Source organism: Sinohyriopsis cumingii, chromosome 10 (assembly GCF_028554795.1).
Source record: "Sinohyriopsis cumingii isolate HCF-2022 chromosome 10, ASM2855479v2, whole genome shotgun sequence".
In the NCBI taxonomy this organism is placed as follows: Eukaryota; Metazoa; Mollusca; class Bivalvia; order Unionida; family Unionidae; genus Sinohyriopsis; species Sinohyriopsis cumingii.
Genome location: NC_142970.1, coordinates 92593061 through 92733111, shown reverse-complemented (window position 1 = coordinate 92733111; position 140051 = coordinate 92593061). Strand labels below are relative to the sequence as shown.

Below are 140051 nucleotides of genomic sequence, written 5' to 3'. Positions count from 1 at the left end.
GAATGGAACAGGTGGGTGAGTCACGGTACTGACTATTGGCAACAATGTAGCAAGTGGCTGACCTGAATACGTGCTATCTTGGGTAAACACACGTAAAAGGTTTGTTTTAGGTAAGAAAGCAATTTTTTCGAGGCAATAGAGTGGCCCTGAAAAAAGCCTTTGTTTTTTTTTCTTCTAATAATTTTTTCTCCACAAACTTTTTATTTCCTGTCCTACATTCTTCTTTTGCCTTTCTTTCTCCTTTTCCTCCTCCTCTCTTTTCCTTTTCTCATTCTTCTCTTCTTTTTCTATTTTTTCGTTCTAGGCCCTCATCCTCTTTTTGTCCTTTTCATCCTCCTTCTCCTCGTTTTCTTGTTTCATCAGCTCCCTTAGTCTTTCCTTCGTCGTTCTCAGATTGTTGATTTCCATTTTCACTCTGTGTGGTCTATAAGAACAGTTATCATCATTTACTTTGACGAGCATCTCCTCCACCATACCCAAATGGTTTACTGCTTCTTGCAACGTCTTCATTTTGTCATTGTGTTGACGGCTCCCATCTTCTTAGATTATTAAATATTGAATGGTGCGAATTTTTTTTGTTTTGTTTTGTTTTTTTTTCTTGTTTTTTTGTTTAAATAAAATTAAAGACGTGTTCGCTCATTATGGCATGTACGTCGGTTTAATGCCTGCATCGCAGGCTGATAATTATTCCTGGGGAAGAAATTTGAGACACATCCCCCAGGCGTTAATACACTCAATGAGTGTCGATAAAATAGCCTCTGGTTGTGGGACTATAGAGTCCCCAACGACCAGAATGTAGCGCTTTCATGAGTGGGAATGGACCCAGCACGCACTCATGTTAAAATAAGAATTTGTCAGTCTGTCTACTGATCCAGGTGTCTATGACTTCACATCGGAACACCTAGGTTTAGGTAGGTGGAACTAGTTCCACATCTTCGTCGTGGTATAGGAAGTCCGGGAGAGGCAAGGTAGGTGATGTACCCGGCAGCAGACGCAAACGCACAGAGTCCTGAAACGCCAGCCCGCACTTAACCAAATCTAGTCCAGTTATTTAATGGACAATAAAAATAACAATAATGTGTAAGCCACCTGTGCAATTGATCGAATAAACTGAGTAAAAAAAAATCAAAATTGATTCCTTGATAAAGTTAGAATTTAGTGTACAGAGTGTACATGAAATAACCTAATTAAAAACCAATCAGTAAAGTCAAACGGCTAGTCATATATATTTCTCCGGTGACAACTCAACACTGGCTCGGGGTAGCCTCGTGTTTGGTGCCTTTCCATTAAACACCTATGGTGCAAACGTCATTTCATCTGGCAGCCTGGTACTTTATCACTGGTGAACTGCCACTCGATTTCTGGTGGGTCCTCACACTGACTACCTCCATCTCGGCTACCTCGTGTTTGTGGCCCATCTCCATTTATCCGTTGCGGCTGTCCAGTGCATTCTTTTGTATCAGCAGCTTATTTATGTACATAATGGGTTGCTCGACAGAAGCAGGAGGCTACCGTGTTGTGGCCACGTTGTTGTAATGGTCCTGTGTGCAGTACGCTTTGCCTGCTTTTCCCGCCTGCATCCGTTCATGAGCTTCTGGTACTTCGGTCCTGCCTTCTCCGTGTCTACCGCATGAATCAGTGATGATGGGATGATGAGGCGCGAATGAATGACGGATTTTTTGGATTATAGAGGCGTGCGTACAATTATGCATGTGCCTCTTGTTTATTCCTGCACAGTACGATGCTAATTGTTCCTGGGGAAAGGAATTAGAGCCACATCCCCCAGGCGTTTATGTGCTTAAAGAGCACTGTTAATTTAGCTTCCGGTCGTGGGTCAATAAGTCCCTAACGACTTGGGGGGCTTTCATGAGCGGGAATGGACCCAACACACACTCATGTTGAAAATAAATGGATTTCAGTCTGCCATCAGCTGAGCTAGGTGTCAACCAAGGCAGTATATGACGCCAGTAGCGATTGGTCGCCACTATAACGTCATATCGGAACACCTAGGTTTGACGGGTGGAAATGGTTCCACATCTCCGTCGTGGTACAAGGAGTACGGGAGAGGCAAGGGAGGAGAGGTACCCGGCAGCAGGCGCAAACGCACAAGGCCCTAAAACGTCAGCCCGTACTTAATCAAATCTGATCCAGTTATTTTAATGGACGATAAAAATACAAATTGTGTGTAAGCTACCTGTGCAATTATTAAATTCAACTAAGTAAAAAAAAATTGAAAACGATTAATTTATGAAGTTGGAATTTAGTGTACAAAGTGTACATACAATAAACTAATTAAAAATAAATGAGTAAAGTCGGAATGACTTATGAATAGTTTCTATCACGATAATAAAAATTGGAGAATACAAATTTTGATAGTGGTAACCAAACGGATCAAATTAGGATATTAAAATAGAGATATTATCAAAAATGGTTCTGAAGCCAAAATGAGAACCATATACATTCAACCAGGCAATATGATTTTTTTCTCTCGATCTTTTCATATTGAGGTCAGGAACGTCGTCCAGGCAGGTCCGGAAATGTCTATACTGCTACACGGATTGGTGTGTTCCTCATCCGTCGGCAACTACCACCTCTAGATGAAGTTGGCCATTTCCCTTTCGCAGTCTTGAGAAATGTTCGGTCTCAGCGTTGATACTGTACTATTGGGTATAACCGGTCACTAATGGAAATCCTAGCTTACGTCTTCGGAATCGATGGCTAGGTAGTTGGGTCTCTGCGGTCTGTTACACATGTATAGTGCCGTGCTCCCTTTTCTTCTATTTTATTGGATGGTCATGGCCCTTGTGCAACATGATTTTTCCGCTTCCTTCACCTTCCTTATCGATTCAGTGACCAGCGCTCCGGTGTAGTTTTCCCTGCGACGTTATTTGTCTTCCAGTAAAGTTATTATAATTCGTTGCTGTCCACTGCTAACAAATGTCCTTGTAGGGATGGTGGCTCATCTTCTTCCTTCTATATGGTTCTTTCATGTCCGCACGTGGACGCTCCGTTATGGTGCTCTGCGATGTTCACTGGATGACATTCCCTGGACGTAAGGAAAGCATTCCTCACACTCACTTCATATAGTATCTACTCTCCACACACGGAAAAAAAACACAATATCTACCATCCATACAAACGTACGCGAACGCATACACGCATTCTACTATCCACAGACGGGAAGAGGAAAAAAACTTTATCTACGATCCACACGCGGAAATGAGCAAAAAACAAACCCAAAATACACTATCAACACAGAAGGGAGAGAAAACAAGCCATAAATATACTATCTACACAGGGAAGAGGGAAACAAATCATTATCTATGTCACGTTTGCTCAAGCCCAGTTCGTAAGTCGTATATAAACTAAGGTATTGTTATTACAAGCCATGTTTGATGTCTGAACATGCCGCATGCTAGAATTAATCTTTTACGCAAGGTTACCGTGACCAGAGAGACGATCCGACACTTGGATCGGCACAGGCTTTAGATCGAGCGAGTTCCCACCTATGTGTTACAAGGTTCAAAGGAACCCGCGAGGACCGGAGCGTGTTCTAAATCCGTCCCCACCTGGATAGACAGCGAGAAGGACATTGTCCGCTAAGTTTGAATGGATCAGATGAAAGAGAACTCCAATCCGAATTGAGGCGGAGGGATTACTCCGAGAAAGCCACTCGTAATTTGGCGGGAAAACTTAGAAACCAATTCTAAGGAAAGACAAAACATCGTAAAGGTCAGTAAGTTATTTGCTCGATTTTTGCAGAATATTACGGCATTGTAAATGTAATTATGTGCAGTATATATACTTAATTACTAGAATCGTTTAATACGTAGATCACTTTTGTAGTATTCATTTACAGGCGTATTTGAGTATTATGTGGAGAATTATGTATATTGTTAGTTTATGGTCAGATTTATTTTTGTAATTCGCTATTAGATTACTTCGTAGTAAACTAGTGCACTTATTCATGTGATATGTTCGATTTTACACATGCTTGAATTGTGAATTGAGAAAGTGGTTGAAGTAAGATTAGTTAATATGGATGTATGGATATATCAGATAATGGATATCTGAATATTTGTGTACTTTGTATGAGTTGTAAACAAATGCGTCTGATTGTTGTGATATTATATACCATAATGGTATTAGGAATATGTACTGATGTGACGAAATTTATTGATGTATGACAGAGAAGTAATTGATACCATGCTTTTATTACGACATTGTTTAACCATACAAGGACGTATGCATATTTCGATGTGAATGAATGCGTGACCGAAGAAATTCAAACGCCATTATCTGATGATAGGCTGGGTGTAGTGTGAAATGAGAGGGCTTAGTAAAAGATTGTACCGTCCTTGTATTTTCACATGAAGCTTTATTGGGGGACAGAACTTCCGGTTCAGTTAAGTCCCGAATCTCTAAGAGGGGAGAGGGAAGTTAGACTAGCAGAGCAGTCGGAGTCGACAAGTCTAGTCGGCGAAGAGAGTCGAGGAGGAGGAGGAAAATGAGTCGAGGAGGAGAAAGTGGAAAAGGAGAAGTATAGAGAAGTCGAGGAGGAGAAGGAATTTGGAGAAAGTCGGGAGGAAGAGAAGAAGGAATTGGAGGAACAGGAGATAATAATACACTGATGAGTGGAATGCAAGGACAGGAAAGCTATCTCACACTACAAATCAAATGATGCAATAGGCTATCACAGGGTCGAGCGGAAGGAGAGTACTTGGGAAATTTTATATAATTTGATTATGGAATTGTCTTTAAATTATTATTAGTTGAATTTCACTTTTTGTATATTGAATCATTTAACCGTCGGCATTACTGACTGGGGGCTCGGAGCTTTACATCTATATTTCACTAATTTAACTTCCAACCAGAATCGATCCTGGGTGGGACTTCCATAATAATTTAAATTAAATATTGGAAGCACCCCACCCCACACCTACACACTGACGGCATAATAACCCGCTAAGCCACAATCTACTATCCACACAAACGTACGCGCACGCATACAAACACACACACTATCACATCAGTAAAAGGTGTTAGTGTTTATAATTACACTAATCCACATTCACATCAGTTGGCAATTTGAATAGTCTCTTTTCTAGAGATCTGGTTAGCCCTGAGAAGGGCTGTTTTTAAAACTCGAAATACACCTGTATAATGGTGACATCTCCCAGGCCTGGCACCACAGACACCACATCGTCGGCTCCAGTCCTGTCCCCAATTTAAGGTTGTGGCTAGTAGCACAGAAGGGGTTGAGTGGCTTCACTATCTGTTGATTCTGTCGTAATTTCAAACTCAGCATACAGGAGGACGTTCGTCGTCTCGGGCTGAGGTTTAGCAAACTGAAGCTGCACACGTCGCTGCCTTGGTCTGGAGTGAAATCAAAAGCCCACAAAGTGTAACTCCATCATGTTATTCGTACGTAATGCCGTGACTACTGTTGGTCCCTAGCTGTCCCGTGGCTTCGAACAGGGACAAATACGATCTCAAGTAATTCTTCTGCTCAAAGATAGGTTCGAAGCGTCTGGTACACAAGATCTTGCCATCTCAACTGACTTCGATTTTAGACACGTCAAAGTGCTGAAAGTTGAAAAGATTTTTATTGAAGGTTCCATTGAAGGCTGAATTCTCGACGATACCAATGATTAAGTGTTAGGGTAACTGTCCTTGGAACAAATGATCTTTCATCATGGAACGCTCTCCTCTGGGAATGGTGAAGGTTTTAACTTCCACGCATAATATCGGATACTTGGCGGTCGTTCTGCTCAGGGTGTGACTGATGTCGTTTCCCACCTTAGGTAACACTTCCACGCGTCGCACATAGAGTTTGGCTTCTTTGATGATGGTTTTGTATTCGGGACTTTCAGTCATCAAATGGAAAGCGGTACTGCTTTAATTCAATCTCAAGCGGACATCCATGCCGTTCAGCTAATACTTCGTTTGCAACCACATGACCAAATGCAAACGATCCATTAGTTCTAAAATATGTCCATCTTTGATTTTGTTTCGTCGGTCTTCAAATCCATCATTGTCTTCTGATATTATGTCGAACTTCTCCGCTTCGTCAGATGTACATAGCACACAGGCATCCAGATGAGTGTTCTTGGCGTTTGTTCCGTACGTCAAGATATTCTCCAGGTAGGCTCGGTAAGAGTAAGTATCCACGCTGCTTCTGACTAGTTTGCTATTCAAATACAAGTCCACTCTCCTGAACAAGGAATGCATACAATTGTTGACGGAACCTTTATTCTTGTCTAGAACATTGACTTTCAGGTACAAGTAAGTGCTATCCGGATCAATGTCATCTTCGGGCTGTCCTTTGATTTCAAATTCAACGGGAGCTGAGGCTGACAAAGAGGAGACAGGATGAAATTCTACACATTGCTATTCCTGCATCGTCATCATGGTGAATGGTATGGCAAACAGATCCAGTTCCGACTTGGGGGTGTGAAGGGCTCTGGAAAGGTGTCCTCGTCGTCTCTTTCTGCCTTGTACTTGCTGTGGCGTCAGGTAAGCAGGAATGCCTGCCCAAATTGTCTTTGCCGGTTTTAAGCAAGACATTTTTTCCTGCTCTCAAGAAAGCTTTTAGGTTTTGTTTGTCAATGATGACATTTTGGAGAACTTCTTTGCCTTGCGTCAAAGTGGCATCTGTCAAAGCGTGCAGTCCTTGTGTTACCATCGGTTTCAAAACCCGAGCCACTGAACGAAAGACCAATTTCAAGATATCTCCTAAACCATGTCCTTGCTGTCGAGCGACTCCTTGGTACACTGGATACATGACGAGTAGTTAGAGAATCGCTTTCGATAACGGAGTTCCACCGTGACTTTCTCTTTGGAGAATGAACATTGTGTTCTTATATCCTATTATAGCAATCTTGACAGTGTCCAAATACGACTTACTGACGGGATAATGATGAGGGTGTAGAAATTTATTGTAAATGTAACAGGTGTTTCCGCCTTCCTGGTCAGTGTTCGTGGTAGAATCCACTTTGAAAGAAATGACACGCAAAAACGGTACGGAGGTATGTCCCACTACGTTGTACCCCACCACAACGGAGTACACAAACATAAAATTGAGTCCTTGGTTCAGATCTACAGGGGATCCAAAAGCCTGTAAAAATCCAAATTACTGCTGATATTCGAGCTCAGTTTCTGTGCTGCTACCTGTGGATGTCCACCCAAATTTTCAAACAAACTACCATTAAACCTAATGGACAACCTTTCGGTATCCTGACATTTCATTAGTAGGCGACAAGCCACTTTATAGTACTCCATCTTTTGGCTCTGTTTAGGGCTTTGCCAAACGCTCCATCGAACCTGTCAGCAAATGTGTCCACCAAATATTCCCTGCTAAATTGCTTGCTTACTTTGTGTCACATGAACACCCGATTTTATTCATCTCTTGTAACACTTTCTCCTTCAGGATTTCGACGTGGGAAGTGTTTTGAGTTTTAGTGATGTTTTGGATTTGTGTAGGGTAAATCATTTTCACCAAAGCTACTTCCCAATGGACTTCGTTACCTAACTGGATGGCCTGAGGTAATTTGGCCGTGTAACAACAAAAGTATTGCTGTGAAAAACCTCCATGGAACTGTCAATGGGTAATGTTAAGTAAAATTGGTTATTGTTGTTTCATAATTCCAGAGTTCTGCTGTCCGAGGGGGCACTCGAAGTCAGAGGAATGTCTAAAAGAGGATGTTCTTGTTGGTGGTGACTGTTGGGAGGGTGACTGCTGTTGGTCGCAAGACTCCCGTTTTTCCCCGTTAGAGGAGTATTTCAATGAAGGATTGGGAAGAAGGTAACTGACGCAACTGCTCAGTAAAATGGACCACAACTGTTTGTCTCCTTGTTGCAAACTCAGATTGGCAATGGCCTCATCAATGACACAATACACCACAAAGATTTGGCAGAAAAAGACGATTTACATTTTAGGCACACTTTCTCCACACCACACCCACAAAGGTTGCTTTTGTAGATCTTGCAGGGAAGAACTGGGCGAAGGCGTGATACCGGTTGTAGAGGCAGCTGAGGTTGGGTCAAAAGGCATGATGGTTACTTCTTTTTATGATCGATGACATGCGAAGCGTTGATCCAAGATAAAACTGGGAGGATATCCTTCCCAACATACTTGACTTCTTTGAAACAGTGTTTTCCCACTTTGCGGGTTCTTCGTTCGATAATTATTTCGATGTCGTACACTTCGTCTTCGTTTTTGGTCACGCGTCGTAACTCGGGAAAGTAAAACTTTCCTTTTAAAACTTCCGCGTTTGTGTTTTCTAACTTATAGACGGCAGGATGACGGATACGCACTCGTCCAGTGGCACGAATCATTTCGGTGGTCCAGTTGGGTAAGTGGCCGCTGTCGAAAGTGCGTTTGGTTTTGACAGTGCGCACCCAATCGCCTGCTGACAACACTCCTCCTTTCTTGGGGGCAGCAACCGTCAGGGAGGTACCAAACATGCGCTCAAAAACAGTCACTTAGTTATCAGGAATCACTTCCTGGGTGGTACTTCCGGTGATACGATGGTAAGATTGGTCGTACGCTTGGAGCAGGTGCGTAAGATGTCGATGTACTTGAGACATTAAGAAGTTAGTATTAGGTCTGGTCGGCCTGGTGTCAGGATAATGTGACTGGGTGGGATATCATGCTGCATTGTCTGCGGCATGATGCCCCAGTGCTAGACATCACTGTAAACTGCCATACTACAGACATCGTAGCGATGTGACTGAAAAATTGTTAAAGCTACGTTAAAAATCCTAATAACACACACACACACACACACACACACACACACACACACACACACACACACACAAACACACACACACACACATCTTCAAAATAGCTGGCATGTCTTTGAGCCAAGACTTCAGCTACTGTGCGAGGCGATAAATCACGTTTCTGGCTCTTACTTTCTTCTTTTTCCACGAAATGATGTGATCGTTTCATCTTGACTGCAAAAAGTCATATGACTACATTTGAAAACGCTATGGGTTCCTATATCAATGTCAGACTAGTGTCTTCCCTATGAAAGGGACAGCGTCTTCCCTCCCAGTATTCATATTGCTCTCAAACCGAGCAACGATGGAAGAGCCCACACATATCGAACTTCTGATCAGAGCTTTGCGAGGTGTCATTCGAAAGTTTTCTTCAGACAAGCCGACGAAATACTCCCCCTCCTTTCGAGATAAAAGTCAACATACTTGCTCGGCAAAAGAAAGGGCATTGGGCTACAGAATTTCCAGACCGTCAAACAGGTGTCAGAAGAGACAAAAGTCAAGATACATGTTATCATTGTCAAGAGAAAGGACATTGGTATACATTCTGTCCTAAGAAACGACAGGAGAAAAAGGAAACGAGGGGTTCACAACGGAAAAAAAGAAGAGGTACCTTTCCAAAAGTAAGAACATCAACACGTCCAGAAAGAGGAAAAATAGAAAAAAAGAAGACGAGACGAAAGTGAGGAAGAAGAGGAGGAAATACCTGTGATGTGATGTGATTTTTATTTTTAACGTAGCTTTAACAATTTTTCAGTCATATCGCTACGATGTCTGCAATGTGGCAGTTTATAGTGATGTCTAGCACTGGGGCATCATGAATACCTGTGATAGTGAAGAAATTCAAAAAAAGAAGAGAGTGAACAAAAACATAGAAGAAGTCTATGAATTTTTAAAGTGTTGTGAATTGGATTGTAAATTTGTACCAGAGTAGACAAGACAGAAAATTTGTCTTTTTATTTGGGTTCTTTAGAACAAGGATCTACACTCACGCATTCACACACGTACGTCATGGGCAAAAGAGGGATTTTGAGTTTTAATTGATTTTGGCAAAATGAATACTACCTCATTTCGAGAGAAGTGGGTGACCCTGAAAAGGACCGTTGGGTGGGTTTTTTTTGTTGTTTTTTTTTTAGAAAAACAAACTCAGTAACGGGATGTAATCAGCTTTAACTGCCTTAAGCCTTTGCCACGGCCAAGGCCTACTTCTGGACTTGCTCATGCCGATGATTTTGTAGAAATCGCTAGGGTGGGTATCTCAGGCGTAGTAATAGGGTTGGGCTGCATGGCTCGAGAATGTCTTTTTCTCTTGGGACGTATTGAAGAAATCTGATATATTTGTTTCAGACTCCTGAACTCTGCTAAAATATCTAAAAGTACCGTCACCGTTTGACCTTCACTGTCTTCCTTCTCTCTTAGACTTTGTTTCTTCTCTGCTGATTCTTCTTCCTGTCGTTTCATTCTTGTCTCTTCTTCTTCTCGTTGTTGTGTTGAAGGAGAAAAGCTTGTTCTGCTTCTTTCTGCTATTGTACAAAATTATCCAGTTCTTCTTTCTGTCTCTATTTAAAATCCTCTACGTGTGGTAATTAACGAGAAGGCGGCAAAGGTACTGGTACTGGAACAAATTATTGCGAAGAAGAGAGAAAATCGACTAAATCCCAATTAAAATCGGTCTCTTCTGGAAGTATATCTGTGTTGACTTTGGTAGCCGCTGTTGTATCATCGCTTCTTGTCTCCACGGCCGGTGCACCCCAATTCGTCGTCTTCTTAGTTTCCGTCATGTTTGAAAACTCTGTCGCATTGATTCACTGCGCACAGACGCTAGCGCACCTATGTAGGCAATGTGACGTGACAGGTAGTTCTCTTCGGATTGGAAGACAGACTCCACACTGTGACTGAATTTAGTAACGCGTGTTAGGATTGGTGAAAAAAAAATCAATCCGTTTCGATCCGCTCTTCCACTATAAAAAACCGCAGTTCATTTCATTCACTTCACCTGTTCTCGTCACAAGATGTATACTAACTTTAAATCATCTACCTGGTATCGTTGATGCTGTTCAGCACGGACTTACTCGTGTATGTGAATTAATCATGGACAATTATCCGGATCACCGATATGAGCGTTTGGAAAAGAAGAATTTATATGGAGAGACAAGGGTGTCTAAAGCGAGTCTTCATCTACGGTCCAGAAGTCAGAAGAAGTTTGAGGAAGAGAAGAAGACATATGCAATGCCCTCTGTGTTAACGGAATAATATTCCCATAAAAACCAAAGGCCCTTTTCAGGGCCACTCCATTGCCTCGAAAAGACTTGCTTTCTTGCCTATCACAATTTGTTTTAGTGTTATACATGTGTTTACCTAAGATATAATGTGTTCAGCCACTTGCAACATTGCTACAATACCGTGACGTAAGCTACCTGTTCCATTTCTATTGTCCCTATACAGTCCCAATACTTTTTGTCTCATGTTAAAATTTCCCATGTTAAATTCCCCTTGTCCCTACGGTACAAGCTCCTATTAAAATTTTCTTGTCCCTACGGTACAATCCGCTCTTTTTCCTTATATGTTCTCATTTGCCATATATATATATATATATATATATATATATATATATATATATATATATATATATATATATATATATATATATATATATCTGTGTGTGTGTGTGTAATTAATAGCTTGTTTGACCATTGTCCGTAATTGAGGGTAGAGTTTTGACGTACCTGAATATTCTCATGTAATGTCTACCAGAGTTTTGTCATAGGTATAAGCGGTAAAATATGATGTTTTATTAACATTTAAATTTAAGGTCTGTCTCGGTTTCAAACTAGTGGATTTTACCATTAGAAATGACCATATCCACGGCATTTTGTTGTGACAGAGGTCAGGTGACAGTATGTACATAAAAGACTAGGTGAGCAATCATTCGTTTTTGTTTTTATATCAGCCATTGCGAATCTATTATCAGAGTGTATATAGTTGTGTTCAATTATAACTGAGAGGAATTATTTAAACTATTTCGTCCTCTTTCAATTTTAAAGCTTTGGAAATAGTCTTGATGAGTAGCGATTGCTTTGGTTGTTGGGAGTGGTGATTACAGATAATCTTTGGGTTTGGGAGTGGTGGTTACAGATAATCTTTGATTGTTGGGAGTGGTGGTTACAGATAATCTTTGGTTGTTGGGAGTGGTGGTTATAGATAATATTTGGTTGTTGGAAGTGGTGGTTAAAGATAATCTTTGGTTGTTGGGAGTGGTGGTTACAGATAATCTTTGGTTGTTGGGAGTGGTGGTTATAGATAATCTTCGGTTGTTAGGAATGGTGGTTATAGATAATATTTGGTTGTTGGAAGTGGTGGTTACAGATAATCTTTGGTTGTTGGGAGTGGTGGTTACATATAATCTTTGGTTGTTGGAAGTGGTGGTTACAGATAATCTTTTGTTGTTGGGAGTGGTGGTTACAGATAATCTTTGGTTGTTGGGAGTGGTGGTTACATATAATCTTTGGTTGTTGGGAGTGGTGGTTACAGATAATCTTTGGGATGGTGGCTGTTATCTTTATATTCAGACTGCTAAAATGGACCCGGTGAATAATCTTCAGTCATTATCAGAGCCTACCTACCCGATAACGTTTTTATGTAAGTCGGAAGTATACAGCTGGTTACTCGACATTATTATAAACTTACAGTCCCCGGGAAAGAGTTGGGACTGCAATAAATGTATTCATTCTGTAACTTACACTTGACTTTTAATGTTTGTATTAGTTGGGCGACAGTTTATCTCCAAAAATTGTGCACAAGTTCCCAATTGCGATACTCTTTCTCGATAAGATGCATGGTTGTGTTTTCTTTTTTTCTTTCTTCTTCTTCAAAAAATGAAACATGATTAAACACACCTTTAGAGAGTTAAATCAGTGTACAGGAATAATTCATGCCTATCGCGATATAAATTTACAACTTTAGATACACGAAAATGCTGATATATTTTTCCGAGGCGGGGGGGGGGGGGGGGGGGGCAGTCCACGGTGATCGTTTGTCCTTTTTCAAAGGCAAAATTGGGCTTCTTACTCAATATCAGCATCTTCTGCGTGTTTTACATTTTTAATGGATATCTTGTATAAATACAGTTAACATCAGGTATAAGGACAACGAAGCTTTTCACAAAAATAGTCTTATCTCGCATCCCTCTAAATGAAGTGATTCATTTAGAAATGCATGGAGCTTACGAATATGGGAACAAGACTAGATTCCGTGATAATGATGTTGTTGGCGGTGGTTTAAAACAGTTTGTTTCGTCACTCACTAGGCTATACGTAGCAGCAAGTATAACTGTTGGAGGAAAACCAGGAAGAAAAAAAAAAAAAAACAGGAAGAAACACCAACCCGCGGAAAGGTACTGACAACCTGTCTCATATATCAACATTGCCAGATCCTGAAACTAGAAACCACGCGCACAGATATGAGATGACAGTGATCGGTAAAAGCGAACGCTTTAGACCACTCGGCAACCAAACCCCCACCGCACCCAACCCCACCCCGCTCCACCCACGGAGCTGATGTAGTAAATACTTGTCGGTGGATCAAGTTGCTATGTACGAATGATTTTCACCCATGATTTATTCTCGCAGCAAGTAATAAAATGGAGCAAAGTAAACCCTACTCATACATCTCGTTATGCACGTGCACATGCTAAATAGCCAGAGTTTTCTTGTTACAACGGGAAACCCTCTTCATTTATATGCAGCTTTGTCAATCAATTGGTTTTAGAGTATTAAAATAATTTCTAATAGCGTATATTTTGGATTTGTTGTTCAGAATAGCTAAATAAGCATACATTTATATTGCTATACCAATGTACAACCAAAAAGGCTTGAAAATATTTAGGATTTAGCCTTTAATATTTGCTGTGTGTGAGAGATATCTGCTAATGGCATGATAATAGTAATAATAATAATAATTGCTTTCTTTAAAGGGAATAGTGACAATAACTAATCGACATTGAGGCCTTTTCCTATGTACAATATAAACAGTATATACAACACATTGTGATAATATTTGGCTTAATACTAAAGAATAGTATTGTTCTGAAAATCAAAATTTCAAGCCAGCAACACATATACAAGTACCAGTACACAATTATATACAAAATAAATTTATTGTATTGAAAAATTCATCCGTGGAAAAGATAAGCTAAGAAGGAGATGTTTAAATTACTTAGAACTTATTGTTTGGTGGACAGTAATGGCTTCTACGGGTGTATTATGCGTAAACGTAACCTCTATAAATAAATGCTTTCATATATTATTTTTTAAAATATAATTCATTGCTTCCTGAAAAGTGTACATACATTACTCTATAATGAAATGCCATGCCCTCTTTCGGAGTCTTGCAAGGCTTGAATTAGAGCCATTACCCCCAAATTACGTAATAATCCAATTATGGCTGAATTCGACTTTATGAAACATGACCCTGTAACTGAAAAGGAACGAATGTTCTGATTTTGTTGAGTAGCTAAGATAAGAACTAACCCGTTTCAATTTGAAACACGTTGAATAAGAATAGAATACGTTGTTATCTACAAATACCCAAATAATTTTATAATGACAGGTCATGTTCAGGTTAACATTGTCAAATAGATCTTTGGAGTTTGTCACTATCGAGCCTTGCTGATGTTTTTTTTTTGTTTGTTTTGTAACTATTACAGCCTTTGTTTTTTTTTTTTTCATAATTTATTATCATACTGGTTTCCTTGCATTATATTTTAATTCTGTTCATAGCGTCTCCTAAGTTATTTTTAAGTTATTTTGTTTTGGCTTTATCTGACTCTGATAGAGTAGTGTTGTCTGCACCGAGGTCACTGGAGCAAATTGATTCTCCTATTTTATGCGTTAAGTCGTTAATAAAATAAAATGAATAACAAGAGGTCAGGGAATCTCTCTCATTTGTCTTATTTCTTCTGTAACCTGGCTGGTCATAGGGGTCCAACTGTTGACTTTGCGACATTCTCTCTCCATTTTGCCCGGTTCTCCACTGCTCTATGGGACCCTGCAAAGTTCATGTCTGTCAGATTTTTTTAATGTTATCTTCCCATCTCTTCTTCTATTTGCCTCGTTTTCTATTTCCTCTCACTGTGCCCCGTAGGATTGTTTTTGACGGGCCAGAAGAGCGAGAGACGTGGCCATACCATCTTAGTTTGCGTTTCTTTATTTTGGTGAGTAGATCTTAATATCGTCCAAGTGCACCTTTCACCTCCTCATTAGACACGTGATCTAAGTATGAGATTTTCGTATCCATTAATAACATATCAACTATAAGTCACGGACACGTCTCTCTAGTTCTGTTGTAAGGGTCCATACCTCCCATGCGTACTGGAATATGGACATGACGAGGGAGCACATAAGCATGATCTCGGACCCAAGTGTGATGTTGCTGTCCTACCAAATCGGCTTCAGCCTAAACAGTGCTATTGCTGTCTATGCAATCCTGGAAAGAACCTCGGGTTTTGAACCTTCAGAGGCGAGAGCACCTAGGTACCCCAAAATTTTAACAGTTCAAATACGAAACAGTTCATATCCTTTCAATCTAAACATGCTCTTCATCATGAGAAGAAACATCTTCAAAACAAAAAGCTAACACAAAAAAAACACAAAAAGCTAACAGGAAAAACACAAAAAAAACACAAAAAGCTAACACAAAAACCACCAAAAGCTAACAAAAAACAAAAAGCTAACACAAAAAAACCCACTAAAAGCTAACACAAAAAAACACAAAAAAGCTAACAAAAAACAAAAAGCTAACACAAAAAAAACAACACTAAAAGCTAACACAAAAAAAAACACAAAAAGCCAACACAAATCTTAGGAGGAAAACTTGAATGAAGTTGAAAGTGCAAGAAGGGATCACCGTTGTGGGTGCCTGTGCCTTCTTCAGAACTCCTTGCTGTTTGAATTTCTCCTACACAAATGTAGAGCTATGTTATGGTAGACGGTCTTCCCGGGAAAAGAGTCTCTCTAAACGATCCAATTGACAACACCAAAGATACTATATATATTTCATTGAAAATAATTTTGTTCTTTGAATTAAAAATATGTCTGAGAAGCTGAAGAAATAATATATTCAACTTTATAAACGACAAGAACGGAGCAAAGACTCTATAAATAATTAATGGATTTTACAACATCGAAATGTTTATAATGACAACTAAGACATTATTAATGCTAAATGCTTTGAATCACTGGTCTATATTATCAGTTACGATACTAAACTGTTAGGATTCAAGAGATATACAACTTCTACCGGCACGTACAAATACCTTTAACACGATCAAATCAATCACACAAAACTCTTTCAAAGGTAACATTTTTACTTTATTGCAGACTTTACCCATTAAAAAAGGGTATTCATAGAGAAAGAAAGAAAGAAAGAAAGAAAGAAAGAAAGAAAGAAAGAAGAATAATGTAGCCGTTTAAAAGGGAATTGACCGTGTCAGAAACCTACGTGATCGTGTTAAATTAATTGATAGTTATTTGCCGGTTTGTAGAAACACCTAATGACACCCATATATGTAACAATTTCAAGATTACTATATTGGGTTATGGAGAGAATAAGTTAAAAATAGATTGTCAACTATTAAGCAGAGTGCTACTAAAATAACTAAGAAAATATCGGAGCAAACTAAAATAGGTTAATGCGAAAAGAACCAAGATTTTTTAAATTATAAATACTTCTTTATAGAGTGGTTTAGTACATAGAGAGACATATCAGGTGAGACAACGATGTTTGCAACACACAAACGGCAATTGATTTCACAAAGGTAACCAGAAATGCATTAAACCTTTATTTAAACGAACCTCTAAATCTTACTTGATTATATTTACATTTTTCTTTTTCATTGTTCATCACCCATAAATCTTTTCTAATTTGAGCACGTATTAATTAAAGACATCAATTTTGTTTGAATTGTTGCGTTAGTCTTCCTATTGATTTACGCTATAAAGTTGGATCATTCGTTGTGTTGACCGGCATGTAAACGGAAATCGATTAGACATATCCAAGTTATATTCAATACATATTATACAAATACTATATACAAACGCCACAGCAATATTCACGTGATATTCCATACTTTTTGCATGAATTCTATATACAAACGCCACAGCAATAGTCACGTGATTATCTATACTTATTTCACGAATTTGGAAGTGAACTTTTGTCCTACACCATGTCTCTTCATTAGTGTCTAAGTTTTTTTTAAAAAAAAAATATAATCTTGCTTGTCTAGAAATTATTCATTCGTGCTGTATGATCTTGGAGCATGATAATTTGCTGTGTTCGGTATTTCATTAGGGCTAGGCATGCACGTCAACACCTTTAGCGTTATGTTTTATTTGGAATAACAATTACGTTTATTCATAACTTTATTCATTAGGATTTGTGTTAGAAATTATTTGACTATTTGGGATTTAGTTCGCATTATTCTAAGTTCTTTTTACATTTTCACTTTGTATTCCAGGAAAATAATTGTGGAATTTCAAAACACGTTGGTTTTCGCTCTGTTATATTACCTGTTTTAAGACCATAGAGTCGTAACAAACTCTCATCTGAACATTTTTATTATAACCGTTAGGTCCCAAATGATATAAAATATTCCCGACTACTACCATAACAGAAAAGAGTGGCAGAATTGATGCAGGTGCTTGTAGTTCAATGTTCATATTATCTTACAAGTACTGGAAATTGTGGTAATGTAAAACCATTTAGAGTCTTATCCACACAAAATCAAACGTTTTTTTTTTTAATAACACAATTAACCACGAGTTCCCTGCATGGATTGTCAACACACACTCTTTTAGGAGATTATAATAGATTTGAAATGGACCAAGTCAACTTTACTGGTATTGTTTTGTTTGACTTAGAAAAGCTTTGATACCATCTTAATTTAAACATTTGGGCATAAATTAATAGCCATTGGTTTCCATTTTGTGCAAGTTCAATGGTTTGAATTTTATTGAATCAAAAAGACACCATCCTTTGGAATTCATGGTATTTTTTAAACTTCCAGTACTAATATATTTTTTGTGCGTTTTTGCACGGCCCTTTGCTCATTATCATATATTGCAATTATAAGGCTGCTACTCTAATCTATTACTACGTGGTGACGAGTCTGATATTCTTTTTAGGACATATATCAATCTGACTAAGAGACGATTTTTTTTCTTCTTAATTAGTATTTAACTGGATCTGGTGAATATGTGACTCACTGAAAGCGAATTAGCGCTCCATTTATGCAAAATCTCCTGTTTGGAGCCAAGGGGAAAAAGTAATAATGTTAGAAAAGGCAAGTTAGCTTAAATATTATATGTAATGGTTCATATATATATATATATATATATATATATATATATATATATATATATATATATATATATATATATATATATATATATATATATATATAAATAAATATATATATATATATATATATATATATATATATATATATATATATATATATATATATATATATATATATATATATATATATATCTGTAAAAAGGACCGTGCAATATATTGGTGACGACATTGATAAACTTTTAACTGAGGAACACTATTTTTTTAAAAATCATTCATAATTTATCCGTTTTATTTCCTCCTGTCAAACGTTCTGGTTTAAAGTCCTTTATAAATACTGCATGTAAAATTTTGAATGATTTACCTGGTGATCTAAAATTTATACACAATATCAACAAGTTCGGAAGAGAGGTAAACATACTTATTTTGGGGTAAAACTTTTTACTGTTAAAACAGCATCCGGCTAGTATATTAATGAAAACGTTGTCAATCATTTTTATTTGCTATTTGTTGCTGACAGTTATACCTGCTGAATTTTAACTTAATGGATATATTAATGTATGTGATATGTTCCGCAGTCATAAACAAAAAAGCCTGTGCTTACATTGCGTATGATCAACGAATTAATTATTTTATATATTATGATAATGGAAACTTTGTGGGGTTTTTTTGTGCTGTATCTTAATCTCTACTATATATATAATATATGCACATAATTTAAATGTAAAAATGTTTTGATTTGTCACGAAATTTAAATGCGTGCATGAGTTTAATATATTGCGATTATTAATGCTTTCCAGGTGTCATGTGATTAATAAATAAGGACTACGGTTAAGGACCACATTAAAAATAGCTGAATATTTATTACTTTATTTTTGTGCGTTCTCGTTAGTATCTTTTTCATGTGACAGCACTGTAGTTTTAATTTGCACTGTATTGTATTATAATCTGTATACTGAATAAAAACGTATCTTATTTGATCCCATGTTGGTGTGGTGCGCTACTGCTATATACAGTTATCATCATCATTATTATTATTACTATTATTGCATTGTTGCCCCATTCATATACCACTAGGCTATTGTGGAATTATTGTATTATTATTGGCGTAATACAATATTTCCACAATAGCCTAGTGGTATATGAATGGGGCAACGGTACATAAACGAGTTACGGAATAGTTTTTTTGTTGTTCTTCACAATTTGTGAAAACCATTTTTGACTGACTGTGCTTCAGTCATTTCATTTATAAAAATGCTTGCTGTCTATGAACAGTATACCAGTCGCATATAAATTGTAAACAATGAGCACCTGTCTGCCGGCGTAAGAACAAAACAAAGGTTACTTTACGTTTGCTTATTGTCAAGTGCATACCAAGTCTCATTGAAGCTGAACACTCCGTAGATTAAAAATATTTCAGAACGCGGCTTCTGAGAGGCATATAATGGAAGAGGAAACGGTAAAGTTTTTCACACCTTTAAAGGTCCATTGTCGTTTTTGCATCCAATGACGTAACATTAACATTCACGAGTATACAGTAGACAAATTGCATATGTGCATTAGTAGTAATGTATACTATACTTGTGAACGTGTTAATTATTAATAGCGTATTGTCTCTTACATTTTTAAAGATGGCTGTGAGACCGAGTGATGATTTGGTAGTGTCAGTAAATTAATGCATGCTCATGAGTCATGTTGAATAATGATTTGGTGGTGTCATTAATGGGTGCTTATGTTGAATAATGATTTGGTGGTGTCTCTAATGTGTGCTTATGTTGAATAATGATTTGGTGGTGTCTGTAATGTATGCTTATGTTGAGTGATGATTTGGTGGTATCTGTAATGCATGCTCGTTTTGAGTAATGATTTGGTGTTTTTGTAAAGTAAGTTCTGTGAATGGAAAATCCCTTGCTAGCACCCTGAAGTAAGTTGACATTTTGTCATGTGTATAAAAATTGATTGAGCTTTTCAGCTTTTCAAGAATGCTCTCACTGTTGATGATGAAGGAACTAGAAAGAAGAGTCTGATAAATAATATGTTCTAATTGTTCTGGTTATGTATAATGTTTTATGTAGTCTGCTTGTTATATTAATAAAGTCATCATATCGTATCATATTGTATTTGTATTTGAATCATGTAACACCTCAGTGTTTTATATATGCAGTTTCATAGTGTCTCATGTTTCTTTTTATTTTGGTATTTTGCCTTTACCACCTTTGTCCACTACAGCAATTTGCTACTTTTTTAATGTATATTATATTCCTTTTCTTTTAACTGTTGTCATTGTTGTTTAACTTGTATATGTCAGGGTTCTCAATAGATTTCAAAACTGAATAGTCAATTCTTTTGGACAGTCATGACCCCGCGGCTGTGATTCCTCATTGGTGGAAACAAATGATGTTTAAGATTTCTTGTCACATGCTGAGTAATGAGAAATACTTGTACAGTATTTTGTAAGAAACATACAGTTTCATTTTTGTAAAAGTATTCCTCTTTCTAACTATGTCTTTCCTTGACAACTGGCTTCATGAGCCGCCATAATGGTATGCTCCAGTTCTGACCAGTTGCTTAAAATTTGATGTACAAACATAAATACTGATATCTGATTAAAAGCAGTCCATTTATGTCATAACTGTTTTCTCTTCCTCTATCATAAACTTCAAACATAATCTCAAAATAATCCAACCTATGTCAATCAAGCCTGACATCAATGAACAGTTAGCTCCACTCAGCTCATTTATATCTTCCAGTGGTGTAATATTATTGGCTGTCAAGGTGTAAACTGTTGTCTAGCAGATGTCAAACAGTGCCTTCTTCAGTAAATTTGTATGTATCTGTTTTTAAGGAATTTGTGAAGAACATTTGTATTAAAAAAATTGACATGGTATCTAATAAAATGTCAGAAATTTCTTCTGGTCAATAGCAAGTGGTCTTGTCATATATCTGATGGGAGTGAAATGATACACCTGTGCCATGTATGATACAATTCATGACACAGAGTCTCTGATATGATGCATTATCAATATACATATCAAACTTGATTGTTTTTCATGTTTGAAACCTGAGCATTGCACAGTAATACATGTTTCTTTAGCAATATAGAAGTTTGTGCATATATGTGGTGGTTCTCATTCAACACTGAATGAACGATCAACAGGGTGGAATCTATCTAGTTAAAGAAACACAAGAAAAAATGTTATTAGAAAAATATGCAATATAACAGTGTAAATGAAGACATAATTTTGAAAAGAAGAACCAGAAATATTAAATCAGAGGTGGTCGTGGTGATTGCCCTTATTTGATGCTGCTCTCAAGGTGGTGGGTGAATTCAGAATGTGCATCAAGATTAGTGTTGGGGTAATTTGGCATATCTATATTGAATAATAACTGTAGATAAGTGTATAAATTAAATTTGGAGTTGCTTATGATTCATTAAATTTCCAGTACAAGATAAAACAATGCTGTCATGAGTGGATGAAAGTCCACTGTGCTCTGTTTAAGTGAAAAAGAAATTCTTCATTTATACATTGTAACAAAGGTCAGTTTGTAACATTGTAACAAAAGTAAGTTTGTAACATTGTAACAATTGTCAGTTTGACTCTCTCCTTTTCATACTAGCAGCAGTAACTAGCAGTCACTATCCATGAATCCATTTTTGACTGTTTTTAAAAATAGTTTTTTTCCCTCTCCTTGCAATTTAAATTTGTCAGATTTTCTTTATTATATTGGATGATATGCACAGCCAGATGTAGTTCATCAAATGTATTTACAATATAAGTCTAGGGATAGTCCTGGCTTTTAAAAAGCTGTCGCCAAAAAAATCGCCAACCTCAATATTTTGTCGCCAATTTTCAAAAAGTGTCGCCAGAACAAGTAGTGTACATTTTTTCAAGTGTTAATTTAGTCTGTTAATGTAACAGGCAATGAAAATTACAAAAGATGAGTTAGTTAATACTCTAATTACAACAAGCATTAACAAAAGGTTACAAAGTGTTGCATGAAGATCCGTCACGATTTTAGGGCTGCCCACTTGTTGAATGCAGTTTTAAAGTCTAATTTTTCACATCTGTACATGCTGATTCTCATTAAATTCTCGAGAGATGAGATGCAGAGTTTATTTTTGATGTCAGTTTTTATGAGGTTCATCTTACTGAATCCACGTTCACAGTCTACATTGCTGACAGGTGACACCAGTAGTCTCTCAGCAGCCCCCCCCCCCACCTTATGGCTAGCTTCACAAAGCTTGTAGTGAATTGCTTCCTAAATCCCAAGAATGATCACTGAATGCTGTATAAATTTTCTCGACAAGCAAAATAGGATCCCCATTCCCACGAATGAAACTTACACGAGTCAACACCTGGCAATATTGGACCGTATATATAAGCATAAATTCACACCCAATTTAGGGATTCTTTCTCTCCTGTATTTTGAGAAATAAATAATTATTATTAATTATGCAAAACTGTTTTTTTTTTGCTATTTCTTGTTGTGGAGTTTAAGTCTCTGCAGCTGTAACAAAGATTGATGGCAAGAGGAAAAGATCAATGAGTAAAATGCTGCGCTGGCGACAGATATAATTGTGATTGAGATTTTTTCCATTTGCTTTGTATTTATATGCAGTAGTCGGTACTTCAAAGGTTATAAGTTTTCTATGAAGGTTCAGCAAAACTATTGTATTGGTATATGTCAACAAAAAAAAAAAAAAAACAACAGAAGGATTAGCCATTCAATTAATTGTATCTATTCTATTCGCGTCTTCAGAAGTCGGTCAGTTGTAGGTATAGTTCGGTAGCATGATTGACTGTATCACAGCATACAGTACTCAGCCCAGGTGTCAGCATAAGCAGATTATGATGTAACAATGCATGGTAAAGATGGAGTTGTCAATACGAACAAAGGTTTGTTTGTGTAACAGATTGATTCCAATGCATTGCTTAGTCAGGTTTGTGGCTTCCTTTCATTCTCCCTTTTAATTTATCCAGTCCAAATCCATGATTGTATGTACAAATTAAATAACCAAAAAGTATGTCGCCAAAAAAATTGCCAGATGGGATATTTTTTTTTGCCAATAAGGAAAAAAAATCGCAATTTGCGACATTGGCGAAGCCCAGGACGATCCCTGTAAGTCAGTGGTGAATATTATTACTTAAATACTGTCAATACCTGGGATATTTCTAGTACAAGATAAAACAGCTGGATATTTGACTGGTAGCAACAATGTTAAACTAGCAGGACTGTTTATAAAGTATATAATAAAACATGGGATTGCTTCAGCATATTGCATAAAGTACCTGCACGTGACTAGATAACATTGAATGCCCATGGAAGAAATAGCCATGTGTTCCTCTACACATGAGGTAAATTAGTTTCTTTATTGCAAAATATTCAGTACAAATGCTGAACACACATGGTAGCGCATGAGGTGAATAAGTTTCCTAATTGTCAAAATGGTCTGAACTCACTTGGCGACCCATGCCAATGCGATAATTTAAATACTGACAATATAAAATTATCTAGGATATAAGGTTTAGTGCCAAAACTTAGCTAATCAGAAAAGGTTGGGGTTTGTGGACACAACAAATGCATTTAATACAGACTTATTACATATAATTTCTTGTAGGGATTTCTGATTTGAATGTTGCTGGATTGTTATTGTTTTTCCTCATCTAAATCCCATTGCATGTTCTAAAGAAGATGTTCAGGATATATATATATATATATATATATATATATATATATATATATATATATATATGAAAGTTTATATCAGAAAATTGAATTTTATTCTTGGATGATATAGATTTTTCCCAACAATATTATTAAGTTTTCAGTGTTCATATTTTCCAGAAGCTTCCCAAACTGAAACAATGCTTTTGTAAAAATTGATCTGTACCACCACCATTTTAAGTGCAGTACAATTGGAAAGATACATATAAGAAAACTTTTGTCTTTTTCTCTTTTAGAGCATGTCTTCCAACCCAGAGAAAGATGAGAAAGAAGAAAAGGAGGACCCTGAAGAAGACAGCAGTGATGAAGAAGAAGAAGAAGATGAAAGTCTGGATAACATGACACCTGAGAAACGTGCCCGATATGCCATCTCCGGTCGAGGGGTTACACTGTCAATGCTCATGAAAGACAACATTATTCATTCAGGGGAGAATTTGTTATCACTGGAATACTTGGTAATCAATCAGCATTTAGTTAATATATTCTACTTTGATGGTATGACCCCCACTCCTCTCCACCCGCAAAAATATTTATGTAAGAGTGTTATCTTTGATTACACATTGCTGGCTCCTGTGTTTGTCATGAGATATACACTGTAAATCTACACATGTACTAAATTGTACATGGAATTGCAAGAAGATAATTTAGCATTAATGAAACTAACAATAGTTTGGAATGTACAGTAGCGACTTTGCTACTAATTCACACACTCATTGCATATATAGATATAAAGCTCTATTTTAAGTCTTATCAGTTTTTATTCTTTACATGTTTGTTTTAGACAAATAATTTCAGAAGTTTGTTCTACAAACCATTTCATTAGTTCCAAAATTTGAATCAATAGCCTTGAAACAGTGGGATATAATATACACATTAATCCATGCTCCATATGAGTTTTCCTTCTTTGTATCACACTGCCTCTTTGCGAAAATAGAAATCATAATAAAATTATTATAAGATGAAAATGAACTTTTGTCCAGCTTGTTTTAAAATAGGATAAAAGCATACTTGTGCCTTGGAAAATCTTCCTTGCCCAACTTCAGAAATGATTTATCTGGTGTGTTATTAAACATTCATATCATTTTCTTTCGGGTTTTCATTGCATATGTTTTTTCAGAATAACATTTATGTCACATTAACGAACATCAACTCAATTAAATTTTTCCTGGGCAATGGCATGCCTGCTGCATAATTGAATATGATCCCCTAATATGGAGATGCTGCTTTCATCTTTGATGGTATGAATTCTGGTATAAATCAGGGAATTCTCTTTCACCTATTCATATCAGTTCCTTTTAATAGCAACAGTGGAACACAGCTTACTTAACCACTTGTTAATGATGTAGGTAATACACTTCAAGTCTTAGTTAACACTGTTGTACCCCCTGCGGGTCCGGGGTTGTAGAATTGGCCCGACGTGCCTCGCTACGTGTCGTAAAAGGCGACTAAGTAGAGGCAACCTGTTTGCCGTGGGTTGCGTCCCGTGTCGGGGGAGGAAAGGATCCTGGTAGTTGAGCAGTGGCTTTCCCTGCAATACACTACTTTGGCCTCTACTTCTCTTAGACGGGTGGTCGGGATGGGCCCGGTTCCGACAAATCGGCTGGTCACGCCGAGCCCTAGGAGGTCTTTCTTAACTTTCTCACCTTCTTTCTCTCTCTCCTTGTATCTCTCTTGATACCACCGTTGCCCCTATATTCTTTTCCTTTATATTTCCCTTTTCCAAGTCTTAGAAGGCTTCCTAGAAGGCGGTGGCTTAACGGGTCAACCGGGGGGTAATTTTACCGACCTTAGAAATTGGCGACTTCAGGGTCATTCAAAGGTAATTTTGTCAACTGAGTATGGCATCTGTGTATCCCTGACACTTGAAAAGTGTCCCCTTGTTGGGCTCCTTGGTGGGTGGGGAGCACGGGTGCTGAATTTTTAATCTAGCCATCATGGATAATTCCAAAAAAAATCAAGATAAAAGATCGAAACCCTTATCAGAGTCTGACGATGAACCATTTAGTGTGGAGTCATTTCCATGCTTCATGGTCATACAGTCAAAAGATGCCACGAAACCGCTTGCCGCACTATCTCCATTTGTCATCGAAAAGACTATCACAGGATCGATTGGCACACCTAAAAGTGTTAAAAAGTTGAAATCGGGTTGTCTTCTTATTGAGTGTGAGCGACGAGGTCAATCAGACAATATCAGGAAAATGAAAACGTTCTTTGATATCCCAGTAACCTCATTCGCTCACACCACACTGAATACGTCCAAAGGCGTGATTCGCTGTCGTGACTTGGCTGGAGTCACCGACGCTGACATCATCGAAGGAATGAAAGATGAAGGTGTCACTGCAGTCCGACGAATACGTATTAAACGTAATAACAATCTGCAGGACACCAACACCATTGTACTCACCTTCAACAGACCAACTGTACCCAAAGTGGTGAAAGTTGGCTTTTTGCAAGTAAAGGTAGAGATTTACATTTCCAACCCCCTCCGGTGTTATAAGTGTCAAAAATACGGCCATCACGAAGACCGCTGCTCCAAGAGCCAAATATGTGGCCGATGCGGAGACAATGCTCATCAGGAATCTGATTGTAGAGCAACTCCGCATTGTGTCAACTGCGGAAAAGAGCACCACGCAAATTCCAAGGATTGCGATACCTGGAAACAGGAGAAGGAAATTCAGAGGGTAAAATACACAAATAATATTCCCTATCCGGAAGCCAGAAAAATTGTACAGGCAAAAACAGCCCATCCTGGCCCATCCTTCTCCACTGTAGTGAAGAGCAATCCTAAAACAACGAAGGACGCTCAAACACAAACAGAAGCACCCGATTCAACACCAAATTCAAACACCCCCCATTACCAAGCACAGAAAAACACGGCATCTACTCAGACTACATTTAATAATACCCAACAACCTAAATCACCAAAGAATAAAAAATCTCATGGAACCAGGCAACAAAAGGGGTCAGATGACCCCATCAAACTTTATAACAGGTTTGGAGACATCGAGAGCATGGATGCAGAAGAATCTGCTCCATGCGCACAAGGGAACTCCAGACCTACAAACAAAAAATTCACCCCCGTACTTCCTCCAGAGAAATAACAAAACAAATTCCATCTGCGAAAGGTCTAACCTAGCTCCACAATCTTTAATTTAAATTTATAATGAAAAACACTATCATACAATGGAATTGTCGAGGACTTAAAGCAAATTACAATGATATTCTCCTGCTTTTAAACGAACATGATCCTGCGGTACTATGCCTTCAAGAAACATTCTTGAAAGATACAGACAATATCACATTTAAAAACTACTCCCTGTTTAACACCTGCTCTCCAAATGTTGATAGGGCATCAGGAGGAGTTTCTGTTATTGTAAACAACAGAGCTCCTCATAGCTTCATTCATTTAAACACCAATTTACAAGCCATTGCTGTATGCGTCACTCTACATCGAGTGATTACATTTTGCTCTATTTATTTACCACCAAACACTAACCTAGTACCAAACGAACTCGACAATCTTGTTCAACAGCTTCCCGCACCCTTTGTTTTACTCGGGGATTTTAATGCCCATAACATTTTATGGGGATCGAATCATGTAAGTGACAGAGGTCACAAAGTTGAAGACTTTATTTCTAGACACGATCTGTGTCTATATAATACCAAAACACCTACATATTTACACCCAGGCACAGGTACATACACATGCATCGATTTGACAATTTGTTCTCCTTCGCTGCTTTTGGACTATGAATGGAAGGTCGCTGATGACCTTCACAGCAGCGATCACTTCCCAATCTCCCTTGTAAATCATAACTCTACAATTGATGAAGTAATTCCACAATGGAATTTAAAGAAGGCCGACTGGGCCAAATTCGAAACACTCTGTAAAACCAGGCCGAATGAGGATACAGTTTTCAATGTTAACGACCCCATTCAGCATTTTACATCTATTTTAACCGACATTGCAGAAGAATCTATCCCCAAGTCCTCAGCAAACTGTAAAAGAACCCTAAAACCTTGGCTCACTAAGGAATGTAAGGAAGCCATACGGCAACGCCGAGAAGCCTTGAAAAAATTTAACAATCATCCGACGCCCGAGAATTTAAGTAAATATCGTATTCTCCGGGCCAAAGCTCGCCGCACAATCAAAGAAAGTAAACGAGCATCATGGATGAAATATGTTTCCTCTTTAAACTCTCGTTCCTCAATTAAGAAAGTTTGGGACACGATCCGAAAAATAAACGGAAAGAGAAAACACAATTCTTTCCGACATCTAAAAGTGAACAATAACAATCTTAGCTCAAAACGTGACATAGCAAATGTTCTTGCTGATACGTTCTCTAAAAATTCGTCATCATCTAATTATTCCGAAGCCTTCCAAAAACTGAAAACTCAAAAAGAAAAGTCACGTTTAAAATTCACATCCAACAACTCGGAAAGCTACAACCAGCTGTTTTCACTATCAGAACTTATGGAGGCTTTAGACAAGGCCCATGATACTTCCGCTGGGCCTGACAAAATACATTACCAGTTTTTAAAACATCTTCCAGAATCATCTTTAACATCTCTTTTAAAACTCTTCAATGATTTATGGATTACTGGTAACCTACCTAAAATATGGAAAGAAGCAACAGTAATACCAGTTCCCAAACCCGGTAAAGATAGTGAAGATCCTACCAACTATCGACCTATTGCACTCACAAGCTGCATGTGCAAAACAATGGAACGAATGATCAATTCTCGGCTTGTCTGGTATTTGGAAACTAACAATTTAATATCTCCTTTCCAAAGTGGCTTTCGATATGGCCGGAGCACCAATGATCATCTGGTTAGACTAGAAACATTCATTCGCGATGCATTTATTAAGAAAGAACATTTAGTAGCGGTTTTCTTTGATTTAGAAAAGGCCTATGACACAACATGGAAGTACGGGATACTAAATGACCTGAATGATCTAGGTCTAAAAGGCCGTCTGCCCTCTTTCATATCCAACTTTCTCTCCGACAGAGAATTCAAAGTACGAGTGGGCTCTACCCTCTCAGATCTGCACGAGCAAGAGATGGGTGTGCCCCAGGGCAGTATTTTATCTGTGACACTTTTCAATATCAAAATTAATAACATCACCAAGTGTTTGACTCCTGGTGTGGATTGCTCACTATATGTTGATGATTTTCTCATATGTTATCGGTCAAAGCACATGCATACAATTGAAAGACAACTACAGCAAAATATCAACAAGATTCAAAATTGGGCTAGTACGAACGGTTTCAAATTCTCGAAATCAAAAACGGTATGTATGCATTTCTGTCAATTACGACGACACCATGATGAACCTAAACTGAAGCTGGACGGAACACCTATTCCAGTTGTTGAGGAAACAAAATTTTTGGGTATTATCTTTGACAGAAAACTGACCTTTATTCCACACCTAAAAAACTTGAAAGCCAAATGCTTAAAAGCACTTGACCTACTTAAAGTAGTAGCGCACACTGACTGGGGTGCTGATAGAAAAGTCATCCTGACTTTATATAGAACGTTTATTCGCTCCAAACTAGACTATGGTTGCGTTGTGTATGGTTCTGCCAGAAAATCGTATCTTAAAATGCTTGATCCAATTCATCATCAGGGAATAAGACTGGCTCTGGGAGCATTTAAAACATCCCCGTGTGAAAGCCTTCTAGCTGAGGCGAATGAACCACCGTTATCGCATCGTAGAGAAATGCTTTCCGCACAGTATGCTCTCAAATTAAAATCAAACCCTCTGAATCCTGCTTTTTCGGCTGTTTTTCAACCCAAATACAAAACTTTATACGAAAATAAACCAAACGCCATACCTTCCTTTGGCATTAGAATATCATCCAGCCTTGACACTACAAATATAGATCTTTCTAAAATTCAGAAAACATCCATCTCCGAAACACCACCCTGGCTAATGAAACAACCAAAAGTACGTTTTACGCTACACGATGGAAAAAAATCCGAAACAAACCCTTCTATCTTCCACAACTCTTACCATGAACTCCTCACCGAATTTAAAAACTACACCAGAATTTACACTGATGGATCAAAGGATGAGGAAAAGGCTGCTGCAGCCTTTGTTTGTGGAAATCACACAACGCAAGTTCGCTTACCAAATGGAGCATCAATTTTTACAGCCGAAATCAGAGCAATAGACCTTGCTCTGCAACATATAGAAAAGAACCGTATTTCAAACAGTATCATCTTCTCCGACTCGCTATCAGTACTCCAGTCACTACACAATAGAAAACTGGAGAACCCATTATTGAAAAACATACTTGTAAAAAATACCGAGTTGAGTGTCTCCCACAGTATAATATACTGTTGGTTACCTAGCCACATTGGTATTAAAGGTAACGAAAAAGCAGATCGCGCTGCTAAAATGGCCCTTTCTCAAGAACCATCTGATTTTAAAATACCATATACTGATTTTAAACCTTGTATCAGAAAGTTCTTACGTCAGAAGTGGCAGGCATCATGGAATGATGCTGTAAATAACAAACTTCATGCAATCAAACCAACTCTAGGAGAATGGACTCCTTCCTACAGAACCATTCGTAGGGAGGAGGTAGTCATTGCAAGAATCCGAATTGGTCATACTTATATCACCCACACCCACATACTAAAAGGTGAAGACCCACCAGAGTGCGTTTCTTGCAATGAACCATTCACTGTCAAGCACTTTATGATAGAGTGCTTTGACCTACAACCTACGCGCGATCGTTATTACATTGTGCCTGACATGAAAGAACTTTTTGATAATATAAAAATCACTCGTATTATAGAGTTCTTGAAAGCTGTAAATATTTACTCTAAACTCTGACTTTTATGCTATCACCTTGTGCAGTTTTATGCAATATATGTACCGTCCCATTTTAATACCTATTCATCTTTTTTACATCTCTCGTTGATCGGGAAGCTTTATTTTGCACCGTTGCCATCTTACTGTTTTTAATTTCAACCATTTGTTCTTTTATATCGCTGGTCGATATAGGACCTTTTATAAGTTTTAAAAGATTATACAAATAACACTTTGTTTGGCGCTAAATAGCCTAAGAGTGCTGATGCGCCGTTAAATAAACAATCAATCAATCAATCAATCAACACTGTTGTTATCTGGATGATTCATTGTCTTAATGTATTATAATGATGTAGGTAATACACTTCAAGTCTTAGTTAACACTGTCGTTATCTGGATGATTCATTGTCTTAATGTATTATAATGATGTAGGTAATACACTTCAAGTCTTAGTTAACACTGTCGTTATCTGGATGATTCATTGTCTTAATGTATTGTAATGATGTAGGTAATACACTTCAAGTCTTAGTTAACTCTGTTGTTATCTGGATGATTCACTGTCTTAATGTATTATAATGATGTAGGTAATACACTTCAAGTCTTAGTTAACTCTGTTGTTATCTGGATGATTCATTGTCTTAATGTATTATAATGATGTAGGTAATACACTTCAAGTCTTAGTTAACTCTGTTGTTATCTGGATGATTCATTGTTTTAATGTATTATAATGATGTAGTTAACACACTTCAAGTCTTAGTTAACACTGTCATTATCTGGATGATTCATTGTCTTAATGTATTGTAATGATGTAGGTAATACACTTCAAGTCTTAATTAACACTGTCGTTATCTGGATGATTCATTGTCTTAATGTATTATAATGATGTAGGTAATACACTTCAAGTCTTAGTTAACACTGTTATGATCCAGATGAGTTATAATTGAACTTTTGTATTTCTAGTTTTAATTAATACTACTGTAATCTGGATGATTTATTTCATGATGCAGATAATACATTTCATGGCTTAATTAGTACTTTTGCAATCTTGTTAATTTAATATCAAGAAAATTCAAGCTCAGACAATCCATGTTTTGGTTTTTTAGGGTCAAAAGTTTACAGCAGACCTGTTGCCCAATGGAAAAATAAAGTCAATAGAGACAGATAAGGTGTTCAGCTCCCCAAGCTCATGGGCGATATTCTGCAAGAAGCTTGTCAATCCAGCGAAGAAATCGGGTTGTGGATGGGCATCAGTAAGAATCACAGAAATTTTGCTTTTAAGTCAGTTGAAGTGATAGATATTTATTGTGCAGCACACTCAAATAAGATGCTTGTGTCAATAACCTCTGCCCTCTGGTGTTTTACAAATGAGTTTCAGATTTTACTGACAGATAACCTGGATCCTCAGGTATTTTACAAATGAGTGTCTAATTTCATTTTCAGAAAACCTCTGCCCTCGGGTATTTTACAAACAAGTTTCAAATTTCACTCACAGATAATCTCTGCCCTCAGGTATTTTACAAATGAGTTTCAAATTTAACTTACAGATAACCATTAGCTTAAGGTATTTTACAAATGAGTTTCAAATTTCACTGGCAGATAACCTCTGCCCTCATGTGTTTTACAAACAATTTCAAATTTCATTCACAGATTACCTCTGCCCTCAGGTGTTTTACAAATGATTTTAAAATTTCACTCACAGATAACCTCTGTCCTCAAGTATTTTACAAATAAGTTTCAGATTTAATTCACAGATAATGGGGGCCTCAGGTATTTTACAAATGAATTACAGATAACCTGGGCTGTCATGTATTTTACACATGAATTTCAAATTTCACTCATAGAAATTGCATCCTTTAGTAAATTAATACTTTAGGATATGTTATGACACAGCAAAGTTCATTGGGAAATCTACAAGCAGTCTCATCAGCATAAGTAACAACTAAAAGAAGCCTGCATGTCTGGGTGAATTTTAAAACAATACTATTGTAAAGAACTATTGAAGATAGTCAAAAAGTCATAATTCAATTTCAACTTGACCACTTTCAATGGGCCACCGGGTGGCTGAGTGGTCTAAGGGACTCATCATTACTGCCATCTCACCACTATTGTCCATGTGGGTTCAAATCTCAAGCTCAGGTAATGTGGTTATGTGAAAAAACTGCCAGTAGCTTCCTGTGGTCAGCGGCTCTTGCCAGAATTTTTCTGGGTTCTTCCTTCACCAGTTATACTGGCTGACGTATAGAGCCTATTTTGCACTGAAAATTGGCATTAGAACCCCAAAGCAACAACAACAACGACCAATTTAAACCCTCTAGGCATTTTGCTTTTTACCCTGTAGTGTGCCCACCAACAAATTAAAAATTTGCTTTAATGTCCTGTCTTGCAAACAGCTAATACTTTTATATACTAGAGTAATGTAGAGCCAATAAAAACACTTTTAGAAATGCAGCAGGACAAAGTTTATTATTTATTGTTTTAACAATGATCATGCATTGAAATTATCATACTGCTGAGTGGAAAAGTAGTACAGCTAATTGTATGATTGTCAACCTTGGTATTTTATTGAGTTCTTACCTAGTCTGCTTATCATGCTACATATCGGATGTTGGTTTATAGTGCTACATATCAGATGTACACTTATAGTGCTACATATCGGATGTAGGTTTATAGTGCTACATATCAGATGTACACTTATAGTGCTACATATCGGATGTAGGCTTATAGTGCTACATATTGGATGTAGGTTTATAGTGCTGCATATCAGATGTTCGCTTATAATGCTACATATCGGATGTAGGTTTATAGTGCTACATATTGGATGTGGGTTTATAGTCCTGCATATCAGATGTGGGCTTATAGTGCTACATATTGGATGTAGGTTTATAGTGCTACATATTGGATGTGGGCTTATAGTGCTTCATATTGGATGTACGCTTATAGTGCTACATATTGGATGTATGCTTATAGTGCTACATATTGTATGTACACTTATAGTGCTACATATCAGATGTACACTTATAATGCTATATATTGGATGTGTACTTATAGTGCTACATATTGGATGTACACTTATAATGCTACATATTGGATGTACGCTTATAGTGCTACATATTGGATGTAGACTTATAATGCTACATATTGGATGTACGCTTATAGTGCTACATATTGGATATAGGCTTATGGTGCTACATATCGGATGTAGGTTTATAGTGCTACATGTCGGATGTGGGCTTATAGTGCTAGATATCGGGTGTAGGCTTATAGTGCTACATATCGGATGTACACTTTTAGTGCTACATATCGGATGTACGCTTATAGTGCTACATATTGGATGTATGCTTATAGTGCTACATATTGGTTGTACGCTTATAGTGCTACATATTGGATGTACGCTTATAGTGCTACATATCAGATGTACACTTATAATGCTACATATTGGATGTGTGCTTATATTGCTACATATTGGATGTACACTTTTAGTGCTACATATCGGATGTACGCTTATAGTGCTACATATCGGATGTACGCTTATAGTGCTACATATCGGATGTACGCTTATAGTGCTACATATTGGATGTATGCTTATAGTGCTACATGTTGGATGTACGCTTATAGTGCTACATATTGGATGTACGCTTATAGTGCTACATATCAGATGTACACTTATAATGCTATATACTGGATGTGTACTTATAGTGCTACATATTGGATGTACACTTATAGTGCTACATATTGGATGTATGCTTATAGTGCTACATATTGGATGTACACTTATAGTGCTACATATTGGATGTACGCTTATAGTGCTACATATTGGATATAGGCTTATAGTGCTACATATTGGATATAGGCTTATAGTGCTACATATCGGATGTAGGTTTATAGTGCTACATATTGGATGTAGGTTTATAGTGCTACATGTCGGATGTACACTTATAGTGCTACATATCGGATGTACACTTTTAGTGCTACATATCGGATGTACGCTTATAGTGCTACATATCGGATGTATGCTTATAGTGCTACATATTGGATGTAGGCTTATAGTGCTACATATCGAATGTAGGCTTATAGTGCTTCATATCGGATGTGGGCTTATAGTGCTACATATCGGATGTGGGCTTATAGTGCTACATATCGGTTGTACGCTTATAGTGCTTCATATCGGATGTAGGCTTATAGTGCTACATATCAGATGAGGGCTTATAGTGCTACATATTGGATGTGGGCTTATATTGCTACATATCGTATGTCATTCGTGGTTCCGATCCTGATGGACCCAGACAAAACAAAAACCACACAGAAATGAAACAAACAATTTGTAGGGATTTGTACAAGTTACTGCTCTGAAGAATATAAATGCATATATTTCATACTCGAGCTAGAATGTATGAGGAAAGAGAAAGTAACAATGATGAAAACTAACTGGCTTGAAATTCCTTTACAAAGCCAAGGAAAACTGTCAGTTTACACACTTTTTATTTAGTTTTCTGTTCTTATTACATTTACTATGGCATCACACATGCTTGTTCTAATAATTAATGTAGACAAGTTGAGGCAAATTCCTGATTACTTAAACACTGAAGGGAATTTTGGTAATATGTATTAAATTTGTAAGAAATTTTTTCTTCTTCTCTAATTGTGGAATATTGTCAATCTGTCATGATTACAGTATTTTTTCACTCTTATGACTTGTGGCTTCAATGTAAGATTTCACTGTCAGTTTTTGGCAACCAATTTTACAGAGAATCCTGTCATGTTATAAATATGATATGGCATAGTGAAACTCAATGAAAAACTGGAAAACCCTGGCATGTTATAAATGTGATACAGCATACCATGAAATAACGTCAAGCAATAGTGCTTATCAATGGCATTGAATAACTTATTTTTTAGAGTTATTTATTAAAATGATCTAACATTCATTAGATATGAAATGTATGAATCTCAGTTGTGACTACTTGTGGCGTATAAAATTATTGAACTTGTTAAATTGCTTTCATAGCTAGTGGTAATTCACAGTTTAGTAATTACATAATTGCTAGCAGTTATTTCCTCAATGTATAACTAACTGGCTGTTTGATTATTTAGTGGTGAGGACACAGGAATATTCTTAAGGAAAAATCGATTGTTTTTATTACAAGAAATAGAGATCCTATCAGTTCTTTAAGAAGGATTACATAAGTGTGGAATATAAAAGGAATTTTAAAATCAACTTTATTGAAAGAAAAGTGATTTCCTCAGGAAAATATGAATGATCTGAGCTCTCTTCATGCTTGATGTGGTTGTCAAAATTTTATTTGAAATGGGTTGTGGATCCCCCCCCAATCTTTGATTGACTTTCATGCAAAGTAAAGGTTATTGATAAAGGAAATATAGGGTGTATACTTTGGCAACATATCCTTATTTGAAACAAAATCTCACTTGAAAAAGTAAAATAAATAAATGGAGCTGATATTAAGGCTTTCAAATGATTCCAATATGCCATCAAATAGATCTGTCATTTTTACAAATGATTCCAATATGCCATCAAATAGATCTGTCATTGTTACAAATGATTCCAATATGCCATCAAATAGATCTGTCATTGTTACAAATGATTCCAATATGCCATCAAATAGATCTGTCATTGTTACAAATGATTCCAATATGCCATCAAATAGATCTGTCATTGTTACAAATGATTCCAATATGCCATCAAATAGATCTGTCATTGTTACAAATGATTCCAATATGCCATCAAATAGATCTGTCATTGTTACAAACAATCTTCAGGGCTCAAACATGGGACCAGAAATGGCAGAATGGAGTGAGCTGTAGAGTACATGTATACTTTTCATTTGCAAATAAGTATTTATTGATTCAAAATATAAATATTATTTTCACCATGGTCAGCAGAAAGAAATAATATTTTTATTAAAATTTATTACTGGTATTACATGGTCAACAACATAATTCTCTACCTGTGTGCTGAAATTAAAGATTACATTGTTGTAGATTTATTTTGTAATGCATTGTTTTGAAATATCTATTTCTGATGCTGGTGAACAGCAGTTAAATAAAGTACTCTTGAAAAATTTCTAAAGACAGCTTTTTCGAAAGAGCTTTGGAAAAATATCCTGAAAGTTAAATAAACTACACTATTGGCTCCCTTTTTATAATAATTAAAGTTGGATACTTTTATCCAAAAAACCTTGATGCTGCAGTTGGCTTATATCGGGAACCAGAAAATGGACAAGTTACTCTGTATATGATAAGATGTAAAAGAAACATTCACTACATTAAAAATATCTTAAGGGTCACCTGTATTAAGCAGTCATCTACCTTAAACAGCCACCTTTTCTAGTTCAATAAGCCACATTACTGTTGGAATTGGCCTTCTTAAGCAGCCACCTGTATTTAGGGACATTGTTTTCTCACTTCATATAAGTGTTAGTTTAGGACAGGGTTTGACTGTATTTTTGAATCAGAAAGCTTAATGTTATATAACTCGATGTAGATATTAATTTTAATAATCTCTTTTTCTTAGGTGAAATACAAGGGCAAGAAACTAGATGCTTGGAAGACATTATGGCAGCGACAAAAAAGACCACACAGTCCCTATGTAACACAATCTATTGTGTGTAACTTATTTTTAGAACGGCTGTAGTACCAAAATAATATGAAAATAGATTTTTGTAGCATCAGTGATTTCTCCAGGACTTTTGCACAGAGTGGTAACTCCTCCTTTCCATTTTCGTAAGGTGGGATTTCAAATTTTAAGTGGAGCATTATTGTTTATGAGAATGGTTTCTATAAATAGAACCTTATAGGTGTTATGCAACAAATGTGAGCATCTGCATTATAAGTACAGCTACAGCAACAATGAATTATAAAATTGGCATGATGTCGTACATATTGGCAGTATGTCAGATGTATTAGAGTTATGACAATGGCACTATATCATATGTATTAGTGTTATGACAATGGCATGCTGTCGTATGTATTAGAGTTATGACAATGGCACTCTGTCGAATGTAGAGTTATGTCAATGCCACCATGTCATATATGTATTGGAATTATGACAATGGTACTTTGTTGAATGTATTAGAGTTATGACTGTGTCACTGTTCTGTGTATTAGAATTATGACAATGGCACTATGTTGTTTGTATTAGAACTACATCTGAGTGCAACAACATTACCCCATAATACCAAAATTGCATGTCGGCCATTGTAAAACTACACCTACTGAAGTTGGTAAAATACTTTCAATAACTAGATAGTGCATGTCCGCATCTCGTCATTCAGTTAAAGGTCACTAGGTGCTTGATTATGGTGGTTGACCTAGGACTTGAACATTTAGACGATCATATTGAGTTTGTTAATATTATTGAATGTTACACATTTCATGATGCTTATGTCGGCAGTCTGTACATTTCATGATGCTTATGTCATCAGTCTATACATTTCATGATGCTTATGTCAGCAGTCTGTACATTTCATGATGCTTACATCAGCAGTCTGTACATTTCATGATGCTTATGTTGGCAGTCAGTACATTTCATGATGATTATGTCAGCAGTCTGTACATTTCATGATGCTTATGTTAGCAGTCTGTACATTTCATGATGCTTATGTTGGCAGTCTGTACATTTAATGATGCTTATGTCGGCAGTCTGTACATTTCAGGATGATTATGTCAGCAGTCTGTACATTTCATGATGCTTATGTTGGCAGCCTGTACATTTCATGATGCTTATGTCATCAGTCTGTACATTTCATGATGCTTATGTTGGCAGTCTGTACATTTCATGATGCTTACGTCTGCAGTCTGTACATTTCATGATGCTTATGTCGGCAGTCTGTATATTTCATGATGCTTATGTTGGCAGTCTATATATTTCATGATGCTTGTGTTAGCAGTCTGTACATTTCATGATGCCTATGTCAGCAGTCTGTACATTTCATGATGCTTATGTTGGCAGTCTATACATTTCATGATGCTTATGTTGGCATTCTGTATATTTCATGATGCTTATGTCAGCGGTCTGTACATTTCATGATGTTTATGTTGGCAGTCTATACATTTCATGATGCTTATGTTAGCAGTCTGTACATTTCATGATACTTATGTCAGCAGTCTGTACATTTCCTGATGCTTATGTCAGCAGTCTGTACATTTCATGATGCTTATGTCAGCAGTCTGTACATTTCCTGATGCTTATGTTGGCAGTATGTACATTTCATGATGCTTATGTCAGCAGTCTGTACATTTCATGATGCTTATGTCAGCCGTCTGTATATTTTATGATGCTTATGTTGGCAGTCTGTACATTTCATGATGCTTATGTCAGCAGTCTGTACATTTCAGGATGATTATGTCAGCAGTCTATGCATTTCATGATGCTTATGTTGGCAGCCTGTACATTTCATGATGCTTATGTCATCAGTCTGTACATTTCATGATGCTTATGTCAGCAGTCTGTACATTTCATGATGCTTACATCAGCAGTCTGTACATTTCATGATGCTTATGTTGGCAGTCTGTACATTTCATGATGATTATGTCAGCAGTCTGTACATTTCATGATGCTTATGTTAGCAGTCTGTACATTTCATGATGCTTATGTTGGCAGTCTGTACATTTAATGATGCTTATGTTAGCAGTCTGTACATTTCATGATGCTTATGTCAGCAGTCTGTACATTTCAGGATGATTATGTCAGCAGTCTATGCATTTCATGATGCTTATGTTGGCAGCCTGTACATTTCATGATGCTTATGTCAGCAGTCTGTACATTTCATGATGCTTATGTCAGCAGTCTGTACATTTCATGATGCTTATGTTGGCAGTCTGTACATTTCATGATGCTTATGTTGGCAGTCAGTACATTTCATGATGATTATGTCAGCAGTCTGTACATTTCATGATGCTTATGTCAGCAGTCTGTACATTTCATGATGCTTATGTTGGCAGTATGTACATTTCATGATGCTTATGTTGGCAGTCTGTACATTTCATGATGCTTATGTTGGCAGTCTGTATATTTCATGATGCTTATGTTGGCAGTCTATATATTTCATGATGCTTGTGTTAGCAGTCTGTACATTTCATGATGCCTATGTCAGCAGTCTGTACATTTCATGATGCTTATATCAGCAGTCTGTACATTTCATGATGCTTATGTTGGCAGTCTATACATTTCATGATGCTTATGTTGGCAGTCTGTATATTTCATGATGCTTATGTCAGCAGTCTGTACATTTCATGATGTTTATGTTGGCAGTCTATACATTTCATGATGCTTATGTTAGCAGTCTGTACATTTCATGATGCTTATGTCAGCAGTCTGTACATTTCCTGATGCTTATGTCAGCAGTCTGTACATTTCATGATGCTTATGTCAGCAGTCTGTACATTTCCTGATGCTTATGTTGGCAGTATGTACATTTCATGATGCTTATGTCAGCAGTCAGTACATTTCATGATGCTTATGTCAGCAGTCTGTATATTTTATGATGCTTATGTTGGCAGTCTGTACATTTCATGATGCTTATGTCAGCAGTCTGTACATTTCAGGATGAATATGTCAGCAGTCTATGCATTTCATGATGCTTATGTTGGCAGCCTGTACATTTCATGATGCTTATGTCATCAGTCTGTACATTTCATGATGCTTATGTCAGCAGTCTGTACATTTCATGATGCTTATGTTGGCAGTCTGTACATTTCATGATGATTATGTCAGCAGTCTATACATTTCATGATGCTTATGTTGGCAGTCTGTATATTTCATGATGCTTATGTCAGCAGTCTGTACATTTCATGATGTTTATGTTAGCAGTCTGTACATTTCATGATGCTTATGTCAGCAGTCTGTACATTTCATGATGCTTATGTTGGCAGTCTGTACATTTCATGATGCTTATGTCAGCAGTCTGTACATTTCCTGATGCTTACATCAGCAATCTGTACATTTCATGATGCTTACATCGGCAGTCTGTACATTTCATGATGCTTATGTCATCAGTCTATACATTTCATGATGCTTATGTCAGCAGTCTGTACATTTCATGATGCTTATGTCAGCAGTCTGTACATTTCATGATGCTTATGTCGGCAGTCTGTACGATCTTCATGCACACTCTCATTTTTAAAGGGGATTCATTAAATTTATCTGTTATGTCATGTCGCACATCCTGGAGAAATCACTGCATCAGTCATCTCATTTAAAATAAAAAAGGAAATTAGTTTTGTCTTGTTTGAGGAAGCAAATATCAATACAATGGTATTACTTTCCAGCAATGGTAATGGTAGCAAATGTACAGTAGTCGTGGTGAAGGTTTAGTAGTGTTAATTAAGGTACAGTATTGATGGTGAAGGTGCATTGATGTTGGTAAAGATACAGTAGTGGTTGCAAAGGTTCAGTAATTGTGGTAAAGGCATAGTAGTGGTGACAGAGGTACATTGTGTGGGTAAAGGTGGAGTGGTGGTGGTGAAGGTACAATAGTGGCAATGAATGTATATTGTGTGTCGTTAAGGTACATTGGTGGTGACAAAGGTACATGAGTGGTTGCTAAGGTACGTTAGTGTTGGTAAAGGTAAAGTAGTGGTGGTGAATGTACAGCATGAATGATGTTATTAAAGATTTTTTAAGAATGTTCAGTCTTGGTACAGTAACTAAAGTGATACCCAGCCATTTTGCTGTCATAATAAATAAGTTGCTGTTAAGATCATGCCCATAATTCAGTGAGATTTTCATTTTTGTTGAATCATTGTCATGCCAGCATGTACAAATTAGAAGACTGAGTCATAAATCTAGACATCATATTTGACATTATTGTACTTATTCAGTGAATTTCATATGTAGCTTCCTACATATTTGCTAGAAATAAAATATTTACATAACGTTCTCTAATATATCCCCAGTGAAAGTCACAAAGAATAACAATGTTGTTAATAACAGTGATTTCTCGCTTTAAATCCCCACCATATATTACATCCCTTTATAACAGGTATCATCATGAATTCATTAATTTTGTCCCGTTCTATATAGCTCCTAATATACTGCTTCCCTTGATAACAGATATCATGATCAATTTCTTCAAATTTGTCCCTCACTATAAAGCTCCTCATTGTACTGGTGTTTTTCTTATTAACATTATGAATCTGTTTGAATTGGATGGAGTTTACTTTAGGAAGATTATTTAGTTTATTTCATTTTTAGTTTTGTTCTTGTCTCATGAGAACCAGCGATTTAATCATGTGACTTCACACTCATTAGTATGGGTTGATGAACTAAGATAACCTTGATGGAACATCCCTAAGGTTAAAGCTCCCTCAAATATAATGTGGGTCAAAAGTGCACTTCATTAGCTCTAGATCGAGATCGAGAGAGAGAGAGCAATGTATTAAGGAAATGTATATGTGTTTTAACTAGGAAATTGTTGGAGACAGAAACTGAATATTCCTATATAAAGAACCTGTGTTGTCATAGAATTGAATTCCCATAAAAAATGACAATAAAGGATGCAGACTAAATTTAGTGGCACAGAATGAAGGTAAAGGATCCAGACTAAATGTAGTGGCTTAGAATGAGGGTAAAGGAAGCAGTCTGAATGTGGTGGCTAAGAATGAGGGTAAAGGAAGCAGTCTGAATGTAGTAGCTTAGAATGAGGGTAAAGGAAGCAGTCTGAATGTGGTGGCTCAGAATGAGGGTAAAGGAAGCAGTCTAAATGTAGTGGCTCAGAATGAGGGTAAAGGAAGCAGTCTAAATGTAGAGGCTCAGAACGAGGGTAAAGGAAACAGTCTAAATGTAGTGGCTCAGATGGATTACATTGTCACATCATTAGTATATTATGATGTCTGCTCACATGCTGTGTTGTAGTGGCTATGAATTCCATCTTGGAGAGTAAAGAAGCCATATTTTTTTTCTTTTTCTGGCAAGTTATATATTGGTAAATTCAGATCCTGTGAGACTGCATGACTTGACATGTATTTAACAATAATAGTTTTTATTGGAAGTTGAATTTGATGGTCACCTAAAATATTTATATTGATGTTAAAACATTGATTAAAATTCTAAAATCCTCAAATGCAATATTAAAATTTTTTTTTTCCCCCATCACATACAAATCTTTAGGCAAACGTTTTTAAGTTCTTTTTTTCAAAAAGCATTATTGCATAATTATGACAAAATTTCTGACAATTTCTCATGGAATTAATTGCCACTAATTCTGCCAGTGACCAAGTTGTTAGTTCATTATATTTGTCTTTTGTAGAATATACTCTTTGTATATACAGATTTCTTTAAAAATATTATAATTGGGGTATTTCTTATGACTTTAGTTATGTGAGTCCTATTTACAATTTCAGTTCTGCCCCCAAAAGCACTTTTCCTAATGTTGGCAGACCAAATCAGACTTTTATGTATTTCAGAGACTTTCCATATCAAATCAAAGAACAAACCCATACATGGATTAGGAGTTTTTACCACTTGTTTTTGTTAAAAAGAGCCGTAAATGTTGTATTAATTTTCTTTGTTTTTTTCAGTCTCCAGCAAGTGCCGCTAGTTTTACAAATGAAGATGAAAATATTGACAGTCATTCTGAGATACATTCAACAACATCACAAGCAATGGATGCATTAAAAATGGAGGAAAGTGATGGTGTCACTGATGGAGTTTTAGATTTGTCAACAAAACCATCAGAGACAAGCACTCCAGTCTTAAATGGGACTAAAAGGTGAGATGATTTGGCCATGTTTGATTTCAAAACTCTGGGGTAGGATTGATTTCAGAGTGTGAAAAGTGCCTAGAAACTGAAAACTTACAAAATCTGAGAAACATTAGGTACATAAATTGCTCACATTCCACCCTATGTTAAATACACTAAATTATGGCAATTCCCTTGCTATGGAAGGTTGTAAAAGCTAATAGTCTTCAAAACATCAGTATCTCTGCTATTAGCATTTGGTTACAGTCATTTAAAAGATAATTGTCTTTTTATCATCAAACCTTGCTTACAACTGAAACTAATAAAGGAAATGCAAGAGATTGAAGGACATTTATGTCGCAGGTCGAAGTAAGAGAGAACAATTGTTTCATTACAGTAAGTATGGTTAATTTGTAAAGATTTTGAATATGGCAGTCTCAGATAGACTGAATCCAGACATTGAGAAAAGGTTACTTAGCAATATGGAATGGTTTTAGGGAGTTGGAAGTCAAATAATTCAAAATCAAGGTCATGGTGGCAAACAGTATTTTGCATCTATGTATAGGCATCAGGAAATGAACCAAATTCATTTTGTGTATATACATTGTTTGGTATGACAGATCAAAGGTCAAGGTCAGATGAGGCTTTTTCTTAGCCTATGGGGTAAATTTGTTGAAAGTTGTATGAAGTATTGATATCTTTTGTTTCATGGACACATATTTTTTATTTGAGCGGTAACAAAAATTTTACACAGGAAATGAAACACCTCAAGTAATTGGTGTTATCATGTGTAGTCTATCTTGTGCTGAGAAATATTGTTAAACCACAAAACAATAAGAACAAGAACAACAAAAAGTGTGTACTTGCAAGAGGAGGCTATAATTTTTTTCTATCTAAATATAGCATTGAATTTTCCAACTACATTGTACATTTTTTCCTTGAAATACAAGCCATATTTTTGATCACTGTTTCAGTGTCAGTAAAACAGACGTTTGTTATGAAGAGGTACAAGAAGAAGGTATGTCCATTGAGATAATTTATCTACTTTATTATTCATTGTTCCATTGAACATGTACATTTCTGACTTAACCTGTCTTTTAAACATATTATTGAAAATTTATTGGTTTTAATACGCACTCATCTGTTGTTTGTATAATTTCCCACAGTATATGTGAATCCATTTAAAAGTGACCACACTTGGAAAATGACCCTATTCTTACACCCATTTGTCACAAGTACGTTTTACTACATGTGTAGCAATAAAAATTGTTTAGCAAATAATAGGTGGGCTTACCACAGAAGTCTTTATTTAGATTATCTTTCCACCAAAAACATCAAAGACTATCAGTGTGCTATATATTTGTATGTAATGTGAACAGTGTACTGTATATTTGCATGTAATGTGAACATTGTATTGTATATTTGTATGTAATGTGAACAGTGTAATGTATATTTGTACATAATGTGAACAGTGTACTGTATATTTGTATGTAATGTGAACAGTGAACAGTATATTTGTATGTAATGTGAACACTGTACTGTATATTTGTATGTAATGGGAACAGTGTAATGTATGCTTGTGTATAATGTGAACAGTGTATTTATTTGTGTGTGTGTGTGTTTGTGTTTAGGATTTTTAATGTAGCTTTAACAATTTTTCAGTCATATCGCTACGATGTCTGCAGTGTGGCAGTTTATAATGATGTCTAGCACTGGGGCATCATGCCGAAGACATGTAGCATGATGTCCCACCCTGACACATTATCCTGACACTAGGCTGACCAGTCATCAGCACTAACTTCTTAATGCTGAGCACCAAGTGAGGCAGCTGTTAGTACCATTTTTATAAGTCTTTGATATGACTTGGCCAGGGATCGAAACCCTCGACCTCCCGCTTCTGAGGCGGATGCTCTAACCACTAGGCCACCAGAGTGGTCTCTTTTATTGTTAATCTTCTGAATGGATGTTCATATCAAACAAGATGTATTATGATGTCTAGTTGGTTCAGAATTAAACTAATGCCAATCTTACATTCAGTATGGATGCTAAATGGCTTCAACACTCAGAAGTAAAAAGAATAAATGATCTTACCTTGATTTCTGGAAATTCTTATTGGCCAGGAGAGCATCAGTCTCAGTGTGGGACTCTTGTTTTTGCTTTACTTAATGTTTGCCAACTACAGCTTGTATGAGATAATTCTTGATGGAATTAAAGACATGCTGATACATATAGCCTAAGTAAATTATGGCTTTCGGTGATGAAAATTAATTTTCAATTACAACAAATGAAGTTTCTTTGTTTAAGACCAGACCACTTTATTTCTTTGGTTGTCTTTCTAGGACATAATGACAGTCTGTTTATTTCTTTGGTCATCTTTCTAGGACATAATGACAGTCTGTTTATTTCTTTGGTCATCTTTCTAGGACATAATGACAGTCTGTTTATTTCTTTGGTCGTCTTTCTAGGACATAATGACAGTCTGTTTATTTCAGCACTCAATCTTTCACTCAAGGACTCATCCAAGATAAAAAAGACAGAACCAAACCCTGAGCTGAATAATAACTCAAGAGATCGTACACCAATAAAGCATGCTTCGCTTCCTAAAAGGGAAACAAACATGTAAGTCTCATTCCATTTTTGACTTGAAATCTTATAGGGTAAATGTCAATTTTGTTTTCTCATTTGATAGAGACAGAAGTGACTATATTGCATCTAAATGAATCATTCAAATTTGTATCACTTTTGACAGATGGACAGTAACCTCTAAATTGTATCATTTTTTTACTGATGGATTGTAACCTTTAAATTGTGTAAATAATTAAAGCATGATTAGCACAACCAAACTGGGTATTTTAGGTGACCATCAGCGGTGGTTTGTGTGCTGGACTGCTAAACTGTTGAGATTTGGTTTGATTCCTAGACCAGGGCAAGGTTATTAGTCAAGACACTTTGCCCAGCAAAACTAACCAAAGCGACTTGGCAAAACATCTGAAAGCGGGCTAAGTCAAACCAAACCAGAAATGTTGTTGTTTGTCTCACATGCATACCAGAAGTTCATTGACCAACAAAAATGAACTAGCGCCACAGGATAAAAAACTTTAAAAGTAGTTTTAGTCCAGCCAAGCCATAAATGTTGTGCATTGAAAAGTATCAATAGTTATTTACAAGGGAGAAAAGTAAGTTATGAATTTATCCAAAATACACGATGTATTTGTAGATTACTGCCTTTGTATGAGTAAAACTGCACCACCTTGGGAGTGGAATGTTAGTCTGAAAAAAACTAGTTTACATTTTTCCATACAAATCCAGTAGCTTTTTATTATATACTCATTTTGTTTTCCTTCCTACGACTTAGTAATAAAAGAATGCATGAAACAAAGTAATTGAACTAATGTTGTATTCCAAAATAAATACACAACCATAGAGTCATCAATACACAGTAACAATGTTAACGTGCACATAGCACTGCCCAGCAAACTTTGAACATTGGCATGCACCCGAAATTAGTTTTTAAAAATTCTCATTTTGATCTACTTAAAATTGAAATTTAGAGCCACATTGTGAATGAATGCACATTGAAATAACTTCTCCAGTTGGTCTGGAATGGATGGATTTTGTTTTTCTGTCAATCCAATTCAAATCTGTTTTTCTGCTTGTGATGGACTGGATTTTTTGGGTCAGTTCCATATAGTGTAAATGTGGTTTGAGTGGTGGAGGGGTTGGTGTTAATGGATCAACTGCACCTGTCTTTCTGTTCTGTCATTGATTGTTTGGAATCGTAATATGTGAAAAATATGAATTCTTTTAATTAAAATTGTCAAAAAGATGCATTGGAATATCACATTCATTTCATTTTGAGTGCAATAAAGAAAATGTGACATCTATTGGAAATTACAGTACAATTTAATGGTGTGCATCAAATTTTGGAACCTGTGACATGTGTCATGTAATTCAGATTTGAAGAACTAAGTAAGTACATTTTGAGGATATTCAAGATGAAAAAATTTAAGTATATTTGTTGTGATTCTTATTACCATCTAAAGAAGACACATGTTTCTGTCCTGTCACTTGTATGCTTTGTTGGAGGAACCCCACCTATGTACATGACCTGGCATATATTGCTAGCCTAACATTGTATCAAAAAAGTTAAATTGCAACACAGGTGTTGTGTGATTATCCATTTAGCCAGCAGAGAAATGACTTCTTCACCATCTTGGCAAATTGTTTCAAGGCTGTTAGATTTCTACCAAAACCTTCAGTTCAATTTTTTCTTGAATTTAGTATTTTGACAGACTTGTAAAATAGCATGTATCTGATGGATATGCGATATAGCCCTTGGCCTTGATATGCGATATATACCCCTTGGCTTTGATATGCGATATATAGCCCTTGGCCTCGATATGCGATATATAGCCATTGGCCTCGATATGCTTTTCTATGCTATTTTTATAGACCTTAGAGAGCACTGGTCATAGTCTGAACTATTCTATTTGCAAAAATTTATGAACATTTCTCCTAAATTACTGTTCAAATGATCAGATTGGAGTTTCGTGTTTCTCTCACATTTGTTATGGACATTGCAGATATTACATTTATTTGTTTACTTGTTTGCAAGTTTCATTTGTGACCCAGTGAATTCATTCACATCATTAACTTTATCATTTCTACTTTCAAATTCACAAACATAATAAATCAAATGTTAAAGCATCCGCTGCATGAACATACACTATTTGCTTACAACCAAAGTAGTTCCTGATACTGATTTTAAACACAGGTCATATAATATGAAGCCATGCAATATTGAAAAATACTGCACAATTCTGAAAATTCTTTCCTCCTAAAACACTTTTAAATTCAATTACTATGAACAAAGAAATCCACTGTCTCAAAAAAAAACAGTCTGCAGAAACTTTGTAGTCAATCCAGGATGAGCAAATTTTGGGAATCAAACGCACATCCGTAAGGTCACAAGTTCAGTGCCTTAACCATTGATCCACTTCAAATTCCTTTGGTGGGGATTCTATTGGTTTTAAAATCATCAATCCAGAGACAGACCCTGGAATCAATACTAGCCTGCATAGATTAACTCCCATTGCAATGTCAATTATATGTGTGGGATCTCTGGATGCAAACCATTTTAAAGTTATGAATCAGGGTTTAGTCTCCCAGGGCATGGAAAGATTCACAGGACAATGCAGTATATATATATGGATGGTGCTGGCATTAATAAAGCTGTTGTCCCAAAAACAATTATTAACTTTTTGTTGCCAGTTTTTAACAAATGTTGGCATTTTCATAAAACAGTGCTACCCATTTATCTCAATATCCCTGTTACACAAGTAATATTGTTGACATAAGTGGGGGAGGGCTACAAAAATCAAATTTTGCATGCAAGTGAAATATGTAAGAGGTGACCTGACATCAGTGAATATGAGTTACACCAAGAGAAAATAGAAGACTAAACTAATCTGAAATACAGTTGTGTAGAAAAATCCATAATGCATAAGGTACAGTATATGTATATGAACAATCTATACATTTGAGTATGGATCACATTTTAGAAGGTTTATACATCATTCACATCACATTAGGAAGCACAAATAACTCGTATGTTTAAAAAAATGTTAGTCCTCATTTGATCTATCCCACTATCACCAAACACATCTCACTAAACAATTCAATGACATAGTTGCCAGTAGCATATGGCTTTATGATTGCTTACATGCCACATGTACATTGCCTAAATTTTGGTCAGCTGGAGACAGCTGACATGTTGCCAAGGCTACTAAGGGGATGAGGCTGTTAATAACAAAATGAAAACATGTGACCAAAATGCATTTAACAAGCATCTTTGCAACCAAATATATATATATAGTTTCAAAAGATTCAAAATTTAATTTCTATGGTAGCGATCAGAGACCTAAACACTTTTCCTGCAAAGTAGAAACTTTTATGGTACAAGAAAAGTGTATGAATCACTTTGTAAAATGCAACAATTGATCAGCTTCCATTGCTTTTATTTAAGTTAGGTGCAGACTTCTTTTGATGAAAGGTATTGTGTTTTTATTGAAGATTGAATTCGACTTGCTTTGATGACAGGTACATGTATTATTGAAGTCAACACTAAATGCAAACTTGCAAGGAACAAACAAATGCTGGTTTGTCATTGTGGTGGTAACATCAAATGATTGTAGTTGAGCATTGTTTGAGCTTTTTTGTATTTCATTTGCTTAGTATTTATACAGAACAATCAGTGCTTCAAAGGTAATCGGTTTTCTTTGGAGTTTCAGCAAAACTCTTTTTTGGTACATTAAAAAAAAAACAAATTGAAAAAAGGTCACTTGGTCAACTACAGTCCTTCCTGTTCCTGTTCTCGGAGGTTAATCAATTGTAGCTGATCTCGTAGCATGACTGTCTGAGTGTATCAGAGCTTACAGTACCCTGGCCACTTGTCTTCATAATCAAAAATGTTGGTTGATGTAAAGTACATTAATTAAAGATCCCATGTGTATTTCATGGTTGGTGTAAAGTACATTAATTAAAGATCCCATGTGTATTTCATGGTTGGTGTAAAGTGCATTAATTAAAGATTCCATGTGTATTTCATGGTTGGTGTACAGTACATTAATTAAAGATTCCATGTGGATTTCTTGGTTGATGTAAAGTACATTCATTAAAGATCCCATGTGTATTTCATGGTTGATGTAAAGTACATTAATTAAAGATTCCATGTGTATTTCATGGTTGGTGTAAAGTACATTAATTAACGATCCGATGTGTATTTCATGGTAGGTATTAACTACATTAATTAAAGACTCCATGTGTTAATTTCATAGCTGGTGCAAAGTACATTAATTAAAGATTCCATGGTTATTTCATGGTTGGTACAAAGTACATTAATTAAAGATCCACTGAACAGTAATATATCAGTGTAGACATCAGGGCCCTCTTTTTCCTATTCAGAACTTTAAGGAACTAGTGAAAATTGTATTGTTGCATTACCTGAAGATTGGTATGTATGAAAATCAATGAAATCACAGCATATAATTTTGTATGATGACCTTGACAGTAAACAGTATTTAGAATCACCATCAGTTTCCTTGCTAATAATTTACAAAATTAAAAAAATGGTGATTTTTTTAAAAGTAGTAGGTTTGAAGTAACAAGTTTTTATGCTTATGCATATGTGCAGATTGTTAGAGATTTAATTGGTAGAATTAGTGTTTTCTGTTACTTTCTTCAACAGAGACTCCAACACATTGGTGCAGTGTGAGACATTTAGCAATATGTCAAAAATACAACCATTTACAGTTTCCGTGACAACCAATGTCTTGCTGCTGATGGTAAGTTACAGTATGCATGAAGTGTACCCGTCTGGTAGTGTTTACCTTTTATATATATTTTCTCACTCTGTCCTCACAACTAGCCTCTAACCCCCTAAAAAAATTCTGGTTGAAATCTCCAATTTAAAGAATATTAACAGCTCACTTTATGAGGTCAATGAAAAGCTAGTAGTAGTTTTAATGTTCATTCATATTTATCTGTTAATCATTCCCTTCCAACAATTAAATAAGAAATGTCTATAATGAAAATCGGATAAGAATTATCCATTTGATTTAAACCAATGACATACATTGTGCTGTTGCATGGGTAAATTAGCTCTATCCATACAGTATATAGAGAAATTTCCTATTCAGTGAACCAGTTATATTCAGATATTCAGATAAATAAAATTGTTGTTTTTCTCCAGTATATACAAATTTTTCTTTTAATTATCAGTGTGAAAAATTTGCGGAATACCTTTTCCTACATTTTTTAATACTTTTTCAAAATGATAAACTAAGGAGTGGAACTATGATAAAAAATATGAATAGGCAGTGATGTTGTGGTAATGGAGGAGGCATCAAAGCTTTGCCACTGATGCGTAAATAAGCCCTCTCACATTTCATTTAGTTCCTAACAATATGATGTGTAAATAAGCCCTCCCACATTTCATTTAGTTCCTAACAGAATATGACAGCAAGCATGAGACTTAATGTACTTGATATTTTCAATAAATCACTGATTGAAATTTTTAGAAATAAAGAAGAGAGATTTTCTGTTACATTGACCTGATGTATATAATAAATTCTATTCAATACTGTTTTCACTGTGTTTGCAGGATTTCCACTGCCATCTTACTACTAGTGAAGTTGTTGGATATCTAGGTGGAAAATGGGATCCAAGTACACAGCGTAAGTATTTGTGGGATATCTTCATGGATAATGGGATCCAAGTACACCGTATTTTCTTCAGATACATTCCCCAGTCATATCAGGATGTGGTTTTGATTGAAAGGCTTATTATGGTGTCTGGTTGATCCTAAATGAAAATGGTGCCATTCTGACATCCAAAATTGGCCACCACAGCAGCAATCATGAAAATCTTATTACTTCTACCCCTCTGAATGGAAATTGAAACTTGTATCAGAGGTCTTCACTGAAAGATTTCTCATGGTGTCTAGTGGATCTTAAATAGAATTATGCCTGTCTGATATCCAATATGTCTGCCACACTGGCCATTTTGGAATCCTATATGGCTGTCACACTGGCCATTTTGAAATTCAATGTGGCTGCCAAACTGGTCATTTTGAAATTCCTATCAATACTTCTCTAGACGGAAAGTAATATTGACGTTGGTTTTTCACCAGAAGACTTCTGATGATGTCTGGTTGATACTAAGCAAAAATATTGCTGTCATTACGTATAGTCACTATATCTGCCAACTTTAAAATCTTGTTATTGCTATTCCTCCTAGAAAGAAAGTCATATCAACATAAGGTTACTTATGATAACTTCTTGTCCTGAATTTAAATATCTGACCTTGAAATATGGCAATCTTGGCAGCCATCTTGAAAATTTGGTCACTGCTCCGGCAATCTTGAAAGTCATATCAGCATTGGGTTTTCACAGAAGACTTCTTATTGTGTTAGGCTGGTCCTTAATGAAAATGATGCCAGTCTGGCTACCATAGTGGCCATGTTGAAAATCTTGTTATTGCTACATCTGAATTGATGATCATATGAACATCGTGTGTTCACCAGTTGGTCCTCAATGAAACTTGTGCCCAACAGACATCCAATATGGCTGCCACAATGATCATATTGAAAATCCTTTCACTAATACTCATGAGTGGATGGTCATATTCAGATGGGGTTTTGACCACTAGTCTTCTAAAAGTGGCTATCTTTTTCTAAATGAAAATGGTGCCAGTCTTACATCCAGTATGGCTGCCACATCCACCAATTTGAAAATTGTATTACTAAAGAATATTAGAGATGGTTTTAATTTAAAAGAAGAAATGATCTTTTCTTGAATTGCTGGAAATTCTTCTGGGACTGTAGAACATCCATCTCTTTAAGGGACTCCTGTTGCTCAGTACTTTGCCAATAAGGAGTTTTTATACAATTCTGGTGTGTCAAACATTTGTGATGTCATTGGTACCAAAGCAATTATTTACTGTAATCTTTTATTGCTTAACTGAGGTCACCATCTTATCAGCTTTCACTTGCATTGTTTCAGTGAACAGAGGTAAGTAATTTTTCACCTCATGTCAGTGATATAAAGAACCGATCTTCTGATAAATAATATGATTCTCATAAAGACAAGTTGCTGTTTTTATTAAGTTACTAATATATTAAATAGAACTTGCTGGAAAATTTTGAAGAACAGTTCATCAGTAAAGGGACGATAGATTTCATCAAATTTCAACATGTAATATTCATATATTTGGAATCTGTTTTTGAATTTGTTATGCTTATGTCTTGGGAGACCTTTTGTGGAATTTAACTTACAATGTTCACTTCATGGAGATTTTAATTTTCATGTTTTATCTAGGCCCAAATATCATGTCATTTGCTTTAATGTTAACTCTTTCTGTGACATTGTTCTCTTAACAACTATTAATTAGTTTGAAAATTAGGTAAAAATTTGAATGTCTTGTTATTTCATTGATTTTTTGTGTGTATTTATCTTATTTACAGATTTGAGTATATTACAAGCATTTCCTTGCAAATGCAGATTAGGAGATGCTCAGTGTGCACCAATTGTTGAAGATGAGGTAAGTGTGTAAATTTACATGCTCTTTCAGGTGTGATTAGTGTTTAACAGTGCAGTAATTATCATGCATTTTCAAGTGTGATTAATGTTTAACAGTGCAGTAATTATCATGCATTTTCAGGTGTGATTAATGTTTAACAGTGCAGTAATTATCATGCATTTTCAAGTGTGATTAATGTTTAACAGTGCAGTAATTATCATGCATTTTCAGGTGTGATTAATGTTTCACAGTGCAGTAATTATCATGCACTTTCAGGTGTGATTAATGTTTAACAGTGCAGTAATTATCATGCATTTTCAGGTGTGATTAATGTTTAACAGTGCAGTAATTATCATGCACTTTCAGGTGTGATTAATGTTTAACAGTGCAGTAATTATCATGCATTTTCAGGTGTGATTAATGTTTAACAGTGCAGTAATTATCATGCACTTTCAGGTGTGATTAATGTTTAACAGTGCAGTAATTATCATGCATTTTCAGGTGTGATTAGTGTTTAACATTACATCAGTTATCATGCATTTTCAGGTGTGATTAATGTTTAACAGTGCAGTAATTATCATGCATTTTCAGGTGTGATTAATGTTTAACAGTGCAGTAATTATCATGCATTTTCAGGTGTGATTAATGTTTAACAGTGCAGTAATTATCATGCATTTTCATGTGTGATTAATGTTTAACAGTGCAGTAATTATCATGCATTTTCAGGTGTGATTAATGTTTAACAGTGCAGTAATTATCATGCATTTTCATGTGTGATTAATGTTTAACATTACATCAATTATCATGCACTTTCAGGTGTGATTAATGTTTAACAGTGCAGTAATTATCATGCATTTTCAGGTGTGATTAATGTTTAACATTTCATCAATTATCATGCATTTTCAGGTGTGATTAGTGTTTAACATTACATCAGTTATCATGCATTTTCAGGTGTGATTAATGTTTAACAGTGCAGTAATTATCATGCATTTTCAGGTGTGATTAATGTTTAACATTACAGTAATTTTCATGCATTTTCAGGTGTGATTAATGTTTAACAGTGCAGTAATTATCATGCATTTTCAGGTGTGATTAATGTTTAACAGTGCAGTAATTATCATGCATTTTCAGGTGTGATTAATGTTTAACAGTGCAGTAATTATCATGCATTTTCAGGTGTGATTAATGTTTAACAGTGCAGTAATTATCATGCATTTTCATGTGTGATTAATGTTTAACATTACAGTAATTATCATGCACTTTCAGGTGTGATTAATGTTTAACATTACATCAATTATCATGCACTTTCAGGTGTGATTAATGTTTAACAGTGCAGTAATTATCATGCATTTTCAGGTGTGATTAATGTTTAACATTTCATCAATTATCATGCATTTTCAGGTGTGATTAGTGTTTAACATTACATCAGTTATCATGCATTTTCAGGTGTGATTAATGTTTACCAGTGCAGTAATTATCATGCACTTTCAGGTGTGATTAATGTTTAACATTTCATTGATTTTCTTTCTAATCAGACATGTCTTTGGTGTTTAAAAGGTGGTCTTATGAAAGTGTTTGCTGCTAATTGGGGTGACAAAATAGTTGTTGTTATAGGGTTTAATGCCATTTTTCAGCACATGATAGGCTATACATGGCAGCCAGTATTAATGGTGCAGGAAGAACCCGGGAAAACCTCGGAAAGAACCACCGACCCACGAGAAGCTACTGGCAAGCTTTCTCACATACCCACATTAGCCGAATCCGAGACTCGAACCCATGCAGACAGAGGTGAGATGGCAGTGATCCATAATGGAGAGCGCTTTAGACCACTCAGCCACCTGGGGCCCCGACAAAATAGTAAAAAAATATGCACGAAAGCAGCTTGAATGACTAATGTTTTGGAGACCATCTGTTATGAAAGACATTTTTCTTTTTCTTTCTTGAAAATGTTACTGGATCATAATACTTTAGGAGAACTACTACTACCTAGCAAATCCAGACCTACAGGATGATACAAATTTTAGCATAAAAGCTAAAAGTTATCTGCCAGGAAGAGTGATCTCCCCTTGTTACAGGGATTGGCTCCAAATCCCATGAATACCCTACTTACACTCATGCTAAGAAGCATGCTTTCACAACAAGAGACCTCGCAAAAACCATTCCCTACATTTGGAAGATATAGCATTACAAGTTGGAGGAGTCTTTTTACTTCTAAGGGAAGTATACTGCATCTATATTTCCAACATTTCTCTTGTCCTATGCAGACATCCTTGAGCCTTCCTATAGGTAGTATTGTAAATTGTATTAAAACTGGGGACTTCATTGCTGTCATCTGCTGTCACTATTTTCCAGGTAAAACATCATATGGTATAGCTCCCCCCCGTATCTAAATAATAATTTGTTTTTATACTGTAAAACTTCCATTGTGGTTGGACAAGTACAGGTAAGCATCTTGCTCATGCACATTACAATAAGCAAAGATGCTTGAGTGATGCTTACCTGTATAGGCAATCCATTGGCTTTCCTACAGGTAAGCTGTGACTAGAATTTTTTTTTGTCTTCCTGTTCGTACATATAAGTGTTGCTCCAGTGATTCTGCCTGTACAGGCAGTCAGAGTCACATGCCTACAGGTTATTATGGCTAGAATTGATTATTTAGCATCCACTTTCTAAATATTTATAGCTATGCTATAATCTACCTGTACTGCTCATGTACAAATCTTTACATTTAATTATCTGTGTGGGTAACTCTGCAGGGATACTCACTTGCTCATAAGCAGGATACTTACTTCACCACCAACACTACTTGTATAAAGGTATAGCCCTTCAGCACTACTTGTATAAAGGTATAGCCCTTCAGCATGCATAGTTTCACTGGTTGTCCCCCCTTGAAGACATGTTAGACTTGCATATTATGGACAGACATCAATCATAACTTGGGGGTAAAAACATCTGATTGCACACAGAGGCTACGAGATAGCAGTTAAAGTCTCTCATGTCAGAATTATGGAATGGATATATGACTCCATCCCAAACTCATGAACAGGACAACATCATGCCAGCCAAGTTGGTCGTGTACCTCCATGACAAGACTTGGCCATATAACTTTGATCGTAATGCGCCACGACCACAATTTGATCTTACTTCATCAGCCAAAACAAACTTGTCCATTTCCATGAAGCACATTGTGCTGCCATGCTCTTCATGAATTGCCATGTCCTGCAGACTATACCCAGTCTATACAGGCACTTTGATCAGTCTAACCATATAGTGTTGCAAGGCACTTCCTGTGGAAGACATATGGTTGTCATGACCATCCTTACTGCATGGTACCTGAAACACTTCTGGCATTCAATGTCCAGCTGAGTGGGGTTCATGAAATTCTGGCTGACAGATGTTTCATTCACCCTCAGTCCTCTGCCATCCAAATGACTCTACTTAGTGACCTGTAACGGATCTGAAATATAAGTGGGCCACTATCACTGACATTCTTCTCCAACTACTTCACATGTAGCACATGAGGCATTAACTTCTACCATATTCTATATCCAACACAACTGGCATTCAAGTTCCCTCATCATTATTAGATCTTACTTGTATGTGTAAAACTCTGCCTTACAGGACTGAGCTGAAGATTCCTGCCCTCTCCCATCGGGCTTCTGTTCTTGTTTCTCTACATCACCTGCTGGTCTACAGTTCTGATATCAGGTGAATATTATCTATGGAAGATTCTGTCTTAATAGGTCACCACCACAGGACTCGCCATTGATTCCTATTGACCTTGCCACCTCAGGGATCAACTCTGTTTCTGTTGCTGTACAGCAAGGGAAAGAGCTAAGCAAACAGCAGATGCATGGACTGGTTACATGCATCAAACATCCTGTAACTCATCCCAACATAATGAATCAGATGACATTAGAATACCTACTTCTATTTTGACGGGATTAGACCGTATGCAAGGGATCATTGGGTTCACAACCACAATGTATGCAAGATAAGACATGGTCTCAATTCAAGACATCTCATGAGTTTACTGAACTGAATAAGCAGGATCATATTCACAGGCAGGTCCACTTAAAATAACAGAATATCCTATAACCATAATAGCAGCTATGAACTTACAAAAGATGGGAAAAGATGAAGTGCTTTCCACCTCCACTTTACAGACTACTTTACAGAACTGTCATGCCCCAAGATACACTCACAACTTTAATCACCTATTCTCCTCCTTTATGGTCAGATTGACCCCCTCAGTCTCAGTTACAGCAGAGGGATTTGTGAGGCAACCAACAAGGTCACAGGGATGTCTCAAGAGCGCATGTGACTGAGAAACAATCCCATAACTAAGTGGAAAAGTCAGAGGGAGGTCGCTTGTTTTTGCAAGCATTACATGTGACCATTCCTATCTCAATGGCATATATTTAGGCCCCACCCCATCCTTATCACAGATCCCAGTAAGAAGAAGGCTCCAATATTTGTGGCTGAATGGGGAAGATTTCCCATGACTATATGTGGACCCAACATGTTCATGACTGTGGCCAGAGTTCTGTCAGCTCCAATGTGACACTTATCAGTTGGTCTTCGACCTAAGTGAATTCAAGCAACACTGTTATGCTTTTGGGTTTGAGATGGAATGCAACAATGGGTCAGGACTCTGTCCATTGTAAAGCCTTTGCAATCAGCATGGACTTGCAGGTAACATAATTTCACTAACCCCACTCAAATGGCTTCCACAAGTTCTGTGATTTGCTTGCAACAGGATAGAAGCAGCAGACTAGATGTATTTTGGAGTAAGACTTGATTTTATGTCTTACTCCCCCTTCATCCTCTTGTCATCATCTTAGACCTCATCCCCTTTCATGAAGCGGTTGACTTGTTCTTGACTCTGAGACTTGTTCTAGACTCTGAGACTTGTTCTGGACTCTGAGAATGTGTTTCCAGTGAACAAGATTTGAATTGATGCAATGGTAAGTTCTGTGCCTCTTTTGAGCAATCCATCAGCTAAAGTTTTCATTCACTGGCAAAGTTTTTGCTCATTATGTCAGCAGACGTCTTAATCTTAGGTCACTTTTCTGAGTTCTCATAACAATGATTACATGGTCCAAGTGGAGAAAAAACTTTGACATTTGGACCAACTCTCTCAATTTTGAGGCTGCATCGCAAAGGGCACTTGGACTTGCATCTATGATACCTCTAGCAAACATATTCTTTGGAATCAATTATCATTAAGGATGTGGCCATAGAGGGCTGTGGGAACAAGTCTTCTACCTTTTCAGACTGACATGGGAGCATGGCCCTATCAGGATCTTTTTTTATCATTGAAATGGATGCCATTTTTCAAAGCCTGTCATTGATGGCTTGTGAACCTCATGGGAATAAAGTTCTCATTCTGCTCGAGAACTTAACTGTGGTGATTGATATCTAACAGTAAAGCAGAACAAGCACTTGGACATTTGTATTCTTATGTGTGATTTTCTAAAAGTGGTGTCCTCATCAACAATCCAGGTTTCGGTTTGATATAACCTAGGATTGTGAATATTTTGGAAAACTCCTTTTTTTGCAAGCAGTTCCAACAAGATGGGTCAGTTTCACTCATGATGATACCCTCTTTCATTGCAAAGGACAGGGTAACCATAACTTTGTTATGAAATCACTGTCCATTATGAACGGTTCATCTCAAGACCACCTACAAGATCCAGTATGAGCGTTGAAGTGGTATCTGAAAAGGATAGCCAATTGCATCAAGCAAGAAACAAATTTATTTTACCTCTTAAACATGAACTGGGAGATAAATGAGCACATACCTTTTCATCAGGGATAAAATGGGTTATTCGCTCAGCTCACATTAACCCCTGGACGTTTTTATCATTATTCACTCAGCTTATTAGCACATTAACCCCTGGTTGTTTTTGTTGTTTGCGTCTGAAATTTTAGTAGGAAACACATTTTGAAAGCTATTTTTTAATATATCCATAAACACCAACTTCCAGGTTATCTTTCAATAATATACTGCCTAGTTGTGTTAGAAACATTGTTTTTCATTGGCTATTTGGCTCATGCATAAGCAGAAGTGTAAAAGTTGGAGTTCTTTTTGTGTTTTTTATTTTTTGTTTTCTTGCTTAAAGGACCCATTATTTTCATATCGAGACCACTCTTTATTCCAAATGCCCATTTTATCCTACTTTTTGCAAAGGTTCATCTGTTTGCAGTTCATACTGGTTTGCCTTAGATCTGAGACCAAAACCAAAAAGTCTCAAATCCGGGCACAAAATCGAATTACAACCATGGCGAATTTTGGGTAGAAAAAAATTGGGTCCAGAAAATGAGGTTTTACCCTCTGTATTTTGTGGCACAACTGGAAATTCCCAATTATTTGGCATCATTGTAGAGCTACATCTGTCTGCCTTTCTATAATGCCACCCACTTTAGTGTATCATACATGACCTTGACGCTACATAGCTCAGCAGTAGGCTACTACCTCCTGCCCTGTAAAGTCGTCGCTAGGGGTTAATGTGTTAAGAAATAATCCCAGCTCCAGATAATTGTTTTTCCAGCTCATGAGGTTAGAGTAGTTGCCACAAGTATAACATTTCATCAGAACAGTTGTCTTACCATATTATTTTTTGTTGGATGGAGATCAGAGTTGACATTCTCAAGGTTTCTATCTAAGAGATCTTCATCTCAACTCGATCTGGTAGGATCTATAGTTGTGGCCTCTCAGGTCACCTTTCTGGGTTGTTCAATAGATATAGCTTCATGATTTCTGAATGATTTGCAGGAGGGAAGTTTTTCCCTTTTTGAAGCTGCTCCCATACAGATAGTCTTCTCCATCTGGGTTATATAGAAACTGTCTAACACCGGTTATGTGGAAACTGTCTAACATAGGTTATATAGAAACTAACATAGGTTATATAGAAACTGTCTAACATAGGTTATATAGAAACTGTCTAACATAGGTTATATAGAATCTGTCTAACATAGGTTATCTAGAATCTGTCTAACATAGGTTATATAGAAACTGTCTAACATAGGGCATCTTCCTCCACCTCTTACCTATTCTCCTTATGATTGGCTAATGTATTCAAATTATGTAACCCAAAGAAGAAACAAATGTTTCTAGTAAAATCTGTTTCTTAACAAATACTTACCCAAGCATAATACACATACTCCCTCCCAGCCTCCCTGTAGTTAACATCCATATAGAGTGTGCCTTCAACTCAAGTAGCAACTTAGATATGGGATTTGGCGCCAATCCTTCTACCCAGGGCAGATCACTCTCTCCAACCGTAGCCTAGATGGGCAGATAACTTGTAAGATTTTTGAAAAGTTTTTAACTTGGAGGGCTGAATTTGCAAAGTAATAGTAGTTCTCCTAAGGTATTTTGATTGGGTAAGTATTCACAAAGAAACATATTTTACCATAAATATTTAGTTTCATTCACATGTCAATATGTTATATAATGTAATGACCTATAATCAGAGACCACCAGTTTTGAAAGACACTTATTTCTTGAGCCCACCTTGACATTAGTTGGATGTACATATGACTTTTGGTGTTTATGGATCCATCCATTTCATCATCCATACATCTGTCCGTGTTATAGATAACTTCGGTGTTAAAGTTTTTGGTGTCAGTTAATGAGAGTCCTGTTATTTGGTACAGTGTTCCTCTCATGTTAAGACCAAAGGTTCCAGCCTAATAAATCTGTTTGAATGTAGAGGTGGTCGTATTATCAGACAAAGATATCAGTGATGAACATTGGGCAAAATTTTGTTAAATGGGAAATGGGATTATCATTAAGCATGGATTTAACAGCCAGTATGAACCTATCATTTAGCATGGACTTGTAATTCAGTATGGACTTACATGCAGCATGGGCCTATCATTCATAGTATGGACTTATCAAACAGTATGGACTTATTATTTATCATCGAATTAAATTCCAGCATTGACTTATGGAACAGTGTGGATTGATCATCCAGCATGGGTAGATCATGCAGCACAGATAAGTCATCTGGTATGGGTTGGTTATTTAGCAGGGATATCTCATCTGGCATGGGTTGGTTATATAGCACAGATATCATCTGGAATGGGTTGGTTATATAGCATGGATATCTCATCTGGAATGGGTTGGTTATATAGCATGCATATCTCATCTGGTATGGGTTGGTTATGTAGCATGGATATCTCATCTGAAATGGGTTGTTATATGGCATGGATATCTCATCTGGAATTTGTTGTTGTATAACACGGATATCTCATCTGGAATGGGTTGGTTATATAGCATGGATATCTCAACTGGTATGGGTTGGTAATATAGCATGGATAACTCATCTGGCATGGGTTGGTAATATAGCACTGATATCTCATCTGGTACTGGCCAATCATACATCATGGATTTATCATCTGGTATTGGTTGATCATAGACCTTGGATTTATAATCGGTCTGTGAGTACATCCTGATGCGTACAACAATTTACCTCAAGCTCAACTCAGCTTGCTGGTCATGACCAGCTTCTCTATATTTCAGTGAAACTTGTCATATAGAACACTTGCATGTAAAGGACATCTGCTTCTACAGGACAACATTAATTAACCTTTATTTAAAAATATAATTTGTAAATACTTATAACCCATTTTGTATAAAATGCTTCAGTCAGTGTCCTATATGAATAGGCATCACTGCAGTTGGATGCTAGACAAGATAACCCCTCCCTTCAGTATTAACCTGTCTCCAGAAGGGGATGAGAAGGGGTGGGAGTAGGGTCATACTATAAGTGATAATCACTCAAATGTTATTAATGCTATTTGCAAATATAGAATATGGTGATGAAAATGGGGTTGGGATGTGGGTGTTGATGATAAGAATTGTGATCATAGTGATGATAGTTGTTTCTTTTGTAGATTTGTCAAAGCATGAAGAGGATAGGCCAGACACTGGTGGGTTGGTATCATAGCCATCCTTACTGCCGACCAGAACCCTCCATTAAAGATGTGGATTGTCAGATGTCCTATCAGCTCAGGATGAAAGGGTCGGGGTCTACATATTTACCATCTGTTGGTATTATCATCTGTAAGTTATGCCATGTGATGTCAGGTTCTATGTACTTACCATCCATTGGTATTATGATTTGTAAGTTAGGCCATGTGATGTCGGGTTCTATGTACTTACCATCTGTTGGTATTATCATCTGTAAGTTATGCCATGTGATGTTGGGGTCTATATACCATCTGTTGGTATTATCATCTGTAAGTTAGGCCATGTGATGTCAGGTTCTATGTACTTACCATCCATTGGTATTATGATTTGTAAGTTAGGCCATGTGATGTCGGGTTCTATGTACTTACCATCTGTTGGTATTATCATCTGTAAGTTAGGCCATGTGATGTTGGGGTCTATATACCATCTGTTGGTATTATCATCTGTAAGTTAGGCCATGTGATGTCAGGTTCTATGTACTTGCCATCTATTGGTATTATCATCTGTAAGTTATGCCATGCGATGTAGGGCTCTATGTACTTACCATCCATTGGTATTATCATTTGTTAAGTTATGCAGTGTGATGTCAGGTCTACATACTTACCATCCATTGGTATTATCATCTGTAAGTTATGCCATGCAATGTCGGGGTCTACATACTTACCATCCATTGGTATTATCATCTGTAAGTTATGCCATGCAATGTCGGGGTCTACATACTTACCATCCATTGGTATTATCATCTGTAAGTTATGCCATGCAATGTCGGGGTCTACATACTTACCATCCATTGGTATTATCATCTGTAAGTTATGCCATGCAATGTCGGGGTCTACATACTTACCATCCATTGGTATTATCATCTGTAAGTTATGCCATGCAATGTCGGGGTCTACATACTTACCATCCATTGGTATTATCATCTGTAAGTTATGCCATGCAATGTCGGGGTCTACATACTTACCATCCATTGGTATTATCATCTGTAAGTTATGCCATGCAATGTCGGGGTCTACATACTTATCATCCATTGGTATTATCATTTGTAAGTTATGCCATGTAATGTCAGGTCTTCATACTTACCATCCATTGGTATTATCATCTGTAAGTTATGCAGTGTGATGTCAGGTCTACATACTTACCATCCATTGGTATTATCATCTGTAAGTTATGCCATGCAATGTCAGGGTCTACATACTTACCATCCATTGGTATTATCATCTGTAAGTTATGCAGTGTGATGTCAGGTCTACATACTTACCATCCATTGGTATTATCATCTGTAAGTTATGCCATGCAATGTCGGGGTCTACATACTTACCATCCATTGGTATTATCATCTGTAAGTTATGCAGTGTGATGTCAGGTCTACATACTTACCATCCATTGGTATTATCATCTGTAAGTTATGCAGTGTGATGTCAGGTCTACATACTTACCATCCATTGGTATTATCATCTGTAAGTTATGCCATGCAATGTCAGGGTCTACATACTTACCATCCATTGGTATTATCATCTGTAAGTTATGCAGTGTGATGTCAGGTCTACATACTTACCATCCATTGGTATTATCATCTGTAAGTTATGCCATGCAATGTCGGGGTCTACATACTTACCATCCATTGGTATTATCATCTGTAAGTTATGCAATGTGATGTCAGGTCTACATACTTACCATCCATTGGTATTATCATCTGTAAGTTATGCAATGTGATGTCAGGTCTACATACTTACCATCCATTGGTATTATCATCTGTAAGTTATGCAATGTGATGTCAGGTCTGCATACTTACCATCCATTGGTATTATCATTTGTACGTTATGCCATGCAATGTCAGGTCTGCATACTTACCATCCATTGGTATTATCATCTGTTAAGTTATGCAGTGTGATGTCAGGTCTGCATACTTACCATCCATTGGTATTATCATTTGTACGTTATGCCATGCAATGTCAGAGTCTACATACTTACCATCCATTGGTATTATCATCTGTACATTATGCCATGTGATATTGTGATTGATACTAAATACACCACTCCCTCGATAACTCGTGCCCTGATAACTCATGAACCCGCTTATAACGTGGGGTCAGGCATGGATCCCATTTTTTCAACCTGAAAATACCCCAAAAATTGGTCTCTATTTGTTGAAGTTGAAGAAAATCGCGATCCAAATTGGTAACGGAAACTTTGATGTATTGCTTGTCAAAAATGGTAGATTGGACCTGGAAATTTTAATTAACACTATGGAAAAATAGGTCATACAATGTTTTACATTTTCTTTCCAAACAACATTCCTAGTACACCGCAATTAATGATATGTAAGGAAATTTCAATCGATGAAAATGTCACGCTGAGTAGAGGCAGTACTTTAATAAATAAATACAAATTAAATAATTTTTTTATCTATTGAAATTTGTGTTCTAGTTCTATCATTCAGTTCCTTTTAAGTGTAATCTTCATAAATGCAATGTGTCCTCTTGTAATTAAGCGTAAAATGTGTCAATCTACCATAACAACTGTGTTTGCGAGCATTTCTCTGAGAACCTAAATAAGTGCCAACCGTGTTTTGGTAACTGACTTCCGGAAGTATTTGTTGTTACAGTATTGAATTAAAAGCTGGACTCCTTTGTTTTGTATTATCGTGTTAATTATGTCTTTTGAATCAAATAAAGAAGGTGGAATAAAAGAAAAGTTAAAAGGCTAAAAAATCCTACAAACTTAAAACCTAGTGGCCCCGGTCATATTTCAGGTGAACTCACTTCATTTGATCAATCGAGCACTTATAAATGTTGTTGTGTATGTAACATAAACTACCTTAAATTAACCAACTCTTTCATAACTGTGATCAAAGATAACAAGGCAGCCAAGCGAAATGAATACTTCTTAAAATAAAGAGCTTGATTTCACAGATACAGACCACTGCGGGCAAGCAAGTTTCAGAGAATTCTTGAACTGGCACTTAAGAGATATCCTCAAAGATGATAAGAAGTTTCATTATTACCACCATTGAAATCATGACATCAATATTGTACTAATTGAACAATAAAAAAAATTGAGTTTCGACGCAGACGATTTTCTCATGAAATAAATGTCACATGTTTTTGAAAAAAAAGGAAACTTGTTAGGTGGTGTATCAACAGTTAGTCTAGTTCCCTGCTATGTGGACATCCTATTTAGCAGGATAATATTAAAAACACTACAGGAACCAGACTAATCAAGAAAACACAAAGTAGTGATATAATACACAGATATTTTCGCGTACACGTGATGGTTGTTGAAACCAGTTGGAACGTTCTTTCGTATATTGGAAATTTTGAAAATAAATGTTATTTAAATAGAATAATGAACAAATTCATTAGAAAATGCACATTATTAAAAATTATTACCGACATGATTGTAAACAGCCCAGTTCCCTAACGCCACTCCCACCACGGTTTTCTTGATGTCAAAGCAATTTTTTTCAATTTTTGGAGGTCCCTTGGTACCTTGCACCTCGCTTATAGTGCGGTCTATGTTTGTGTACCCCGTTGGGTGCGAGTTATCGAGGGAGAGGTGTATCCTACTGACTCAGAATGAAGGGAGATAACCTTTGAAGGAATTTAAATCCCTCCATGCCTAGTGTCCATTCTCTTTTACCAAAGTAACAAAATGTATACTCTAATTAAAATCAGTAACAGAGTTTAGATTCACTTGACTCTCGTTTCCAAGGGAAGCTACTCTGATTTAGGTAGAAGATTAAACCTGATAATAATCTTCATTGGACTTTTGGACTTTTTTTTTTAACGTAGCTTTTACAATTTTTCAGTCATATCACTACGATGTCTGCAGTGTGGCAGCTTATAGTGATGTCTAGCACTGGGGCATCATGCCGCAGACATGTAGCATGATGTCTCACCCAGTCACATTATCCTGACACCAGGCTGACCAGTCCTAACACTAACCTCTTAATGCTGAGCGCCAAGCGAGGCAACTGTTAGTATCATTTTTGTAAGTCTTTGGTATGACTCGGCTGGGGATCGAACCCACGACCTCCCACATCCGAGGCGGATGCTCTAACCACTAGGCCACCGTAGCGGTTATCTTCCTTGGAAGTTTCACTGTTGGTAATACAGTCAGACCCACTTATTTCGACCTTGGTTATCTCGAGAACCTGTGTATGTAGAACATTTTTGTCCAGTCCTGAAAAATCCTTTGTTATGCAAAGTCTCGGATGCGGGAGTTCGTGGGGTTCAATTCCTGGCCGAATCCTACCAAAGACTTACAAAAATGGTATTAACAGCCGCCTCACTTGGCTCTCAGCATTAAGAAGTTAGTGTTAGGACTGGACGGCCTGGTGTCAGGATAATGTCACTGGGTGGGACATCATGCTAAATGTCTGCTAGGCATCACTATAAACTTCCCCACTCAGACATCGTAGTGACATGACTGAAAAATTGTTAAAGCTATGTTAAAAATTCATATCACACACACGCACATTTTTAGTACTTCAGATACATAATCATTGTTATGAAATAGGTTTGACTTTGAAACAATGATATCTTGGGACCCGGTTATGTCAAGAATTGTTTTTACACCCCCTGATGTAATTGAGATAACAGGGTTGACTGTACTTCAAAACAATGGTAGAAAAAATGCTTAAAAGGACCATGAATAGCAATATCTTGTCTTTAGAAAGGACCATGAATAGCAATGTCTTGTCTTTAGAAAGGACCATGAATAGCAATGTCTTGTCTTTAGAAAAGACCAAGAATAACAATGTCTTGTCTTTAGAAAGGACCATGAATAACAATATCTTGTCTTTAGTAAGGACCATGAATAGCAATGTCTTGTCTTTAGTAAGGACCATGAATAGCAATGTCTTGTCTTTAGAAAGGACCATGCATAGCAATGTCTCATCTTTAGAAAGGACCATGAACATCAATGTGTTGTCTTTAGTAAGGACCACGAATAGCAATGTCTTGTCTTTAGTAAGGACCATGAATAGCAATGTCTCATCTTTAGAAAGGACCATGAATAGCAATGTCTCGTCTTTAGAAAGGACCATGAATAGCAATGTCTTGTCTTTAGAAAGGACCATGAAGAGCAATATCTTTAGAAAAGACCATGAATAACAATGTCTTGTTTTTAGAAAGGACCATGAATAACAATGTCTTGTCTTTAGTAAGGACCACAAATAGCAATGTCTTGTCTTTAGAAAGGGCCATGAATAGCAATGTCATGTCTTTAGAAAGGACCATGAATAGCAATGTCTTGTCTTTAGAAAGGACCATGAATAGCAATGTCTTGTCTTTAGTAAGGACCATGAATAGCAATGTCTTGTCTTTAGAAAGGACCACGAATAGCAATGTCTCATCTTTAGTAAGGACCATGAATAGCAATGTCTTGTCTTTAGAAAAGACCATGAATAGCAATGTCTTGTCTTTAGAAAGGACCATGAACATCAATGTCTTGTCTTTAGAATGCACCATGAATATTAATGTCTTGTCTTTAGAAAGGACCATGAATAGTAATGTCTTGTCTTTAGAAAGGACCACGAATAGCAATGTCTTGTCTTTAATAAGGACCATGAATAGCAATGTCTTGTCTTTAGAAAAGACCATGAATAGCAATGTCTTGTCTTTATCTTTTGGATCCCATTCACCTGATCTGATGCAAACAAATATCACATTGCTCCCTGCAATATTCTTGATAGTTTGGATATTGCAGTATGTCTATACATTTAACACTCCTTTCAGATGGACCATATACTGTTACCCATGTCTATTTTGATTGACCGGGACCAAAGAAATTTAAAAATAAAACATTAGTGTACGCTTTCTTATCTTGAATTAAGAAAGAGTTATGATACCTCAACTGACTCTGCAAATGCCGTGTTATGATAGCTCGATTGACTGTGCAAATGCTGTGTTATGATAACTCGATTTACTGTGCAAATGCAAATAGTTGACATTCTGCCTTCAAATTCTCAGTACACTTTTAAAGAAAAATCTGTTTGGCTTGAATCAATCGTTCATCAAACAGGTAACAACACTGGAAATTTTAACCATAAGATTCACTCAGTATTGATTTGTATTTGTACTGGAGGTGAAGGACTGTAAAAGTTTCAACAGAATTGATGATAATCAGTTGTAAAAATAAATATATTTTGTAGATCAGCTAAATGTCAGCCATGCAATTAACTTGATGTAAATTACATTACGTGTGAATGGTGCAGATACAATAATCTTGACAGATGAGGTTCACGGCAACTGTGCAGATACTCTCTCCCATTTATGGGGTTTTGCAGCCATGCTAAAACATCAGAGCCATTTTTATAAAATGTGCAGAAATCACAACTCAGATGATAATAAAAAATCCCCAAATACGTTCATGTCCCAGTGTGCTAATGGAACCACACTCACTCATAATGTAGACCTTGATATTCCATTGCATGGAACCACACTCATTCATAATGTAGACCCTGATATTCCATTGCATGGAACCACACTCACTCATAATGTAGACCCTGATATTCCATTGCATGGAACCACACTCACTCATAACATAGACCCTGATATTCCATTGCATGGAACCACACTCACTCATAACATAGACCCTGATATTCCATTGCATATTGCACTAGCAGATCTGGCTTTACACTGTTTCTAGTACCGTATATGAACGGCAACCGAAACATCATTTTTTGGTGATGTGGAGGTGGCCGTGGTAGTATGGGTGCTGGAACGTGCAGGCAGGCGATAGTTGTCTTATCTTGCATTCAGAGGTCCTAGGTTCGATACCAAGCAGAAACCCAATATGGAGCGAATTATTGATATGCTTGTTTAGCGGTAAGGTTGGAATAGTCCTAGTACTATTAGTGGTAATTAATGTCCTTACATTCGTCAACCATAGGGATCTTAATATACATCCTCGTAATAAAATATATATATTTATAAGTATATAGTCTTTAGAGTAATTCTCCTTAGTCCAGTGCTTGGAGTAATGCTACATTACTCCCTTATATAGATATAACCTAACTTTGCCAGTGCCAAGGTATCTTAGGACATATGATATATATATCTAAAGTTTCGAGAGTGTCTGCACGTTCTAGTACCGTATATGAATGGCAACCGAAACATCATTTTTTGGTGATGTGGAGGTGGCCATGGTAGTATGGGTGCTGGAACGTGCAGGCAGGCGATAGATGTCTTATCTCGCATTCAGAGGTCCTAGGTTCGATACCAAGCAGAAACGCAATATGGAGCGAATTATTGATGTGCTTGTTTAGCGGTAAGGTTGGAATAGTCCTAGTACTATTAGTGGTAATTAATGTCCTTACATTCGTCAACCATAGGGATCTTAATATACATCCTCGTAATAAAATATATATATTTATAAGTATATAGTCTTTAGAGTAATTCTCCTTAGGCCAGTGCTTGAAGTAATGCTACATTACTCCCTTATATAGATATATCATAACATAGACCCTGATATTCCATTGCATGGAACCACACTCACTCATAACGTAGACCCTGATATTCCATTGCATGGAACCACACTCACTCATAACATAGACCCTGATATTCCATTGCATATTGCACTAGCAGATCTGGCTTTACACTGTTTCTAGTACCGTATATGAACGGCAACCGAAACATCATTTTTTGGTGATGTGGAGGTGGCCGTGGTAGTATGGGTGCTGGAACGTGCAGGCAGGCGATAGTTGTCTTATCTCACATTCAGAGGTCCTAGGTTCGATACCAAGCAGAAACCCAATATGGAGCGAATTATTGATATGCTTGTTTAGCGGTAAGGTTGGAATAGTCCTAGTACTATTAGTGGTAATTAATGTCCTTACATTCGTCAACCATAGGGATCTTAATATACATCCTCGTAATAAAATATATATATTTATAAGTATATAGTCTTTAGAGTAATTCTCCTTAGTCCAGTGCTTGGAGTAATGCTACATTACTCCCTTATATAGATATATCATAACATAGACCCTGATATTCCATTGCATGGAACCACACTCACTCATAACGTAGACCCTGATATTCCATTGCATATTGCACTAGCAGATCTGGCTTTACACTGTTTCTTATGAATAATCGGCTCTAGAAACAGTGGAGACCCTGATGTGCTGCTGCATTATGCAGTGGCATGCCATGGTATATGTTGTTTGCTGGATATGACGTACATCTGAGCATAATGGTAATATCAGTGTGCTGAAGACGGGTCACTCATCCTGTACAAAAATCATTCACATCAACATTAGATATTTTTTATATCAGCTTTCAAAATTTTCTGGACTTAGTATAAATACTGAAAAGATTAATGCAGTTTGATTTGGAAATAGAACAGTAAATAAGATATGATTTAGAATATAAATTAGATTGAAATTGTTCCAGATTCATTTTTTTTCAATCAAATTTTTCTTTAGATTTACATAAAATTATAAAATTGCATTACATTACTAAAATTAGAAGAGTTATAGTTATACATTTTGATATTTAATTTGTAACATCACTCACCTTGGAAGACAAATGACAATTTGTTTGTTTCTACTGGTTCAAGTCCAGAAGATTGTGTGTGATCATGTTTCTTTGGCATCCATCTGTCCATTGTCTATTAGCAATAAAAATTTCCTTATCAATTAAGCTTCTAATCTACCTAGAGAAAGGTTATGAAACATCTCATACAATGTCATCCAGTCCTAAATTAACATAGTGGTTCTCAGACATACAGCACTGCTGCCATCTTGAAAATCTTGTTGTTACTTCTCATGAGCTATATCAAATTGGAATTTTCAGTGAATTGTATGACTTGTTGATTTCCCTAAATCAAAAATATGCCAACAGTCAACAAGGCTATCATAGTAGCCATCTTGAAAATCTTGTTATCAGTACTTCTGAATGTATGATTATCATCAAAGGGTTCACGCTAAAACATTTCTTATGACTTGCAGATAGTCTGGAGTGAAAATGATAGAAGTTTTAAATCCAATATGTCTGCCATGGAGGCCGTCATGAAAATCTTTGCTCAAACTACTTCTAAATGGATGGTCATATTGACATGGGTTTTTTTCTTCACTAAAAGACTAATTATGACACTGTTTGATGTTCCTAAATGAACATGGTGCCAATTTAACATCAACTCCTACTTTGGAATCAGCCTAGACTGGCTGCCAAATAAACTCCTATGACTTGTAAACAATCTGAAATGAAAATGGTGCCAGTCTGAAATCCAACATGGTAGCCAGTTTAAAATCTTCTTGTTTCTTCTTCAGAAATGTTGATCATATTGACACAGGAATTTTACTACAAGGCTTCATATGGTATGTAATTGGTCCTGAATAGAAATGGTGCTGGCATGAGCTCCCAATATGATCACTATGGTGTTATCATGAAAATTTCATACTGACTGCTACATCTGATAGGATTATTTTATTGACAATTGGATTGCCTTATAGCAATTCTGGCTGTAGTAGTTTGTCATTTCCTATGGCAGTGGTGATCTAACCTCCAGTATGGCTGCCAAGAGATGATCTAACTTCCAGTTTGGCTGCCAAGATATGGTCTAACCTCCAATATGGCTGCCAAGAGATGATCTAACTTCCAGTTTGGCTGCCAAGATATGGTCTAACCTCCAATATGGCTGCCAGTAGATGATCTAACTTCCAGTATGGCTGCCAAGATATGGTCTAACCTCCAATATGGCTGCCAAGAGAAGATCTAACTTCCAGTATGGCTGCCAAGAGATGATCTAACCTCCAATATGGCTGCCAAGAGATGATCTAACTTCCAGTATGGCTGCCAAGAGATGATCTAACCTCCAATATGGCTGCCAAGTTAAAATCCCCTTCTGACAGTGAGATTTTACTAAAACACCTCTAACAGGATGCAGTTGGTCCTGAATGAAACTGGTACAGATCTGACCATCAACATGTTAGTACTGTTATAACAGAAGTCACAAAATTGTGCTGCTTTATCTTTGGGTCAAGCCAAAGGTCATTGCTTATATTTTTGTACTTAGTTTCGCTTATGAGCACAGTGAGTTGTACATATGTAAAACTTAATTTGGTTTTTCAGTAAAGAAGTTGATAATAATAGTACTCTGACATTCCTTAACATTAACATGGTAATGATTTTTAATAAGATCCAATAAAATTAACTTGGGAATACAGTTTTTGATAAGATTCCATAAAATTAACTTGGGAATACAGTTTTTGATAAGATTCCATAGAATTAACTTGGGAATACTGATTTAATAAGATCCGATAAAATTAACTTGGGAGTACACTTTTTAATAAGATTCCATAACATTGAGATTACAGTTTTTAATAACTTTACAAAGAAATAACTAGGGACATTCAGTTTTCAATAAGACTCTATAAAATTAACTTGGGAATAAAGTTTTTGAATAAAATAAAATTAACTTTGGAATACAGTTTTTAATAAGTTTTCTTCTGAATCCCTAGATTTTGCCATATTTGAGTTAAATATAAAATTCTTTGGTGTTTTTCTTAAATAAATATAATTCAAAAAAAAATTGTCTTGATTCAGATTTCTGACATATGATTCTAAATGAAAATTTGTTTTGATTGCTTCTGTTGTAGACACAAATGAGTTCCTTTTTTTCAGTATTGACTTATTTAGCCGATTTATTATATGTCTTGTAAAATTTTGGATTTGTGTCTGATTTGCTTTCTATGACCTGTACTCCTCATTCATAGTGAAGTCTCAAGATTTAAAGTTTTTCTCTTAATACAAATTGATATTTTTACATAGGTAAAGGTCCAGGCAAAGCACAATTCCTAAAACAATGTACAGGTAAAGGTCCAGAAAAAGCACAATTCCTAACACAATGTACAGTAATACCTCGTGCATTCGCGTTTCTGGATTCGCGAATTCATGGATTCGTGAAATTTTCATTGGTACCCTCTACGTACATGTTTTCTTTATTTTATTGAATTGTACCTTTGTTATATGACTTCTGTGACATATGAAGTTTACCTAGTTTAGCTTCCTGACAATGACAAAGAAAACGTCAGTCATTAAGTTTACAGTCCCATTCGTTACTTGGTTTTACCTTACTGTGAGTGCAAAAGAAAACGGCAGCCAATGAATTAGTATAGGGGTAATATTAGTATACATGTACCGTATTGTAAATGTGCTAGTGTGGCAAATACCCATTAGGCGATTCTGTACTCTATTTTTACGTCAACCATTTATTTCTCTTTTTAAGGGTAATGTATTAAGCTAACTTTTAAATGAAATTAAAGTGCTTTGGGAGCATGATTTGGGTCATATTTAGGGTTTAAACTCTAGAAATAAGCATTTATTAGCATTTTTAGTGACTCGTACCAAACATTCGCGATTCCTCCTGATCCGCGACTGGTTCTGGAACCTAACCTCGCGAATGTTTGAGGTATTACTGTACAGGTAAAGGTCCAGGCAAAGCACAGTTCCTAAAACAATGTACAGGTAAAGTCCCAGGCAAAGCACAGTTCCTAAAACAATGTAAAGGTCCAGGCAAAGCACAATTCCTAAAACAATGTACAGGTAAAGTCCCAGGCAAAGCACAGTTCCTTAAACAATGTACAGGTAAAGGTCCAGGCAAAGCACAGTTCCAAAAACAATGTATAGGTAAAGTCCCAGGCAAAGCACAATTCCTAAAACAATGTACAGGTAAAGTCCCAGGCAAAGCACAGTTCCTAAAACAATGTACATTTAAAGGTCTAGGCAATGCACAGTTCCTAAAACAACGTACACCTCTCCCTTGATAACTTGTGCACAACAGGGTCCACAAACATTGATGACACTATAAGCAAGGGTGCAATTTACCAAGGGACCTCCAAAAATTGAAAAAAGTCTGCTTAAACATGGAGAAAAACGTGAGGGGCGAAGTTAGGGGACTTGGCTGTTTAATGACTGAATCCTTGTTTTACAATCATGTCCATAATAATTATTAATAACACTTTTTCTGTTTAAGTTTTTAATTATTCTGTATAGATAACAATTATTTTCAAAATATCTAACATGTAAAAGATCATTCCAACTGGTTTGAACAACCATCATGTGTACGTGAAAACATCTGTGTATCACATCACTACTTTTTGCTTTTGTTGGTAAGTCTGGTTCCCGGAGTGGCATTCAGTAGTATCCTGCCAAATTGGGAAACTGTTAGCAGGGAACTAGATTGACTGTTGATACACCACCAAACAAGATTCCTTTTTTTCAAATTTTTGATTTGTTCAAGTAGTATATTATTGATGTCATGATTTCATTGGAAGTAATAGTGAAACTTATCATCCTTGAGGATATCTCTTAGTGCCAGTTTAGGAATTCTCTGAAACTCGCTTGCCCACAATTGTTCATATCCGTGAAACCATGCTCTTTATTTTGCAAAGTATTCTTTTATCTTGGTTGCCTTGCTATCTTTATTCACAGTTATGAATGAGTTGGTTAGTTTAAGGTCATTTATGTTACATACACAATAATATTTTTAACAGCATTCGATTGATCCATGAAGTGAGTGCACCCAACAAACAACCGGGGATGCTAGATTTTATGTTTACAGGATTTGCATGCCTTTTAACTTTTCCTTTAATCCACCTCCTTGATTTGATTCAAAAGACATAATTGACATGATAATACAAAGGCAGCCAGCTTTTAATTCAGTGCAACACTACAGCAAATACTTCCACAAGTCTGTTATCAAAACAAGGCACTTACCAGTAATTAGGTTCTCGGAGAAATGCTTGCAGACATAGCTGTTACGGTAGGTTGCCACATTTTACATTTAAAAACACACTGCATTTATGATGATTACACTTAAGAGGAACTAAAAGATAGAATTAAAACACCAATTTCACTTAATTGGTATTTAAGTAAAAATGTACTGCCTATACTACGTGTAAGGAACATTTTGATTGATCAAAATTTCCTCCAGTATTTTTAATTATGGTGTACTAAGAATTTCGTCTGGAAAGAAAATGTAACCACTTATATGACTTCTTATTAAAAGTTGATCATTTCAAAATGTTGATTAAAATTTCATGGTCCTATCTCCCATTTTTGACTATAAAATGAGCGATATATCAACGTTTCAGTTACCAAGTTTGGTCACAATGTTCTTAAAGTTTTAAGAAATAGGGATAATTTTTTTTAATTTACGTGGGTTTGCGAGTTATCATGGCATGAGTTATCAGTGCATGATTTATCAGGAGAGTGGTGGATAAGTAAAGAGGCAATGCACATTTACTGAAACAATGTATAGGTAAAGGTTCAGGCAATGCACGATTCCTAAAACAAAGTATAGGTAAAGGTCCAGGTAATGAACAATTCCTGGAACAATGTCTGTGTAAAGGTTGAAGCTTTGTACAAATACTATAGCATTGTTTAGCTACGGGTCCAAGCAATACTCAGTTATATGTACATTGTATATGTAATGGTCAATGTCATGAACATTTACAAAAACAATGTATGGTCAGGTCCAGGCAATACACAGTTACTAAAACAATGTATATGTAAGGATCCAGGCAATACACAAATACTCTAACATTGTATAGGTAAGGATCCAGGCAATACACAATTACTAAAACAATGTATATGTAAGGATCCAGGCAATACACAAATACTATAACATTGTATAGGTAAGGATCCAGGCAATGCATAATTACTATAACAATGTATAGGTAAGGATCCAGGCAATACACAGTTACTATAACAATGTATAGGTAAGGATCCAGGAAATACACAGTAACTAAAACAATGTATAGGTAAGGATCCAGGAAATACACAGTTACTAGAACAATGTATAGGTAAGGATCCAGGAAATACACAGTTACTTAAACAATGTATAGGTAAGGATGCAGGCAATACACAATTACTATAACAATGTATAGGTAAGGATCCAGGCAATAAATAATGACTATAACAATGTATGTGTAAGGATCCAGGCAGTACACAATTATTATAACAATGTGTAGGTAAGGATCCAGGCAATATACAATTACTATAACAATGTATAGGTTTATTCAAGATTTTTCTTGCACTGGTCTTAGTTGAATATTTTTTCCCTCAAAATAAATATTGTTACATGAAGAGTATGGTAACAAAAATGATCTGTCACTGATTGCCCATAAAATAATAGATCTCTACCTGGTCACTAATTGCCCATACAATACTAGATATGTAGCCTGTCACTAATTGACCATCAAGTAATAGACTTGTACCTGGTCACTAATTGCCCATAAAACAATAGATCTGTACTTGGTCACTAATTGCCCATAAAATAATAGATCTGTAACCTGTCACTAATTGCCCATAAAATATTAGATCCGTACCCTGTCACTAAATTGCCCATAAATAACAGATCTGTACCCAGTCACTAATTGCCCATAAAATACAAGATCTGTATCTGGTCACTAATTGCCCATAAAATAATAGATCTGTACCCTGTCACTAATTGCCCAGAAAATAATAGATCTGTACCTGGTCATTAATTCACCATCAATTAATAGACCTGCACCTGGTCACTAATTATTGACCATAAAATAATAGATCTGTACCCTGTCACTAATTGCCTTTAAAATAATAGATCTGTACCTGGTCACTAATTGGCCATCAAGTAATAGACCTGTACCCGGTCACTAATTGCCCATAGAACACCAGATCTGTACTCAGTCACTAATTGCCCATAAAAAAATAGCTCTGTACCTGGTCACTAATTGCCCATAAAATAATAGATTTGTAACCCAGTCACTAATTGCCCATAAAATAATAACTCTGTACCCAGTCAATAATTGCCCATATAATATAATATGTAGCTGAATGAGTTTAAAAAATTCATCAAATTTGCACAGACTGAAGATCATAGACTGCTCTCATGAAATAGATAAGTGTTTATGCAAGTCACAGGTCGGTACTGTAATGAATGTACTAATAATATATGTGTAGGTCCTAGTGTTGTATGTATTAATATGATATGTACTAATATGGTATGTGCTAGTGTGGTTTCTAATATGGTATGTACTTGTGTGGTAAGTGCCCTAATATTGTATTAGTATGGTATGTGCTAGTGTGTATGTTATAATATGGTATGTGCTTCAGAGGTATGTATTAATATTGTATGTATTAATATGGTATGTGCTAATATGGTACATACTAGTATGGTTTGTACTAGTGTAGTATATGCTAGTATGGTATGTGCCAGTGTGATATGAACTAGTTTGATATGTGCTTGTTCTAAAATGGTATGTGCTTGAATGGTATGTACTAGTGTGGTATGTGCTAATATTGTATGTACTAGTATAGTATGAGCTAGTATGGATTTTACTAGTGTAGTATATGCTGGTATGGTATGTGCTAATGTGATATAAACTAGTTGGGTATGTGCTTGTTCCAAAATGGTATGTGCTTGAATGGTATGTACTAGTGTGGTATGTGCTAATATTGTATGTATTAACATGGTATGTGCTAATATTGTATGTATTAATATGGTATGTGCTAATAAGGTATGTATTAATATGGTATGTGCTAATATTGTATGTATTAATATGGTATGTGCTAATAAGGTATGTATTAATATGGTATGTGCTAATATTCTATGTATTAATATGGTATGTGCTAATATTCTATGTATTAATATGGTATGTGATAATATTGTATGTATTAATATGGTATGTGCTAATATTGTATGTATTAATATGGTATATGCTAATATTGTATGTATTAATATGATGTGTGCTAATATTGTATGTATTAATATGATGTGTGCTAATATTGTATGTATTAATATGGTATGTGCTAATATTGTATGTATTAATATGGTATGTGCTAATAAGGTATGTGTTTGTATGGTATTTGCTAATATGGTATGATCTAACATGATGTCACCAATATCATGCATAATAATTTTAATTTCAAAATTTCAGCCCCATACAACCAATCAAATAACAAAACGGAATCCACATTACAGATGTACATGGTCATGCCACCAATTGAGGTAAGGGAATTTTGTACATAATATGTATTATATACAGTAAAGCCTGCCTTGATCCTTATTGATGTAGCTATTGTTATAATGTAGGCCATCTCAGTTAAGCTCTGATACAGTTTAAAAAGGACTTTTAAAAATCTATTTATGACATGGACACACCTGTATAATTTATTTCATTGTTTTTTTGAGCATCATATTAAGTTTTAATTTAATTGAAAATAGGCCAAATTTTAGTGTCTTGAATGTCTAAAAATAAGTTTACTTGTTTTAGATTTGCTGTGCCATTAATGTATTTCTCTCATGTACATAAAATTTGCAGTCATTATTACATGAAAATTTGCAGTCATTCTTACATGAAAATTTGCCAGAATGTTGTTAAATTAAGGGATTCACCTTATCATTTTCCTTCCTGCATAATAAATTTTCTTGGTCAAATTTTTATCCCACTTCATCACTTTTTAGGCTGAGTACACATGGTTGATTACATATGTACAGAGAAAGGTCCATTTTGGTTTCTAGGCCGAGTTGAAAGGTCATGGGCACTGGAGCTGATGTTAATTTTTGTGGTTTTGCTGGATAAGTCAAGTAAACTGCATCCATTGTTCATCAAGCTGCATATATAGTTTGCACTTGAGCATATGAACTTGATTCTTGAGCCCAGAGGTCAAATATCAGTGTCACAGAAGCTAAAATTGATATTTTGGATTTCACACAATAAGTCAATTTTCATTAACTTTCTCAAGCCTAGTTTTTATCAACTTAATTGTTGTATTACATTTGAGGAAGGGCCAGTCCCTGCTGAGTTTATGGTAGACTGAAGATGAAGGTCAGGGGTCATGAAATTGCAAAGTTATGTTTATTTTGCATTTTTCATGTCTGTCACAAATTTGCATCTGCTCAGTAACTTTTGAAGATCAATTTTCCCAGTTTGTAGCCAAAGTTATGGAGTTAAAATCCTTTAGCCTTTCCTGGTAAAAATGTAGAATTCTGGCCCTGGCTTGATTTATATATTTTTCTGTTTAATTTTGCTTCTGTCAATAAATTTTGAAGGCATTCATATATTGAAACCAAATTTGGTATGAGATTTTACTTTAAGAAGAACTAGACCAAGTATTATCTTTGCCAATTTGCAACAAAATGTATGGAATTCTTAATTGACTTTTGATGTTAAAATATAAAGGCAATGTTTAGGTTGGAATTTCATAATTTCTGACAGAATTTGAGTGTTATGCATATTTTTGCCTTTGAACATCACAGTTCAATTTTAGTTTTGCTCAACTTTTAGAAGACATGATGAATTTAAACCATATTTGGTATGAGGCTTTATAGTAACAAAGTCTTGGTCAGGGATTTTTACTTTGTGTCATTATGGCACCTCTTTGACCTTGACCTTTGCCATTTAATTGCTTCTCCTTGGCTAGGGCATATAGATGTTTGTCGATTTTCTCATGTAATCATTTCATGTTCCTTTCACAGCCGATTAAGTCAGATTATGGTATTCCAATGCACCTGAAGTTTTCCAAGAAACAGAACGCCTCTGTCAGTGAGGAACTTCTTAGTGAAATGGTAAGCTGACTGAAAATTATCTCATATGCCCAACGCTGAATGTTGTTCAAGTTGTACGCCCCACCATAAATGTTGTACAGGTTGTTTAACTTGTGTCCGTCTGTCTGTTGTCTGGTAATTTGTTCATTTTGATCAGTTTTCTGGTACGGCACTCATATATTTTAACAAATTTCCTATTCAATCGTTTTTGAAGTCATAGAGTCTGTTGTTAAAATTTGTTATTGTAATTATTAGATAATTACCAAGTGTATTTATTAATGGTGATATTTGTTATAACTCTGTTGGAATAATATTCATTGTTTCTTCTTCTCATAGGTCTATAATTTTAAAATATTTCTGTTACTACATAAAACATTAGTGATTTTCCATCCTGTAATTGCATTGTAAATAGAACTCTTTGAAAATCTTACTAAATCATTGTTCTAGTGATTTTCCATCCTGTAATTGCATTGTAAATAGAACTCTTTGAAAATCTTACTAAATCATTGTTCAAGTGATTTTCCATTCTGTCATGCATTGTAAATAGAACTCTTTGAAAATCCTACTAAATCATTCTTCTAGTGATTTTCCATTATGTCATGCATTGTAAATAGAACTCTTTGAAAATCCTACTAAATCATTCTTCTAGTGATTTTCCATTCTGTCCTGCATTGTAAATAGAACTCTTTGAAAGTCCTGCTAAATCATTGTTCTATTGATTTTCCATTCTGTCATGCATTGTAAATAGAAGTCTTTGAAAATCCTACTAAATCATTGTTCTAGTGATTTTCCATTCTGTCCTGCATTGTAAATAGAACTCTTTGAAAATCTTACTAAATCATTGTTCTACTGGTTTTCCATTCTGTCATGCATTGTAAATAGAAGTCTTTGAAAATCCTACTAAATCATTGTTTTAGTGATTCACTATTCAATTGTACATGGTAAGGATAACTCTTTGAAGCACACACATATTTGGTTACCATGGAAGTTTGTTTACACCTGATCCTTGAAATAGATCTACATATTTGAAAATTTTAAAATATCCAATTTTGTATTGGTACAACTATCAAGACTGAGTTTTAATTAAACAAACTTTTTCTAGATTCAGTAAAGAGTATTTCTTGTTCATTTAGAATGACTGAGTTTAATATCCCCAGCCAAATTCCTAACTACTTTGTATTCCAAAGGCTTTTGTAAATAATGCTCCTTGGTTATTACATTTAATTGGTTCTAGCAACTGAGTTGGGTGGTCTGCCTGAGAAGATTAGCTCAATTTTACTGATATTATCACCCGATGTGCTGAAGCCGGATAAACATCGGTGGTCATTTTATTATACTTAATGCAGGCATAACGGATATTGCACTAAGTAAGAAAAGCTTATCGTTAGTACTTAACAAAGGTCTAACAAAGATGCAGATTTGGAAAGGCGTAATAATCACACCATATTCATAATCAGTACTGTGGAATCACAGGATGCTGGCTCAGTGCAATTGTATGAAAAGAAATGTTTTTGTGTTGTATTTGTTTTGACTAAATAAATTTTTAAATAGTCTTTAGTTATCATTCTGTACCTGTATATTGACTAACTGAGAAATAAATATTTCTTGTGTTCATTCTGAACACTACGGATGAAACTTGGCTTTCAGAAAAAGACAAAATGTCACTTCAGACACAAAAATAGAAATAAAAACTATGAGGAATAGAAGCCTTTTACAAAAAATTGAGCATGAAATAATGGTATTGTCCACAAACAGCATGATTTATCATGCATGATGTGATGTTTCCACAGCTTGTGTTGCAAACTGTTATGAAAACATGCCATTACTAGTGATAGTGTGGTAGCTGCTGCTGATGTTTGCCTAGCTATGGTGTGTGACACCTATATGTGTCTGATAAGGGATATTGATTTCTTGGATTATGTTAATACTGAGAGTGACACTGTCACACCTACTATACCAACAATTAAATGCAAACTTGTTGTACCCAGAGGATGTTGTTTGTGAAATTAGTGATAGCCAGGAAGCAACCAAGGTTTTCTAAGAGCAATTATACCATTATAATTTATTTATTACATATATTTCCGATCTCATCAATAGGAACAAGTAGATACACATTTGAAAAATAAACGATGAATTTGGGAAAAAATCCCATTCCCCTACGCAATATTATAAGCAATCTTTACTGCCCATTTTTTAAAATTAATTTGTTGAAAGTGTACCTGTATATAGGTTTGGTTTGGTTTGGTGTGTTACAACACAGAAACACAAATAGATTATTTAGTGCCAATGTCAATGGTGTAAAGACCTTGCAAAGGAACACACCACTATAGCTGACCTCGCCTGATCCTGTTTTAGGATTCAAACCCACATCCGTTTGGTCATGAATCAAACATGCTAACCACTGAACAACCTTAGTTCCATACCTGTAGATGGGCAAATGAATTACAGATGTTTTACTTGCCTGTTTAAATTTTCACTTTCCTAGCATGAGTATTGGCACAGTATCACTTTTTCAAATACAAACAAAATTTATTTCTTGTAAAGCAAACAACATTCTTGTAAAATTGCTGCTCATTTTGTCGCTAATATAATGTACAATTCCTTAAGATGGACAATGGATAACAGGTCAAATATTTGGATGTTTATTTCCTTGTGTGAAAATGTATTCCATGGAAAAGGAAAATTGAAATTTTAATAGAATGCCTATAATTAAAGGTATCACTGCAAAGGGTCCTTACTTGTATCATCTCTTGTGATTGTAATGATGTAGAATAGTCCCAAAATGAACTCCTGCATATCACAGAGATATAAAATAGGCCTGATGTGAAATGTGAAATGCTGCTTGTCATGCTGATGTATAATAGGCCTGATATGAACTCCTGCATATCACAGAGATGTAGAATAGACCTTGTTTGAACTCCTGCATTTCACAGGGATGTATAATAGACCCGATGTAACTCTTGCATATCACAGGGATGTAGAATAGACCTGGTGTATCTCTTGCATATCACAGAGATGTAGAATAGACCTTGTGTGAACTCCTGCATTTCACAGGGATATAGAATAGACCCGGTGTAACTCTTGCATAACACAGGGATGTAGAATAGACCCGGTGTAACTCCTGCATATCACAGGATGTAGAATAGACCCGGTGTAACTCTTGCATATCACAGGGATGTAGAATAGACCTGGTGTAACTCTTGCATATCACAGGATGTAGAATAGACCTGGTGTAACTCTTGCATATCACAGGATGTAGAATAGACCTGGTGTAACTCTTGCATTTCAAAGGGATGTAGAATAGACCCGGTGAACTCTTGCATATCACAGGGATGTAGAATAGATCTGGTGTAACTCTTGCATATCACAGGGATGTAGAATAGACCCAGTGTAACTCTTGCATATCACAGGGATGTAGAATAGACCTTGTGTGAACTCTTGCATATTACTGGGATGTAGAATAGACCTGGTGTAACTCTTGCATATCACAGGATGTAGAATAGACCTGGTGTAACTCTTGCATATCACAGGGATGTAGAATAGACCTGGTGTAACTCTTGCATATCACAGGGATGTAGAATAGACCTAGTGTAACTCTTGCATATCACAGGGATGTAGAATAGACCTGGTGTAACTCTTGCATTTCATAGGGATGTAGAATAGACCTGGTGTAACTCTTGCATAACACAGGGATGTAGAATAGACCCGGTGTAACTCCTGCATATCACAGGATGTAGAATAGACCCGGTGTAACTCTTGCATATCACAGGATGTAGAATAGACCCGGTGTAACTCTTGCATATCACAGGGATGTAGAATAGACCCGTTGTAACTCTTGCATATCACAGGATGTAGAATAGACCCGGTGTAACTCTTGCATATCACAGGGATGTAGAATAGACCCAGTGTAACTCTTGCATATCACAGGATGTAGAATGGACCTGGTGTAACTCTTGCATTTCACAGGGATGTAGAATAGACCTGGTGTATACTCTTGCATTTCACAGGGATCTAGAATAGACCTGGTGTCAACACTTGCATTTCACAGGGATGTAGAATAGACCTGGTGTAACTCTTGCATATCACAGGATGTAGAATAGACTGGTGTAACTCCTGCATTTCACAGGGATGTAGAATAGACCTGTTGTAACTCTTGCATATCACAGGATGTGGAATAGACCCGTTGTAACTCTTGCATATCACAGGATGTAGAATAGACCCGGTGTAACTCTTGCATATCACAGGGATGTAGAATAGACCCGTTGTAACTCTTGCATATCACAGGATGTAGAATAGACCCGGTGTAACTCTTGCATATCACAGGGATGTAGAATAGACCCAGTGTAACTCTTGCATATCACAGGATGTAGAATGGACCTGGTGTAACTCTTGCATTTCACAGGGATGTAGAATAGACCTGGTGTATACTCTTGCATTTCACAGGGATCTAGAATAGACCTGGTGTCAACACTTGCATTTCACAGGGATGTAGAATAGACCTGGTGTAACTCTTGCATATCACAGGATGTAGAATAGACCTGGTGTAACTCCTGCATTTCACAGGGATGTAGAATAGACCTGGTGTAATTCTTGCATATCACAGGGATGTAGAATAGACCTGGTGTAACTCTTGCATATCACAGGGATGTAGAATAGACCTGATGTAACTCTGGCATTTCACAGGGATGTAGAATAGACCTAGTGTATACTCTTGCATTTCACAGGGATGTAGAATAGACCCGGTGTGAACTCTTGCATATTACTGGACATAGAATAGACCCAGTGTGAACTCTTGCATATTACTGGGATGTAGAATAGACCTGGTGTGAACTCTTGCATATCACAGGGATGTAGAATAGACATGGTGTGAACTCTTGCATATCACAGGATGTAGAATAGACCTGGTGTAACTCTTGCATATCACAGGGATGTAGAGTAGACCTGGTGTAACTCTTGCATATCACAGGGATGTAGAATAGACCTGGTGTAATACTTGTATATCACAGGGATGTAGAAAAAACCTGGTGTAACTCTTGCATAACACAGGGATGTAGAGTAGACCTGGTGTAACTCTTGCATATCACAGGGATGTAGAATAGACCCGGTGTAACTCTTGCATAACACAGGGATGTAGAATAGACCCGTTGTAACTCTTGCATATCACAGGATGTAGAATAGACCTGGTGTAACTCTTGCATATCACAGGGATGTAGAGTAGACCTGGTGTAACTCTTGCATATCACAGGGATGTAGAAAAAACCTGGTGTAAGTCTTGCATATCACAGGGATGTATAATAGACCTGGTGTAACTCTTGCATTTCACAGAATATGTAGAATAGACCTGGTGTAACTCTTGCGTTTCACAGGGATGGAGGAAAAGCCTGATATGAACTCTTGCATATCACAGGAATGTAGAACAGACCTGGTGTAACTCTTGCATATCACAGGGATGTAGAATAGACCTGGTGTGAACTCTTGCGTTTCACAGGGATGGAGGATAGGCCTGATATGAACTCATGCATATCACAGGGATGTAGAATAGACCTGGTGTAACTCTTGCATATCACAGGGATGTAGAATAGACCTGGTTTGAACTCTTGCATATTACTGGGACATAGAATAGACCTGGTGTGAACTCTTGCATATTACTGGGACGTAGCATAGACCCGGTGTGAACTCTTGTATATCACATGGATGTAGAATAGACCTGTTGTAACTCTTGCATTTCACAGGGATGTAGAATAAGTCCTGTATGAGCTCTTGCATGTGATACGAGGTGACTAATGGAGACAACCTATTTGACCTTGGATGTGTTTCATGCATTCATGCAGAGAAGGTCATCAATACATGCATGCATACACAAGCACGCATACATTTTATCTGTATTAAAGAGTCATCTACACATGGAGACCACATTATGCTGTATTTGCTTTCTAAGGACACATTTATTGGTACTGTCTCACAATAATGTCATATTTAATTTGTTATTTTCAGAAAAACCTGGCAGACTTTTATCGAGGTTCACCAGATTGGATCAAGTTCCAGCATTCATGGCAGCCATCTATAACATTTTTGGACAAATTAAAGGTAATTCTGAAACATCTACTCATATAAGGTACTTTCTCTTTGGTCGAATTTGAAAACATCCAGCACTAAAGTCAGCAATATACTGTCGGAAAATTTAAGGCCCATATGCTATCATGACCCTTTGGAGCCAAGGTTCTATCAAGACCCTTTGGGGCCAAGATGCTATCATGACCCTTTGTTGCCAAGGTGCTGTTACGACCCTTTGGGACCAACATGCTATCATAACTTTTTGGGGCCAAGGTTTGGGGTTAAGGTGCTGTCCTGATCCTTGCTATGATGTAGTACCGTGGTACCACAGATAGATGGCAGTCATGGTAGTTCGGTTGGTAGAACATTGGAATCATCGTGCAAGGGTCAAGGGTGTATGAGATTCAACTGTCGACCCAGACACTATCTTATTGACAAAAGTATGATTTTCAGATATCTTAGAAGAAGAAGAAAAATAATTAGTAGTGAGATAGAGAACTATAAATTTTTTACTGCCACAGTATTTATCCCTAGCATTAGCATTTTACAGTCTTGCTTAGATTCCATGTTTAACTATCCTTGAGACAGTCTGTACAGCTGATTATCACAGGCAATTAAACAGTAAGATGGTCACAAATAGGCAACCACCATTTCATAGATTACATAATGAGATGAGAATAGCCAAGGTGAAGCCCTCTTATATAGTTTGAAGACAGCTATGGGACAGTCCATTAATAGTTTGAAGACAGCTATGGGACAGTCCATTAATAGTTTGAAGACAGCTATGGGACAGCCCATTGAAAGTTTGAAGACAGCTATGGGACAGTCCATTAATTTGTTGTTGTTGTGGGGTTTAACACCATTTTTCAGCACATGATAGGCTATGCATGGTGGCCAGTATTAATGGTGGAGGAAGAACCTGGGAAAACTCCGGGAAGAACCACCGACCCACGAGAAGCTACTGGAAAGCTTTCTCACATACCCACATTGGCCGAATCCTAGACTCGAACCAGCGCAGACAGAGGTGAGATGGTAGTGATCTGTAATGGAGAGCGCTTTAGACCACTCGGCCACTCGGGGGCCCCCCAGTCCATGAATAGTTTGAAGACAGCTATGGGACAGTCCATTAATCTAATTTTCAAACGTAAAGTTGAAAGAACAGTTTTTAAAAAGTTTTACTTAAAGAGATGCATCTTGAAGAATGTAAGTTACTACACACCACTTCCTTGAATGAAAACATTTCAGCCATCTTTTTTAACAATTATTGGCAAGTTAATGGTAAGCAACTATGTTTCTTTGAACTAGGATCTCATTTCGTATATCAAATGCAAGACATAAGAGATTTAACTCATCATATCAAATGCAAGCATACATGCCAACCATTATGCTTTTGGCTTAATCATTACAGTTTTTTCCACTAAATTACGCCTTACGCATAAATGTATTCAGATTACATGTTTTCGGTATATCCCCCTCCCAAAAAAAATTAATAATTTGTTTTCTCATTTTTATTAACATCCCATTAATTCCACAGACCGTATTCTAGAAAAGACAGCTTCTGTGTAACTACGACATAAGAGTACACTTGTCTGTAGACTTGCATGCACTTTCCTAACAGTTATGTTCTTTTTATAGCAGTTGTACTATTTCCAAGAAATATGCTGGTTCTACTTTCAAACTTTTGACCTCAGTTTCTATTTATAACAGTCATATGGCTTAGTTAGGAGAGAACAGACTGGTTTCCTAACTTCTAACCTTTGCTTGCAGATTCTTTGTTCAAATTGATAACTGGTACAGGACCAGTCTTTAGGTATTTGGTGCTAAAAGTCAAGTCGGATTTATTCTAGTCAATGTGTTTGTTAGAGCAAAAATGTTTTTCAAATAATTTCACAGATGGATTAGATAAGATGAAAAATCGATTCAGAGATAAATACATTAACTACATATTACAGTGTTCCATTCTAGGGCAGCTTTGTGCCCCTTGTAGGCTGTGTGGAAAGGATTTTAATATTGGTCTTGGTGGTAAAAGAAAGAAACCTTGAATTAGCTCATTTTCCTAACTCAAGTACTATGGTAACTTGTCTTTTTTACAGCTGAACTTAATTGTGGACACGGATTTTATAAATGCAGAGGCGTTATTTATCGAGTTCTTAAAAGAACACAGACTATGCCTTGCAGTAGAAGACTACATTGGTCCTTTGTTTAAATGGATGTTTCTGATTCCAAAGTTGCAGAAAATATGTATATGCAAGAACAAAATCATCTAATATTGTTAGGTGTTTAGCAGAGGATACTTCACTTAAAATTGCTGAAGCCATGAAAATTGGGCCATTTAGTATTGCAACAGACAGGAGTAGTGATTATGATGACAAAACGTTGTACCCAGTCTGTGTAAGAGACTTTGACAATGAAAAGGGCAAAGTCAGAGTGCTCTTCTTTCTTTACCAGAATTAACAGTAGATTCTACTGGAGAAAACACTTTTTTATTTGCTTGATAATGCTTTGAATAAATATATGTTGGCAGAACTGTATGGGGTTTTCAGCTGATGCTGCATCAGTGATGACTGGAATTCGTACAGGAGTTGCTTACTATATTTTGAAAAATGTCTCCATCATTGTTCATAACAGGTTGTCTCTGTCATATGATGCACCATCTGCAAGAAAGGCTGCTGATAAATTAGAAGGAGAACTCTTGAAGTATCAAGCTGGCACTCTACCTGACAATGTACTTCATGGGGACAGAGTTGATTTTTTCATATAGTTTGCCAGCTAAAAGACACAATAACTGGGAGATATAAATTTCCTCTTCTTTGTCAGGTTATGAAACGAATATTGGTTCCTTGCCATTGTAATGCTGACTGTGAGAAATTGTTCAGTATTGTTAACAAAAGTAAAACTGAATTTTAGATCCAGGCTCTGTAATAACCCAGTACTTAGTGCTCTACTGGTGTGCAAAACATTTATAGTCTCAGCTGGTACAAAGTGCTTTGAAATGCAATATGAGAGTCTGTTGCTTTTTAAAACTCAAAGTGTTATATATGAAAACTTGGATCAGTAATTTGATGTTAAAAGTCCAGAGGGGTAAATAAATCATTTTGTACAAATGCTTATTGAATATTTATAATGTTATATGTGGATTACTCTTTTTCTGCTCGGATTACTCTTTTTGTCCACTTGGATTACACTTTTTCCTCGCCAAGGATTTGCATGTATATGCGCGACATAAGACAGATTTCACTCCATATGTCAAATGCAAGACATAAGACAGATTTCACTCCATATGTCAAATGCAAGACATAAGACAGATTTAACTACATATATCAAATGCAAGACATAAGACAGCTATCACTCTATATATAAAATGGAAGAGATAAGACAGATTTCACTCCATATGTCAAATGCAAGACATAAGACAGATTTCACTCCATATGTCAAATGCAAGACATAAGACAGATTTCACTCCATATATCAAATGCAAGACATAAGACTTATTTCACTTCATATATCAAATGCAAGACATAAGACAGCTCTCACTCAATATATTGAATGCAAGATATAAGACAGATCTCACTCCATAAATCAAATGCAAGACATAAGACAGATTTCACTCCATATGTCAAATGCAAGACATAAGACAGATTTCACTCCATAAATCAAATGCAAGACATAAGACTTATTTCACTTCATATATCAAATGCAAGACATAAGACAGATTTCACTCCATATATCAAATGCAAGACATAAGACAGCTCTCACTTGATATATCAAATGTAAGATATAAGACAGATCTCACTCCATAAATCAAATGCAAGACATAAGACAGATTTCACTCCATATATCAAATGCAAGACATAAGACAGTTCTCACTTGATATATCAAATGCAAGATATAAGACAGATCTCACTCCATAAATCAAATGCAAGACATTAGACAGATTTCACTCCATATATCAAATGCAAAACATAAGACAGCTCTCACTTGATATATCAAATGCAAGACATAAGACAGATCTCACTCCATAGATCAAAAGCAAGACAAATTTTTTTGCTTGTCAGATTAGAGTACAATTATGATAAACCTTTTTAAGATAAAATAACAAAATGCAACTGTGATTCAGTAAAGAATGAGCCCTTGAAACAAGCAAAACCCAGCAAAATAAAATTTAGTTTATGCACCAGCTACAAACAATATATTGACATCAGTCATTCTGGAGTGCATAACATCCATTGACATAGCACACAACTATTGAGATCAGTCATTCTGGAGTGTACAACATCCGTTGACATAGAAAACACCATATTGACATCATTCATTCCTGAGTGGGACCGCTCCGGTGGCCTAGTAGTTAGAGCGTCGGCCTCGGAAGCGGGAGGTTGTGGGTTCAAACCCTGGCCGAGTTATACCAAAGACTTACAAAAATGGTACTAACAGCTGCCTCACTAGACGCTCAGCATTAAGTGGTTAGAGTTAGGACTGTTCATCCTGGCGTCAGGATAATGTGACTGGGTGGGACATCACGCTACATGTCTGTGGCATGATGCCTCAGTGCTAGACATCACTATAAACTGCCACACTGCCGACATTGTAGGAGTATGACTGAAAAATTGTTAAAGCTACATTAAAAATCCTAATCACACACACTCACACATTCCTGAGTGTACAATGTCCATTGACATAGCAAGATTACCAGCATGTTTAACTCACAGCAATGCAGATGCAAAAGATCATTTTCTGTGCTGAAAAAATTCAACCAGATCTTCAGAGAAGTTTTAAAACCTGCAACATACAATCTCTATTGAGTGCAAAGAGTAACACAAATGGCACTCGCATTACCTTCACCCCATCCTAGCTTCCAAACCATTTATATCATCCAATTAAGAAAATATTTCTCTGTTACTGTTTTTATTTTTATTTTATATTTATTTAATATCTTTCTGATTGTGATTTTTTTAGTATTTATATAATGATGGGTTTGAACAATGCTAAATCTACCAACTATTTTTTGCTTGTGATTTTATTAAATGTTTCAAAGAAAATATGTTGTTGTTTTTTTATTGTATACGAATTTCCAATTATTTTATATTTGTTTATATGAAATGATAATTTATTTTCAATTGGACATCACCTTTTTGGCGTCATGCACACTGATTTGCCCTTAGGATTTCAAAACACTTTTTATGCCATCAAAATCATCCAGCACTATCTGTGAATATGGCAGCTATAAAATAAAATTACACACTGGTATTTTTGGAAGAGTATTGGCTATGGTATCACCATTAAAAATTCTAACATTTTACAGCTTGTTATTCTCATTTCAGACGTCTCTGTCTAACAAGCTGCCAGAAGACCAGATGGAGAATGGGACATTTCTGGACTTTGTTGGACATCTACTTATCTCAAAGTGACTTGTCCATAGTGAAGACTTTACAAATCAAAAGTGGCATTTACACACTGTGCATTTCATTGAACCTTTTTCATGTGTTCTGGCTGTATGTATGGAGTTGGCATATAGTGTTAACCATGTATGTCTGTCATGTCTATTCATGTCCTGCCTTATCCTGTCATGTCCATCCATCACAAATTTCAGTAACTTTTCAAGGACATAATGGATTGAAATGCAACTTAGTCATATTTAATGGAGTTATGGCCCCCTATTTGACTTGGGACTTAAGACTCTTTAATTGGGGCATCTTTGTGTGTAAGAATGGAGTTATGGCCCCTATATTTGACTTGGGACTTAAGATTCTTTAATTGGGGCATCTTTGTGTGTAAGAATGGAGTTATGGCCCCTATATTTGACTTGGGACTTAAGACTCTTTAATTGGGGCATCTTTGTGTGTAAAAATGGAGTTATGGCCCCCATATTTGACTTGGGACTTAAGACTCTTTAATTGGGGCATCTTTTTGTGTGTACAAATGGATCCCAAGAATTTCTTCTTGAGATGAATTGGAAATGATTGAGATGAATATTTATTGAATTAGTCAAATCAGTTCATCATTTTATTTAATATGAACACATTTTTTTCTGGGAAAGATTGAATTCTCACAGACTCCATTAAAACTTAACTGAATACTGTGAGGGGATTTTTAAAAAATGGTCATCCAATTTTATGAAACTTTACAAGTCAAATTGTTTAGATTACATAACATTTTTGTATATACATAAACATACACATTTTGTTATATTTTGGCAGAAAGGATGAGTCTGATAATGATATGTTGAACCCATTAGAACACAACATATTGATATGCTATATGCTGAAGTCATTAGGCCAACACATATTCATATGCCATATGCTGAAGTCATTAGGCCAACACATATTCATATACCATATGCTGAAGTCTTTAGGCCAACATATATTCATATGCCATATGCTGAAGTCATTAGGCCAACACATATTCATACCCTTTATGCTGAAGTCATTAGTCCAAGACAGTTATATGCTATATGCTAAAGCCATTAGGCCAAGACTTATTCTTACTCAGTATGTTTAAGTCATTAGGCCAAGACATTCATATGCCATATGCTAAAGTGATTAGGCCAAGACAAATTCTATAGCCATCTAGAAATGTAGACATGTGGATGTCAGTGAAAACACCAGAAAGTTTCAATTTTGTAATGCCAAACAAGCCAGGTAAGATTAACAGGGTATGTAATAATATAATTTATAGGGGCTCCAAGTGGCCGAGCGGTCTAAAGCGCTCTCCGTTACGGATCACTGCCATCTCACCTCTGTCTGCGCCGGTTCGAGTCTCGGATTCGGCCAATGTGGGTATGTGAGAAAGCTTGTCAGTAGCTTCTCGTGGGTCGGTGGTTCTTTCTGGGGTTTTCCCGGGTTCTTCCTCCACCATTAATACTGGCCACCATGCATAGCCTATCGTGTGCTGAAAAATGGCATTAAACCCGACAACAACAACAACAATGATATAATTTTCTGTCACTTTAACAATACAGTTCTCCACTTATTTTGTGGAGTAAATATTTGTGATGTCTTATCTGGTTCCAAGAGTAAAAGTAAATGGAATTTCTGATTATAATTTAGGCTACCATGAGGTATTTTCACAAGAGTAATTTATATAACCATGTTAGACAGAAATTAATAATGTGATTTTGAAAGCAGGGGCTTAGAAAAACAAAAACACAATGTTAGACAGAAATTAATGTATTTTTGAAAGTGGGGCTTAGAAAAACAAAAGCACAATTTAAGACAGAAATTAATAATGTATTTTTGAAAGCAGGTCTTAGAAAATCATAAACACAATGTTAGACAGAAATTAATAATGTATTTTTGAAAGCAGGTGCTTAGAAAAACAAAAACACAATGTTAGAAATTAATAATATATTTTTGAAAGCAGGTGCTTAGAAAAACAAACACACAATGTTAGACAGAAATTAATAATGTATTTTTGAAAGCAGGTCTTAGAAAAACAAAACCACAATATTAGACAGAAATTAATAATGTGATTTTGAAAGCAGGGGCTTAGAAAAACAAAAACACAATGTAAGACAGAAATTAATAATGTATTTTTGAAAGTAGGTGCTTAGAAAAACAAAAAGACAATGTTAGACAGAAATTAATGTATTTTTGAAAGCGGGGCTTAGCAAAACAAAAACACAATGTAGTTGCATTTGAACAACATAATTGTGAACAGTGTTGAGACATTGATTTGGCAGATGAGTAAAACTTTGACAAAATAATGGACCAGAAAGTGGACACTATCTGGGTTAAATGACTTAGGATGGTGGGCAACATTAAGATGACATACTGCAAAGGAAAAGTGGGCAATACTTTAATTAGATATGGGATGGGGAAATACTTTAATTATATATGGTGGGGGGCGGTATTCTAATTATATATGGGGAGGGGCAATATTCTAATTATATATGGGGAGGGGCAATATTCTAATTATATATGGGGAGGGGCAATACTTTAATTAGATATGGGGAGGGGCAATATTCTAATTATATATGGGAAGGGGCAATATTTTAATTATATATGGGGAGGAAGGCAGACGATAATTGGATTTTTAAGAAAGATTGTGCAGAATGAGTGATCTTTTGGACAGTATAATGAAAAAGAACAATTCACAGTGATAAGTTGACATTATTTACAAAGTTGAACTAAATTTTAATTTAAAAAAATGATTGAGAAAGATGAATGATATTGTGGACAATCAAAGAAAGGTGGGCAATATTTAGATGACATTGTTTTCAAAGATGAGTAAAATTTGGTTTTTGATTTGATTGTTTGGAAGTAATAGAAATTCATATCTGAAAGAATGATGGTATTAATTGCATTATATAATGCTAAGAAAGGTGGGCCACACTAATTGGAAGGCATATCATAATGACTATTGGCAATAATTGCATTATATAATGCAAAGAAAGGTGAGCCACACTAATTGGAAGGCATATCATAATGAATATTGGCATTAATTGCATTATATAATGCTAAAAAAGGTGGGCCACACTAATTGGAAGGCATATCATAATGAATATTGGCATTAATTGCATTATATAATGCAAAGAAAGGTGGGCCACATTTATTGGAAGGCATATCATAATGAATATTGGCATTAATTGCATTATATAATGCAAAGAAAGGTGAGCCACACTAATTGGAAGGCATATCATAATGAATATTGGCATTAATTGCATTATATAATGCTAAGAAAGGTGGGCCGCACTAATTGGAAGGCATATCACAATGAATATTGACATTAATTACATTATATAATACTAAGAAATGTGTTCCACACTAATTGGGGGCCTCGTGTGGTCTAAAGCGCTCTCCGTTACGGATCACTGCAATCTCACCTCTGCGTGGGTTCAAGTCTAGGATTCGGCCAATGTGGGTATGTGAGAAAGCTTGCCATTAGCGTCTCATGGGTCGGTGGTTCTTCTTGGGTTTTCCCGGGTTCTTCCTCCACCATTAATACTGGCCGCCATGCATGGCCTATTGTATGCTGAAAAATTGCATTAAGCCCCACAACAACAACAACAACCACACTAATTGAAAGGCATATCACAATGAATTTTGGCATTAATTTCATTATATAATGCTAAGAAAGGTGGGCCACACTAATTGGAAGGCATATGATAACGAATATTGGCATTAATTACATTATATAATGCTAAGAAACGTGTTCCACATTAACTGGAAGGCATATCATAACAAATATTGTTATTAATTACATTATATAATGCTAAGAAACGTGTTCCACACTAACTGGAAGGCATATCATAATGAATATTGGCATTAATTGCATTATATAATGCAAAGAAAGGTGGGCCACACTGATTGGAAGGCATATCATACTGAATATTGGCATTAATTACATTATATAATGCTAAGAAAGGTGGGCCACACTAATTGAAAGAAAAATACTCTCTAAAGGTGGGCAATATTTGGATTTTAAAATTGTTTTGGAAAAGTGGGCATTATTTTGGATGACAGTGGCTAAGAAGGTTGGGGCAGTAGTTTAATCACAATACTAAATTACATGATTTCAGAGTAAGATGTGCAATAGTTTTGTCAGAAAGGCACTACTAAATGACATCATATCAAAGAAAGATGGGCAATAGTTTTGTCAGAAAGGCACTACTAAATGACATCATATCAAAGAAAGATGGGCAATAGTTTGTCAAAAAGGCACTACTAAATGATATTAGAGAAAGATGGGCAATAGTTTTGTCAGAAAGGCACTACTAAATGACATCATAACAGGGAAAGATGGGTATCATTTTCACTGCAAAACTGCTTAGAAATTTGGGTAAGTTTTGCATGGTATAATATCTCAGACAAATTCAGAAAATGTGGATGGTATTATAGCATAGAAAGTTGGCCAGTATTTGAATCACATAATAGAGTAGATAGATAAGGAAAATTTAGATAATGTATAGAAGCATATGTCCACCAGTTTGATTTTTAGTACACCTGGTCATAATGACAAGTGAGCTTTTGGTATATCCATGTGTCCATGGTCCATTGTCCATCTGTTGACACTTCCTTGTTTCCACTTTTAATGCCATGGTTTTGATCCGATATTGATCAATCTTGAAATATTGATTTACATAATCAGTATCTCATATGAGTTGAAATATGAGCAAGATCTGGAGGACATGTTCTGATCTGATTTTCATCAGACTCTGAATATATACTTATATCATCTCAAATCTTGGACAGATTTGATAATGATCCATGCATATTAATGAAATGATCTTTTATCTGATTGGTTGAACTTGTTAACATCTGGAAGCCATACTTCTGATCTGATTTTGATCAAACTTAGATGTTGAGCTGAAATCATGGCTGTTTCTTAAAGAGCTTGTTTAGACCTTAGCATAACATTAGTATATGAAATTATAAATATATTATGAGCAAGTGCTGTAAATATTATTAAATTCAGGACAGTTAGAAAAGTTTTCAATTCCTATATTATATGTTTAATTTTGTGTCTTTTTACATGTCTTCTTTCACTAAAGGAAAGCAAGGGAGGTAACTAATGATGTTGACGATTGAGAATCACACAATTGGGTTACACAGCAAAATAATGCAACCAGATTTAAATATAAGTTGTTGAAAATATGATGCAAACATTTTGTTTGAAGAATTTATTATAATTAATGAGTAAAATAGTACACCATGTGTCTGCAATAAATAATTTGTAGTTTATGACCAAAAACAATGTATAAAAAGGAAATAATGTTAGAGAAAAAAAATATACAGTTCCAAGCTAGCATGAACAATGTGCAGTGTTGAATTAAAGGTCTGACTTACTTTATGCAGTTATTAATGATTGTTTACAAGTATTTGTGTTTTTTTTCTTTTAATATTATTTTGCTCTGACTAGAAAATACTGTAAAAACTATGTCTAAGTTTATAAATTTATTTGTAGAGAATTATTTCTGGAACTTTGCCACATTTAAAATACTTAAATATTTGGAGGCCACTTTTATATATTTGATGAAATAAAATTTACCATTTGCTAATATTGCCATGTTAAAGTGCCTTAAAATGTGTTATTCAGATATTGTTTGTATTTTACAATATATATAACATTTTTAGTTATTAAGTAGTACCCTGATAAGCATTTCTTTCTAAACCTTAAAAAATCTATGAGCTTAAGAAAATTCAATTTCAACTTTTGTGACACCAATGCGTTTATGTAGAGCACAAATTAAAGTTTGGTCAGTGAACTTAACTTTTCACAATTTTAGATTGTCATTTATGAGCAAGAGATGATAAATATTAGTATGTCTTTATCATTGAAAAATTTGTTCAGAGTATAATAAAACAGGTAAAATTTACATGATATTAAGTTTGAGAGATATTATTCATAGTTTGTGTTCTTACAGTACTACAACTAAGTGACATAGTCATCATGTAAACCAGGTTAGTGATATCACGCCCAGTTGGGTCTCTAGTTTACTTTCTAGCTTCATTAACATATCTCAGTGTATCATGTACACCTAATTATATCATGTCTCTGACTGTTTTTCTTTTTTCCTATTTCAAAAAACACTTATTTATTGTAGTTCCAAAGGATGAATTGTGGTGTGAATATTAAGAGAATATAGTTTTGAAAACAGTAACTAGATTGGCTTGGCCTTGTCTGTTAGAGCACAAATATTTTTTCTCTCTCTTCATTATTTCTCTCTCTATTCATTCTTTCTTCATTGTTTGATTACAATATCTGACATTAAAATTTGGTAATGAAAAGTTTGCAAACCAGTGAATTTATGTACTTAAGCTACATTTGTATGTAATGAAATTGAAAGGAAATGGGATTATAGATGGATGCAAATATTTTGACTCCACCAAGAACTAATGAGAGCTGCTTTACCAAAGCATGCAACTTTAAAAGGAAATTGATTTTAAATTATAAAATGGTTCATTAATGTTTGCAGTGACAGAATCATGCATAATGTGCACTCATTAGCAAATACCCAGATTGGCTGTCATTTAATGTATGGTATATAAGCATCAGTGGTGTTTTTTCCTGCTTATAATTTCCTATGAACAGCATTGAGCATGACATTTCAGCAGGGACAGCTAGCAATGCTCATGTCCTTAAATATCATATGTCCTCGTGTAACATCTTCATGAATAGCACATATCACCATGTGCCATCAGTTCAGTTAGTATTACCCGTGTATTCTGTCCCATTTGTCCTCATGTCACATCTTCATGAATAGCATATATCACCATATGCCATCAGTTCAGTTAGTATTACCCATGTATTCTGTCCCATTTATCCTCATGTAACATCTTAATGAATAGCATATATCACCATGTGCCATCAGTTCAGTTAGTATTACCCATGTGTTCTGTCCCATTTGTCCTCATGTCACATCTTAATGAACAGTATAGATCACTATGTGCCATCAGTTCAGTTAGTATTACCCATGTATTCTGTCCCATTTGTCCTCATGTCACATCTTAATGAACAGTATAGATCACTATGTGCCATCAGTTCAGTTAGTATTACCCATGTATTCTGTCCCATTTGTCCTCATGTCACATCTTAATGAACAGTATATATCACCATGTGCCATCAGTTCAGTTAGTATTACCCATGTATTCTGTCCCATTTGTCCTCATGTCACATCTTAATGAACAGTATAGATCACTATGTGCCATCAGTTCAGTTAGTATTACCCATGTGTTCTGTCCCATTTGTCCTCATGTCACATCTTAATGAACAGTATATATCACCATGTGCCATCAGTTCAGTTGGTATTACCCATGTATTCTGTCCCATTTATCCTCATGTCACATCTTAATGAACAGTATAGATCACTATGTGCCATCAGTTCAATTAGTATTACCCATGTATTCTGTCCCATTTATCCTCATGTCACATCTTAATGAACAGTATAGATCACTATGTGCCATTAGGTGCAGGTAGTACTACCCATGTATTCTGTCCCATTTGCTGTGTAACATCTTATTGAACATCACAGAACATTATGTGCCGTCAGGGGTAGGTAGTATTACTCATGTATTCTCTTCCATTTGTTGTGTCACATCTTAATGAACATCATAGAACATTATGTGCCATCATGGATAGATAGTGTTAGTCACCAGAGATGCCCATCTTTCCGAATTTGGTGTGAATGTCCCGAATTTCCAAGCTTGTTCATGAATCATGTTGCCAAATACAAAAAATAAGATTTTTGTAGTAAAAAAATTAACCAAAAGAAACATTTACTGGAAGTTGAAATCGTATGCAAGTATTTTCAGTCCTTGCAAGTCTTTATCTTTAATTTGTAACATCATCATACACCTTGGGAGTATTTTCAGCCCTTTCCTGTCTTTATGGTAATTGCAACATAAGACCAGTTTCTGGCATACACCTTGGGTGTTTTTTCAGCCCTTTTTTGTCTTTATGCTAATTTGCGACATAAGACCAGTTTCTGGCATACACCTTGGGATTTTTTTCAGCCCTTTCCTGTCTTTGGTGGCGCTCTACAGTTTCATATTTTGCCTAGGGTTAGAATTTTAAAGAAAAGGAATTTCCCCCGGCTTTCCTCACTGGTTATACTGGCTATTTAAAAAAGACCTTGTATATCTTGGGTATAATTCAAAGAACCTTTAATTTCCTTTATTTTGGTATATGGTTGATGGGTGTAATATGGATTATAAAGTTTACAGCTTGGCCTTTATCCAGATGTGCATCTTTCAAAAAAGTGCTAGCATCACTTGGTCAATTTCACTTCCTGAACTTCAGATGTAAATTTTATAAAAAAAGAGCCGATAACGTTTTTTTTATACATTTTATATATTTGGTAATTCATTCATTGCACTTTCAGAAGCTGGTATCGTCTAGTCTGACAAAATTCATTTTCCCTCTTCTAATAGCTGCTATGGATAGTGTACTTTAGACTAATTCAGGCTGAGTTTTTAGCACAAGGGAGCAGTCATTTTAGTTAGCAGTGTGCTTAGATCATGTACAGTTTCCAAAAGTACAATATCCAAAGAAATATCATCCACATTACATTAATGTAGCATAGAGGTATGCCAACATTCTCTCCACTGTGCATGTCTTAAATGCAAACAACTTCACCTTACATATGTCACTCTCTGAAAAGTACATAATAACTGGTGAGCGCCCCCTTTATGGTAATTTGCGACATAAGACCAGTTTCTGGCATACACCTTGGGAGTTTTTTCAGCCCTTTCCTATCTTTATGCTAATTTGCAACATAAGACCAGTTTCTGGCGTACACCTTAGGTGGCGCTCTACAGTTTCGTATTTTGCACAGGGTTAGGATTTTAAAGAAAAAGGATTTCCCCGGCTTTCCTCACTGGTTATACTGGCTATTTAAAAAAGACCTTGTATATCTTAGGTATAATGCAAAGAACCTTTAATTCCCTTTATTTTGGTGTATGATTGATGGGTGTACTATGGGTTATAGAGTATACAGCTTGGCCTTACTTCAAATGTGCACCTTTCAAAAAAGTGCTAGCTCTACTTGGTCATTTTCACTTCCTGAACTTCAGAGGTAAATTGTATAAAAAAGAGCTGATAACTTTTTTTTACATTTTATATATTTGGTAATTCATTCATTGCACTTTCAGAAGCTGGTATTGTCTAGTCTGGTAAAATTCATTTTCCCTATTTTAATAGCTGCTATGTATAGTGTACTTTAGACTAATTCAGACTGATTTTTTAACACAAGGGAGCAGTCATTTTAGTTAGCAGTGTGCTTAAATCATGTAAAATTTCCAAAAGTACAATATCCAAAAGAAATATCATCCACATTACATTAATGTAGCATAGAGGTATGCAAACATTCTCTCCACTGTGCATGTTTTAAATGCCAACTACTTCACCTTACATACATCACTCTCTCAGAAGTACATATTATCTGGTGAGTGCCACCTTAGGAGTTTTTTCAGCCCTTTCCTGTCTTTATGGTAATTTGCAACATAAGACCAGTTTCTGGCATATAATATGATACTATAATCAGAATAGTTTGTTTTAGTCCTTCCAAGTCTAAAACCATAATTCGTAACAGATGATCAATTTCACTGCATTTATTTGAAATGCTTCATTTTGCTTGTGTTTGCTTCATGATGTACTTTTCTAGTTTGTTTGTTTTTTAATTAGATATCTACAACATACGTGTTGACATGTGAACCATTTTCTGCAATGTTTCTATAAACCTTTCATGTGTGACTTGACTTTAAAATGTGGGACAGTAATTTTAAGCCAATCTTGATTGCCATAAAATGATATTGGAAAAGGATCTTTTGGCAAGCTGAAAAGAGCCAGTAGCAGTTTGGAGAACAGTTAAAAAATACAATGGTCTGTCTACTGTAAATAGTTTTATATAGCTGTACATATACATGTTTTATAATTTTTTGTAATGATTTTATCATTCTTCTGGTTTCAGTGTGGAATTTTTTTTGGTTGCAGTAATTGTCACAAAGTTTTCAATAGAATCACAAATTGTTTCCTTCTTGTCTATAATTTCCTTGGTTAGCAATGGGCATCTCTGTATTACCCATGTATTATGTTCCATTTGTTGTGTCACATCTTAATGAACAGCATGTACCATCGGGGGTGCATACTATTACCCATGTATTCTGTTGCATTTGTCCTCGTGTCACATCCTAAAGAACAGCATAGAGCACAATGTGCCATCAAGTAGCACATAGTGCCACACACAGTGCCACCACACATAGTGCCAGGTCAACATTGAATAGCTATCTGAGTAAGAAAAGTGAAACATTATTTAAAATGGACACTGACTGAATTACTCTGCAAGTTTTATTTTATGTGTGTGTAACTAATGAACATCATGAGTGTAATCTGAAACTTTAAAGGTATAATAATTGCTATTTTTAGATCTCCCTTTTGATGTAAACAAGGTCTGTTGCCTCACAGCAAGGAATTGACAGACATTCAGAAGCACCTGATAGTCCATTAAATCAAAATAGATTTTACATAAATTATCTGACATAACTGGAAGATCACATTTAAATATTTGTAAATTTTAAAAAGTTTTTCACAAAAGAGTTTCAGTAGAAAATGGGAAATGTACTTCCTCATCTTGATCATAACAAGTTTTGACAATTATAAACTGTCTTTGCATTACCAGACCATAGCTTTTAATAAGTTGGTCAGTATTCATGTGTTTGAAAGTCATTCACTATTCATGTGCTTGAAAGTCATGTGATTATTCATGTGTTTAAAAGTCATGTCATTAATCATGTGTTTAAAAGTCATGTCAGTATTCATGTGTTTGAAAATCATGTCAGTATTCATGTGTTTGAAAGTCATGTCATTATTCATGTGTTTAAAAGTCATGTCAGTATTCATGTGTTTGAAAGTCATGTCATTATTCATGTGTTTAAAGTCATGTCATTATTCATGTGTTTGAAAGTCATGTCAACAGCAGTTTAAAGACCATAATTTAACTTAAAACTTTCCAATTCATTTTTTTCTCCAGAAAATAACTTTGAATGACCATTGGATAAAAAAAAATTTGTATTAGGCTTAAAATCAAGAAGTTCCAGGCAAATTTTATTTTCAACATACAGTATCAAAATTTGACTGCATTATTTGTTCATTTTGCCATTTTCTCTAGCATCTTGAATTTAATTCACAGTCAGTAATGTTTGGAAGAATTGCATTGATTAAAAAAATGTTTGCATAAGCGATAAAATCAAGAAGGCTTTTTATCCATTTATTTTGCACTTTTCTTTCATCAAATGAATGTTAATTGAGTTTTATGGCCTCTGTCTGAGTTATTGTTTTGTCCATGCATATATTATTTAGCTGGTTGCTAGTTCATTTTCTGTACATAATTGGCTATTCATTGAAGTCCCAAGGATACACTAAGACAGCTAACACATGATCCTTGGATTACGAGTCCCAAGGATACACTGAGACAGCTCATGACCCTTGGATACAAGTTCCAAGGATACACTGAGACAGCTCATGACCCATGACCCTTGGATTACACGTCCCAAGGATACACTGAGACAGCTCATGACCCTTGGATTACAAGTCCCAAGGATACACTGAGACAGCTCATGACCCTTGGATTACAAGTCCCAAGGATACACCGAGACAGATCATGACCCATGACGCTTGCATTACAAGTCCCAAGGATATACTGAGACAGCTCATGACCCTTGGATTACAAGTCCCAATGATACACTGAGACAGCTCATGACCCTTGGATTACAAGTCCCAAGGATACACTGAGATGACTCATGTCCCATGACCCTTGGATTACAAGTCCCAAGGATACACTGAGACAGCTCATGACCCATGATCCTTGGATTACAAGTCCCAAGGATACACTGAGACAGCTCATGATCCATGACCCTTGGATTACAAGTCCCAAGGATACACTGAGACAGCTCATGACCCTTGGATTACAAGTCCCAAGGATACACTGAGATGACTCATGTCCCATGACCCTTGGATACAAGTCCCAAGGATACACTGAGACAGCTCATGACCCATGACCCTTGGATACAAGTCCCAAGGATACACTGAGATGACTCATGACCCTTGAACCTTGGATTACAAGCATGATGCTCTACCAACTGATATACTGTGGCTCCAACAAAAGATTTCTTCTATTGGACCATATGCTCTGAGGGCAAACATGTTGAATGCATGCATTTCTAGTTCTTTGTTTTATTTGTTTGATGGTTAGGATTGCATTGCATGAAGGTAAAAATCAAGCATGGTGTAATGTAGAGGGAATGTGTTTGGGTATACAAAATTAAAGTCTGGCCTGTTAGTAGTAATACTAGTACCTCTTCCTCCTGACGTATTTGACACATAGGCTTAGTACTAATACTAGTACCTCTTCTTTCTGACCTATTTGACACACATGCTTAGTACTAATACTAGTACCTCTTCTTCCTGACCTATTTGACACATAGGCTTAGTACTAATACTAGTACCCTTTCTTCCTGACCTATTTGACACATAGGCTTAGTACTAATACTAGTACCTCTTCTTCCTGACCTATTTGACACATAGGCTTAGTACTAATACTAGTACCTCTTCTTCCTGACCTATTTGACACATAGGCTTAGTACTAATACTAGTACCCTTTCTTCCTGACCTATTTGACACATAGGCTTAGTAATAATACTAGTACCTCTTCTTCCTGACCTATTTGACACATAGGCTTAGTACTAATACTAGTACCCCTTCTTCCTGACCTATTTGACACATAGGCTTAGTACTGATACTAGTACCTCTTCTTCCTGACCTATTTGACACATAGGCTTAGTACTAATACTAGTACCCTTTCTTCCTGACCTATTTGACACATAGGCTTAGTAATAATACTAGTACCTCTTCTTCCTGACCTATTTGACACATAGGCTTAGTACTAATACTAGTACCCCTTCTTCCTGACCTATTTGACACATAGGCTTAGTACTAATACTAGTACCTCTTCTTCCTGACTTATTTGACACATAGGCTTAGTACTAATGCTAGTACCTCTTCTTCCTGACCTATTTGACACATAGGCTTAGTACTAATACTAGTACCTTTTCTTCCTGACCTATTTGACACATAGGCTTAGTACTAATACTAGTACCTCTTCTTCCTGACCTATTTGACACATAGGCTTAGTACTAATGCTAGTAACTCTTCTTCCTGACCTATTTGACTCATAGGCTTATCATATAAATAAGAATAGCAACATATTCTTATCAGATGCCCTAATTTTGTCTCATACACTTAAACAATGGAGGTAACTGAACAAAATATTTTTCCCATAAATATCATCATCACATAGTATACATCGTTAATAAGGATACACAATATAACACAGTAATAAAACTCATCTTTTTACATTTTGATGTCATCCATCTTGTTACATTATAATGTCATCCATCTTGTTACATTATAATGTCATCCATCTTGTTGCATTATAATGTCATCCATCTTGTTACATTATAATGTCATCCATCTTGTTACATTATAATGTCATCCATCCATCTTGTTACAGCGTAATGTCATCCATCTTGTTACATTATAATGTCATCCATCTTGTTGCATTGTAATGTCATCCATCTTGTTACATTATAATGTCATCCATCTTGTTACATTATAATGTCATCCATTTTGTTGCATTATAATGTCATCCATCTTGTTACATTATGTCATCCATCTTTTTACATTTTGATGTCATCCATCTTGTTACATTATAATGTCATCCATCTTGTTACATTATAATGTCATCCATCTTGTTGCATTATAATGTCATCCATCTTGTTACATTATAATGTCATCCATCTTGTTACATTATAATGTCATCCATCCATCTTGTTACAGTGTAATGTCATCCATCTTGTTACATTATAATGTCATCCATCTTGTTGCATTGTAATGTCATCCATCTTGTTACATTATAATGTCATCCATCTTGTTACATTATAATGTCATCCATTTTGTTGCATTATAATGTCATCCATCTTGTTACATTATGTCATCCATCTTTTTACATTTTGATGTCATCCATCTTGTTACATTGTAATGTCATCCATCTTGTTACATTATAATGTCATCCATCTTGTTACATTGTAATGTCATCCATCTTGTTACATTATAATGTCATCCATCTTGTTACATTATAATGTCATCCATCTTTTTTCATTATGATGTCATCCAGCTTTTTACATTATGATGTCATCCATCTTGTTACATTATAATGTCATCCATCTTTTTTCATTATGTCATTTATCTTGTCACATTATGTCATCCAACTTGTTAACATTATAATGTCATCCAGCTTTTTACATTATGATGTCATCCAGGTTTTTAAATTATTATGTCATCCATCTTGTCACATTATGTCATCCATCTTGTTACATTATGTCATCCATCTTGTTGCATTATAATGTCATCCATCTTGTTACATTATGATGTCATCCAGCTTTTTACATTATGATGTCATCCAGAATGAAACTTGTCCATCCATCAGAGAATAAACTTACAATAATCTGTGATTATTTCTTCTAGGGGTTTTCTTATGTATGTGTACTGTGCTCTAACATTTATCCTATTATATGTGTACTGTATCATATATATATTTGTGTATGTGTGCTGTACCACATTTACTTATGTGTACTATCCTACATTTACATGTGAACTGTACTATTCCATATATAGATGTATATGTGCACTGTACCATATATACTTGTATATGTGTGCTGTACTGAATATACTTGTGTGTGTATGCTGTACTATATACATACTTGTGTGTGTGCTGTACTATATATACTTGTGTGTGTGCTGTACTGTATATACTTGTGCATGAGCGCTGTATGGTATATACATGTGCATGAGTGCTGTTCTATATATGAAATGTGCATGAGTGCTGTACTGTATATACTTGTGTGATGTACTGTATATACTTGTGTATGAGTGCTGTGCTGTATATACATGTGCATGAGTGCTGTTCTGTATATGCATGTGTATGAGTGCTGGACTGTATATACTTGTATGTGTGCTGTACTGTATATACTTGTGTGAGTGTTGTACTGTATATACTTGTGTGTGTGCTGTACTGTATATACTTGTGAATGAGTGCTGTACTGTATATACTTGTTCATAAGTGCTGTACTGTATATACTTGTTCATAAGTGCTGTACTGTATATACTTGTTCATAAGTGCTGTACTGTATATACTTGTGCATGAGTGCTGTACTGTATATACTTGTCAGTTTGTGCTGTATTGTATATACATGTGCATGAGTGATGTACTGTATATACATGTGCATGAGTGCTGTACTGTATATACTTGTGTTTGAGTGCTGTACTGCATATATGTGTGCATGAATGCTGTACTGTATATGCTTGTGTGTGTCCTGTAGTGTATATACTTGTGTGTGAATGCTGTACTGTATAAATGTGTGCATGAGTACTGTATTGTATATACCTGTATATGAGTGCTGTACTTTATATACTTGTGCATGTGTACTGTACTGTATATACTTGTTAGTGTGTGCTGTACTGTATATACTTGTTAGTGTGTGCTGTACTGTATATACTTCTGCATGAGTGCTGTACTCCATATACATGTGCATGAATGCTGTACTGTATATACATGTGCATGTGTACTGTACTGTATATACTTTTGTGTGTGCTGTACTGTATATACTTGTTCATGAGTGCTGTACTATATTTACTTGTACATGAGTACTGTACTGTATATACTTTTCAGTTTGTGCTGTATTGTATATACCTGTGCATGAGTGCTGTACTGTATATACTTGTGTTTGAGTGCTGTACTGTATATACATGTGCATGAGTGCTGTACTATATATACTTGTGTTTGAGTGCTGTACTGCATATATGTGTGCATGAATGCAGTACTGTATATGCTTGTGTGTCTACTATACTGTATATACTTGTGTGAGTGCTGTACTGTATAAATGTGTGCATGAGTACTGTACTGTATATACCTGTACATGAGTGCTGTACTTTATATACTAGTGCATGAGTATGGTACTGCATATACTTGTGAGTGTGTGCTTTACTGTATATACTTGTGTGTGTGTGTGTGTGTGCTGTACTGCATATACTTGTGCATGAGTACTGTACTGTATATACTTGTGTGTGTGCTGTACTGTATATACTTGTGCAGGAGTGCTGTACTGTATATACTTGTGCAGGAGTCTGTACTGTATATATGTGTGCATGAGTGCTGTACCATATATACTTGTTCATGAATGCTGTACTGTATGTACCTGTGCATGACTACTGTACTGTATATACTTGTCAGTGTGTGCTGTACTGTAAATACTTGTGCATGAGTTTTGCACTGTATATACATGTGCATGAGTGCTGTACTGTATATACTTGTGCATGAGTACTGTACTGTATATACATGTGTATGAGTGCTGTACTGCATATACATGTGCATGAGTGCTGTACTGCATATACTTGTGTGTGCTGTACTGTATATGCTTGTGTGTGCTGTACTGTATATACTTGTGTGTGTGTGCTTTACTGTATATACTTGTTCATGAGTGTTTTAATGCATATACTTTTGCATGAGTGCTGTGCTGTATTTACTTGTGTATGTGTGCCATACTGTATTTACTTGTGTATGTGTGCTGTACTATATATTCATATGTTTGTAACCCGTGCTCCATATATTCTTATGTATGTGTACTGTGGTGAGTCAGTATTTACACTGTTCATTCTAATTAATGGGGTCTATGGTGAATCAGTATTTACAGTGTTAATTCTACTTAATGGGGTCTATGGTGAGTCAGCAATTACACTGTTAATTCTGATTAATGGGGGATATGGCAAGTCAGCATTTATACTGCTCATTCTTTGTAATGGGATATATGGTGAGTCAGCATTTACACTGTTCCTCTATTCAGTTGGGTCAATGTAGGTCTATGGTGAGTCAGCATTTACAGTGTCCTATGTAATGTGGTCTATGACAAGTTAGTATTTACACTGTTCATTCTACTTAATGGGGTATATGGTGAGCCAGCATTTGCATGCTAGACTTATGATCAGAAGTGTGCTGGTTCAAATCCTACCATTGGATCACCCATGATCAAGTAACATGGTGTGTCCCTGGCAAAGGCACTTTGTTCCAGTCAACAACACAACTCCTGATCCACCTGTTCAGTATGCAGTGGCAGATCTGGGTCTATATAGTGCAACCCCATATCCACCTGTTCAGTATAATGTGGCAAATATTGGTCTATGCAATACAACCCCTGATCTGCCTCCACAGTATACAGTGGCACATATTGGTCTGTGCAGTATAACTCCTGAATCTCCTGCTCAGCATGCCATGGCAAATCTGGGCCTATGCAATATAGTCCCTCATCCACCAGCTTTGTATACAACAATCAATCTGGACCTATGCAATATAGCCCCTCATCCACCAGCTTTGTATACAACAGTAGATCTAGGTCTATGATATATTGGCCCTCATCCACCGGTCTTGTAAACAATGGTCAGTCTTGGTCTATCAATGTAACTCCAGATATGCCTGCACAGTATGCTGTGGCAGCACAATTTCTGATCAAACAGAGCAGAATGCAAAGGCATATCTGCATCTATGCAGCACAACCCCTGATGCACTTGCTCAGTATGCAGTATCTTCACTAGCCAAGGTTCTGATATGATAACCCTATCTACACCTTGGTGTATTGAGCAGATATTTCTGTGCTTCAAGTCTGTGAATTTCATTGGATGCACAGCATCCAATCGAAATTAAATTCAAATTTGAACACTGTTCCTATATGATCAAGACAAGGGGAGCACACAACCTGAGTGGCAAATAAGCAATTTGTACAAACACCTTTAACTCAAATACACCTGTAATGTCTTTCTCTGGTTCATAGTCATACTTTTGGTATTAAACTTACAACAAATCCTTGTTTAGTCAATTGCCTCCACCTGATGTACGATGCACTTCTGTTACAGGCTATTGGATTGTTGGCATTATATAGTAAGGGAGGCAACTCATGAAATCCAATAGATGTTGCTAGGGTAAAGCGCTAAAATATCTGTTTCATCCACCAAGGTGTAGATAGGGTTATCATATCGGAACCTAGTCAAGATGAGTATGCAGTAGCCAATCTAGGTTTATACAGTACAATCTCCAATCCACCAGCACTCTATGCAGAGGCAGATTTGAATATATGCAGATTGCAGCTTGGGACATGTTACACACAAATTAGTACAGTATATGTATGTCATGGTTAAAGAGTACTGTCAGAGAGAAATACATAAATTTTAAACAACCTTAGCAAAACATTACAAAAAATTCATACAGCAATTTGAAACACATTTATGGAAAGCATGATAATTATTTGCCACAAATATTTGGCATAATATTTTTGAGTTGGGTAAATTAACAAAATAAACTTAATTTCATAATATGAAATGCATAATATACATGTGTGGAGGCATTCAAGGTGGCACTTTATTTTCTGTTTGATATGACATAAAACTGAACACATAAATAAGACTGTATTGATACAAAATAGTACAAAAATGAGCTATACAATAAAATTGACTAGAATATCCACTCATTTTGCATTGGAAAATAAGTCCAATTACTTGAGCCATAACCAAGAAAACCAATACCATTGTAAAGAAGATAAAAAATACTTTGTACAGATATACTGACCAAATAATTACCATATACAAGTGCTTACAAGTCAAACTGCAAACAGCATGGACCCTGATCTGATGTCACATCATGTGCAGGTAGATCAGAGGGTCTATTGGTTCTGCTGATTAGTTCTAACAAACTGCATAGGCTGAGATATGCCAGTGCATTAGGTGACAGCAGATCTGGGTCTGTGCAGTTTGCAGTTGGATAGGACTTATAAGCACATATATATGTTAGACTGTATTTGATTTTATGTTGCATGCAAGTTTTAAATCACCTGACAGCGCATATATATGGTAGGTTGTATTTGATACTGGCATGTTGCATGCAAGTTTTAAATCACCCAACAGCACATATATAGGGTAGGTTGTATTTGATTGTTTTTATGTTGCATGCAAGTTTTAAATCACCTCACAGTTTTAAATGTTTATACTATAAAATTTGTTTGTTAGATACATCCACCTTGATACATCCACCTTGAAAAGAAGCCAAATAACAGAAGGGAAGTTTTAAATATTACAATAATCCTGTTCCAACAATTATGCAGGTCTTTGCATGGTAATACTTCCTGTTTGAAAACTGTTGATTACAGATGTATTTTCATTTCTTCTTGGTTGCTCTTCTTGCAGGTACACTAGGTAAGGCACATTATTTTAGTGAGATATATATATATATATATATATATATATATATATATATATATATATATATATATATATATAATTTCATCATTTTTGGCTTTTTCATCATATTTACAGATTTTTCCTGAACAAAGTGTCAGTAATTATCAGTTACAGCAAGAGAAGGCTTGTAATCATTGTACAATAACAGACATGCTTGTATGACTGCCAAAATTTTTAAAACTAGTACTTTTTAAAAAATAAAAATCACTTTTGAGCTTTCTGGATGATAAATGAAGAAATAATCCTCAGAAGATGACTTCAAGATCATGTGGAATCTTGAAATCAAAAGGAAGACAAGGTATCACCAGTTACTATGCTGCATGGCTATTTTCTTTGTATGTACATATTCAATTTCTATTAGCAAATCTATTGCATTTTTAAAAAAAATGAGTATTACATTTTTGAAATAATAACTCATTAAACCTTCAGTTCATATAAGTATAGTTAAAATCAATCGTTTCTTTATTTTAGATAAATATACCTAATCTAACATGAATGTCTTGATGATTTGAATTGACGGTGAATAGTTGATGGACCCTGTGTAATCTGAACACTAAATTTACCATGTACATTACATGTATACAGTAAACGGAATAGAAGTACTGTATATATACTCATGTATTAGTCGTATCCTACTGCAAACTGCATACTTCCAGATTTGCCATAGCATACTGACCAGGCAAATCCGTGTCTATGCAATTTGTTAGGAATAATCAGCAGAACAAGCAATATAGACCTTGATATGCTGCCACATTATGCTTAGGGTTGATGTTCCTTAAACCTGTCTAACAATAAGTTTATATATTTGATCACACTTTTTTTGCTTCATATTCTTTTCTTTGTCTTGTTTATTTGTTCACATTTTACAATTTATTTCCAATATGAAAGTTCAGATTGTGAAGGTTTCACTAGGTGTGATTAGCTGCATATGATTGAATAATTTTATCCAATAATATTGAAGGTAGTCTGGATTATCTAGTGTTCGGTTTACACAGGCTTTTTTGTTGATAAATATCCTAGGCATTGTTATAGTTCATCATGCTTTGGTCCACTGAATTCTTCATGGGAAATAACTCCATCCTTATCCTTATCTTCGTGGTCGAATATGGTCTTGATTATATTCTTGTGATCATCCGAGTTGACGTCGGCCTGTTGACCGTGTCTCTTGGCATTTTGGATGAGATAATCTGATATCTGGTGGGGAAAAACAAAAAACGTGCATCAGACATGGGTAAAAAAATACACAGCAAACTACAAACAGAATTGAACAGTTGCAGGATGTTGTCACGTCTTGCTTCCAAATTCTAAAAAGGTTTCAGCTCTATCTACATGATTAAGCTCGTTTAGTACCTTATTCGGATATGATAATTGGAGCAAACCTAAGTCACTAAAACTTAGTTTTTTCATAGAGAAAATAAAGTTAAGATCCTGGACATTACATGATTAATACTTTATTTTATAGAAGTTATAGAATTATTTCACACTGAAGCATAACTTGATTTTTCTATTCAGACAGTTTTGTCTGTATATTTTTATCACAACCTAGACATCAACCCATCTCTCTACCTATTGTCTTACCTACTTATATATATATATATACAAGCTATGGGTCTTTACTTGACCGAGCGGTTGTCAAACCCTGGCGCGATTCCCGCTAGAAGTCATAAGTTTACCCCAAATTTCCAAAGACTTCCATACAACTTAAGTTGTAAATTAGAAAGCCCGACATGTCCGTTGTGCACGTAAATTTTACTCCAATCAATGCAAGACCAGAGATCTCACAACCTGCGAAATATCCACCAACCGTACACCGGCACGGCCTCTCAGCTCTCGCCGTAGAAACTATGCAACTGTCCCTTAACACAAGGAACTATTTTAATTACGCCACCTTAGGCCAGTCAATCGATGGCTTCTAGGCTCATTTTGCCAGTACAATTGCATCAAATTGGCCGCCATGGCGACATAAACGGTATCTGCCGAGTGCCTTCTTCTTTATTCCTTTGTGTAATTTACCCGTTTCCTACCGTAAATACTGCCAATGCAGTCACACCACCAATGTACACCACTTGATTTTAATAGGGACTATGGTATTCCAGGGACTCATTCGGTTTTGACCTGAATTCACTACTGCTGAACCATGGCGTCATGGAAACTCACTTGACTAACACTGCACTCCGTGACGTTTGCACCTAATAATTGGCTAATCATTTCGGGCTAAGGAATATTTCCATTGTACCAAATTCCAATAAGCAGATAAGTAATCACAAATATCTAAGAATTCCTTAAAACAGGGCGCTATAACCAAATGCGCATGCTCCAAATTTATTACAATATATATATATATATATATATATATATATATATATATATATATATATATATATATATATATATATATATATATATATATGTGTGTGTGTGTGTGTGTGTGTCTGTGTGTGTGCGATTTATGTATCATATGTGTCAAGGTTGAAGCCTTTTACCTAGGTCACACGAAAAACCTACTGAGTGCATTTCTATCCTATTTATTTTCTTTTCTTTAGTCAAGAGTTCTGAAGACAGAATAATTTCGCCAGCATTACAAATGTGTTTTTATATGCAAGTGTTGTATATAGATGCAAGAAAGGTTCTATATCGCCCTATAAACAATGACCTTAATAGACATAATGACATAAGATTGTTTATTTTCAAACAAATTAACTTTTGCAAAAATGTCAGTTCTCTAATTACAATTTGTTACGAGGGGAAGGACGTTTTACTGTAGCAAGGTCATAGGTTCAACCTTATATATTTTTTCTTTACAAAATAATTAACCCTGTCATAACCAGATTTTAAAATGGCGACATGGAGACGCTAACTAAATCACTGACGTTGTAAAGCACTGTAGTGAGCGCCTTCAGCTTACAGAACAATCATGCATAATAGAGAGCTGTAACTAATTATTTTCCCCCAGTAAATACAACTGTGAAAATGCATAGGTCAAGTTATAACTAATTCTTTTTCCCCCAGTAAATACAACTGTGAAAATGCATAGGTCAAGTTATAACTAATTATTTTCCCCCAGTAAATACAACTGTGAAAATACATAGGTCAAGTTATAACTAATTCTTTTTCCCCCAGTAAATACAACTGTGAAAATGCATAGGTCAAGTTATAACTAAAAATCTTGTGCGAGGAGTGAAAAAAACTGGGTCAAATATGAACATCAGTATTGTAGAAATTTAAATTTCCTTGCCAAATTTCAGTTCTGTGTCGCAATTGGTATTAAAGCTATGTCAATTTCCAGTCAGCCTTTCGCAAGTTTGATTTGCGAGATTCAAACAAAAGAACATTTTCTGGGGCAATGACCCTTTCATATACTTATCAATGTTGATATATCAATCTGTTTATCGATCAGTATTTAGTTAGAGAGGTGAGTCCAGGCGTGCAAATGTAGATTGATATGCATGTATGAACTCGAAAATCACAGTCTAGAAAAATAACTTAGAGGTCTCACTTGGCCTTGCGTGCTTCCATTTATCACCTTTAGTTTTGGTTTTTATCAAGAGTATGAATCCTTGTCATTGAATAGGGCAGTGCTTATCAGAAACGCGTGTGGACGATTACACGTGGATTCTTTGTAAAGGCATATGGCGATAAACAGCTGCATTTCGATTCCAGTGATTAGGTGGAAGAGTAATGTCGTAATCTGGCTATGGGTGGTACGGTTGCCGCTAAACTAGAGCATGAGAGAGAGAGAGAGAGAGAGAGAGGAGATCGTGATCATGAGGAACATGTTTGCAAGACTTCTAACGCTTTGTACTTCTGGCAACTGATGGCATCAAAAATGTGCACACAGCTAGCAGTTTTAACGCTTTCTATCTGTATACACGTTTGTGTCGGTTTCATTTGGTTGATAATTATTAATAAATTTAACTCTTAGACGGGAATATCGATGAAATAGATGATTTGAAAAAATGTGATGACATGGAATGAACAGTCCCGATGTATACACAAAGAACTAAGCTGATGAGCCTTGACACTGCTTACATTAAAAGCACTAAGGAACTGGCCATAGACACATCATAGATACATCATAGACACATATATACATCATAGACAGATCATAGATACATCTTAGACACATAGATACATCATAGACAGATCATATATACATCATAGACACATCATAGATACATCTTAGACACATAGATACATCATAGACATATCATATATACATCATAGATACATCATAGACGCATCATATATACAGCATAGACACCTCTTCCTCTCCAGCAACACCCAGTGTGCATTGTTTCTTTTTGTATACTAAAACAAAAAGGACCACATACATCCAAGATTTCATAAAATCATGAATTTAAAAGCACAATTAAGTCATCAGATTAAGCACGCCTTCAAAAGACAGACACAGACAGACAAACAGACTGACTGACAGTGATATTACCTCTTCCATACTGAGCGCTTTGTCATTGTTTGTATCGACCTCTTTAAAAACGTTTGGAGGAGCGGGACCATCGGCTGTGTTAATCAGCTCTATCTCGAAAACCAATGTAGACTTGGGTGGGATCTTGTCACCTAGAGAAGAACGGATGAAAACTAAACTGTTTCCCACTGTTGCTTTGCTCTCCATCCACGTACCCAATCTCCTCGACATTGTTACTTTTGTATACCAGTGAAACCAGAACACAAGAGTGTCCCTAACATAATGGTAACATCACCGTAAAAAAGAGAAAGGACCGACAGATTCAAATAAATTTTTTGTAATTAAATTTGACAATGGACCAATACAGTATCATTAACTCGTATTAAAAATAAGAAAAGGACCGATAAATGATAAACAGATAATGATAAAAAGGGACATCTACATTATCAATAATTTATATAAGAAAGGAAAATAATCTATAAATTAAAAATAACCGATAAAAAAGGAACTATACATTATAAATAAGTTATACCAAAAAGGAGTCACTAGAGTCACTACTACCCGAAAATAAATTTCAGGAATCTAAGATAAAGACAATTTCGTCTTTTTTTTAACTGCTGATTATTGCGGCAAATTCTTGAGCAAAAAGATTTTCAAACTAACCACTGTGGCAGCAATACTGGATGAAAGATCGATATTATTTTCATTTAGATCTAGTAGACACCATTAGAAGACTTTGTACGTAACCACTATTTGATATGACAATCCATTCCCAGATGTTCATTGTGACAGCCGTAATTGAGGTCAGATCGGTACAATTTTCATTCAAGAACATCATTAATCTTCTGGAAGAACACCGTGTTGATATGACTTTCCAATTAGGAGAAGTAGCAATTAAGAAAAATTGAAGATGACTGCCATGTTGTTGTTGTTGCTGTTATATGGTTTAACGCCATTTTTCAGCACAAGATAGGCTATACATGGCGGCCAGTATAACTGGTGGAGGAAGAACACTGGAAAACCCAGGAAGAATCACCGACCCACGAGAAGCTACTGGCAGGCTTTCCCCACGTATCCACGCTAGCCGAGCCTTGGACTCGAACCCACGCAGACAGAGGTGAGATGGCAGTGATCCGTAACGGTGAGCGCTTTAGACCACTCGACCACTCGGGGCCCCCTGACTGCCATGACGGTTAGATGTCAGTTCGGCACCAGTTTCATTTAGTACGGACCAGACTTTACCACTATTCTGATGAGAAACCAAGTTGATTTGACTTTCCATGGAGAAGAAGTAGCGATAAGACATTCAAGATAGTCGTTGTGGCAGCCATATTGGATATCAGGTGCAATTAAGTTGTTTAAGATCAACGAGACACCATATGAATTCTAATGATAAAGCCCCATGCCGATGTGGTTTTCCGTTAAGGTGAGTAGCGACAACATGATTTTCAAGATGACTGCCGTAACGGACATATTAGTCGTCAGATCAGTACCATTTTCAATTACACCCAACAAGCCACAATAAAAGTCTTTTAGTATTTATATTGTGCTGATATGAACATCCATTCATAAAGAGTAACGATAACTACATTTGTATATGGCCGTTGAGGTTTGCTCTCTTTTGAAACCCTTTAGTATGTATATTTCAGCATGATGTTGAACAACATATGGCTTTACAAAACTCAACAATTGACGAATTCAACGAGTTCTGGCGTCTGGTTCGGAAAAAGGATTATTCGTCCGAGTAATCCTTACTAGTCCGGTTAAAAAAGTAAACGTGGTAGTGCTGCATTCTGCATAGTAGTCTCTAATTAAACCTCCTTTTCGATATGGCGATCTTCTATACAACTTTGTATGGTATCCCTACGCGTGCAAGTACGGCGGACACATTTATGGTAAGAGTCCAACAAAACAGTTTCAAACACTTGTCACCTTTACTTTGACGTACTTAAAGCTAGACACTCTTCAACTAGTTTCATACATTCTATGTGAGATTCCGTTTACCACAGTTTTTAAAAAAAGTCTTTAAAACAAAAGATAATAGTTCGAGAGAAAAAAGAAAGAAATATATTCTTTCGCACTAGCTCTAAACAGTACACCACTCATTTGTTGGGCATAAAATAGTATCATAGACGCTGGTTCATAGTGCGCAGTTATATAACCCTAATCATTTTAAGTAGAGTTTTTTTATATATAAAAAATGCAAAATTATAGTTCAAACAGCAACTGTCCTTCCCACTAAAAAGAAAATTTGACACAGACAGCGTATAGCACCGAAATTCATGTGTGATGTTACTTAGTATGTTGACTCCGTCATCCAATCGATTTTCATGAGAATGTTGGGAATATTTAAATCACAGTTTTTAAAAAAAATTCTTTAAAACAAAAGATAATAGTTCGAGAGAAAAAACAAAAGTGTGTCGGTTCCACTACTAAGCATTCCAGTTGTTGGATATTCATGTGAGGGGATGACTGTTGCACGTAGATTAATCGTGATGCATGTGTGACCCGATAGTTACATTATTTGACCTGGAACATTATAGTAGACACATACAAATTATTTAGAGTAAGAATTGCATCACATAACAAGAAACATTGGCTCGCTGGAGCTATTTACCGCGTAAACATGCCGTGGTTTGATAACATTCTGTCAATTTGGAAACCGGCATGTGTCCACATTCTGTTCTAAACAGAGTAAGTTTATTTACTCTTTTAAGTTAATATTAAAACCACGCTCATCACGTCATCACAGGGTGGGGTGGGGTCATATTAGAGCCCCACCCACTCAGCCTTTTATCCATTGACCGATACTTTGTAACGAGCCAGTTCCAAAAGGCGTGGTAAGAATTTTATTGGTTTCAGATTCACATAAAGTAATATGTTATTTAATGTCGTAACTGAGATATTAAACCGCACTCGTGTAAACTGTTTATATATATATATATATATATATATATATATATATATATATATATATATATATATATATATATATATATATACACATAAGTTTAAAGACGGGCTAGGAGATGAATAAATGAATAACCTTCCTCTGACGTCAGCACACTTTCTCTACTACATATGTTAACCGAATTTAAATTTTACAGACATGAATACAAATTTTAAACAATTTTTTAAATACTTTTTGCCTCATACGAGTACGCCTTCCTCGGTTATCAAAGTTTAGATTGTCTCCGCAAAAAGATTAATTGGAAACGTGTTTGAAATAAAACTGGAGATCCAGTTATAGTTTTCCCAAATAAGATAAATGTTCAAAACACCACATTTTTTGTTGTTTTCTTTTGCATTGCTTTTCTTATTTATTACATGAAAGAAATTCTTAACTGGTTCTGTGAAATGTTTCTCATAAGATTTGGTTTGGTAGCCAACACAATTAGGGTTTTTAGTGCCGAGGGAATTGAAGTAAGGTACCGTGTCCAAGGAAAGGAAATAAAGAATATGCAGGTTGAATGAAATAACATCTGTCATACTGATTTGATGGATGAAATCATTGAGAACACAGTGTGCTCATCTATTTTGCTTTTTTATGATTTGTAAGTAAACTTTTACCCCATAGCAGGCCTCGCTGTACATAATTCGTTAATTTTCTTTGCTGGCAATATGCCAAATTTAGCCAACAATAACCAGTATATTTTATCAAAACCTGATTCGAAAGTATTTGCAAACCAGATAATAATAATAATAATAATAATAATAATAATAATAATATTATTATTATTAATGAAAAAACCCAACAACATATCTGAAATAAAGGGAGAAAGGTAAATATGATTATTCACAAACTACATGCCTGAAAAAAAATCTGATCTGAATTTTTTTCTGGGGGGGGGAGGGGGAATGTCCTTGAAAGCTGATACGTAACCCTTTGCCCCTGTAGTAGATTAGTACACATTTCCCATTTGATAAAGAGCCTTGAGTCTTTGAAACTATTGCGATCAGTAATCAAACACATGTCAAAATTCTCATAGACTCTTATCGAGACAGAAGTAAAAGTACTGTTGTGACCCACCTTCCCTGTCTTCCTTTATTAGTGGATTAGAAAAAAGGTTTACCTATTCCCCACCTCCACCCCATCCCTAGTGTACGTTTATAATTATTTAAACCTGTTGCCATTAATGACAACTATTTATCTTTATTGTGTCTGTTCGTTTGTTTTAAAGGCAGGAATGACAGACAGATGAAGTGTAATTTTTGGGAAAGATATGTAACTAGAAAGGAGTTGTACCTGCTCCCTGGTCGCCATAAGCGAGATGTGGCGGAATGGTTAGCTTTCTCTTCTCTCCGATACACATATCGATCAGACCCTTTTCCCAGCCCTTGATCACCTGGCCGATTCCTAGCTGAAACTGGAACGGTTGTTGTCTTTCATAGCTGAAATAAAGATGAAAACACTTAATTTGGCCATTTTCCCATGTGGCAACAACATCATTTCTCCTACGTCTAAAAACAGGGGCCCCGAGTGGTCGAGTGGTCTAATGTGCTCTCGTTACGGATCACTGCCATCTAACCTCTATCAGCGTGGGTTCGAGTCTCGGATTCGGCCAGTGTGGGTATGTGAGAAAGCTTGCCAGTAGCTTCTCGTGTGTCGGTGGTTCTTTCTGGGGTTTTCCCCGAGTTCTTCATCCACCATTAATACTGGCCACCACGTATAGCCTATCGTGTACTGAAAAATGGAGTTAAACCCTACAACAACAACGTCTTAAATCGTGGTTGAGTTCGCAGCGTAAACGGAGGACACCAGCTGCTTGAAGTAAATCATCTCAATCTGATTTGATTTAAACAGGGGGCATTAGTTGCTTGAAATTGACTATTTCAGTCTGAGTTGATTTAAATGTCAGCCTATACGCGCATTTAATATAAAATTCCGTTTTATCATTCAGACCAACCGCATATTTTAGAGGAAAAGTTTTCATATTATGCACACGCATCATATTCAACATGTGTTTAGCTGCCTTATAACCCGATTCATAGATTTTCATGGTCTTGCTATCCACCTGCTACTTTCGGATTCCATTCATTCTGCTGACTAAATAAATTTAAAGTAAAGATGGGGTGACGTCATTTGCACTAGGGATGTCTTGTGTGCTGAAATTGATCTGTGCGATATTTGCATTTTCCTGCACAATAAGAGATGCTACGTTGCATTTATGCACATTTCTGGTCACGGGTTAGACTTACATTACTAGTCGAAGTTAACCAGCATACACTAGATTCTCCATACCCCCGATTTCAAATAGGCTGGGTCTGGATGTGCACAAACAACACCATCTATAATTTTAACATATGATTGAAATTTTGTTCCCGAAAAGTGAGGCTCAGACCACCTTTACCAGCAATAGTGTTGGTCGGCGGTCCACAGGTATCGGCACATATTAAGGCTTGACATATGTTAATTTTAACGTATGATTGAAACTTTGTCCCCAAAACGTGAACATGCTCAATCTGCTCTGATCTTAAAGGTCGGGAAGGTCAGTATTTTAAATGGTTTTAAATTGATTTTATGGCACCCATTTGGTCCAATTTTCAGCCTTTTCATTTGCATTATTATCACCCTCTTGTACAAAACAAAAAGCAGCAATGTTTCAAAATTCCATCTATCACTGAAACCGAGGAATTTTGTATTCTTTTTATTTCACGTGATTTTTCAATACAGGCAAGGTTCTTCAAGTACAAATGGCAGCCAGTATATTTGGGGGGGGGGGATAATCTGGAATTACTCCGAGAAGAATCATCAGCCTTCGGGAGGCTACTGATAAGCTTTCTCAAATGATACGTTTGCCGAAACGTAGACTCAAACCGAAAGTGAGACGTGCGAGTGATCTGTAAAGGCATCCGCCTTAGACCACTCGACCACCGTGTATGTATGTATGTATGTATGTATGTATGTATGTATGTATGTATGTGTGTGTGTGTGTATGCATGTATAGTATAGTATAGTATAGTATAGTATAGTATAGTATAGTTTACCGGGACATAGTAAAAGTTACATAGTAAAAAACTAAAAGTTAAATATATATTTTGCTAAAATAAGAGCGATAAAGGCAAAAACAAGAAATGATCGAATCTTTAAATACAATATAAAAAAATGCAGAGAACATCACCTCTTGTAATAAAGGAATATAGCATTGATTTAAATCTGTTTTAACATTCTGTCTTCTTATCCATTTTGTCGGTCGGTATTTTTGGCTTTGAGTGCACGATGTCTTTAAAATTATTTATTTTGGCAGCACATACACTGTCTTTAGTCTGTTCTTTTGATGAACAGAACACGAGATAGAAATACATCAGTCCATGTTGGTTGACGGTTACTCCATTATCTGCGGCTCTGGGATTCGAACCCTTTTCTGCATAGGTACACACCTTGCGTTACTATGGCGGCACACTTACCTACCTACATACCTATCTGTCTGTCTTTGCATGTCTCCCGTTTACCTGTCTCCCTAAGTCTACATCCATTTAGATTGTCCATCATTGTCTAGGTTTTTGGTCTGTCTCCGTAAGGAATTGAAAGATGAAATGTTATGATTTTACTTGCATGACGAATACGGTATTACAATTTTATTTTTGCCAGTAGGCGACCCTTCATCAGCAAGCTATATAATTTCTTTTTCTCGTTTTGGTTTCCATAGTTTCTGCCCCTTCAATGGCGCACCTGCTTACCGCGGTAATGTCAACTTTTGAAGACACAAGAAAGGATGTAATAGTTGTGATATATTTCTCGACCACTGAATTTAGCCTAGGTGAGCTGTGTAACCAATTCAAGGGATGCATATTTCATTTAGGTAATATAATGTCGTAATTTTCGTGATTTAATTAAAACTACATCGTACATTTTCAGGATTTTTGTCATCGTCTTGAAATATTTCAATTCCATGACAGCTTATGCCAACCAATCAATGCAGTTCAGCTTAAAATAGGCTACTGTAAATATCCGTTTACTTCCTAATATTCAGAAAGGATAGTGTTACTGCAGGAATATATTTTAATTATGGTTTTGTCTCTCACGTTGCTTAACTATTTGATTATTGATGTTTTCCAGTTGATATTACCTGTGCAATTAAACAAAATTCACGCTCATCTGATCACTGTATAAGAGACCGAATAAAATTTGTAGTCCTAGTTACAAAACCAAAATAATAAGAAAATAGCGTCGCTAGATAAAACAACTCAGTCATGCATCCTCTGACCCGATCCCACCACCCTTATTTCCCAGCCATACGGCAACTCCCAGTAATTGGATCTCAATGAACTACGTTGTTGTTGTTCTAGGGTTTAACGCCATTTTTCAGCACAAGATAGGCTATTCATCGCGGCCAGTATAACTGGTGGAGGAAGAACCCTGGAAAGCCCAGAGAAGAACCACCGACCCACGAGAAGCTACTGGCAGGCTTTCCCACATACCCACGCTAGCCGAGCCTTGGACTCGAACCCACGCAGACAGGTGAGATGGCAGTGATCCGGAACGGTCAGCGCTTTAGACCACTCGGCCACTCGGGGCCCCCAATTTACTACGCAATAATGACTAAAACTAATGGGAAATGTATCCAAAGATGGATCAGACATGTTATAGAGTTTTATGCACGCATAGCATTTAAATGTTGATGCCGTCAGTGCAAACAAGTAGAGAGCAGGCAGGTGTAGCAATTCGCAGATGACGTTTCGAGTTGATCGAAAAGATTTCTTCTTGAAACATCTTTACTAAATCTTAATAGGCCACTTTAAAAAGTTTATTTTACTTCAATAGGTATAACAAAAATTAAGTAAAACTAGGATATGCAGGGCCTGATTGTGCATAGAATTCATTAAGGTGATCAATCAAGTAATCAAATTTTGATTAATTAAACAATTATCACGTTTTTTGTTCACCCACAATATGCATGTCGCCATTATAGAAATAAGAAAAAAGCATGGTCAAAGGTTTTCTCTCCTGATATGCAGTAAGATATGGGAAATCCCAGTTTAGATCCGAAACGTTTCTACCATGTGATATTGGATTATGTCTTGTATGGTCAGTTACACCGGGAAAAGTCTTAACACTGTTCTTTCCATTAGAGCCCCTGTCTATGAGTGGGTAAAGACAGTACTGCCACTGCTGGTACAAGGACGTCAAGACTTCGTGTGGGGAAAGCATAACCTCAGCACGGACCGAACTCATCTTCGCTGGCCAAGGTTGCGATAACCCTATCTGCACCTTGGCATATCGAGCAGATATTTCTGAGCTTTGGGTCTGTGAGTTTCATTGGATACGGCCGCAAGACACCGCATCCAATTAAAATTAAGTTTTTAAAATTTGAACACTGTTCCTACGTGCTCGAGACAACGGGAGCACACAACATGAACAGACTGATAAATAATCAATTTTCAATGTCGGTCCGAGTTTGCGCAAATACCTTACACTCAAAAACACCTGTAATGGCTTCCCTCTGGTACATAGTCATACTTTCGATGTTAAACTTCCAAGGTATCCCTTTTTAGGTCAATTGCAACCAACGTTTTCGGCGGATGTACAATGCACTACGCTACCGGTCAGTTGGCATTACAGGGAGTTAACACATGAAATCCAATAGATGTCGCCAGGACAAAGCACCAATATAGCTATTCGATCCACCAAGGTGAAGATGTGGTTATGGGAACTTTGGTTTGCGAAGATGGGACCGAATAAATCTATCACAAGAGCAGAGATAAGAACACTCTACTCATTAGCGTAGCACAAAATATAAAATCAAAGTATTTATGTTGACATTTATTCCATGTCACAATTGGTAATTTATAGTACATACTGAAATGTAATGAATAAAGAGTTGTCAAAATGTCTGAGTTATGATTTAAACTTATATATGATATATCGTGTTTGTTAGGTAGTAACGGACATTAGGTCTGAAAAGCCGACAAGCTGCCAGTGCGCATGTTGAATCACGTGAGGCTCAGACTACCAGCAATAATTTTGGTCGGCGGCCCACAGGTATCGACACATGTTAAGGCTTGAATGACATATGGCGATACGTTAATTGAGCTTTCCATATTTAAAGAGCATGGTAACATTGTATAGAATTCCATTTTTTACTAATTTTTTTTATTTGCGATGGATAGACGGATATTGTATTATAGATCACATGGGTCTTACGTTTTATATTGTAGATCAGACGCATATAAAAAGATATAGGACGGACCAGTGTTGAGCTAAGAGGCATGCAAATAAAAAAAAAAAAATTAATTTATAAACGACTGGCCATAAAACTGCAGATCACAAAACCATACTAAATGTCAATCAACATACGTTAGAAATACCAAGGACATATGCATACATGGGTAAGGACCTGAATACAGCATCTTTCCCTTACGTCGAAATCAAGAATAATTAGGAACCAGTTGAGTACGTCTGACATTTCATGGACATAATACATGTGCATAACTTCATGGTTTCAATGTTAAATACAGTATTTCCTGGTGAAATAACAAGCGTCTAGCCCAGTCTTGTAACAGAGTATGACCTGTGAGTAGAGTGACATTTCAGTTCCACGCACATGCGGAATACTTCGGTCTTTTGACAGTAGACTCAGCTAATCGTACACACTGGGAACGTTTTGAAAACATTAAAGCCGGTCAGACGAGAAAGAATCCAGGAGCTTAAAATAGTTACTACGTTAGTGTTTTTGGTGCGCTATATCGTTTTCACAAAATATTACATACACAGTAGAAGTACTAGCTACGATGTCGTAGCCTCAACTTGATTTTGTTGTGGTTGAGGCTAAGAACTGATCCCATATCAGGTAATGGAGCAAAAAATATCATCACTAAAGTCAGAAAAACAAACAGTGTAGAAATCAACTACATAAGTATAATCATGCTGTGAAAGAAGTTTGGCTTATTTTGAATTTATTAAGCCTTTATACGATAAAATAAATTGGCATGGTTACTCTAACCTTATACTGTACGCCATGACAGATAACGCGAGACTCTCGCCGTGACCCCTTTTCTACGTAAGGCTTGCCAGACCATATTTTGGATATTCAACGCTATATTATTATCAATCAAGTGCGAATAATCGCTTCTTGGTGAATTTCAAAGTTGCCGATAAACCGTATTTACTTTTAATGCGCAGAATTTCTGACCCAAACGGCGCCAAATTTTTACTACGATTTGTTTACATTTCCAAATAAGGCGTCAATGTCCTTATATGGCACACAAACAAACGAGGCTGAGAACGGAAGTAATCATTATTTGAAATAATATGGAGGACGATCTAAACGAAAATATCGGCTAAAAAAGGTGAACGAGATTTTTCAACTATTTCTACAATGATTTTCGATATTTCCGGTATTAAATAAGAGGACTTCTCATTTTATTGGATTATATGCAAGGAATATGTTTAAAGTGTTATTATTAGGCTAAGAGAGCGCCGGGTGTGAATCACACCCGGCTTGCTCCATTAACACGTATATGCTCATGTTAGTACCCTGTCCACGAGCTACGAGTAAGGGTAGTAATATTAGTACTATAGAAGTACATGCAAAAGCTTAGGACATCGCCATCTTTTAAATACACATCCAACTGGAGGAGTGTTTTCCATCTAATTTCTAAGTATCAGCTATTTATCTCATCTGTTTTCTTGCCTGAGTGGCTTTTATTTCTTCAGTCACTTCGACCATTTGTTTTAATCGGTTGAAATTCAAAACTAATCCAGAAATGTCCGAGCTGATCTAAAATGATCGTGATGTAGGACAGAGAGTTTGCAACTCTGAATTGCGAAGACCCAAATTTACAGTCGTATAATGCCGTTGACATCTTAAGGTCTACGCCCTTCCTTATTAATTTCAAGCGAACATGTGGAACTTAATCTGCATGTACATCATGCGAAGACAAATCTAGGTCCATATTTGGCCATTTTTGATGCTGTGCATACACGAGTAAATGTAGTAGGCATACACGAGATACGTGCAAGGGAATAAGAGACTGACATGCTATCGTCTCAACCCACGGACGAAACTCCGCTACGCTCCTTTACCACACGTGGATGCCGTTGGTGATATTTTTGATCGGTACGTATAAAAAAAAATACGCTACGAACAACACAATGTAACAATCTACCCATCAATGAAATTGCCCGTTCTGTCTATCGATAAATGACTGCCTGGAAGAAGAAACAAAAACTATGGCGCATTGAAAGAGCTTGAAAAGCCACGTTGGGTCACAATGGGTAACCTTTTGTTACTGCTTATTAACCAGGATTGTACGTTCTTCCTTTTTTAGATACTCTTGATCTGAGTTTCAATAATCTGGACACTGCATTTTCTCAAACCAAGCACAACATAAACTTTGTTTTATATTGCGATTAAAGCTTGGACACGAAGGAAATTTTGTACCAAAAAATTAGTTTATTGCATCATTTATCAATGACCCATTCCTCTCTCTCTCTCTCTCTCTCTCTCTCTCTCTCTCTCCATTTTGAACATATTTAACCTATTTGTTGTACAGACCCAGACGAATAACAGTAATTCAGACATGACTGTATTTAACGACAAAGGGTAAATACAAATGCGATATGTTTTAAGTAAGTATTTCATAATTAGCGGTGTTTCATTATCTACACAACCACTTTATATTATAAATAATATTTCATAATCACATTTCACGTATACATAACCTAGAGTTGACATTGTATCTTCTGGGAAATGAAATTGCTGGATTTCTCGCAGATTTAAATCTATCTCGTCAAAACAGTGTCTGATCTAGTGCATACCTCAAGTGCCGCACAGATTAAATATCTAATCTATCTATCTATCTATTTATCGCCCGTTTATCTGTCATCTTAGGTTATCTGTCATAGTACATGTACAAAACTACAACAGGTCTTCCCCATGATGACATCTGTAAGGAAGATTGATGGACGAGTGAAACAGTCATAGTGGCAAGGCCGACTGTAGCTACCGTATTTCAATGTATGAAGCTACAGACCATGTGCTAACATTATCAACTCATGTAGCACACATACATAATATAACATGGGACGAAGCTGTTCGCTGGAAATCACCGCATATTACTGAAAATACTAACTTTATCTTACATGATGTAGTGCCTATTGTATTTAAGGACAAAATCCGTTAACGGAGTTTCAGTGACGGTGATATACAGCAACCTATGTCGTTATGTCCCACGTGGAGTCTATATGCAGTGGGAGGCAAGGACTGTTAAGCGGATTGCATTGATAAACATATGGAACATCAGCGACAGCTGTACATGATATTTTGTCAATACACTATTGCTCTTCGGGGTTTCCCCACATGTTATGTGTATAAATGACGAATTAAAAATAGAGGTGGATTAAGTACTACGGAGGTTTCAGTAAATCGTCAGTAACATTCTTGATATTCTCCTAAATATGGCGACATATGCAAGTAAATACGGGTCAATCTACTAATTAACAAATATCATCATATCATTTGTCCTGACTGTGTTGAACGTAAATTGCTTATCGATTATACAGCCTGATTTTTTTTTAAAGGTCAGATCAGCTGTAATGTGTGTGAAGAGGGAAGGAAAGGAATAAAAAAAATAACGCAAATAGCATATGGCCATTCCTTCTGTTTTCGGAAAAAGTCGCATACTTATTATTAAGAAGTTACTCGTTGTTTGATTCACCTTGAACATACACAAGTAGGAACGATTACCATGCCAACAAACGAGTGAAGTACGGCTCTGAAAGGTTCACCACTGGATTTATTCATTCTGAAACTTGGCGTTTCATAATAACACATCTCATTCTTCATCTGATGCAAAATTATAGCAACAAATTATTTCAATAAAATAGCAGTTGTTCAAAATCAAAGAAACCAGAAAACATATGGTGTATGCCAGAAACATATTTCAAAACAAGGCATCGGCATGATAACATTAGCCATGTTTCTATGGACAAACGTCATGCTCCCATAAAGAACCATTTATTGATTAGTTGTTATTTTTCATTCACAATATATCATTTTTAGAATGCGCATATGGTGCATAGATATTGTGTCACACTCACCTTGAATCAAATTTTGTGCCGTCTAGCAGAGTGCCCGTATAATGCATCGTGACGATATCATTTTTTTTGGTTTTTCTGGTACATTCTACATCTGGTGAAGACAAAATCTCAATTTTTAATTCACCTTCTTCTTGTCCAAATACTGAATTTGTTAAACACAGAAATATACACAAAGTTTTAAGTATCATGATAGGCATCATCTTGGTCGTTATATGCCCTTCTCTTTCTCAGCCGGCAGTGTAAGTGTGGTTCGGTGCAGGAATTCCCTTTGATAAATAGGTAACTATTTCGACGTGGCGTATTCGCTGTGCTTTGACTGGCCATTAACGTTAGAGGAAATTGATTGGTAGATTTTGTGTTTATATTTAGAATAATATGAGCGCTTGAAAATGATTTCCTTGTATACGTGTGATTTGTTTTTCTTGAATCACAAACATGGTATTAATTACTCCTAGTAGAAATATTTCAAAATACGTTTTGAAATATTATATGCAGTAGTTCGCTAATTTCAAAGATATCTAAAGTGTGAATAATTGTAAATTGGTGTGTTAATAAATATCACCAATTCAAGTGAAATATAGGTGAGATGTAATTGTCATTATGGCATTTGATTTAGGCACAATAATTTAATGACTGTGCTAATAAGATCTTATATATATATATATATATATATATATATATATATATATATATATATATATATATATATATATGAATGCCAAATCTAATATACTTTATTCTAAGAAAAGTGCAATCTATGTCAGGAGTAGCCCCGGCTGAAGACTGATTTTCTTTCCTTCGTTACGTTTGTACACGCATATCGGCACACTGCTTTACTTCCTCGCGTAGAGATTATGTAAGGTTTCCAGTTTCAATGCAACAATGTAGTTCATATCATACACGACGGTTCGGCCACCATGAGGCATTTCTGCGCTACACACTTTTCTCAGCTGCACAATATAACCTTTCATGTGTTGATGTGCTGCTAAGCTTTAAACGAAAAGTAACCAACAAACAAAATCAACCGTTATCTTCTATATACTGCGTCAGTTTTTACAGTCTTAAGAATTAATTATGCAATGTTCTGGAGCATAAAAATATAGTCCTTCAACACATACGTTCTAATTTTTTTCATGTAGTTATATCTTATATTATTTATACGTTTCGGTAATATATCCCTATAAAAATTGTATACATTTTTTGTTGATAACAGAAAGATTGTACGAGAAAGCTTTTCAATATATCCCTATCAAGAGTCTCAAAATGCATTTTCGGTAATATATCCCTATAAAGATTCTGTCAAAACGTTCTTTTTGGTACTATATCCCTATAAAATGTCTGTCAAAACGTTCTTTTTTGGTAATACATCCCTATAAAAATTGTGTCAAAAAGCATTTAGGTAATATATCCCTGTAAAGAGTGTGTCAAAAGCGTTTTGGTGATATATACCTATAAAGAGTGTGTCAATAAAGTGTCTTGGTGATATATCGTTATAAAGAGTGTGTCAAAAAGCGTGGTGATATATCCTTATAGAGCGTGTGTCAAAAAGCGTGGTGATATATCCTTATAGTGAGTGTGTCAAAAAGCGTCTTGGTGATATATCCTTATAGAGAGTGTGTCAAAAAGCGTCTTATTGATATATCCTTATAAAGGTGTGTAAAAAAGCGTTTTGGTGATATATGCCTATAAAAAGTGTGTCTAAAAGCGTGGTGATATATCCTTATAGAGAGTGTGTCAAAAAGCGTGATGATATATCCCTATAGAGAGCGTGTTAAAAAGTGTCTTGGTGATATATCCTTATAGAGAGTGTGTCAAAAAGCGTCTTATTGATATATCCTTATAAAGGTGTGTCAAAAAGCGTCTTGGTGATATATCCTTATAGAGAGTGTGTCAAAAAGTGTCTTAGTGATATATCCTTACAGAGAATGTGTCAAACAAAAAGTGTCTTGGTTATATATCCTTATAGAGAGTTCGTCAAACAGCGTCTTGGTGATATATTCTTATAAAGAGTGTGTCTAAAAGCATTTTTGTAATATATCTCTATCAAAATTGTGTCAAAAAGCAGTTATAAAAACGGTTGCTCTGACTTAAGTTACAGAGCTTACACACTTTTTGAGATTATAAGATTCAGAGTATTTAATTATCTGCAAAAGCGGGAACGTCGAGACTGGTTCTATTTATTTATTACTTCTTGTCACACGTCGAGACTGGTTCTATTTATTTATTGCTTCTTGTCACACAAGCTGGTGTATTGGATAGAGTAATTGTATGATTATCACAGATTGAAAAGCCTTGGTGCCAAGACGATTTTTAACCGTTGGTCAAATTTGATCAGCCAGTTTACTTGTAAACATTGTAAACATAACTGTATAACAAAGGCGATCGTGTCTTTAATGACCAGCATTATTGGTGCAAACAGACTGGTCATGAATGCAGTATATGACAATTAAGTCCCTATTGTTCGTAAGAGTTTTGAAGACAAATAAATCGTTCAATTTGTTTCTGTATATCATGAAAACTGTATGTGTACTTGACGAGAGAAACCAATCCATTTCTCTGTTATGTGCAAATGCCCTTGATAGTCAAGAGTCCTTTATGGACAATATCCCTTTAGAGACAAGAGTCCTTTATGGACAGGATCCCTTTAGAGACAAGAACCCTTTATGGACAGGATCCCTTTAGAGACTAGAGTTCTTTATGGACAAGATCCCTTTAGAGACAAGAGTCCTTTATGGACAAGATCCCTTTAGAGGTAAGAGTCCTTTATGGACCAGACTCTTCTATCAACGGCTTAAATTGCATACAAGTATCAAGAAGATGGACCCAGACCTGCTGTCATTTATGCTATCACGTCCTTTTAAAAGATATGTTCACTAAGGCAGGTTTCGCTTCATTTAACTTCTAGCAAAAAGAGGCCACATTTCGACATAGTACTGTTAAGTCTATATAGAGTCCATAATCCACAAACTATGCAAAATCGAGTTAAAAATGGTCTAAAATCTTGAAATGGATTGTTTGTCTTGACTGATAGCAGCTATCGTAGATATTATGATAAAAACTAATTGTTTTTTTATTATTTATTTATGTATTTATAGAGTAGCTAACTTAATACAAAGACTATTCTTCCGTGAATCCCATTTTAATGAAAAGGAAGAATAAAAAAATAAAAATTTAGAAACAAACTTAAACAAACTAGTTACAACTTGGTAACACCCCTATACATTTAGATAGGCAATGCTGCATTACTCGTGGTTGTCAAATATTCGTTCAATGTATAATTACTGAGTCAAATTGACGTACACCGTCATAAGAATTTAGAACAAGACTAAACACATTGCTTTATGTCGTGATCATGAAAGAACGTTTCATAACCCACGGACACTGCAGTTTTTACTTGTTAAGTTTATGCTGTAACTTCGGTCAAATGTTCCCACATCTATTTATCCATCTTTTGCATCCACAAACGAAATACTAAAGACTATTTTGCGGCAGAAAATATAGTAACATGAATGGAGAAAATATCAGTATTCCCCAAAATCTAGTGACCAACATTTGACCATTGAAGATTAGTTCAATCAAAATGTTATACAATGTAAGAAGAGGAAACTAATTTTCGTTTACGAACATGTCGCACAAAATCTGTAATATGTTTTGGGTAGCAAAAGTACTATGTAAATATTACGTATTCTTTCTGATACGCATTCTCGTTCCAAACAAAAAAAAAAACGAAAGAAAATTGAAGCTTGCTTACCATGTGTGTGTGTAAATTAATTTTTCGCCGAAAACATTGCTGGATGATCTGAGGAAAATGTTATTTCAACTTCTATCAGATGGACGCTATATCATAACTGTGTATCCCCATCCCCACCCCTAATTGGTGGGAGTTCGGAGTGTGGTGTAACTTTGTGAGAAACATCATATCATGACATCGGCTTTAATGTTTCATAAATTTCAAACATTTGTATAACTCCTCCATCAATAATGCTGTACAGAAATACACGAGGGAGTCTTTTATCAAACAGAGAGAGAGAGAGAGAGAGAGAGAGAGAGAGAGAGCATAAATCTTAATTATTATAGTTGAGAAGCGACCTTCATATGGAAACTAACTTAACAACAGAAAATACTCCCATGCTGGAATATATATTAGGGAAGTGTCACCATCAATCCATCAACGAGAAAACTGCCTGTGGCTATTTCTGTATCGACGTGGCGATTTCAAGCAGTGATCACATTATTACGTGTGCCAATATTATGTTTGTTTTAGTTTGTTTTTGGCATTTAAATGGCACTACAACATTTTGAAGGTTTCATAGAACCACATCAATTTGCCCAAGGACACACGTGCAGCTGATCAGGCCTGACTCGATGTGGCCAACATCTTTACCACTGAGATACCGTTTTTTCTTCTTTTCTAAACTCGATGTTAGTTTCATCACAGATCTGAACAATGTACGTTAATACGCATTTGACCAGTTTGATTCAGTCATAATTCTATAGTTATTTATCTTAGTTTGATTCAATCATGATTCTACAGTTATTTATCTTAGTTTGATTCAATCATGATTCTACAGTTATTTATCTTAGTTTGATTCAATCATGATTCTACAGTTATTTATCTTAGTTTGATTCAATCATGATTCTATAGTTATTTATCTTAGTTTGATTCAATCATGATTCTATAGTTATTTATCTTAGTTTGATTCAATCATGATTCTACAGTTATTTATCTTAGTTTGATTCAATCATGATTCTATAGTTATTTATCTTAGTTTGATTCAATCATGATTCTATAGTTATTTATCTTAGTTTGATTCAATCATGATTCTATAGTTATTTATCTTAGTTTGATTCAATCATGATTCTACAGTTATTTATCTTAGTTTGATTCAATCATGATTCTATAGTTATTTATCTTAGTTTGATTCAATCATGATTTTATAGTTATTTATCTTAGTTTGATTGAATCATGATTCTATAGTTATTTATCTTAGTTTGATTCAATCATGATTCTATAGTTATTTATCTTAGTTTGATTCAATCATGATTGTATAGTTATTTATCTTAGTTTAATTCAATCATGATTCTATAGTTAATTATGAACAGTTACTAAAAAAAGGCCTTTTGCCCTAAAACTACTAACTACTACAGCCACTACTTCTGTTAATACTGACGATGATAACAAAGATGTCGTAAATAATAATAATAATAATAGTAAACTCTGTTTTAAATATCATACGTGTTAATCAAATGCCCCATAAACAGCCACTTCTTCAGATCTCTTATTATTATTTATATCCCATTTTTGCATTCAAAAGCCCTTGTTAATTAGACACTTTGAGAGACCATATGTTTCACTTCCGACAGGTTACTGCTTAAAACAAGTCTGACTGCATTAACAACAATAACAGTAATAATAATAATAAAATAATAATAATAATAACAATAATTCGGAGAAGGAGGAGGAAAGGTAATCTATTCCCAACACCACCACTATTATATCTTTCCTACATGTTCGTCAGCAAGATTGTAGTTGAACTAACCCGGACAATTGTTTTCGAACATTGTAGACAAGAACCGAAATATCACCATTGAGAAAAGAATCTCATACGAAGATAACAGAAGTATAATTTAGAAACAATTCTTAGAACATGAATTTAGCACCTGATTTCTATTTTCCTATTGAGCACCAGTTTTTTTCTCTCTAAAATGTATTAATTATTTTTTCTTTCCTGTTTTTTTTATAGTTATTGTTTATCAACGACAACGCGTGACTTGAAAATTGATATATTCGCTTCTCTAAGTAATGTATTACCACTACTGCTACTTCCACTACCACAATGATGGTGGCGACTATGATATAAAGGTAACCGAGGAAGTAAAAAATATCTCATAAGGAAAAACTGATTTGTTAGATCCAGCATCAAAATAATGAAGTGAAATACTTTAAAATACTTCGGATGCCTTGGTGGTTAAGCTTTTCATGGAATCAGATGTTATTACACGTTTTACATGCATAAATAACAATTATGTAATGGTTATATTAACGTAAATAACATAGTAGACTTGTGATAAAAGAAAGATTGAAAAAGGGTTTGATAATAGTTCTAAGGGTTTGATAATAGATCGATCTGTTTCCAATCATTTTTCCTGTTATCAGTAGACTTGAAGAACCATTTGTTTCCAATCATTTTGCCTGTTAGCAATAGACTATAAGAACTATTTGTTTCCATTAGTTTGTCATATTAGCAGTGGACTCTACGAACTATTTGATTCCAATCATCTTTCTCGTTAGCAATAAACAGATGGATATTGTAGTCATTTTCTCGCGTAAGTAAACAAATATTAGAAGAAATATTGAGATATTCAACTTCCAGTACTGTCTTGTTATGCACACTCTTGCACAGCAACATCTTACTTTCACGTTAATTGAAACATTGGAGATGAAAACATCGCCGAAAATGACTGGAGCGAATATATATATATATATATATATATATATATATATATATATATATATATATATATATATATATATATATATATATATATATATATATAGCAACACTAAAATAATCAATCGATATTTTGCTGGTACAAAAAGACAAGGAATTAATTATTTTGCACAAAATTTGTATTTACTGGTACAGTACCACCTGGTCTGATTCACAAAATCGATGCTACTCATTGCCACAGTAGGATCAGGAAATATTATCATTGCAAAGAAGGATATTCACCAGCGCGTTATTTGAAATATAATTAAATGGAGATGATAACAAATCTGTACGAGTTAAGTACATGTGTACTGATTTCCCTTCAGGGGACAACTCCTCATCTGAAGGTACAATCACTACTTTAGCTATATTGATGCTTCATTGTCAGTATACATGCAAGGTTTAAGTGATCTATTTTTTAGCGATAGGAACAGAACCTCTAGGTTTAGGTTTAGAGCGAAGAATTTGTCCGCGGTTCGGTTCTTGTCAGAGTTGGTTCGTTTCTGCATAAACGAGAAGCACATCGTGGTCTATAGAGGTTAGTGCGTAATATAAGCAGATCAAACGACGGAACATAAATATATTCTCCACCATTAAGAAAGAGTTTAAAATGCAAACACAGGGACTTGTGAGAAAATTGTAATGTAAACGCAAGAAGCTGCCAGGAAGTCAAAGAGACTCACGTGAGGATCTGGTCTTGTATGGGGTTCACGTATGAGGGCCATATGACATAATGGTAAAACAATATAATACAGTTGAGCCAGAATTGTCGTATAAGCGCAAAAGAAAATCCATAGTAAGTCAGAAAAAACCTCCACAAACGAATATCAGCTTGTCTTATGTGTGACTTATGCACAACGAACTGCGAGACAAGATAGCAACAACAATAGAAAAGAGCCTTAAAGATTAATACTTGACGGAACATGAGTCAGATCGCGAAGCGTACATGCAGAGAGGTTAGAAAGTGGGTGGTAAAACTTATATATGATGATTTATTATATACTTAAGTGTGAAATATATAAATTTTTAAGCAAAATAATTGTCATATCTTTTCAATCCTATATTTTCACATGTTCCAGATATCTCCTTATACTTTCACATGTTAAAATACAAGAATTTATATTTTGCCATCGGCCACTTGATTGAGTGTACCTACTGAAGTTATACTTGTAGAAACACACACACACACACACACACACACACACACACACACACACACACACAAGGAACACAGTGTGAGACAGAACAAATAAATAGAAATTACATTACATTTAAGACCTGCAATTAAATTTTGCTGAATAAATTTTACTCGACGCAGCTCCTCCCCAGGGCCGGCGCGAGACTATCTGGCGCCCTAGGCAGGGTTAGATTCTGGCGCCCCCCCCCCCCGGGAAAATATAAATTTCAAAATTTATAAACAATACATTTAAAAAAATAAATTCCTCAACATTTGAAAGTTTCGTATATGCGCGATTTTCACTCACTCATTTTGCTTGTTCCGGTCAGCCTGGTGTTTCGGTCAGACTGAATCTACCCGATTATTTGTCCCCGTATGAAATAAACCAGGATAAAAAACGACCCTCAATAAAACTGAAATTCATTTATTTATTTTTCAAAACTGTTCTTGATTTGGAGAAATGCGCCCCCTGAAATCAGCGCCCTAGGCGGCTGCCTAGTTTGCCTATATGGTAGCGCCGGCCCTGCTCCTCCCTCTATGAATTTATTTCCCCTTACTTGCATGACAACAATGATAAACCCATTGTGGTGCATTGGTGAATCGAATTGCTTTGTGGTCAGACATGATCAGATAATTAACACAATGTAAAAAATGTGCGGGATATGAGGTCATCCCAATCCTACCGCTCTCTTAAGTCACTGATCTCACTGAAGGGGGTGGGGTGGTTTGTGATTTTACGAAATGGGTTAGGTTGGGTGTTGTTGTGAAGAGTAAGTTTAATCTTCTAAGCTAATAGCAAGATTGCCACTCATTAAATGTTACGTTTTTGTTTGTACTTTCACAATACAATATAATCGTTGTTAAGGAAGGAAAAAAAATACCCCTTCTCTGTATATATAATGTTAATCTACAGTAAGAATTAACAATCCAATTAACTGGTAGAAAAAGAATTTTATAGAATAAGTGAAAATGAGTTTGGCACATCTGCAAATATAGTTGACATAAATGATTTGTTTGGCTTGACGATGTTTTGTTTTGCAGTACAGCAACACTTTAAAGGTTATATAGACCTGTGGCAAGTAGAGAATAGTGTGATTTATGGTGATTTTCAAAAGTACCATTGTGCCAAAGACACAAACTATCAGCAACAAAATGACTTTGTTCCTTCGAAAGACGTCGTCGCTGGAGGCTAGGCCTGACGAAGGTAGATCACCTATAGTGAAGAAATCTAATGAACTAGCAAGCATTCAAAAACATTCCTTCAACGTTCTGTTTATACGTTGAATCAATCCACAGGAGATACACGTCAGTAGATTAAAGGGAAACAATTCATGTACGACGATCTGGAAAAGAATGAAAAACCAGTGCCCGAAGAATAATGAAAAAAATGCATGAAAATTGTATGGTTTTCATACAGGAAGATTTTAACGTTTTGATTCAAGAAATATATGTTACATAACTAAGAAGAAAATAATTAGGGACAAATAACGATCACTTAATAGGTAAATATGGAGGTTCAACTTACAAAGAAGTGTTTTCGAATAATGAATATCTAAAATAAACACAATTGTCTGGTTAAAAGAGTCACCTGTTCATTACAACAATATTTAAATATAATCCAGAATAAACGGATAACATTCACACCACGTAAAAACTTATATATGTTTCATTAAGTAAGGAGTTTAACGTAGATATCTTAATGAAGAAAAGAAAAAAAATCCCATAAAAATAACAATAAGGTTTGTAATCCGCATTCATAAGATATATATATATATATATATATATATATATATATATATATATATATATATATATACTGATAATGGGTAATGGGTCTTAGGATTGTTATACTGCATATTAGTTGTATTTTAGAGGTGAATTTTGAGATTCCATTACATTGGCATGACAACTGCAAGGCCTACGTATTAGCTCCAGAGAGAAATTAATTCTGCATGACAGTGATTTATCACCCTTGCAAGAAAAGCTAATCCATGTTTTCAAGGTGTGACAACAACAATAGAAAGTATGATTTTGAGGGTTTTGATGGGGTGGGGTCAAATTAAACATTGCAAAATTCACACACATTGCCTTAAGGATACGATAGCTTGCAGTTATGTAACAGGTGCAGCCCGACACCGGTGATAAAGGCAGTGTATACATATGGTACAATTATCTTATATTAAAACGGAAATTAAAGTCTTATTAAATTTTTCTTTTGTTCTGTTTGAGAGTTTCTGCAATTTTTTCTTTTAAAAAATATAGAAACACACGGTGTTCTTCAATTGTAGTTTATGTTATTGTTTCTTTTGCTGCACAAAACCACTACAAGCCTAACATTACGACGCAGTTAATTTATATAAGAGAAGTTGAGTGTATCATTGTTTTCTGTCAGTGGTGTCGACGAAAGCAGCGGATGCTTGTTAGGAATTTTATAAAGTTGAATACAATGTTTTGATGGTATCTTTTCTAAAACATTGACCTTGGGCTTTGGATCGTACGAAAGAACTAAATGCTTGACCTAAGATAAAATATACGCGTCATGTTTTCACATAAGTGTATAAAAGGCTTCTAACAATGAGTAAGTTTTAGCTCTTTTCAAATGAAAAACAGTAAAAACACTTTAGACGTAAGTTTTCATTTTTTTAATCGATGTACGTAAAAGGTGTTGTAGAGGGGCTAATCAACCCTGTTATTAAAGGTGTGTTTTTAAATAAAAATGTTGGTGAAAACGAATTTATAAATATTAATAAATTGTTAAAACATCGATTGTTTTGCTGCCATACGGGACATTTCAGTGATATCAGTGTTATCGAATGATGCGTAAATCTTGCCTCCAAACAATTCTGGAATATATCAACACTATCGATGTTACAAAATGATTCGTAAAGACTGCTTCCAAATAATTGTCGGAACATATCAACACTGTCAGTGTTCCAAAATGACCTGTAAATCCTTTGCCGCCAAAATATTATCGGGATATTAAAATAATATCAGTGTTCCAAAACGATTTGTAAATCTTTTGTCTCCAAAATATTATCGGGATATTTCAGTAAAATGAGTGTTCCTAAAACGATTTGTAAATATTTTGCCTCCAAAATGTTATCGGGATATTTAATTAATATCAGTGTTCCAAAAACGATTTGTAAATCTTTTGTCTCCAAAATATTATCGGGATATGTCAATAATATAAGTGTTCCAAAATGATCCGTAAAGGATGCTTCCAAACAATTGTCGGGTGATTTCTATTAAAAAAAATTATGATGAGAAGATTAAGAGAGTACTCATACTAGATATAACGCAAACTTCCATTACAACATAGTACTCATACTAGATATAACACAAACATCAATTACAAAAGAGTACTCATGCTAGATGTAATGCAAACATCCATTACGACAGAGTACTCATACTAGATATAATGCGAATTTCCATTACAACAGAATACTCATACTAGATATAAAGCAAACATCCATTACAACAGAGCACTCATACTAGATATAACGCAAAATTTCATTACAACATAGTACTCATACTAGATATAACGCAAAATTCCATTACAACAGAATACTCATACTAAATATAACGCGAACATCCATTACAACAGAGCACTCATACTAGATATAACGCAAAATTTCATTACAACAGAGTACTCATACTAGATATAACGCAAACTTCCATTACAACAGAGTACTCATACTAGATATAACACAAACATCAATTTCAACATAGTACTCATGCTAGATATAATGCAAATATCCATTACAACAGAATACTCATACTAGATATAATGCAAACATCCATTACAACAGAGTAATCATACTAGATATAACACAACCATCCATTACAACAGAGTACTCATGCTAGATATAATGCAAACATCCATGACAACAGAGTACTGATACTAGATATAATGCAAATATCCATGACAACAGAGTAATCATGCTAGATATAATACAAACATCCATGACAACAGAGTACTCATACTAGATATAATGAAATCATCCATTACGACAGAGGACTCATATTAAATATAATGCAAACATCCATGACAACAGAGTACTCATACT

At 35.8% G+C, this 140051-nt stretch overlaps 2 protein-coding genes and 1 long non-coding RNA gene across 4 annotated transcripts; 2 read left to right on the top strand and 1 right to left on the bottom strand.

The window, feature by feature from the left end:
- The first annotated feature begins 19423 nt into the window (after nt 1–19423).
- On the top strand, nt 19424–101609 carry LOC149790590 (MPN domain-containing protein-like). 2 transcript variants are annotated; one of them, XM_089972684.1, is made up of 15 exons: nt 19424–19594; nt 24099–24317; nt 31786–31932; nt 37212–37286; nt 43217–43407; nt 44352–44395; nt 45870–45996; nt 50624–50720; nt 51539–51611; nt 53399–53475; nt 62359–62527; nt 78360–78430; nt 79901–79990; nt 85964–86056; nt 91342–101609. In XM_089972684.1, the coding sequence occupies exons 1-15, from the start codon at nt 19580–19582 to the stop codon at nt 91426–91428; spliced, it is 1575 nt and encodes a 524-aa protein (XP_089828810.1). In that variant the 5' UTR covers nt 19424–19579; the 3' UTR covers nt 91429–101609. The 2 variants fall into 2 exon arrangements, with proteins under 2 accessions (XP_089828810.1, XP_089828809.1); XM_089972683.1 differs by having other exon boundaries at nt 37212–37301.
- Nucleotides 101610–107950: 6341 nt separating this feature from the next.
- Nucleotides 107951–110635, top strand: LOC149790589 (uncharacterized). Its single transcript, XR_016423883.1, has 2 exons — nt 107951–110468; nt 110535–110635. It is a non-coding gene; the product is annotated as an uncharacterized LOC149790589 (long non-coding RNA).
- On the bottom strand, nt 109826–128588 carry LOC149790588 (uncharacterized). Its single transcript, XM_089972682.1, has 4 exons — nt 128317–128588; nt 119521–119666; nt 115296–115426; nt 109826–112045 (listed from the first exon to the last, which is right to left on the bottom strand). The coding sequence occupies exons 1-4, from the start codon at nt 128514–128516 to the stop codon at nt 111878–111880; spliced, it is 645 nt and encodes a 214-aa protein (XP_089828808.1). The 5' UTR covers nt 128517–128588; the 3' UTR covers nt 109826–111877.
- Between the last annotated feature and the right edge of the window lie 11463 nt (nt 128589–140051).

Bases quoted from the DNA above. Each gene is read 5' to 3' on its own strand.
- LOC149790590 (XM_089972683.1), top strand. The intron at 37,302-43,216 runs GTGTGTAACTTA...TGTTTTTTTCAG, and splicing joins CCTATGTAACACAATCTATT to TCTCCAGCAAGTGCCGCTAG. The intron at 50,721-51,538 runs GTAAGTTACAGT...CTGTGTTTGCAG, and splicing joins CCAATGTCTTGCTGCTGATG to GATTTCCACTGCCATCTTAC.
- LOC149790588 (XM_089972682.1), bottom strand. From the start codon at position 128,516: ATGATGCCTATCATGATACTTAAAACTTTGTGTATATTTCTGTGTTTA. The intron at 119,667-128,316 runs GTGAGTGTGACA...TCTTTATTTCAG, and splicing joins GGCACAAAATTTGATTCAAG to CTATGAAAGACAACAACCGT. The intron at 115,427-119,520 runs GTACAACTCCTT...GTTCTTCTCTAG, and splicing joins TTATGGCGACCAGGGAGCAG to GTGACAAGATCCCACCCAAG.